Genomic DNA, 121,896 nt, shown 5'->3' with positions numbered 1-121,896 from the left:
GGTCTGCCTGCCTGCGCGCTCACGTCCCAACATACGTGTACATGCCTGTGTCCGGCCTGCCCGGGGGGTGGGGATGGTGGGGTGGCAGAAACCGCAGGCTCAAGTTTCCTCTCTTGGCCCGAAGGGCCGGGGAGGTGGGGGAGGGAGGGCAGGAGGGGGAGGGGAGGACCAGACGGACAGGCGGAGGAGGGACACGGAGGGACACGGAGGGACCCGGAGGGACGAAGAGGGAGCGGAGCGGGGCTGGCGGAGGGCAAAGGCCACCTCCCCAGCCTCCTGTCCGTGCTCCCGGCCCCGCTGGACATGCTTCGGGGACGGGGACCCGTGTCCGGAGCCGAGACCTCTGCAGGGCGATAGCCGGCTGTCTGCGGGCGAGGGTGACCCCGTCCAGAGACACAGAGCATCAGAGAAGACTCCGAGAGAGACATCTCGCCCCTCTCCCCCTTTCACCTGGACTCCGCCACAGGTGAGTCCCTCCCGCTGACCCCCCCAGGATTGCACAGGGCACCTGTGGACGGTGGACCGAAGCACTTCCAAACCTCTCCCCACCTCCTGCCCACCCCCTTTTCTCTTGCCTGCCCAAACTCTCCCTGACAGCTCCCTGACTTTGGGTCCCCGGTGAAAACCCCAGAAGAGAGACCCCTGATGAAGGATCAGGGGGCCGGATGGGGGTTCGGGGCTCAGAGTTCTTCTGAACAGAGATCACCCTCGGATTTGGGGATTGGATGGAGCTGGACAGGGGATGGCTGGGGCACAGTCGGTTGTAATAATAGTAATAATTTTGGTACTTGTTAAGCACTTGCTGTGTGTCAAGCACTGTTCTATGTGCTGGGGCAGGTACAAGTTCATCAGGTTGCACACAGTCCCCGTCCCACATGGGGCTCACTCTCCTGATTCCCATTTAACAGATGATGATGATCTTATAATAATAATCATGGTACTTGTTAAGCGCTTACTATGGGCCAGGCACTGTTCTAAGCACTGGAGTAGATACAGGGTAATCAGGTTGTAATAATAATAATGGTGGTATTTGTTAAGCGCTTACTATGTGCAAAGCACTGTTCTAAGCGCTGGGGGGTTACAGGGTGATCAGATTGTCCCGCGTGGGGCTCACAGTTTTAATCCCCATTTTACAGATGAGGTGACTGACGCCCAGAGAAGTGAAGTGACTTGCCCACAGTCACACAGCTGACAAGTGGCAGAGCCGGGAGTCGAACCCATGACCTCTGACTCCGAAGCCTAGGCTCTTTCCATTGAGCCATGCTGCTTCTCAAGGTTGTCCCACGTGAGACTCAAAGTCTTCATCCCCATTTTACAGATGAAGTAATTGAGGCCCAGAGAAGTGAAGTGACTTACCCTAGGTCACACAGCAGACATATGGCGGAGCTGGGATTAGAACCCGGTCCTTCTGACTCCCAGGCCCGGGCTCTCTATAAGGACAGGGAGGATGGGGGAGACCTACACCCCCACACCGGTTTCTCCATCACTCAGTATGGGGGAGGGGTGGCCAGCGTAGGAGGGAGGGGGCCAGATGGAGGGGAGAGGAGCAGAAGATGGTCTGGAAGGGGTCCAAGTCCCTCAGCTGTGAATCAGACCTGGAATCAATCAGTATTTTTGGAGCGGTCTGTCAGTCAATTGTATTTATTGAGCACTTAATGTGTGCAGAGTACTGTACTGAGCACTTGGGAGAGTGCAGTATAACAATATGGCAGTCACATTCCCCGCCCACAGTGAGCAAGCAGCGTGGTTCGGTGGAAAGAGCCCAGGCTTGGGAGTCAGAGGTCGTGGGTTCTGTTCCCGGCTCCGCCACTTATCAGCTGTGTGACTTTGGGTGAGTCACTTCACTTCTCTGGGCCTCAGTTGCCTCATCTGGAAAGTGGGGATTAAGACGGTGAGCCCCACATGGGACAACCTGATTACCTTGTATCTACCCCAGTGCTTAGAACAGAGTTTGGCACAGAGAGCTTAACAAATACCATCATCATCATTAGTGTGGCTCAGTGGAAAGAACCCCAAGCTTGGGCGTCAGAGGTCAGGGGTTAGAATGCCGGCTCTGCTACTTGTCAACTGTGCTTAAGCTGTGTTAAACTGTGTTAAGCGCTTAACAAATGCCAACATTATTATTATTATTATTATTAAAGGAGCACTTACTTTGTGCAGAGGTCTGAAGAAAGTCCTTGGGAGAGTATAATACAGTAGCTTTAATAACTCTTCCCTCAAGGAGCTTGCAGTCTCACGGGAAGCTGAAGGACCCAGCCCCAGAGGCAAAAGAGACGGGGTGTGGACAGCCTGGACCTTCATATTTGTATCTCTGTTTCTTGGCCTAGTTCCGTTGGTTTCTCTCTCTTTTTCTGATTCTCTTTCTGTGGGTTTCTCTCTCTATCTTTTTATCTCTATCACTGTGTCTCTGCCTCCCTGAAGTGGCATAGCTTAGTGGAAAGAGTGTGGGCCTAGGAGTCGGAGGTTCTGGGTTCTCATCCCAGCTCTTCCCTTTGCCTGCTATGTGTCCTTGGGTGAGTCCCCAACTCCACGAACTTCTCTGTGCCTCAGTTTCCTCATCTGTAAATGGGGGTTAAATTCCTATGCGTCCTCCTTCTCGGACTTTGAACCCTATGTGGGACCGGGACCATGTCTAGCCTGATAAGCTTCAACTACTCCAGTGCTTAACCCAGTGCTTGACACATAGTAAGCACTTGTGCTCTACTTGGAGTTCTACCTCCACCTGCTCCCTTCCTCTGGGCGAGGGATGTCCAGATGCCCGCTTCCTCTAACCTAACATTCACGCCTCAGTTTCCCCCCTTCCTAGATGCCCTCCCGTGCCCCCTCAGGGAACCAGAGAGCTGAAAGGTGACTTTTGGGATATCGGTCCTTTGAGATTCTATTAGGTTAATAATAATAATAATAATGTTGGTATTTGTTAAGCGCTTACTAGGTGCCGAGCACTGTTCTAAGCGCTGGGGTTGACATAGGGGAATCAGGTTGTCCCACGTGGGGCTCACAGTCTTAATCCCCATTTTACAGATGAGGGAACTGAGGCACGGAGAAGTTAAGTGACTTGCCCACAGTCACACAGCTGACAAGTGGCAGAGCTGGGATTCGAACTCATGAGCCCTGACTCGAAAGTCCGTGCTCTTTCCACTGAGCCACGCTGCTTCAGCAGTTGGCAGGACTGGGATTAGAAGCCAGGGTCTCTGACGCCCAGGCCCATGCTCTTTCCTCTAGGCTGTGCTCTTCTGCTATTTACGCTCTTCATTCCTCATCCCAGGCCAACCTCCTATCTGTTTCTTGCTCTCAACATTCCCAACTTTGTCCCTTAGCTCCCGCTGTTACTCCAGCTTGGAACGTCCTCCCTCCTCTGATGCTGGAGAGAGCTTGGAGGCAGAGGAATGGACAGGATGACCCCTAAAAAGGCCAGGTTCTAAGGAGGAATGTGGGATACGCCGGTACCTGGACTCGGGGAGGATAGCGACCGAGGCTGGAGACTCCAAAGGCTGTATAGGCTTATTTGTTTCTCATAATCAATCAGTAATAGTCATGATACAGAGGGTATGGGTTCTAATCCCGGCTCTGCCAATTGTTTGTGATCTTGGGCCAGTCACTTAACTTCTCTGTGCTTCATTTACCTCATCTGTAAAATGGGGATCAAGATTGTGAGCTCCAAGTGAGGCGAGGACTGTGTCCAACCTGATATATCTAGCCCAGTGCTTAGAACAGCACATAGTAAGAGCTTAACAATTACCACTAATATTGTTGTTATTATTGTTAATTATTATTGTTGTTGATGTTATTGTGCTAAGCACTGGGGTGGCTATGCTATAACTAGTCCAACCCAGTCCCTATTTTACAAAGGGCTCACGATCTAGGAGGGAGGGAGAGAAGGATTGTGGTCCCCATTTTCCAGAGGAGGAAGCTGGAGCCCAGAAAAGTTAGGTGACTCTCCCTGGGTCACCAGCAGGCCAGGGGCAGAAGTGGGTCTCCTGAACCCAGGACTCTGCCGACCAGGAGGCCGTTGTTGAGTAGGGATCGTCTCTGCTGCCGAATTGTACGTTCCAAGCATTTAGTACAGTGTTCTTCACATAGTAAGCGCTCAGTAAATACGATCGAATAAATGAATACCAGGCCCCTGCTCTTTCCACCAGGCCTCTCTACCTCCTAGTTCCCCCAGCCCCCCACCCATTTTGTTCCCCTCCAGGTGGCCGCACCCCCATCTCCTCCCCCTTCTCACCTGCCCCTCATCCCACAGAGGATGGGGTTGGGGCTGGGTCAGGGGTGGAGGAGAAGGGGATCCTGGGAGGTTAAGAAATAGTCCCTCCCACCCCCTGCCCCTCGCCCAACCGGGCAACTGGGGCCACTGGGCTTTGGGCAATTTCCGGCCAAGCTCAGGGCGGGGGTTCCGGTGTTGAAACTGTCAGCCCCACCCAGGCCTTGTGGGGTTAACCCCCTGAGCCCTGCCTCACCCAGTCTGGAGTTCAGGGACCAGTTGATTTGAGGGGGACGGGGGTAGAAAGGCAGGAGGGAGGGGTCCCGGGATAAAGGCAGGGGTCGGGAGACAGGGGTAGCGTCGTGAAGTAAGAGTCAGAGCACGATGGAGTGGATAGAGCCCAGGCCTGGGAGCCAGAAGGTCATGGGTCCTAATCCCGGCTCCGTCATTTGTCTGCTGGTTGGCCATGGACAAGTCACTTTGCTCCTCTGTGCCTCAGTGACCTCACCCGTAAAATGGGGATGAAGAATGGGAGCCCCATTCAGGAGAAGGATTGTGTCCAACCCAATTTGCTTGAATCCACCCCAGAGCTTAGTACAGTGCCTGGCACAAAGTAAGCGTTTAGCAAATATCAAAATTATTATTGTTATGTGGGGGGCTTTGGGGGGCAGAAGAAGAAGCTGGATCTGGAGGAGAGAAAGGTAGAGGGGGGGTGAGGGGGCAGAGAGGCCAGGAGTTCAGACAGGTGTGGTCTTTCTCTCCTGTCCTGAGATTCCCTAGAAAGCTGGGGGGCGGGGGGTGTCCCTCTCCCCTCCCTCTCCTTCCTCTCCCCTCCTTCTCCCTCCCTCTTCCTTCCCTCTCCCAGCCCCACGGCACTTACGTCCATATCTGTAATTTATTTATTTCTATTAATGTTTGCTTCCTCCTCTAGATTTAAGCTTGCCGTGGGCAGGGAATATGACTGTTTATTGTACTCTCCCAAGTGCTTAAAACAGTGCTCTGCACACAGTAAGCGCTCAATGAACACCACTGACTGACTGACTCTCCCCTCCAGCCCCACCTCCTGTCCAGCAGCCTGACTGGCAAGTCTCTCTCGCTGTCTAGCTGCAAGCCTTCCTGCTTCAGCCCGAGTCCCGTCACCCTATGGGATGAGACTCGGAAGCCGGAGCCGGAGGGAGGGAGGGCGGTGATTCCGGGGGCAGGAGAGGGCTGGGGGCCCGGGTGCTCGGGGGTCCGAAGGGACGGTCCCTGAGGAAGGGAGGGAAGATCCCCGCTGTGCGGAGACAGGGGAATGGATACCATGACCTCGGGGGCAGAGGTCACAGAGGCTCTCAACTCTGCCCTGTCCGCAGGCAGCCGAGGCCGATAAGCCCTTATCTGCCCTAACCAGGGACAGCAGGCAAGAGTCTGGTCTGGGTGGGGTTCTTATCGGGGGGCCCAGACTCGAGGCGGGGGGTGGGAGTGTTTGGGGGGGTGGAGACTGGCCATCCCTGAGTCCCACACTGCCCCTCCCCACCATACTGTCTCCCCAGAATCTGGGGTCCCCTCAGTGAACCAACATGCCCCCAGTCTCTCTCCCCCCACTCCCCAGGAAGGGAGAAACTGAGGCCTAGAAAGGCGAGTGAATCTCCTCCTTGAGCCTTCTCCTCCTTTGGCCATCTCAGAGCCCTGCTCAGACCCGGGAGAAGGGGGAGAGCGATGCCCCCCTCCCCATGGGAATATTCAGGCCAGAGGGAAGGGATCACATGGGCTGAGGAGGAGGAAGCCAGAAGCAGCAGCTCCACAGCCGGAAGACTGGAGGTCAGACAACAGGAAGGACTTTCCACCAGGGTGATATGCACGTCTCAGAAGAGGGAACATTCCCAGGTCACCTGGATGCAATGGATTGGACGTGTTGACCTCTGACCCCCTGCTGCTCTCTGTGGTCTCAGGTTGCCGGGGTCCCGGTGGCTTTGGGGGAGCCTGCGCCCCGGCCTGGTGCTGTAGGATGTCCCCGTGCCCTCCTCAGCAGGTGAGGAATCGGCCAGGACCACCACCAGCCCCAGAACTGGGGGAGATGGAGCTGACTTGGCAGGAAATCATGTCCATCACAGAGCTACAGGTGAGCGGGGATGGAGACGGGGTGGGCTCGGGGAGGGGGAATCGGGATGGGGCAGGAGGGATCTACGGGAAGGGTTGGGCTGGGAGGACTGTGGGGAAGGGGATGCTAAGAAGCAGCGTGGCCTAGTGTGGGCAGAGCACGAGCCTGGGATGTTGATAATAATAATAACTGTGGTATTTGTTAAACACTTACTATGTGCCAGGCAGTGTACGAAATGCTGAGGTGGATACAAGCAAATCAGGTTGGACACAGTCCCTGTCCCATATAATAATAATAATAATAATTGTGGTATTTGTTAAGCACTTACTATGTGCCAGGCACTGTTCTCAAGTACTGGGGGGGATACAAGGAAGTGGAGTTGGACACAGTCCCTGATCCATCTGGAACTCACAGTCTCATTTTATAGAGGAGGGAACTGAGGCACACGGAAGTGAAGTGACTTGTCCCAGATCACACAACAGACATGTGGCGGAGCTAGGATTAGAACCCAGGTCCTCCTGACAAAGCCCCGGGCTCTATTCACTAGGCCATGCTGGGAGTCAGAAGAATCTGGCTTCCAGTCCCGGCTCTGCTACTTGTCTGTTGTGACCTGGGGCAAGTCACTTTGCTTCTCTGAGCCTTAGTTCCCTCATTCATTCATTCAATAGTATTTATTGAGCGCTTACTATGTGCACAGCACTGTACTAAGCGCTTGGAATGGACAATTCATTCAATTCAGGTACAATTCCCTCATCAGTAAAGTGCGGTGAGCCCCATGTAGGACAAGGACTGTGTCTGCCTCATCAGCTTGTACCTACCCCAGCTTTCAGTACAGTGCCTGGGACATAGTAAGGGCTTAACCAATACCATAAAATAAACTAATAATTGGCAAATAATGGGGTTGGTAGGGTGGAGGGGATGAGGGAGGGTGGAGACATGCTAAGCAGAGGGGAACCCCCCCCCCCCCCCAAAAATGTATCACTGCTTCACTCGGAGGGCCGGGGTAGAATAGGACAGGTAGAAAAGGTAGATTAGAAAGCAGCATGGCTCAGTGGAAAGAGCACGGGCTTGGGAGTTTAGACATCGTGGGTTCTAATCCCGGCTCCGCCACTTGTCAGCTGAATGACTGTGGGCAAGTCACTTCACTTCTCTGTTCCTCAATTACCTCATCTGTAAAATGGGGAGGAAGACTGTGAGCCCCCCCGTGGGTCAACCTGATGACCTTGTATCTACCCCAGAGCTTAGAATAGTGCTTGGCACAGAGTAAGCGCTTAATGATGATTGATAATTATGGTATTTAAGCACTTATAAATGCGCTTATTAAATACCATCATTATTATTATGATTATTAGAGCTGGGGATTTCAGGGGAGTGGCATTTCAGGAGGGAACAGGCCAGCGGGACGGCCTCCCACCTCTTGAGGGGGAAATTCTGGGGTCCGTACGGATCTCCGGGGGCGAGCCGGGGGTGCAGGGGCTCACACAGCTGGGGTCCCGGCGGGGTGATGATGTCTCTTCCCCACACCTGCCCCCGGCCCCCCCAGGTAACAGAGCCCCGGGCCGACAGGGAGGGGGGTCAGACAAAGGTTGCCTGTTGGTTGCAAGAATGGTAGCTTTGTCCAGGGCTGGTGGGGGTGGCCAAGGCCCCAGCTCCCAGCAGGCTCCCTGTCCCCGCCCCCCTGCTCACTTTTGGCTTGATGGGGCTGGGGGTCAGGACAGGAGACAATTCTCAGCCGGGCCTTCTCACAGACCCTGACCCCTCCCCACCTGGCTGGGGTGGCTGGTGAGGAGTGGGGGGAGGAGGAGGGCTAGGAGGAGAAGGAGGAGGGTTAGGAGGAGGAGGAGGAGGGCTAGGAGGAGAAGGAGGAGGGTTAGGAGGAGGAGGAGGATGGCTAGGAGAAGGAGGAAGGCTAGGAGGAAGAGGGCTAGGAGGAGGAGGAGGGCTAGGAGGAGGAGGAGGGTTAGCAGGAGGAAGAGGACGGCTAGGAGGAGAAGGAGGAGGGCTAGAAGGAGGAAGGCTAGGAGGAGAAGGAGGAGGGCTAGGATGAGGAGGAGGGCTAGAAGGGGAAGGAGGAGGGCTAGGAGGAGGGCTAGGAGGAGGAGGATGCCTAGGAGGAGGAGGAAGATGGCTAGGAGGAGGGCTAGGAGGAGGAGGAGGAGGGCTAGGAGGAGGGCTAGGAGGAGGAGGAGGGCTAGGAGGAGGAGGAGGATGGCTAGGAGGAGGGCTAGGAGGAGGAGGATGGCTAGGAGGAGAAGGAGGGCTAGAAGGAAAAGGAGGAGGACTAGGAGGGCTAGGAGGAGAAGGAGGAGGGCTAGGAGAAAGGGGCAAAGACCAGCTGAGTCTTCCGCTGCTCAGCATCGCCCCCTGCTGGCCACCCAGGGAAAGGTCAGACAAGCCTGCCGGGGTCATCACATCCGTCCCCCTGCCTCCACGCCGCTCTCACCAAAGACACCGTCTGTCCTCTAAAGTCCCCTTCCCCCTCCCCAGAGGCAGGCCACTGCCCTTTTCCTGGACGCTGAGGCTTTTGTCGGTCTGCCTTTTATTTTTTTTTTAATGGTATTTGTTAAGCGCTATGTGCCAGGGACTATACTAAGCGACGGAGTAGATACGGGATGATCAGATAATCATGTTGGACAAAGTCAATGTCCCACAGTCTTAATCCCCATTTTACAGATGAGGGAACTGAGGCCCAGAGAAGGGAAGTGACCTGACCGAGGTCACACAGCAGACAAAGTGGCGGAGTCGGGATTAGAACCCAGATCCTTCTGACTCCCAGGTCTGGGATCTATCCACTGGACCTGCCCCCGCCCCCCGGGCACTCCCTAATGATAGCACTCTGAATTGGGAGAGCACTGTCACTTTTTCCCCAAACTTTCTCACTTTATTTTCACCTCCTTTGGAGGCAGAGACGATTTTACCCTGCTGAAGAAATTGAGGCCTGTTGACAGTCACCGCCCCCTGAGCCCCACAGCACTTATGTCCATATCTTTAGAGAAGCCGCATGGCTTAGTGGAAAGAGCACGGGCTTGGGAGCCGGGGGTCGTGGGTTCTAATCTCGCCTCGCCACTTCTCAGCTCTGTGTCTTTGGTCAAATCACGTAACTTCTCTGTGCTCTCAGTTGCCTCATATAAAATGGGGATTAAAAGACCGTGAGCCCCCACGTGGGACAACCTGATTACCTTGTATCTACCCCAGTGTTTAGAACGGTGCTTGGCACATAGTAAGTCCTTAACAAATGCCATCATTATTATTATCCTTGAACTCTGCCACTTCCCCTGACTATAATTTATTTTAATGTCTGTCTCCCTTGCTAATCTGTCAGCTCCTTGAGACCAGAGAGAAGCAGCGTGGCTCAGTGGAAAGAGCCCAGGCTTTGGAGTCAGAGGTCATGAGTTCAAATCCCGGCTCTGCCACTTGCCAGCTCTGTGACTGTGGGCAAGTCGCTTCACTTCTCTGTGCCTCAGTTACCTCATCTGTAACGTGGCTCACTGGAAAGAGCACGGGCTTTGGAGTCAGAGGTCATGGGTTCGAACCCCGGCTCTACCACTTGTCAGCTGTGTGACTTTGGGCAAGTCACTTAACTTCTCGGTGCCTCAGTTACCTCATCTGTAAAATGGGGATTAAGACTGTGAGCCCCACGTGGGACAACCTGATTCCCCTGTGTCTACCCCAGCGCTTAGAACAGTGCTCGGCACATAGTAAGCGCTTAACAAATACCAACATTATTATTATTAAAATGGGGATGAAGTCTGTGAGCCCCACGTGGGACAACCTGATTCCCCTGTGTCTACCCCAGCGCTTAGAACAGTGCTCTGCACATAGTAAGTGCTTAACAACTACCATCATTATTATTATTATGTCTACCAGTTCTAGTTTATCATGCTCTCCCAAGAGCTTAGGACAGTGCTCTCGCAGAGTAAGTGCTCAATAAAAAATGATGGTATTTGTTAAGCGCTTACTATGTGCAAAGCACTGTTCTAAGCGCTGGGAGGATACAAGGTGATCAGGTTGTCCCACGCGGTCATAAACACCACTGATTGACTGAATGATTGATCGGTAAATGAATTGCCCAAGGTCACCCAGCAGCCTGCAGTGAGGCCAGGGCAAGGACGCAGGTCCCCAACCTCACAGCCCCCATAGTCCTAATATAATTATTGTGGTATTTAGGCCGGGAACATGTCAACCAACTCTTCATAGCATACTCTCCCAAGCACTAAATACAGTGCTCTGCACATAGTAAACAGTCAGTGGTATTTACTGAGCACATACTGTGTGCAGAGCACTGTACTAAGTGTTCGGAGGAGTACAGTATATCAGAGTTGGTAGACAGAGCTGGGATTAGAATCCAGGTCCTTCTGACTCCCAGACCCAGGCTCCATCCATTAGGCTATATTAATAATAATAATACTAATCGTATTTGTTAAGCACTTACTCTATGCCAGTCACTATACTAAGCGCTGGGGTGAATACAAGTAAATCGGGTTGGACCCAATCCCTGACCCACATGGGCGCTCAGTCTCCATCCCCATTTTCCAGATGAGGTAACTGAGGCCCTGAGAAGTGAAGTGACTTGCCCAGGGGCATTCGATCTTATTTATTGAGTGCTTCTGCGTGCAGAGCGCTGTACTAAGTGCTTAGTCACACCGCAGACACGTGGTGGAGCTGGAGTTAGAACCCATGACCTGACTCCTAGGCCTGGGCTCTATCGACTACACCATGCTGCTCTAAACCGCTGGGGCAGTTTAGGATTGACCAGATGGGAGGGACAGGGCAATTTGGTTTTGGGGTCCAGAACTCACCTCTTCTCTTTCTCCCTTCCTCCCTCTCTCCCCCGACCCCCCACCACAGGGCCTGGACACCCCGCCGGAGACCCCCTACGAGCTGGCCCTGTATGGGGCGCAGCCCCCGGCCCCCGGCTTCGGCCCTTGCAGCCTCCTCCCCGCCTGCCCCCCGTCCTCCTGCGGCCAGCCCCCCCCGCCCTACGCCCGCCCCTACCCCGCCCCGCCGGAGCCCGGCCCCTACCCCTACGACGTCTTCGGTCTTCCCGCCCCTGGCCCGCCGCCCCCTAAGCCCCTCACCCTCTCCGGCCTCCTGAGCGAGCCACTCCCTGACCCCCTGACCTTGGCCGAGATGGTCCTGCCGAGCGCGGCCGCCACCCTCCTGGCCCCGCACAAGTGCCCCGAGGACCCCGAGTCCGACTCCGGACTGTCCCTCAACTACAGCGACGCCGAGTCCCTGGACCCCGAGGCCGGGGTGGGCGAGGCGGGGCGGGGGCGGCCCGAGTACGCCGAGCTCTTCCCCCCGGCCTTCCCGCCGCCCCCGCCTCCCCCGCCGCCCCCGCCGCCAGCCTGGGCCTCCCCGCCGGGCCCGGCCCGACCCAAGCCCCCCGGCCGCGGAGAGGCCGGCTGCCGGGACCAGCGCCGGGCTCTGGCCATGAAGATCCCCTTCCCCACGGACAAGATCGTCAACCTGCCCGTGGACGACTTCAACGAGCTGCTGGGCCGGTACCCGCTGAGCGAGAGCCAGCTGGCCCTGGTGCGGGACATCCGGCGTCGGGGCAAGAACAAGGTGGCCGCCCAGAACTGCCGCAAGCGCAAGCTGGAGACCCTGGTGCAGCTGGAGCGCGAGCTGGCCGAGCTGAGCACCCGGCGGGAGAGGTTGCTGCGGGCCCGGGGCGAGGCCGGCCGGACCCTAGGGCTCCTGCGCCAGCAGCTGGGCGACCTGTACCGCGACGTCTTCGCCCGGCTGCAGGACGAGGAGGGCAACGGCTACTCGCCCGACGAGTACGTCCTGCAGCAGGCGGCCGACGGCACCGTCTTCCTGGCGCCCCGCGGGACCCCGGCCCAGGAGGACTGAGCGCCCGGACCGGGGAGGGAGGGGACGTCTGAGCCCCCCGGCCGGGCCGCCCGGAGTCCAGGGGCCGCCCGGCTGGACTTACCGGGGGACCGGCATCACGGGCGTTGATGCCCCCTGGCCAAACGGACTGAGAGCCGGGGCGTCCGTGTCCTCTGTTGGACGGACTGAGGGTCAGTCTGCGGGCATCGAGCGACACACAGGAGCAGAAGCCGCTGGGCCAGCTGTGCTCAGCCCAGGTTGTGGCCCCGCCATCGGCCGGAGGCTTTGGCAGATAAAACGTGCACTGAAATCACTCTCTGCTTAGTAGTCATTCGTTCATTCAATTGTATTTATTGAGCGCTTATCGTGTGCCAAGCACTGTACTAAGCACTTGGTTGTGTATTTGTGAAGTGTTTCTCCGTGCACGATAATCCGGTTGTCTAGCTCCTTGCCTTCCCTCTGCACCCAGGGACCTTCGCATTGTCTGCAAAGAAACTGAAGCCCAAAGGGGTCAAGTTTATGAACTATGGTTACCGCGGCCGAGTGGCAGAGCCAAGGCTCTTGCCCGCCAAACCATAGAAGTTTATTCTGCATAGCATTTAAGTGATATTTGTTAAATGTTTTCTGTGCCAGACACTGTACTGAGTACTAAGGATTGTGGTAGATATGCAGTCCTTGTCCCATATGGAACTCAGTTTTAATCCCCATTTTACCAAAAGGCAGAGAATTATGGCAGTTGCTAGAGTTTACTACGGGCCAAGCATGTACTAAACGGTGAGCTAGATATAAGTTAATCTGGTTGAACAGTCCCTGTGCCACTTGGGGCTCACTCTTATCCCCATTTTACAGGTAACTGAAGCCCAGAGAGTGACTTGCCCAAGGTCAGATAGTGGACTAAGTGACTTGGTCATCCTTGGCATTGTATTAGGTCTTTGGGCTAAAAGACCTGTTCACAAAGAGCAGGCAGACACTAAGCAGGGAGAAATGAGTGTAAAGAAACCCAATTCATAAAGTGTTTATTGATCACTTACTGTTTGCATGGCTCTGCAACTACAACAGGGGACGTTGGGGGGAAAAATCTTACATGGTTGGGTGAAATAGGATAACTGCTGTATTATAGTCTCTCAATATTACCGACAAGCAGTGTGGCCAGAGGGAGTCAGAACCTGGGCTCTAGGCCCAGTTCTGCCGCTTTGCCGTGTGACCTTGGGAAAGTCACTTAGCTTCTCTGTGCCTGAGATACCTCTTCTGGAAAATGGGGACTCAGACTGAGTCCCACGTGATTACCTTCTATCTACCCCAGAACTAGTGCCTGGCACAATGGTAAGCACTGTAATTAAAAAAAAATTACAGTAGATAAAACGGTAGGGAATCAGGGGTAAACCAGTTGGCCTAAATTAAATGTATACATCGGGGTGAGGATAAGCAGGGGGCTGACAGCTAATTCATTCAATTGCATTTATTGAGCACTGTATTAAGCGCTTGAAAAGTACAATTCATGACAATTAGTGAAGGCCTAGCTAAATCCAACAGGCAGGGATGTGGGGGCAGCCAGTCAGCTTCTGCAATGTAACCAACGTAACCTTAGCCATGGATAAGGCATGGGCCTGGACCTGACCTGAGGACCTGAAGGACCTGAGTTCTAATCCCAGCTCCGCCATTTGCCTGCTGTGACCCGTGTCACTTGTCTGTGACTCAGTTACCTCGGGATTAAGAGCATGAGCCCCATTAGGGCCGGGGACTGTGTCCAAACAGATTAGTTTATATCTACCCCGGCACAAGTGCTGAATATTATCATTATTATTATGATGATGGAGCAGGCAGGGAACCAGAGATCATTTGCACGAGCATTTTATTACAAAAAACACATTCGCATGGGAACGAATGAAAACCAGGCTGCACAGCAGCCACACTCAGCTGTCCGAGTAGCTTCGACGCAGGACCCCAGCGGAGGCGAGCCTGTGGGGAGAGGGGGACCTGTCACCTTGGGGGCTCCTCAGCCCCCACCGGAACCGCCACCGGCAGCCCCCGCCTCTCCTCCCCTTCCCCCAGGCAAGGACACGTACGTCGGGAGAAGCCCTCAGGGGGGGTCAGGCGAAAACCTCTCGCGCCGGGGTGAGCCGAACTCAGGATTCTCCTCTCCTAGAGAAGCAGAGACAAAGCGTCAGCAGGCCCGCCTCCGCCTCCCCCGGCAAAGACCCCCCTCCTTCTCCCCTCCCGGGGTCCCACAACCCAGAGGGGGCCAGTGTGAACGGCGGGGATAAAATAAATGCCAGTTGCTCGGGGATGGGGCTTGGATTCCAGTGCCAACTGTCCAATAGGGAGACCCACCCCGTGGGAGAACCCGATGGCCACAAGCCCAGGAAGACCACCCGCCCGGGCAGCTCTTAGGAGCTCTTATAGTTGGCCAGGCCACTGGAGGGGGCTAGCTGGTGGATCCCAACAAGATTCAAGTGAAATTGAGGGGAAAGGCGGGGGGGACTGGCATTTCAGGTAGCAAACTCAACAGATTGAAGTAAAATCTGTTCTTACCTAGCAGCACAGAACTTAAACCTCTCTCGTTCTGGCACCCTGCTAGTGCTAAGTCGGGGGGCCTTAACTCTCGTCTGCCTCCTTCCTTCCGGTGGGTCACTGAAAACTTCTCTCCCTCCTAGCTGTCTCCAACAGGCCGATTCTCGACTCCTCTATGCCCGGCCTCGCTGCTCTACGCTTGCTAGCTGTCACGACTCGCTGCGGCCTCAGTCGATGGCACACCCAGAGCTACAGACTTCACAAGGCGGACCCCCCACCGGCGTCCCCATCCCGCCCCCCTCACCGCTCAGCCCCACACCCCCTTCCCGCCCCCCTCCCCACCCCCAACCCCCAAACATTTTTCCACCAAAATTTGGGTTAGCCGTGCACAGGATGGGAGAATAGCGCTTACAGCATGCTGGCTCACAGCCGGATCTCCCTGCCCTACTGGTTGTCAGGGGGTGGAGGACGGTGGAAGGTGAAGGGTGGCAACTGACCATACGGGTTCAGGTCGGGAGGCCGGAGACGGCCACCCGGGGGACTTAGGGGTTCATGGACGGGGTAGAGGGACGAGAACTAAGATTCACTACTCCAGGAAGGGGTGCTGCCAGGCCTAGGGGAAGGGGCAGAGGGGAGGTGGCTAGGGAGGAGAATCTCTAGCCTCGACTGGCCCGGGCCCTGAAGGCCCAAACCTGGAGGCGGCGAGGGGTGGGGTGGGGAAAAGGTTTGGGTTCCAGTCTAGGTCCAATCAGGATGGGAAGAAGCTAGCTGGCCACAAGCGGATTTCTTCCCGGCCGGCCGACCCCAGGCCCACCTGAGGGCCCGGCCAGACCCAGAAGAGATCATGCTGGCCCACCTTGGGCACCGGTGGGGGTGGGGCGGGGGGGACGGGACCAGTGGTGACCGGCCAGGGACCAGGGTGGCTTCTGAGGAGACTAACTTACACAGCACATTTAAAAAAAAGACACATTTATTCAGCGTCATGATCAGACTATTACAGTTAGCAATCAACAGCATGGGTGCAAAAAAAAAAAAAAATAATAATAATCTACATTAAAACCCTTGTTGGAAGGCTTTTACACTCCCACAGAACAGAAACTAAAATAACCTGTTATACAATTCGTCACAAATACAGTCCTCGTGGTTGGTTTTTTTTTTGCCCATACACAAAAAGTATTGTCTAAAACATGTCTTCTGGTAGCAGAACTGCCCTGTCACCACCTGTGCTTGGCTGGCTGAGTTCCCAAATCTGTGGTAACCTGTAGCTTCCCTGTCACTTCTCTGGCTCTCCTCTCCTGCTAAGCTTTGTTTCCTGTTGAACAATATGGAATAAAGGTGTTAATCTCGTTAATCTCATTAAGACTCAAAGCTACAATCCGACAAATTCGTGGCCCGCAGCCCGTGGCCGATCTGGGCGTTCGCGTTTTAACATCCACAATTTTTTTTTTTAACTGCAACGGTTTTTAGACTTATTTTTTAAACTAGGTTGCGCTGCTCAGCTACGTTAGTGTTACTGGGCCTCTCGGGGGAGGGGCAAGTCTTTTCCGGGGACGGGGAGAGGGGGGTGTGAGGGGGAGACGGGATGGGGTCAATTTACCTGGGGCAGTTAAAACCTCCGGCCACTGCCGTAGCTGCTGCTTGCTGCTGGAGCCGCCGTAGCCGCCTGCGGGGAGAGGTCGGTGGTCAGCGGGGCGCTTGGGCGGTCTCTCCCCCCACTCGGGCGGCTGCCGTCCACGGGTCGGCCCCCCTCGGGCCCCCGCTTCCGTACCTTGGTTCCGGGGCTTAGCAAAGTACTGGCCACCCCCGCCGCCATAAGGGCCGGAGCTCCGGCCCCCAAAGTTCCCGCCCTTCATGGGCCCAAAGTTGGAGGATTGGTTATTGTAGCTGCCGAAGTCGTTGTAGCTGCCGCCGCCCCCGAAATTGCTTCCTGGAAGAGAGGGGAGAGGAGGGGCCGCCCGGCCGGTCAGCCCGGCTCCAGCCCGCTGGGGACCCCCGCCCCCCCCGGCCGGATCTCTCCCCGCCGCGCCCCCTGCCTAACGCCCCCACCCCTCTGTCCAGGCCTGCGCTCCGAGGCGGGAGGGGGCAGGAGGCGGCCCCCAGCGTGAAGCTGGGTGGTGGGGAGGCCGCGGCGCGCCCCGGGGAGATACTACCACTCCCACCGCCAAAGCCGCCGCCGCCGCCACCTCCGCCGCCCGTTGTTATAGCTGTCATAGCTGCACTCCCGCCATAGCACTGCCCTGGTTGCCATAACCCTGTCCAGCCACTTCCATAAGCCTCTGCTTCCTCCAGAGTAGCCAGGGCCGCCGCCTCCATAGCCACCTACAGGAGAGTAGGAGAGTCTTCTCTCAGGGAGACAGGACGCACGCGGGGACCCCCCCGGCGGGCGCGGACCCCGGCGCGGCTTCTACCAGGCCTGCTCTAGCGCCCACCCGCCTCCCCGGGCGAGACCCTTACCGTCATTGCCGAAGCCATTGTAGCCGTCCCCGCTGCCACCGTATCCGCCGCCGCCTCGGCTGCCCCCGAAACCGCTGCAGAGGGAACAGCAGGGGGGGGGGGGGTAGGGGTGTCAGTCGCGTCGGACACATCCGTCCGCCGGTACCTCCCAGCTCCATTCTTCCGAGGGCATCCGGCGGCCCACCCCCTCCCGGACACTCACCTCGTCCGCTGAGTTCCCGCCGCGGCGAAGTTGTCATTTCCCCCAAAGCCGCCACCGCGGCCGCCTCCAAAGTTCCCCGAACCGCTGCGACCTGGTGGGCGAGAGGCGAGTTGTAGCCGAGGGACCGGGGACGCGGGCAACCTCCTCCCCAACCCCCTAACCCAGCATTTCACCAAGCTCACCCCTCTGGCTGGACGACGCACTGGCCATCTCTTGCTTGGACAGGGCTTTCCGCACTTCACAGTTGTGCCCGTTGACGGTGTGGTATTTCTGGACTGTTGAGACAAAGGACAAGGGTAAGGTATTGCCTCCTGTCGTGCCAGGGCATCGCCCATCCTGCCCAGCGCGGACCCCCTGGCCACCTCCCTCCAAAGGCTACTTACTGACAATCTTGTCCACAGAATCGTGATCATCAAAGGTGACAAAAGCGAAGCCCCTCTTCTTCCCGCTGCCCACGGTCCGTCATGATCTCGATCACCTCGATCTTGCCGTACTGCTCAAAATAGTCACGCAGGTGGTGCTCCTCCGTGTTCCTCCTTGATGCCCCCCACGAAGATCTTCTTTCACCGTCAGGTGGGCAACCTGGCCGCTGAGAGTCCTGGATGGAGAAACCAGTCACCTTTAGAAATGGAAGCTGAGGTGCGGGAACACTGAGCAACCGAGGTCACCCAGAAGGAAATGTGGGTGACTGGGGACGGGTTGGGGGTCTTACCTCTCTGAGAAACGGCCCTCTTGGGCTCCACCACTCTGCCGTCAACCTTATGAGGCCTCGCGTTCATGGCTGCGTCCACCTCCTCGACCGTGGCGTAGGTCACGAACCCGAAACCTCGGGGATACGCTTTGTGTTGGGGGTCTCGCATTACCTGGAGGACATACGCGACGGCTTCAGCTTGGGAATGCAGGAGCAACCCGATTCTACCGAGGTGGGGTGGGAGGCTTCACCGTCCTCTCTAGCCGCCAGGAATCTAAGTCCATGGCCTCGATTCCCCCCACGGACGTCACACGTGGGGGGTTAGTGGAGGAAGGTGGCATTTGTTAAGTGCTTATGTGGTGGTCAAGCAACTGTTCTAAGCCGGGGTAGATATATCAGGTTGGACACAGTCCCTATCCCAGCTTGGGGCTTCTTGTCCCCATTTTACATGCATTTGAGAAGCAGCGTGGCCTCAGTGGAAAGGGCACGGGCTTTTGGAGTCAGGGCCTCATGAGTTCGTATCCCAGCTCTGCCACTTGTCGGCTGTGTGACTGTGGGCCAAGTCACGTTAACTTCTCTGTGCCTCAGTTCCCTCATCTGTAAAATGGGGATTAAGACTGTGAGCCCCACGCTGGGACAACCTGATTCCCCTGTGTCTACCCCAGCGCTTAGAACAGTGCTCGGCACATAGTAAGCGCTTAATAAATACCAACATTATTATTATTACAGATGAGGTAACTGAGGCACAATAATGAAGCGAACCTCATTATTGTGAGGTGACTTGCCCAAGGTTACCCAGATGACAAATGGTGAAGCAAGGATCAGAACCCAGGTCCGCCTGACTCCCAGGGCCGATACTCTACCCACTAGGCCACATTGGAATGGCTATCGGGCGACAGTTAGGTTTAGGTTTTTAAAAGCCAGCTTGGCCCCAGTCAAACCGTCTTTACGAAGTGGATAATAGGAATTGTCATTCCATTAGGGGCAGCTCTAATATAATCTTATAGACCCCGACAGCTTTTTGCCACATACCCATGCATCTCTCTGAGTGGCCTTCCGCTTTGTGGGTGAAGTACAATATGGGACCCATTTGTCTGCCCTTCTAGACTGTAAGCTCCCTGTGGGCAGGGAACCTACTAACTGTTCTATTGTAATTTCCCAAGCACTTAGTAGTGTCGTGCACAGTAAGGATTCAATAGCATCGATTGTTTTTTGTTCTACACCTTGTCCACTTCACATGCAATGCTTTGCTGTGGCAAAACCTGTTTTTCACTTGTAGACAGTAAACTGCAGGTACCAGCCTTCCATTGTATATATTAGCTTCCCTATCAGGAAAACAGCGCCTCCGGCTTAACTGTGCACCCTGGCAGAGTCCTCTGCTCCCTGCAAGTGGGGAGGAACTAGAAGTGTCTGAGTTATCCTGCAGCTACACGAGTTTACCGCGATGCTCAGCATCTTGTCAACCACAACCCGCAACCAACTGGGCAGAACACGAAGCAGCCAACTCTATGCCGCTGAAGACCAGGGCCCGACCACGCGGAGACTTACACTGCAGTCGGTGAGCGTGCCCCATTGTTCGAAATGGCTCCTCCAGGCTCTCGTCCGTCGTCTCGAAGCTCAGCCCTCCGATAAACAGCTTCCGCAGCTGCTCGGGCTCCTTGGGGGACTGCAGGGAAAAGAGGAGGAGCTGGGATCACGGCCAGATTCACTCGCCTGCCTTTTTCCTAAAGGTTTACTATTCCCCAGCACTGATACAATCTAGTTCGGGTTGGACCACAGTTCCCGTCCCACATGGGACTCGATCTTAAGATAAACCCCTTTCATAGGCTGAGATAACTAAGGCTCGGCATTCGGCAAGTGACTTGCTCAAGGTCACCCAGCAGAGCAAAGGCGCAAGGTGGGATTAGAACTCAGGTCCCTCTGACTCTAATGGCCCAGGCTCTATCCTCTAGGCCACACAGACTGTGAGCCCGTTGTTGGGCTGGGGTTATCTCTATCTGTTGCCGAACTGTGCATTCCCAGGGCTTAGCACAGTGCCCTGCACATAGTAGGTGCTCGATAAATACGGTTGAATGAATGAATGCTCTCTTCCATTCCCGGGAGGCATTCCGCTTCCCTCCCACGTGATTGTTTCGGCGGGAATTCCACCGAGGGGGTTGGGCAGCCCCAGCCAACAGTGGGAATCGACCAGGGGTGAGCAGTTGCTGTCGAGAAGCAGCGTGGCTCAGTGGAAAGAGCCCGGGCTTCAGGGAGTCAGGGGTTCTAATCCCAGCGCCGCCACCTGTCAGCTGTGTGACCTTGGGCAAGTCGCTTCACTTTCCTCATCTGTAAAATGGGGATTAAGATTGTGGCACATAGTAAGCGCTTAACAAACACCATAATGATTATTGTTGGGGATGACGACTCTGAGCCTCACATGGGACAACCCGATTACCCTGTATCTACCCCAGCGCTTAGAACAGTGTTTGGCACATAGTAAGCGTTTATTTACCATAATTATTGGGTATGGGGGTGAAGACTGTCAGCCTCAAGGGGACAACCTGTACTTACCCCCAGCGCTTGGAAGAGTGTTTGCCACATAGTAAGCACTTAACAAATACCGTCATTATTATGGGGATGAAGACTGTGAGGCCTCACAAGGGACAAGGCTTGTACCTACCCAGCGCTTAGAACAGTGCTTGGCACATAGTAAGCGCTTAATACCCAATTTATTATTAAGGGGATGAAACTGGGATCCTCACAGGGGACAACCGATTAGATTGTACCCTACCCCAGCGTTTAGAAAGTGCTCGGCACATAGTAAGCGCTTAAGAAATCCCATAATTATTATTAAGGGGAATGAAATTGGGATTCCTCACGGGGGGGGTACGGGACGCTGATAGAGGTTTTGGGGGGTGGGCATCCTACCCCCCCAGCCATGCCATATTGATTGTTAGGGGGATGCAAACTGGCAGCCTCAGCGGAGGGCCAACCCCGAATCTACCCCCATGCGCTAAGAACAGTGTTAAGCGCACGCTACGTGAGCGCTTAAGCGAGGAATTATGTTTATTATTGTAAGGGGGATGAAGACTGGGAGCCTCACGGGGGGCCACCTGATTAGACTGCATCTCCCCCAGCGCTTAGAACAGTGCTCGTCACATAGTAAGCGCTTAACAAATCATTATTATGGGGATGAAAACTGGGAGCCTCCGGGGGGGGGTAACCTAATTAGATTGCATCTCCCCCAGCGCTTAGAACAGTGCTCATCACATAGTAAGCGCTTAACAAATCATTATTATGATGGGGGTGAAAACTGGGAGCCCCCCGGGGGGCAATCTGATTAGATTGCATCTCCCCCAGCGCTTAGAACAGTGTTGGGCACATAGAAAGCGCTTAACAAATCATTATTATGGGGATGAAATCATTATTATGGGAGCCTCACGGGGGGGGGGTTAACCTGATTGGATTGCCTCTCCCCCAGCGCTTAGAACAGGGCTGGGCACATAGTAAGCGCTGAGAAAATAGCAATGATCTATATTTGCCATTCTCATTATAAAGCTGCGTGCAAAGGCCCCCCCCACCGTGGGGGGGGCGCTAGGGCGCATGCGCAGACGAGCACATAGCGAATAAAGGCAGGGAGAGGTGCGCCTCAGTTGGAACCTGGGGGGGGGATTTTATGGGAAAAAAATAGAATAATGGAATGCGCTGCTTGGGAGCAGAAAGGCGGTTGGGAGAGGAGGGGTGTGAGGGGTGCGCGGCCTCATGGCGGCGGGGCAGACAAAATGGCGGCCCGGCAGCGCGGGAGGGCGCCCGGGCCTCACAGCGGACGCCCGGAGGGGCCGCGGAGCCGCCGGCCCAGGGGCCGTGGTCGCCGCCTCGGGGCTCCCGCGCGGGGCGGAAGGACCGGCCGCCATCCACCTCTTCCACCGCCGCCCCACTCACCTCAGACTTCGACATGATGGCGGCGCCTCCGGGCGATGTCTTCGGGTCGATGGCGAAAGGAGAAAGGGAGTGAGTCAGGCGGGGAGCTGCCTCCCCACCAAGGCCGCCCCCTTATAATCCCGCCTCCCCGCCTCGGCCATTGGCAGGCCCGCCCCCCCGAGCCGCGCCGCCATTGGCTGCTGGCTCGGCCCCCGTCCTCCTATTGGTCGACGCCGCCCTCACTCCCCGCCGGCACCGCCCGCATAAAGGAAGGCCTTTAGCTGCTGCTGATTGGCTCTGCCGGAAACCCGGGCGGCGAGCCCATCGCTGATTGGTTCTCGTCCCCGTCAATAATTTCGAATTCATTCATTCGGTCGAGCGTATTGATTGAGCGCTTACTATGTGCAGCGCACGGTAGTAAGCGCTTGGGGTGTACGATTCGGTCGCAGATAGGGACCGGTGACGGGCTCACAGTCTAGACGGAGGAGACCGCAAAGCAAAACAGAACAAAACAAGACAATATCATCAAGAAATAGAATCAAGGAGATATACATCCCGTTAACAAAAATAAATAGGGTAATAAATAATATGGAGAGATGGACAGTGCTGAGAGGAGGGAGAGGAGCAGAGGGTGGGGAGGGGAGGGAATGACAGCCCCCCAAATCCCCCGCGGTCTTTAATTTGCTCAATCAAATTAAATTTGCAGCATTATGGCATTTGGGAAAATACGAATGAGGCTGAGAATTGGGAATTTCGTTAGCGATTAATGATCATTTCGGGCCGTTCAGACTGTGAGCCCGACATTGGGCAGGGATTGTCTCTGTTGCCCAATTGTACATGCCAAACGCTTAGTACAGTGCTCTCGCAGAGTAAGGGCTCCATAAATACTAGTCGAATGAATGAATAATGAACAGCTTCGAAACGCATGCGCAAAGGGGGGAAAGAACACGCTCTGCGCATAGCCAGTGAAACGGATGAAAAGCCGGGCCGTGAATACACGTGTAAAGGGGGGGGGCGGGAATTAGCGTGGGTTCTCGGTTGTTGCGCATCGCCCTGGAGGGAGGCCGGGCCTCCTTCTCGCGCCAGGCTCAGTGGGGCGAAGGAAGGATCGCGGGTGCGCAGGCGCAACGGCGGATCCCGTTTTGGCGGGCGGTGGCGTTGCGCAGAAGGCGCGGCGGCGGCTGCTTGCGGTCCGGCCTCGGCACTGAGCAACGGGGACGAGGTTAGGCGTGGGGCACCGCTCGCAGTCCCCGGGTAAGTGGAAGGCGTCCTCGCCGCTCCCCCAAGGCTCCGGACGGGCCGAACGGGCCCGTTATTGTGAAAATGAATGGACCGCGGAGGGGAGGGAGAGGCCGCGGGGCCGCCCACCAATGGGAGCCGAGGGGCGGGACCGCGCGCCTTGATGGACAGCCGCCTCCACCAAACGGGGCGAAGGGGGCGGGGCCCGGCGGGCGGCTTTGACTGACAGGTCGGCCGTCGGGGTTTCGATGAGGCGTCGATGAGGGCGTTCGTTAGGTCTTACAATGTGCCAAGCACTGTGCTCAGCGCTGGGGGAGAGCGCTAGAAGGTGATGAGCTTGTCCGCCAGCAGGCTGGCTCCCATTTTACAGATGGGGTCACCCGGAGGGGTTCGACCCCCCCCCCCCAAGCCTGGGAGGGTGGGGGGAGGCTGCTTCCATGGAGCCCGACGGAGGGGGCGGGGGAAAAGGCCTGACGGAACAGGGCCTCCTGGCCAATAGGGGAGGCCGCAGGAGGGAAAGCGCGCGGGCAGGGCCAATCAGCCGCGCTCGGGGGGGGGCGGGGCCGGACCCTGGAGGTGCCAGGACCCCTGGGGGACACAAGGGGGACGTTAATCATAATAATCAGCATTTGTTTGAGCGCTTACTATGTGCAGAGCACTGTTCTAAGCGCTGGGGAAGATACAAGGTGTTCAGGTTGTCCCACGTGGGGGCTCACGGTCTTGTCTGAGCAGCTCAGTGGAAAGAACCTGGGCTGGGAGTCAGAGGTCATGGGTTCGAATCCCGGCCCGCCCACTTGTCAGCTGTGTGACTGGGGGCAAGTCACTTCACTTCTCAGGGCCTCGGTGACCTCATCTGTAAATGGGGATTAACTGTGAACCCTCACGTGGAACATCCTGACGACCCAGTGTCGACCCCAGCGCGTAGAACAGTGCCTCTGCACGTAGTAAGCGCTTAACAAATACCAACATTATTTGGAAGCAGCGTGGCTCAGTGGAAAGAACCCGGGCTTGGGAGTCAGAGGTCATGGGTTCGAATCCAAGCCCCATCACTTGTCAGCTATGTGACTGTGGGCATGTCACTTCACTGGGCCTCAGTTTCCCTCATCTGTCAAATGGGGATTAAGACTGAGCCTCACGTGGGACCCACCTGATTGCCCTGTATCTACCCCACGCGCTTAGAACGGTGCTCTGCACCTAGTAAGTGCTTAACAATACCCTAACATCATTATTATTATTAATCCCCATTTTACAAATGAGGTCACTGGGGCCCAGAGAAGTGAAATGACTTTGCCCAAAATCACACAGCTGACAAGCGGCAGGGCCGGGATTAGAACCCATGGCCTCTGACTCCCAGCCCGGGCTTTTTCCACTGAGCAACGCTGCTTCTCCTAATAATAATAATGGTGGTATTTGTTCAAGTGCTTACTATGTGCAAAGCACTGTTCAAAGCGCTAGAGGGATACAGCTGATCAGGATGTCCCACGTGGGGCTCACAGTTTTCATCGCCATTTTCCAAATGAGAGAACTGAGGCCCAGAGAAGTGAAGTGACTTGCCCAAAGTCACACAGCTGGCAAGTGGCGGAGCCGGGATTAGAACCCATGGCCTCTGACTCCCAAGCCCGGGCTCTTTCCACTGAGCCACGCTGCTCCCTCCTGCACCCCATCATAATAATATAAACTAGAGTAATTTGCAAAGCTCTTCCTATAATAATAATGCTGGCAATCTGCTAAGCGCTACCATGTGCTAAGCGCCGGGGTAGATAGAAGGGCATCAGGTTGTCCCACCTGGGGCTCACAGTCTTCATCCCATTTACAGATGAGGCCACTGAGGCACAGAGGAAGTGACGTGCCCAAAGGTCACACGCCGACCAAGCGGCAGAGGCGGGATTAGAACCCACAACCTCCGGCCCCAAGCCGGCCTCTTTCACCTGTTCTAAGCGGGTGGACACGAGGTAATCAGGGTTGCCCCACGTGGATCCCACCGACTTAATCCCCACGGTCCAGATGTGGTAACCGAGGTACGGAGAGTTGAGTGGCTTGCCCACGGTCCCATGGCGGATGCGGGATTCGAACTCACGTCTTCAGACTCCCAAGCCCCGGCTCTTGCCGCAAAGCCACGCAGCTTCTCTTCCCCATCTTTTCTCTCTCATCTTCCTGCGGAAACCCCAGAGCCCTCCCTGGGAACCCCCGATCCTAATATAATAATAATAATAATGGCATTTGTGCTTACTGTGTGCAAAGCACTGTTCTAAGCGCTGGGGGGATACAAGGTGATCAGGTTGTCCCACATGGGTTCAATGTGACTCTATCCCCTGACTCCTGTTCCCGTGAGAAGCAGAATGGACTAGTGGAGAGAGCCGGGGCCTGGGAGTCAGAAGGACCTGGGTTCTAATCCCGGCCCTGCCACTTGTCGACAGTGCGACCTGGGGCAAGTCACTTCACTCCTCTGGGCCTCAGTTACCTCATCTGTTATAATTAATGGTATTTATTGAGCGCTTACTGTGCGCCAAGCACTGCATTAAGTGCTTGGGAGAGTACAACATAACATCAAGCACATTCCCTGCCCACCACGAGTTTACAGTCTAGAGGATGAGAAAATGGGGATTAATGCTGTGAGCTCCATGCGGGACGTGAGCTGTGTCCAACGTGATTAGCTTGTATCTCCCCCAGCGCTTAGGGCAGTGCTTGAAACATAGTAAGTGTCCAACAAATACCATTATTATTATTATTATTCTGCTCCCCTTCCCAGGGCACTGGGCCAGTGCACCGGGCTGATATGGAAGACCCTAGGCCTGGGGATCGGGGGCAGTGCCCTTCTGAATCCCCCCGTTTCTCTGCTCGGCATTTCAAGAGCGACCTGTGTCCTTGTTGGACTTCCCACTTCCCGGGGATGCCCAGAAACCTGGCCACCAGTGAGTGTGTGTTTAGGGGTATTTGGGGCACAGGCAGCCAGAAGATGGAACTCTCACCAGTCATTTGTAGTTACTGAGCACTTACTGTGTGCAGACCACTGTACTAAGCGCTTGGGAGAATAACTGAACCGATTTCCATCCTGTTCCGCTCCCCGGGGCACCGGACCCCAAGCTCTTGCCGTGCCCCAGGCCTGGGTAGTGGGAACAGTGCCCTTCTGGCTCCCCTCGCTACATAACAGAGTTGGAAGACAAGTTTCTTGCCCACAGAAGGCTTACAGTCAGTGTTGGGGCTGTCGGGCAGCTTTCCTTCCCTTCAGGAAGCCTTCCCAGCTTCAAGAGCTCAGAAGGGGAAACTCATTTTCTCATCCTTGTTAATCTCACAGGTGGTGGGACGAAAGCATTTGAGCCTCTACTTGAGTAAAAGAATCCCTGGAGAAGGAAGAGACAGTCCTTGCCATCCCAGGAGCCTCCAGTCCAATACCCAATCCGCATCCTTGAACCTCTCAGTCAGGCAGTCGTATTTACTGAGCACTTAACTGTGTGTAGAGCATTGCACTAAGCACCCTGGGAGAGTGCAATATAACAGATTCCTTGCCCAAAGCAAGCATACAGAGATTCCTCTCCGTTTCATGGCACGATGGAGAAGAGCCATCATATGGGGTAGGTCACATGACATTCTGTCTGTGGCAAGAAGGACTGTGGGAGATGGCAGTTAGTAAGAATAATAAATTGTGGGTATTTGTTAAGCCCTTACTACGTGCCAAGCACTGTTCTGAGCACTGGGGTGGCTATAAGCAAATCAGGTTTGACATAGTCCTCGTCTCACATGGGGCTCACAGTCTTAATCCCCATTTTACAGATGAGGTCCTTGAGGCACAGAGAAATTGAGGGGCTTGCCCGGGGCGAAGCCGGGATTAGAACCCAGGTCCTTCTGAACTCCTGTGCCCGTGTTCTATCCTCTAGGCCACGCTGCTTCCCTAGTTAGTTATTTGTGGTACTGTTAAGCACTAACCAGGTACCAAGTAGTTTAAGTGAGCACAAAACATTCTGGGTGTTGACCAATAACAAGGTGATAATGGATAATGGACAACCACAAGGCAGCCGTCAACAAGCCTAAAACTAGTGAATGCTTACTCCAGGCAAACAGGGTTTAAGGTACAAATCCTGGATCCTGGGCCCGACTAGGAGGTCAGATTAGAAATTAAGCCAAGTGAGGCTAGATCTGCTTTTAACATTCACCCGTTCAAACAAATGAAAAAAATGGTACTTGTTGAGCACTTACAATGGGCTAAGGGCTGGGGTTGATACAGGTTAATCAGGTTGGACACAGGCCCTGTCCCAAATGGGGCTCACACTCTTATCCCCATTTTACAGGTGAGGGACCTGAAGCACAGAGAAGCGAGGTGACTTGTCCAAGGTCACATAGCAGACATGCGGTGGAGCCGGGAGTAGAACCCAGGTCCTTCTGACTCCCAGGTCGGGCTCTCTTCAGGAAGCCATGCTGCTTCTCTTTTTTCAAGCAAACCAGCGAAAGATGGCCCATAATGGGGAAACTGAGGTAGGGGGTTGTCCGTTTTACCCCTAGACCCTCAGCACCCAAGAGCCTTGAGTACCCCAGGAGCCAAGCTTACAGTCTGGGGGGGTGAGACAGACATCAATACAAATAAATAAAATGACAGATAAGTATATAAGTGCTGTGGGGCTGGGAGAGGGGGAGAGCAAAGGGAGCAAGTCGGGGTGTTGCAGAAGGGACGGGGAGGTGAGGAAAAGTGGGGCTTAGTCTGGGAAGGCCTCTTGGAGGAGACGGGCCTTCAACAAGGCCTTGAAGAGGGGGGAGAGTAACTCTCCACCCAGGAGTTTGGGAGAGCCCCTAGGCGCTGACTGAAACACTCCCCAGTCGATCGATCAATCAGATATATTTATTGAGCCCTTACTGTGTGTAGAGCATTGTACTAAACGCTTGGGATACCACACTTTAACAGACCACACAGAGGCCGTTTTGCAGACCAAGTCATTCATTCAGTCATAGTTATTGATGAAGATGGTATTTGTTAAGCGCTTACTATGTGCTTGCACTGTTGTAGGCGCTGGGGTAGATACAAGGTCATCACGTTGTCCCACCTGGGGCTCACAGTCTTAATCCCCATTTTAGAGATGAGGTAACCGAGACACAGACAAATTAAGTGACTTGCCCAAAGTCACAGAGCAGACAAGGGGCGGACTCAGAATTAGAACCCACGTCCTCTGACTCCCAAGCCCAGGCTCCTTCCACTGTGCCGCGCTGCTTCTCATTGATTGAGTGCTCATTTATTGAGTGCTTACTGTGTGCAGAGCACTGTACTAAGCGCTTGGGGAAGTAGAATATAGCAAAGGCCACAGAAGGACTCCCGCCCCTGAGCTGGGTGGCCAAGAACGGCCGGAGCGTTGCCCACTCTGTCTCTGGCAGTGGTCACGGGGCAGCATAATTACAGCACGCAGTGCCCGATCTTAAGAGCAGGGAGGGCCCGGCTGGACACTCCCAGCCCCCAAATTTCTCCTAGGATCTGAAGGGGCAGGGAAAATGCCTTGGGGATTGAGAAACTGGCGGTCAGCAATTCCTCCTGGCCTGGAACCAGGGGACTGGACACAGTAATAATGTTGGTATTTGTTAAGCGCTTACTATGTGCAGAGCACTATTCTAAGCGCTGGGGTAGATACAGGGTAATCAGGTTGTCCCATGTGAGGCTCACAGTTAATCCCCATTTTACAGATGAGGGAACTGAGGCACAGAGAAGTGCAGTGACTCACCCACAGTCACACAGCTGACAAGTGGCAAGATCCGGGATTCGAAACCCATGACCTCCGACTCCCAAGCCGGGGCTCTTTCCACTGAGCCACGCTGCTTCTCTCTGAAGGAGGGGAGAGTGGTGGATTGGTGGCTACGAAGGAGGACGGAGTTCCAGGCTCAAAGGAGAAGGTGGGCGAGGGGTCGGTGGTGAGATCGAGGTGCAGGGGGTAGGTTGGTGGGCAAGGGGTGGGATGTGGAGGGAGAGAGCCGACCGAGAACCTTAAAGCTGATGGTAAAGGAGTTTATGTTTGGGGTGGAGGGGAATGGGCAACCATCGAAAGGTTTTTGAGGAGTGGGAAGACGTGGGGTTGAAGGTGTTTTGATTTTTTTCCCCCAGAAAAATGATCCGGGAGAGAGAAGATGAACTGGAGAGGGGAGATCAGACAGTCAGTGGTGTTTATTGAGCGCTTACTGGATGCAGAGCACTTGAGAGAGTACATTTTTCTGCAGTAGTCAAGGAGGGAAATCATTCAGTTGTATTTATTGAGCGCTTACTATGTGCAGAGCTTGGAAAGAACAATTCGGCAACGGATAGAGACCATCCCTGCCCAACAACGGGCTCACAGTCTAAAAGGGCGAGAGACAACAAAACAAGGCAAGTAGAAATGAGTGCTTGGATCAACGTTGTAGCGGTAATCAAAATAAGTAGCGAATTGTACGCTTTAGTCAAGAGACCCGAGAGCAACACTTGGTTATGAACAGATTCTGGAAGGGCCCGGTGGGTTCATTGGAGTCAGGTTGTTGGGAGTTAAGTTGAAGAGCACCTTGTGCAGAGCACTGTTCTAAGCGCTGGGGGAGATGCAGGCTAATCAGGTTGTCCCACGTGAGGCTCACAGTCTTCATCCCCATTTGACAGAGGCAGTAACAGAGGCACAGAGAAGTTGTGACTCGCCCACAGTCACACAGCTGACAAGTGGCAGAACCAGGATTCGAACCCATGACCTTTGACTCCCAAGCCTGTGCTCTTTCCACTGAGCCACGCTGCTTCTCTCACTTAGCTGTGTGACTTTGGGCAAGTCACTTAACTTCTCTGTGCCTCAGTTACCTCGTCTGTAAAATGGGGAATAAGACTGTGAGCCCCACATGGGACAATCTGATTACCTTGTATCTACCCCAGCACTTAGAACAGTGCTTGGCACGTAGTAAGCGCTTAACAAATACCATAATTTTAATAATAATAATTATAATGATTAACTCTGGCAGATGGAAAGGAGGAAGTGGGGGACCTAATAACTAAGCTCTTCTCTTCCCCCACTCCCTTCTTCGTGGCCCTGACTTGCTCCCTTCATTCATCCTCCCTCCTATTTCCACAGCACATATGTATGTGTCTTTTATTTATGTATATTAATGTCTGTCTCCCCATCTAGACCTTGAGCTCCTTGTGGGCAGGAAACGTGTCTGTTGTACTCCTTCCAAGTGGTTCGTACAGTGCATAGCACGCAGTAAGTGCTCAATAAATACACTTGAATGGATGAATTAATTAATAGCATTATGGAGAGCTTTATATGAGGTCTTTTGAGGTTCCCCTGCTCAGGCCCAGAGAGGCTGAACAGCTCTCCTAGAGCCACCAGCACCATCTAACAATAATAATAATAATTGTGGTATTGGTTAATGGCATACTTTGTGCCAGGCATTGTACTAAGCACTGGGGGTGGATACAAGCAAATCGGGTTGGACGCCGTCTCTATCCCCTGTCGGGCTCATAGTCTCAAACGCCATTTTACAGATGAGGGAACTGAGGCCCAGAGAAGTTAAGTGACCTGCCCAAGGTCACACAGCAGACAAGTGGTGGAGCCGAGATTAGAACCCAGGGCCTTCTGACTCCCAGGCCTGTGCCCTATCCACTGAGCGATGCTGCTTCCCAATTTGCTCCAGCATTCCCAACTTTGCAGTACAACTGAGTGCCGGGAGTGACTCCTTCCCAGGAAAATATCTCATGAACCCAAGGAGTTCCGGAAAGTGATTCCGGAAAAAAGTTCCTCCCCTTTGGGGGCGGATCCCCCAGGACCCAGGGAAGGGGGTGTTAATGGCCTCTTCTGCATTCAAGACCCTGTTTGCTAATGCTAAGGGGTGAATAGTTCTCAGGAAATTAGCACCTCCTTGGAAACTGGATTTTTCTTTTAACCCTCCTCTTTGCCCTGGATCACCTTGTTCACACTGGGTCTTGGGTGAGGAGGCCTGATTAAAATTAGATGGTGCCTAAAATAAATCAGGCTGGGTGTGATTGGCAGCCCAGGTGCCCACAGTGTGTGGACAACACCCGTCCCCCAAAGCCGTGCCCACTGTAGGGATCTAGTGATAATAATACTAGTATTTATTAAGCATTTACTTTGTGCCAGGCACTGTACTAAGCGCTGGGGTGGATACAAGCAAATCGGGTTGGACACAGTCCCTGTCCCAGGTGGGGCTCACAGTCTCAATTCCCATTTCACAGAGGAGGGAATTTTGGAAGGCCGGTAAAGGTGGGGTCAAGGGTCGGTGAATCCTGCAGGATGGGGAGGCCCAGCTGGGGTGAGAGGAACCATGTAGAGGTGTGAGGTCCCAATTTTAGTCAGCCCTAATTTATCGTATTTATTGAGCGCTTTATGCATGCAGATCACTGTACTGAGCATTTGGGATAGTGCAACAGACACTTCCCACAGTGAGCTTTCAGTCCAGAGGAGGAGACAGACATTAATATAAATAAATAAATGACAGATCTGGACATAAGTGCTGTGGGACTGGGGGGCAGGCATGAATAAAGGGTGACGCAGGAGGGTGTGGAAGAAAAGGAAGAGGGTTTAGTCAGGGAAGGCCTCTTGAAGGAGATGGGCCTTCAATAAGGCTTTGATGTTGCGGGGGAGAGTCGTTGTCTGCCAAATGTGAGGAGGGAGGGCCTTCCAGGTCAGAGGCGGGATGTGGACTAGAGGTCAGCGGCAAGGTCATGCATTCATTCAGTAGAATTTATCGAGCGCTTACTATGTGCAGGGCACTGTACTAAGCGCTTGGAATGGACAATTCGGCAACAGATAGAGACAATCCCTGCCCATCGACGGGCTTACAGTCTAATCGGGGGACACAGACGGACAAAAAGAAGACAACTTAATGGCAGTAAGTAGAATCATGGGGATGGACACCTCATTAACAAAACAAATGGGGCAATAAAAATCTATACAATGAGCACAGTGCTGAGGGGAGGGGAAGGGGGAGGAGCAGAGGAAAGGGGGGCTTAGCTGAGGGGAAGGGGGGGTGTCGGATAGGAAGCAGAGGAAAAAGGGGAAGAGGAGATGGAGGGGCAGTGAGCAGGTTGGCATTAGAGGAGCGAAGTGTGCCAGCTGGGTTGTAGTAGGAGAGCAGCGAGGTGAGGTAGAACAAGGTGAGGGAGAGCTTTAAAGCACTCCTTTGGGAAAGATGGCACGGCCTCCGACTGGTCATTGGAGTTCCCGAAGCTCAAGCCAGTGACACGGTGACCAGCGGGCGGCCCAGTGCCCCTTGACCTAGGGTTAGGTCGTGTTGGGGTGCCCCCAGCCGGGACCGGCGCCCTCGTTCATTGATCCAGTCGGGTTTGTTGAGCGCTTTCTGTGTGCAGAGCACCGTACTAAGTGCTTGGGAGAGTATAGTGCAGCAATAAACAGACACAGTCCCTGCTCACCACAAGCTTACAGTCTTGAAAAGCAGCGTAGCTCAGTGGAAAGAGGCTGGGCTTGGAAGTCAGAGGTCATGGGTTCAAATCCCGGCTCTGCCCCTTGTCAGTTGTGTGACTGTGGGCCAGTCACTTCACTTCTCGGTGCCTCTGTTACTTCATCTGTAAAATGGGGATTAAGACTGAGCCTCACGTGGGACAACCTGATGAGCCTGTATCTACCCCAGCGCTTAGAACAGTGCCCTGCACATAGTAAGCGCTTAACAAATACCAACATTATTATTGTTGTTATTTATCCCGGCACCGCCACTTGTCTGCTTTATGATCTCGGGCAAGTCACTTGACTTCTGGGCCTCAATTCCCTCATCTGTAAAATGGGGATTAAGATTGTGAGCCCCATGGCGGGCAGGGACTGTGTCCAACCTCATTTGCCTGTATTCTCCCAGCACTTAGTACAGTGCCTGGCGCATAGTAAACGCATAACAAATACCACATTTATTATTGTCATCAAGTGCCACGATTATTATTATCATCCCATCCAGCCGGCCCGACCTACCCCACCCCCACCCCTTGCCGGCCCTCCCTGCAGGGCCCGGGACGCCCGTAAGAGGCCATCGTGCTCCACAGCTCTCCACAGCCTGCCTGTGGAGCCCCCGGGCTCCAAACACACGAGCCCCGTGGTCCCGTAACTCACACTTAAATGTCAGCAGAGACAGCGGTGCGAGCCTGCAGGGGTCAATAACTCCTGCCGCCACTTGGCTTCCCGGGTCAGCCCCGCGAGAAACGGCCGGTGCTCACGGAGGTAATGGATGGCCGAGGAGCGGCCACCGGGGAGGCCCTCGCTCGGCACGGCGGGGATGGATTCCTCTCTGCTCGGATCGGATTGATCCAGATCGGGGCCGGAACGTATCTCACCCCCGGCCAGCGCACGGATGGGAGGTGGAAGCCGACGGGGAGCCCCGGAGTACTCAGCGCAGCCGGCTTCTCCGCCTGGCCTGCTTATAAGGCCTCCTTCGGCCGCGAAGCAGGGGCTGGAGATTTAGGAGACGGACGTCTCTCTGGCATTTGCTCATCTCCCTGGGTGGTTGTGGGTGTGTTTAAATTGGAGTCATTCCACCACACACACCCACCCACCCCTCTGGTTTCTGGTGGAAGGAGTCCAGAGACTCAGGAGACCTGGGTTTTCGTCTCGACTCTGCCACCAGCCTGCTGTGCGACCTTGAGCAAGTCACTTCACTGGATCTACTGTTAATAACGATAATGATATTAAGTGCTTACTAGGCATCAAGCCCTGTTTTAAGCACTCGGGGCAGATGCAAGCTAATCAGGTTCCTTCAGTCGTATCGTTGGACACAGTCCCTATCCCGCGTGGGGCTCACGGTCTCAGTCCCCGTTTTACAGATGGGGGAACCGAGGCACAGAGAAGTGAAGAGACCTAGCCACTTGGCCCGGTTGTGGTAAGAAGGAGAGGTAGGAGGGGGCAGGTTGATGGATTAGTTGGAAGGCGGTGGTGAGGAGTTTCTGTTTGATGCGGAGGTGGAAGGACAATCACTAAAGGTTGTTGGGCGAGTGGGGGAAACGTGGCTTGAACGTTTTGTGAGGTGTTTAGTGCATGGGAAGGGTCATGAGAGTTCTATGACCCTGGCCGAAACCAATTGGGGAGGGGTCGGACAACAGAGGAAAGGGTGGGAGACTCAGGACAACCAGGCCCCCCTCGCGGGTCCTGTCCCCCCACAACTTATCCCAGCCCTGGTGACCACAGCCGTTATTTATTTCTTTATGTTAACGTCTGTCTCCCCCTCTGGGCTGTGAGCTTATTGTAAACAGGGAACACGCTTACCAAGTCTGTTGTACTCTCACAAGCGCTTAGTACACTGCACTCACTAGGCGCTCGATAAATACGATTGACTATTGGAAGAACGGTTAGAGGGAGTCACGCAATTTCCTGGGGTTTGGCAGTCTGCGGCTGCCCTTTATCGCCCTGCAGTCCCTCCTGGAATAGTAATAATTCCTGTGGTACTGAGCGCTGGGGTGGATATGAGCAAATCAAGTCAGTCCCTGCCCTGTTGGGGTCTCCCAGTCTCAATCCCCATTTTCCAGATGAGGTCACTGAGGCCCAGAGAAGTGACTTTCCCAAGGTCACCCTGCAGACACATGGCAGAGTTAGGATCAAAACCCATGACCTTCTGATTCTCCGGGCCCAGGCTCTATCCTCAACACCATGCTGCTTAAAATAATAATAATGTATTTGTCTAACACTTACTATGTGCCAGGCACTGTTCTAAGCGCTGGGATGGATACCAGCAACTCCGGTTGGACACAGTCCCTGTAATAATAATTATGGTATTTGTTAAGTGCTTACTATGTGCTAAGCACTGTTGTGAGCGCTGGGGTGGATACAGGGTAATCAGGTTGTCCCACAAGGGGCTCACACTTTTAATCCCCATTTTACAGATGAGGTAACTGAGGCCCAGAGAAGTTGTGACTTGCCCAAGGTCACACAGCAGGCAGTTGGCAGAGGAGGGATTAGAACCCACGTCCTCTGACTCCCAAGCCCGGGCTCTTTCCACTGAGCCACGCTGCTTCCCTGTACCACATGGGGCTCACAGTCTCAACGCCCATTTTGCAGGTGAGGGAACCGAGGCCCAGAGAATTATAATAATAATAATGTTGGTATTTGTTAAGCGCTTACTATGTGCCAAGCGCTGTTCTAAGCGCTTGGGTAGGTAGAAGGTCATCAGATTGTCCCACATGGGGCTCACAGTCCCCATTTTACAGATGAGATAAATGAGGCCCAGGGCAGTGAAGTGACTTGCCCAAGGTCACACAGCAGACAAGTGGCAGCGGTGGAATTAGAACCCAAGCAGCGTGGCTCAGTGGAAGGAGACCGGGCTTGGGAGTCAGAGGTCATGGGTTCAAATCCAGGCTCCACCCTTTGTCAGCTGTGTGGCTTTGGGTAAGTCACTTCACTTCTGTGCCTCAGTGACCCCATCTGTAAAATGGGGAGGAAGACTGTGAGCCCCAGGTGGGACAACCTGATGACCTTGTATCCTCCCCGGCGCTTAGAACAGTGCTTGGCACATAGTAAGCGCTGCTTAACAAATAGCATCATTATGACGCCCAGGCCCGGGCTCTAAATGGGGAGCTTTGGAGGGTGGGGGCTGGGGCAGGGCCCGCGCCCTTCCCCTCACCTGCGCCCTCTGGTGGCGAGGCAGAAGCAGCGTGGCTCGGTGGAAAGAGCCCGGGCTTAGGAGTCAGAGGTCGTGGGTTCTAATCCCGGCTCCGCCACCTGTCAGCTATGTAACTGTGGGCAAGTCACTTGACTTCTCGGTGCCTCAGCGACCTCATCTGTAAATTGGGGATGAAGACTGCGAGCCCCACGTGGGACAACCTGATGACCCCGTATCTCCCCCAGCGCTTAGAACAGTGCTCGCCACATAGTAAGCGCTTAACAAATACCAACACGATTATTATTAGAAACTGCGGCTGGGGTGAGGGCCCAGCTGAGCTTCCAGTTTGGGGCGCCTACCCCGTGCGCGTTTAGGGCCCGGGGGGCCTGTGAGGGTTTCACTCTTCTCCCCCAGCCAAGTGTGCGGAGGGTCGTTCCTCCCCGCCCGCCCGCCTCTCTCGCTCCCTCCTTCCCCCTTTCCGGAGATTCATCGGTTGAACGACCTTGCCTTTCAGCGGGCTGGAATGTAGGCCCCGGCTGTGCCTGAACCCCAGAGGAGGCCCTCCCCGGGCCTCGCCGCCATCCGGCTCCGGCCGCCGCCGTTGATGCCTTTACCGGCCAGCTCCCCCGCGGGCCCTCGGAGAGGCCCCGGGAGGCGATGCGCTTGAAAGGTTTTCCCTCCGGCCGCTCGAGAGGCCGCCCGCCACGGCGATTTCCAACCGGGAGAAAGTTGCGCCCACGAGGCTCCCGCCCAAATCCCCGCCGTCATGGTGCCGGCATCCCACATGTCCGTCCGTCCCCCCATCGGCCTGGCCGGGTCCGGGCCCAAGGCCCCGAAAACCTGTCCCCTTCCCCCTCCCCGCCGGCTTTGTGTTTCATTTGACCCTGGTCCTCCGGGTCGGGCTGTCTCCGGGAGAGTTATGTCCCCGGCCCAGCTGTCTGTCTGAATGCATTTCTCATTTCTCCCCGCTGCTCCGAAGCAGATCTGTAACTTCAAGGTTAAGATAAGACACATTCCATCAGCAGCGTGTGGCGTCATCCCTGCCAGCCCCTGATCTGTGACTGGGGCGGAGATTTACGAGGCAGCCTCCTGTCGTTCTTTACGGCGGATTAGGGCCCGGGCTCCGACTCCTGGCGCGGGGCCCAATCTGATCCGTCAGCTGTTGCAAAACCTGTTTCCCAGGGGGGGCGGGGACCTCCCCCCCCCCCCCCCCCGCCCTGACGCCCTCCGGGATTCCTTTTCTAAAGGGCGTCCCCGAGGACCGGGGAGGGGGCTTCAGTAAGGAGAGATTGGGGGAGGGGGGGTGTCCCAGCCCCTGAAACAGTCCTCAGTGTTTGAGACGCCCCGTCCTCGCCTCTGATCCCTGCCCGAGGCCGGGTGGGAGAATACTCCTCGGAGGGCCTAAGGAGAAACGAGCCACAGAGAGGTCAAGCAGCTTGCCCACAGCCACTCAGCAAGCGGGCGTGAGAGCTGAATTGCAACGGGCTCGTGTCCCGCCCTCTCCCACCCTCTAGCTCCTAAACCCGAGCCGCCTCCTTCGGAGAAGCCAACGTGTTGTCCGTTCCCGCTGTTTCCACGTTTCTCTCTTGCCCAGGTTCCTCTCTAGTGCCCGTTCCAGTCTGGACGATGCCCTGTAAATGACTCCGGCCGCCCCTCGCCAGACTCTTATCCCCGGCGGTATCTCAGATCCCTGGTCGGAGCCGGGAGCCCCCACCCCATTCATCCCTCTGTGCTCCCTCGCCCCGTCTACCCACCTAAAGACTGCAGACCCAAACCGCCACCTCCCTGCCAGCCTCGGGACGGTCGCGGTCAGAGGAAGGACCCTTCCCGATGGCCATTCCGCGAAACCGTCTGGTCGTTGCCAGGGAGGTGACAGGCATGGTTGCTAGGGAGAGCCGATTGATGGAGCGGCTCTTCCGGGGACGGGAGCTGCAGTTGGGATCTGTTTTCCCGGCTCGTCCCTGCAACCCCCGCTCCGCAACCCAAGGGGGGCATTGCTCGGTGCCACCTGCCGTGGGCTTTGTCTCCCACGATTTCGGGGTTGGGGTGTGTGTTTGGGGGTGGGGGCGGTTCAACAGAGTGGCTTATTGGATAGCCCACAGGCCTGGGAGTCAGAAGGACCTGGGTTCTAATCCCAGTCCCACCACATGTCTGCTGGGTGACCTTGAGCAAGTCACTTCACTTCTCTGGGCCTCAGTTCCCTCACTTGTAAAATGGGGATTAAGACCAAGAGCCCCACGAGAGACAGGGACTGTTTCCAACCTGATTAAATCTACCCTAGTGCTGAGAACAGGGCTGTATAGTAAACGCTTAACAAGTACCATAATAATAATAATAATTACAGCTATTATTAAACAGTGTGTTAACTGCTTCCCGTCCCCTTGAGAGGAGTAAAGACATCTCACTGAGAAATGAATTTATCCCGCCCGTGCAGGCAAACCACCAGGGCTCTGCTAGCCCATGCGGGTGTGTGGCACATCTCCAAGAAGCCTTCCCTGATTTAAGCCCTCCTCTCCTCTTCTCCCACTCCCTTCTGCGCCGCTCTTTCTTTCTCCTTCATTTATCCTCACCTCCCATCCCTACCGCACACATATATGTATATATACATATATATATATATGTATGTGTAATTTATTTACTTATATTAGTGGCTGTCTCCCTCTCTAGACGATGAGCTCATAGTGGGCAGGAATGTGTCTGTTATATTGTATTTTCCGAAGCCATTCATTCAGTCATATTTATTGAGCGCTTATTGTGTGCAGGGTATAGACTGAGCCCATTGTTGGGCAGGGATTGCCTCTATCCGTTGTCGAATTGTACATTCCAAGCGCATAGTACAGTGCCCTGCACATAGTAAGCGCTCAATAAATAGGATTGAATGAATGAGGTGTACATCCCCTTGATTCTAGATTTATCTTGATGATGTCTTGTTTTTGTTTTCTTCTGTTTGGCTTTGCTGCCTCCCCTATTTAGACTGTGAGCCCGTCTTTGGGCAGGGAGGATCTCTATCTGTTGCCCAATTGGACATTCCAAGCGCTTAGTACAGAGCTCTGCGCATAGTAAGTGCTCAATAAATACAATTGAATGAAAGGATGGATGAACGGATTAAGCGCAGTGTTTTTGCACTCATTAAGTGCGCAGCAGCGTGGCTCAGTGGCAAGAGCCCACCTTGAGAGCCAGAGGTCATGGGTTCGAATCCCAACTCTGCCACTTGTCAGCTGTGTGACTGTGGGCAAGTCACTTCACTTCGCTGTGCCTCAGTTCCCTCATCTGTCAAATGGGGATCAACTGTGAGCCTCACGTGGGACAACCTGATAACCCTGTATCTCCCCCTGCGCTTAGAACAGTGTTAGGCACATAGTATACGCTTAACAAATACCAACATTATTATTATTTTCTGTGCCTCAGTTCCCTCATCTGTAAAATGGGGATGAAGACTGTGAGCCCCACATGGGACAACCTGATCACCATGTAATCCCCCCCCCAGCGCTTAGAACAGTGCTCTGCCCATAGGAAGCACTTAAGTACCAACATTATTATTATTATTCTCTGTGCCTCAGTTCCCTCATCTGTAAAATGGGGTTGAAGACTGTGAGCCCCTCGTGGGACAACCTGATCACCTTGTATCCCCCCTCCGCGCTTAGAACAGTGCTTGGCACATAATAAGTGCTTAATAAATGCCATCATTATTATTATTGAATGGGGGGGGGTTGTCCCCGTCCCTCCCGCGGACGTGCATGCGCCCGCCAGGCCTGGAGCGGGCGCGGGCGCTCTGCCGACAGAGGGCGCCCCCGAGCTTTGGGGAGGAGGGGGCCGCCAACTTTTCCCGCCGCCCGCGCGTGCCGCCTGTTGCCGTGGCGACCGGCGGCGCGAGGGCAGCTGCGCAGTGGCCCCGCAGCGAGTGGGGGTGGGGCCGGGGGACCCCCGTCAGGGAGGCGGCCTGCCCCCGACCCCCGCCGCCCCCACGGCCCTTAATCCCCCCCATCCCCCTTGGGGACCCGTCGGCCCCCCGCCCGGTGCCGTGGGGAGGGGTGGCCCAGCGTCTCCCACAGGCCCCGGGCCCCACAATGGCATCGGGCTGTGAGGGGGCCATTCCCGGGACTGAAGGATCATGGGAGCTTTCCCGTCCTTGACATCCCTGCAGCACACACCCGCACAAATACACACGTGGACACGGGCGACCCTGCCCCGGAGCACGGGCCGCCCTGCTTAACTCGATTTCCATTTGTGCTTCCTCCCAGCCCATGAATGGCCTCTGTGTCTGGCTATAGGGTGTCCTCCTCTTCCCCGCCTCCCCAGCCCCCGCTGGCTCCGTCTGGAGAAAGGCAGTGGCCTCGTCAGTCGTTCCCCTCCACCCCCCCCTACACACACCCCGGGCTTGTTTGAGTTGGCCGGGCCCCTGGAACGCCGTGCCGAGCAAACAGGCCTGACCCTGTTTTGGGGCGCCCTCATGCAGTGGAAACACCTCCCCCCGAACCCCCTGGGGACCCTTCCTCTTGCCACGATTACTGGCTTAAAGGAGACCCAGTGTGTGTGAGATGTCAGCTTGGTCTCCGTAGCTTGATGGATGCCCCGGACGGATTCAGAGGCCCACTGCTCGGGCGGCAAGCGAGCCCCCAGCCGCCGAGCCCTTGCGAGGAGCGTACAGCGGTCTGGTCTTCCGCCCCCCCCCCAGGCTCAGAGGCCCGAAGGGTGGGAGGAAGGAGGGGAGGAGGAAGCAGCCTCCAGACCTTGAATGGGGAGCTGAGCCTGCGCTGGCCTCATGGTAAACAGGCCCTTTGTGGCCAGGGACTCATCCATCCGGTACTTCAAGGCATCCAGGAAGGCAACAGGTTGCCCGGCATCCTTCCTTAGGAAAGGAAAGGGGGCCCATGGTGCTTCTGGGTGACAGCTCAACCCACCTCTTGTCGTGGGGTCTGGGGTGTCCGAGCGCAGGGGTGGATTCGGCCTCAGGGGCTCCCAGAACGAGCACCCCCCCACACGCCCCATCCCCAATCGGGTGGAATCGGTGCCCGGGTACCCGGCCGGGCTCCCTCCCATTCTAGACTGGGCACTCCTCTGGACTGTAATATATTAATAATGGTATTTGTCAAGCGCTTACTGTGTTCCAAGCACTGTTCTAAACATTGGAGTAGATACAGGGTAGTTGGGTTGGGCATCGTCCCCGACCCGTAAAGGGCCCACACTCTTAATCCCCGTTTTACAGTTGAGGTAACTGACGTCCAGTGAAGTGACTTGCCCGAGGTGGCAGAGCAGACACGTGTCGGAGCCGGGATTAGAACCCATGAGCTTCTGACTCCCAGGCCCGGGCTCTATCCCCTAAGCCACTCTGCTTCATTGTGGGCAGGGAACGTGTCCGTTACATTGTACTCTCCCAAGCACTTAGTCCAGGGGTGTGCGTGCAGTAAACGTCCAATAAATAAGATGGACTGACCTTCTCTCCGGGGTCCCCGGGCCCTGGGAAGCATCCGGGGACATTGCCTGGGTGTCAGGGCAGGGAGGGAGGTCGGGGGCCGGGCGCTAACGGCCCAACTCCTCCCGCCAGCAGGAACCGGGGGACCGTGGCCCTGCAGGAGCGACGAGGTGCGCTATGGGCAAAAAAGCCAAGCGGACAGCCGATAGCTCATCTTCGGAGGACGAGGAGGAGTACGTCGTGGAGAAGGTGCTGGACCGGCGGGTGGTCAAGGGCCAAGTCGAGTATCTCCTCAAGTGGAAGGGCTTCTCAGAGTAAGTGTCCTGCAGCTTCCCTGCCACTGGGGGTGGGGTGGCCTGGGGCAAAGGAAGGCCCCGGTGAGGGGTTGAGCGGCCAGAGAAAGTGATTTGGTGGGGCCGGGGGCGGGACGCCCAAGGCCGGACCCGTGAGTGGGTATAAGGCTGGACCGGCGGCGTTTCTGATTTGGGTGCCCCAGGCCCTCCGGCCTAGCCCCGGCATCCCGCTCCCCGAGGGAGCGATGTTGCCATGCCAACTGCTCTGCCAGCCCCATCCCGGGCACAGAAGGGGCTGGAGGGAACGACCAGGCTCCTCCTCCACTCTTTACCACACCGCTGAGCTCGGAACACGTCCCCCTCCCCTCTCTCCCAGCACCCAGAACCCCCCCTTCCCAACCTTCCCTCGGCTGCCAGTAGCAACCCATTCGCCCGTCTCTTGGCCGCGTCTGACCCGTCTCACGGCTGCATCTGACCCCTAGGGGTTCAGGGGTCGACGTGGCAGCAAGAAGGAATTCGGCTAGGCACAAAGAAGAACTTCCAAAAGACCCTGGGCAGTCAGCCCGAGGGAGGGTGTTTTGTGGGGGAGGGCGGGGGGAGCCTCTCGTTGGGCCCAGCCTGCCGGGAGAGCCTCCATGTCACCGGCAGGAGGCAGGGGCTTGGACCCGGTGACCTCCGGAGGTCCCTCCTCGGCCGGCCTGCACTCCGTCTCACCCGCTCCCCCTCTCCCTCCCCCCCCCGCACCCGGCCCCAGGGAGCACAACACCTGGGAGCCCGAGAAGAACCTGGACTGCCCCGAGCTCATCTCGGAGTTCATGAAAAAGTACAAGAAGATGAAGGAGGGCGAGAACAACCGGCCGCGCGAGAAGTCGGAGAGCACCAAGCGGAAGTCCAGCTTCTCCAGCAGCGCCGAGGAGATCAAATCGAAAAAGAAGAGAGAGGTGAGCCCGGGTCCGTGCCCCCTTGTCCCCCAGGCCTCCCCGCTCCCGCCGCCGCGTGCCAGGCCGGCGGGGAGACGAACAAAGAGCGCTGACGCTCGCTCACGCGCGCGCTCGCTCGCGTGCTGGACTGCTCCGCAGAGCCCCCTGGCGCCCGGGAGAGCGAGGCCGTGAGCTGGACTGCCACCCGGACCCCCGCCTCATCCGATGGAGCGGCTTGGGTTCTAATCCCGCCCCCGCCACCTGTCTCCTGCGTGACCTTGAGCAAGCCACTTCACTTCTCTGGGCCTCAGTGCCCTCACCTGTAAACTGGGGGTCGAGGTGGTGAGCCCCACGTGGGACAACCCGATTACCTTGGATCTACCCCAGCGCTTAGAACAGTGCCTGGCACGTCGTAAGCGCTCAACAAATGCCAGGATTTAAGTGGTGTTTATGGTGCCTCGGGAAAGAGTACGCAGGTAGGAATTAGGGCCCGAGTCCCCTCACCCGCCCCTGCCCGGCCCCTCTCCGGGTGGCAACCGGGCCCAGAGTCGGACCCTGACTTCTACGTCTCTGAGAGGATGAGCTGGAAGGGAGTGGTGCGCGACTCCCCCGCCTTTGGCGGGACAAATGACAGTCACTCCGGGGTCGGGGGCCGGCCAGCGGGCCCCACGATCCTGGTGGGTTTGCGGGGCCCGATCTGGGCGCGGGAGTCAGGCGGCACAGGCAGGGTGGGTGGCCGCTCCGAGCAGCCCTTGCAGGGGCCTCTTCAGTCATCGCTTACACTGGCCGCCCCCGACCGGCTCCTCTCCGTCTGGAATGGACCCGTTTGACCGGGGGGCCCCGCCTGAAGGCCTTCTCAGAGGAATCCCTCCCAGCTCTCCCAGCAGGGCTTAGGGGGTGTGGGATGGGGGACTCCGGCTCGCCGGAGGTCAAGTACCATCGCCCCCCTCAAGTCCCCGCGGACCGGTCCCGAGGCCCCGGCTGGGCCGCAGGCCACTCGGCAGTGGCGGCGGAGGTCACGGGGGTGAGAGGAGGCTGGCAGTGGCCTGCCTGGGCGTGCAAGAGGGATTTCAGGGTCGCCCCGTAACCGAACCTGCGGAAGGCACCTTCCCGAGGCCTTGGGCCTGACTCAAGGTTGCCGCGGGGGTGATGGTTTTAGCATTTCCCTCCTCTCGCCTCTTCCCCTCCTTCCTCCCTCCCCCGCTCTAACCACGGGGACCATTTTTCTTCCCCCACCTCCCCCCTTCCCACTCTCTCCCCCGATGTGGCAAACCAATTTGGAGACGCCTGGTCTGATTTACGGCGCGGCCCGCACGCCAACCATCCAGCTGTGAGCAGCTGTGTGCACATCTGGGAAACTCCTCCCCTCCTCCCCCCGCGCCCTCCTCCCTTCCCCTGCTCCCCCCGAGGGGAACGCTGCAATGAGAGCTGGCAGTGTGCCGTGGCCCGTTGCCGGGGTTTCCATCTGGAGGGGGGAACGGTGCGGGGTCCTGGCCGGGCCTCCCGGACCCTCGCAGTCGGGAGGGAGAGGGATGGAAGCCGGAAGGAAGGGTTTCAGGGTGGGCCTCTTGCTCTGGAGTCCTCACCCGCCCACCCCCACGCCCCGTTCTTCCTACGTCCCGTCGGTCCCGGTCCAGGGTGCAGGTTTGTCCACAACCGGTCGGTGGAATCATCCCATTTTTCCTCCCCCCGCCAAACCGCAACCTTTAGAGCTCAATCCCCCATTTTGTCCCTCGGTTGCCTGAGTCGGGGGACCCCTCCGTGTAGCCCAGGAGCCCAACCCATAGCCCTCATGCCACAGGGGTAGCCTTGCCACCCAGACCCCCTGGCAGAAAGGGCCCCGGCTGACGAAAGCCCCAGGGAGGGCAGCGAGAGTGATTGACTGACCAGCTGGGAGGCTTTTCCCCTCAGGCAGAGCAGAGCTAGGACCTTTGCCTTCTCTCTTTAGAATGCGTCCAGCACCCCCAGGGCCCAGCCGGGCATCCCCGGAGGCCACCCCGGCCCTCCAGATCCTCCGGGTGGCCCTCGCTGTTGCCCCAGGTCACCAGAGCCCCCAGAAGCTCCTGGGCTTCCTTGCTTTCTGTCTGAGGATGCCCGAAGCCTGACTTCTTTTCAGCCCAGACTAATTTCCGTTGGGTGATAGGGGCTGGGCCGTTGCATTGGATGCCTTTTCCTGACTTGTCCCTCACCCCCCACTGCATCAGCCGATCGTATTTATTGAGTGCTTACTACGTGCAGAGCACTGTACTGAGCGCTTGGGAGAGTACAGCGGAACAATATAACAGACATTCCCTGCCCACAACGAGCTTACAGTCTAGAGTGGGAGAGAGAGACATTATTATAAATTGTGTCCCCCAGAGCAATGACATCGCCCGAGGCTTTGAGAGAGGCCTGGAGCCAGAGAAGATCATCGGGGCCACGGATTCCTGCGGCGACTTGATGTTCCTCATGAAATGGTGAGGGGCAGGGAGGAGTGGGGGAGGGGGCAGGCGGAGGGCAACACGGTGATTCCTCCCCGTCTTTGTTCACGCGGGGATTGAGTCAGGTTACTGCCGGGTTGGCGGGCTTGCGGTGGACGCGTCAACCGTGACGGGAAAGCGAGGTGGGAGAGGAGGGCGTGGGAAGGATACGGGGGGATTCGGTTTCGGCTACGACGACGAGCCTGAGGCGCCGGAGGGACATCCGTGCGGGGGTGTCTTGGAGCCAGGAGGAGATGCGAGATTGCAGGGAAGGAGAGAGGTCAGGGCCAGAGAGGTAGATTTGGGAGTCGTCCACAAAGGTGGTAGTTGAAACTGGGGGCAGATGAGCTCACCCGGGGCGTGAACGGAGTAGGACAGCGACCAGGACCTTTAGTAAAACAGGCTGCCCTCATCACCACCAACCCCCCCCCCCCCCCACACACCGCACACATACCCCCACCTCCTTTCCTGCCACCCGGTAGCCACCACTCACTGTCACTCCTCCAGGGCGAGTAGTGGCTGGAGGTCAGGGGCAGACTGGCTGGGATGTTGGATGCCATCCCTTCTGCTCCATTCCAACTCTCGGGTTCCCTCCCGGTTAGGCTTTTAAACCCCAGCCCGGTGAGGGTGATCCTCGGGGGCCACACGGCCCCTACCCCCTGCAGGGGTCCCCGCTCCCCCCAGAGCCGGGGCCGCTTAGAGTCCCCGTGGTCAGTGGGTCCAGGGCTGCTCCCCCCATCAAGGCTTCCAAGGCGGGCCAGTCCTCCCCTTTCTGGCCTCCTGGGAGGGAAGCGGCTACCGGGTTGGGAGGTCGGGCAGGCGCGGCTCCCCCATCTCTCCCCCCTCAACCTCCACCCACGGGCATCTGTCTCCCCCCGCCCTCCCCAGGAAAGACACAGACGAGGCAGACCTAGTCCTGGCCAAGGAAGCCAACGTGAAATGCCCCCAGATCGTGATCGCGTTCTACGAGGAGAGACTGACATGGCACGCCTACCCTGAGGATGCAGAAAACAAAGAGAAAGAAGCGGCGAAGAGCTAAAGCTGCCCCTTCTGCCGCTCCTTTCTGTACATACCACCTCCGCCCCGCCCCGCCCCGTCGTCCCCGCCACCTCCATGAGAAATGTGCTTATTACTGTGCTCCCCGGGAGAGACGTCGCTGTCGGCTCTTCCGTCGCATAACTAATGATCCCCTTTTCCCCCCCGTTTGTGTTAGGCGCCCCCTCTAGCAGTGCCCAGACATTTCCATTCTGTGTGTTGTAGCCCCCACCGGACCCCCCCATCCACCCCCGTCCAGGTCCCGGTCATAAATTTTAGCACGGCGCTCCTCCGGACCTCTCTCGCTTTTCGAGCCGGCCGGATTTTAGAATTTGGGGATCCTGGGGCGGGGTGGGGACGGGACCAGGAGCCGGCAAACGGCCGGTCCCGGGGCCGTTTCCAAAACTGACCGTCTGCTGCCCGGGGGGGTCCCCGACCTCCCTCTCAACCCCCCCGGGCCAAACACCAGCTCCTATGGGCGTCCTGTCCTGCAGGCCGGGGGTGGGGGGCGGGAGGGTGGGGGAGGCAGACCCAAGAACCTCCCCCCCACCCCCGTGATCTCCCCACCCCAGGGGGCTTGCTGGGGAACGGCAACCCTTTTGTATGATCATAGTATATATATGTATTATTCCCCCACCCCACCCATCTTATCTGGACTGTGTATTTATGTAGGTGCGAGCGACCGCCTGGGGTCTGAGCCGACCCGCCGGGCACCCTCTCCATCTCTGCCACCTCCCGGCCCCCTCCCTCCACCCCCAACAACTGTCCGGTCACCAAAGAGGCGTCCCGCCCGCCCCGTCCCGCTCCTCTCCTGCCACCGCAGGTACGTCCTGAGCCGGCGGGCGACCCCTCCCTTTCCTCTGCCTGACCGGGGTGGGCAGCCCGGGGCCCTGAGGAGGGTCACCCCCCGGCCCCTGGCATCACCTCAGGCCCCGAGGGACTGGCAGCCGGGCCGGTCCCTTGGACGTAGTTTCCGCCCCCTCGAGGTGCCTCTGCCTTCCTTTCTTCCTTGCCCCGATGTCTCCAGGTTCGGCAACTCGCTCCGCAAGGGCTCCCGCCCCAACTTCGTGTCTACGGGTGGCCGGCTGTCCGAAGGGGAGAGGGGGGCTCTGGCCCTGGCCGTGGACGCAGCAACCCCCGACCCCCAGCCCCCGGGTTGGCAGTGGCTTGACCCCATCCCCAGCCCGGTGAGGGGTCCGAGGGACCCCCCACCTGCGGACGGGAACTGGGGGGGTCACGTGGCGTGGGGTCATCCTGCCTCCCGCTGACGCCTGCCCTGGACCCTGCCACGGGCCAGAATCGGGCAGGGGCCGGGTGCAGCCCCGACCCCTCCCCGAGGAGCCGGTGCCCACCCCGTGCCGGCCACATCCCGAGGCTTGGGTTGTTGGTCCAGGCTTCCACTCTGTCCCAACAGGGTCGGTTGGCGGCTGGTCAGACGGGCCCCTCTGGCCCCCCACCTTCCCAGCCAAAGTCCGTTTCTGCTGGGGCCACTGTCTGTGTCTGGGCCTCAGAGCAGGTCTCAAACCACCCCACATTCCCCACCTCAGCACCCCCCACCCGCACCGTCCCTCTGACACAGGGGTCTTCCGGACCCCTCGCCGCTCGAGGGACAGGGACCATGTCTAACTCCCACCTGTGTATTCTTTCCCAGTGCTTAGTACAGTGTTCTGCACAAAATGCGTAGTACCGCAATTACTACTACGCAGTGATGGGGGGGGTGGCCCTTTGCCACCTCCCCTGCCCCTGGCCAGGGGTGGTCCCAGCAGCTCAGACCTTGGGTTGGGGCCCCCTGGGGGGGGTGAAATCAGGCGGCGACCCCGCCTGGAAATGACAACACTCAGATCCTTCCTTTCCGTTTGGTTTCCAAGGGCAGATCTGGGGAAGGGGTTGCCCTCGCTGGGGCTAGGAGGGGAGGCAGGGGTGGACCCCTGGGCCGTGGAGAGATGAGTAGGTGGGAGACCGAAAGCTACGCCGGAGCGGTCCCCTAGCCCGCACGGGGTGCCTGCCTCCCCTCTCCCTCCGCTCTTCCCCTCCCCGATCTTTCGGCCCAAGCGAGGATACCGTGGGCGGCGCCGTCCCTTGGCCTCCCAGTGGGCAGAGGCCGAGGGTCCGGTGGAGAACCTTCTCAGACAGGCAGGCCCTCCCTGCCCCCACTATGGGAGAGGAGAGTGGAGTTCCACGTGGGGGTCGTCCGACACAGCCCCCTGCCTCCGTCTTGCCTCCTCCGCTCGGGCAGAATCCCTCGGGCCTCAATCTACCTCATCCCCCCACTTCCCTCTGGCCCCTCTCTTGCTCGGCGGTGGCAGCGGGGGTCTTGGCGCAGCACCCTCTGCCCGTTGGCTCGCGGTGGCCCTTCCCCCGACCCCAGGAGGAAGAGGAGGAGTTAATGGGGGATGGTGGAGGTGGGGCTGGGGCCTATCACGAGAGGTGCCCTGCTGCAAGGAACGAGCCATTAATTAAAGATAATTTCAAAGTCAACTGATTGTGATCATTAATGTCACAATAGATCAAAACCTAATTATCCCAGGCTAGGTGGGAACCTTCAGTATTAATCGGAAAATCTAATAGGAAACTATTATGGCGAAATTAGGCTAAATTGAATCCAATGAACTTTTCTCCCTCTTGTCATCATCCAGGTTGGGTCTGGGGCGGGGGGCCGGCCTGCCCGGTTCTAGTTTTTGAGAGCCGAGCTGAGGTCGCTCCCTGGACGCCCCCCCGCCCCCCATCGCCGGCAAGGGGCTCCGCTTGGGTTGGTGGGGTTTGCTGGAGGGCCCAAGCCCAATGCTGCAGAGGCCCTGGAGGCGGATGAGGGTGGGGGCAGCGCCCTTCTCCCCACCCCCTGAACCGACTCCAGGGAGGGCAGCGGCCCCAGGAGAGAGGAAAGACTCCAGAGGGCCATGTCTCGGCGCCATGCGCCCTCCTGCCTCAGTTTCCCCATCTTTCAAATGGGGTTCGTTAATGCCAAACTACCTCGCCGGACGCGGCGGGTCCCCACCCTTCCCATCCGTGTCCGGGGAGCGTGCGGCCCCACCTTCCCCTCCAAGCTGCTATTTCGGACTTGTGACAGTGTTTTCTGAGAGCCGTCGGGTTCGGAGGGAAACCTCTCCTCGCCCGAGGTCGCTGCCTGCCCGTCCTCCCCTCCCCCGAGGACGTGGGGGTCAGGCCAGTCGGGCAGTGGAAAATCCCCCCTGGAAACCCGGAGTTCCCCTTTGGTCCTGAGGTCCTGATCCCCCTCCAGCGAAGGCTGCTAGAGGACACGTTGGTTAATCTCTCCCTCCCGCCTCTCCCACCCCTGGGAGACTTCCCAGACCACAAGGACACATTCGCACCCACCTGTTGCCTCGAACCCAGGGCCCCCTCCAGACACACACCTTGCCCTGGGCCTCCGGACTCAGATTCTGGGGTCTCTGCAGCCTTGTGTCCGCTGGCCCTGGACGACCCAGACTCCGTTTTTGTCACGCCCGCCAGATGGCCGGATTCCTTCCGGAGCCCGGCGAGGGCCCAGCCGCATCCCCACCCCCTGAAAGGACGGACGGACGACGGTGCTCTCCCCGGTCTGCCCTCGGAGGGGCCCGAATGCCGGGTCTGACCGACCAACGGGAGGCCGGACTCGCACGAACTTGGTGGGGAGGGCGGAGATGTCTCTCTGCATCTCTGGGTCCCTTCCAGCCTCGATTTGGTTTCCCCCTGTGTCCCCTCCCCCTCAAGCGGGAAAGCGCCCCATCGTGTCGTCTCACCCCCCACCCTTTTTAACGTAAATGTTGAAGAGTAGAGTCATCTCTGTGTTTCCATGCTGACATATCCCCCCCCCCCAACCCCTCTACCTTTTCATATTCTTGTATTTGGATCTAATAAATGGTTGCTTTTCGAGCTCCGGAGTCTGCGTCTTGGTGTGAAGGGGGCCGAGCTGCGATCTCTAGCCTCTCCCTTCCCCCAGGAGCCGAGATCACAGGTTGGCGTTGGGGGAGGTGGTTCAATCAATCAGTCAATAGGTGGTGGTTATTGAGCGCTTATGGTATGCAGAGCACTGTACTAAGTACTTGGGAGTTGGCAGGCACATTCCCTGCCTACAACGAGTTTACAGTCTGGAGGGGGAAGATGCACATTAATATACAAAGGACAGTCAGCTGTTCCCACACGTGACCCCTAGATGTTGGGGGGGGGGGGGCAAGCAGAGTGCTGACCGGGTCGGGGGGGGTGGTCAGAGTGTGCCCCAAAGTCAGGATTTCAGTCCCTCGCCTCCGACCCTAGCGCTCTGCCCTCTGCCCGGGACTTGCTGCAGCCTCCCTGCCTTCCCCCCAGGCCCCGTGTAAAGTCTGGAAGGGGAGGGAGTGCTCTAAAGCAGGGAGCACCAGCCAGAAGGATTGGAGGAGGGCTTGGCTTGAGGTGGAAGTGGGGTAGGGAGGGGCCGGGGCAGGAGTCCGGGTGCCCCCAGTGCCCAGCCTGACGCCTCCTCGCCCTGCTCCGCTGCTCGCCTCCGCCCCCCACCCCCGCCCCGACTTCTTGCTCCTGAGTTATGGGGTCTCTCCGGCCCGGCCTCGTAAAGTCTTATGAAGACATCTGTAGGTTGGCTGGCTTTATGGCCCGTGACCCCATAAACATGGGACAGGAGGGCCGTTCGGACCACTTCAGTGCCAAGCCTGCTTCCATTACTCATATCCTGTCTCCCCAGCCCAGAACTCCTTGCCTCACCCCTCTCTCCCCCAGGCCTGCTCAACCCCTCGGCCTGGGTGTGTGTGTGTGTGTGTGTGTGTGTGTGTGGAGCAGGGGGGCTTCCCCAGCCTACCCGTGCCTGGACAGTCGCTCCCCCCTCTTCCCCAAACCTGGGGGCCTTGCAGGGAAGGGGATGGGTAGGAGCCTTGGAGGTGAGCCACCTCCTCACACCCCCTGATTATTGCCCCCTTAAATCACAAAGGAAAACTGCCTGATCAGAGTGAGGAGCCAGGAGGAGCCAGGGGTCAGAAGTCACGGTCTGAGACCCAGGTGGAGGAGGGGAAGGGTGAGATCAGATGGGGATGGGGGGATTGGGCAGGTAAGTGACAGTTGTGCGCACACACACAGCCCCCCCATCTCCCTTCTCTCCCAGGCTCTCTTTCTCTCCACCTTCTACTCTTCTATCATCCATGGAATTTATTGAGTTCTCACTTTGTGCAGAGCACTGTACTAAGTGCTTGTGAGAGTACAATACAACAGAGTTGGCAGACACGACCCATTCCCTGCCCATTCAATCGTATTGACTGAGTGCTTACTGTGTGCAAAGCACTGTACTAAGCACTTGGGAGAGTACAATATAACAATAAACAGACACATTCTCTGCCGTCAACGAGATTAGAGTCTTGTATTCTCCTAGGTGCTTAGTACAACGCCCTGCTCTCAGGAATACTCGTGGTTGATTCTAGTGACTGCAGACAGTCTCCCCCTTCCCTATCTGCATCGCTCCCCATCTCCATCTCCCCCCCAAAATCTTGTCTCTCTGTCTCTGTCTTTATGTCTCTTCCCATCTCTGTGTCTCTCTCCCCAGCCTGCAGCCTCCCCCGAAGGTGATGCCTGGATCATACTGTCCAACTCGGTGATGGTTGCTATAGCAACACCCATCCCTCACCCCTCTACTCAGGGAAGGAACACGAGAGAGAGAGAGAGAGAGAGAGAGAGAGAGAGAGAGAGAGAGAGAGAGAGACCTGACCCTCACTTCCTCTTGTCTAACCTCCAGCCCTCCTGCTGCAAGATCTCTGGTAGATACAGAACTACCTGGACGGGCTCCCAAGCTCCCTTCCCCTCTGGTGGTACCACCTCTTGCCTCGTCTGAATGTTTCCCTCCTCCCCCTAGCTACGTCTGCTTCACCTCTCATTCAATCGTATTTATTAATAATGTTGGTATTTGTTAAGCACTTACTATGCGCTGAGCACTGTTCTAAGCAGTGGGGTAGATACAGTGTAATCAGGTTGTCCCACATGAGGCTCATAGTTAATCCCCATTTTACAGATGAGGTAACTGGGGCACAGAGAAGTGAAGTGACTTGCCCACAGTCACACAGCTGACAAGTGGCAGAGCTGGGATTCGAATCCATGACCTCTGACTCCCAACCCCGGGCTCTTTCCACTGACTGAGCCACGCTGCTTCTCTGAGCACTTACTGTGTGCAGAGCACTGTACTAAGTGCTTGGGAGAAGCAGCAGGGCCTAGTGGATGGAGCACAGACCTGGGAGTCAGGAAGAGCTGGAGTCTAACCCTGTCCCTTCCACTTGTCGGCTGTGTGACCTTGTGCAAGTCACTTCACTTCCCTGTTACCTCATCTGTAAAATGGGGATTAAGACTCTGAGCCCAGGATGGGATAGAGACTGTGCCCAACCTGATTATCTTGTATCCACCCCAGTACTTAGAACAGTGTCTGGCACATAGCGGCGTGGCTCAGCAGAAAGAGCATGGGTTTGGGAGTCAGAAGACGTGGGTTCTAATCCCGAGTCCACCACTTGTCTGCTGTTTGACCTTGGGCAAGTCACAACTTCTCTGAGCCTCAGTTACCTCATCTGTAAAAGGGGAATTAAGAGTGTGAGCCCCATGAGGGACACCTTGTATCGACCCCAGCGCCCAGAACAGTGCTTGGCACATAGTAAAAGCTTAACAAATACCACCATTATTATTACATAGTAAACGCTTCACAAATACCACTATTATCATTATTATTACAACAAAAAACAGGCACAATCCATGCCCACGATGACCTCAGAGTTTACGTCTCGACTCCAGCCCACGTTCCCCCAGTTCTGCAATCCCCCCCCGAATCTGGTGCCTCGTCCGGGGAGAAGGACGGAGAAAGTGTGGGAGTGTGTGGTGTGTGTTGTTTTGTTTTGTTTCTCCGCTTTATGGCTCCCGCCGTCTGCTGAGAGGCCCGTTAGGGGCGGGCTGGCGCCGGCAGGCTAAAAGAGAGAGCAGTCTGCAGCTGCCACATTTTCCAAACCAGTTCCTTAATCTGCGTTGGGGAGGGGCTGGGGGACGGGATGCCTGGGTCCGGGGGCTGGGAGGGAGGGAGACAGACGCCAGGTCGGGGTGCCTGCCGGCTGGGAAATTGGGGTTGCTTCCAGGCCCGGCTCCAGCCGCCTGGCCTGGACACCCCCGACCCAGACTCCCGCAGCTCCCTGGGGGCGGGGGTCCCAGCCTCGAAGCACTAGAGATGCGGCACGAATCCCCCCACCAGCTCCCTGAGAAGGTCTTGGAACGGTCCCCCTTCCTCCTCTTCCATTCATTCAATCGTATTTTTTGAGCACTTACTTTGTGCAGAGCACTGTACTAAGCGCTTGGAAAGTACAATTCAGCAATAGAGACAGACAGTCCCTGCCCAGACCGGGTTAACAGTCTAGAAGGGGGAAGACAAACATCAAAACATGTAAACAAGCTTCAATATAAAGAAATAGAATTATAGGGATATGCATATGTACATAAGGGCTGTGGGGCACGGGGGAAGAGCTTATTTCCCCTTCCCCTCTCTCCTCATCCCCCTCCCCCTTATTTCCCATTCTCCATCCCTTTCCTCCTCCCCTTATTTCCCATTCCTCCTCTTCCCCCTCCCCCTTTGCCCTTATTTCCCATCCCCCTGCCTCCTCTTCCCCCTCTCCCTACCTCCTCTTCCCCCTTCCCCTTATTTCTCATCCCCCTACCTCCTCTTCCCCCTTATTGCTCATCCCTCTGCCTCCTCTTCCCCCTTATTGCTCATCCCCCGTCTCCTCTTCCCCTTCCCTCTTATTTCCATCCCTTTCCTCTCCCCCTTATTTCCTATTCCCCTTCATTTCCCCTCTCCCTGCCTCCTCTTCCCCCTCCCCCTCTCCTTTTCCTGCTCTCTCTTCTGCCTTCCTCGGCGCGCCCCCTCCCCTTTTCCCTCCTGTCCTTTTTCTCACCTTTCCTTCCTGCCTCACTCCCCATTCCTTCGCCTGCTCTTTCTCTTTGTCTCTCATCTCCCTCCCTCTCTCACGAGCCTGGTGGGCGGGGGTCTCCCCCGCTGCCCGTTTCTCCCCTCTGTTCTCCAGTCAAGTGGAGGGGGCAGAGAAGCAGCCACCGTCTTAACCCACCCCTCGTCCACAGGATCAGTGACTGATCCCCACTGTTGCCGGTTAGGGGCAAAGGGGGTGGATCAAGGAGCTCTGGGGGGGCAGTGAGGGTGTGAAGGAGACTCACACGGGCCCACAAACACACGAGGCACCGACGCCCGCAGAGACACACAACCCCAGGCGGACCCCGACACACACTGGCTCACGCGAACCCAAACAGGCCCATGTGCCCCGCAGCACAAAGACACAGACTCCCCCGTCCCTCCACGAAAGCACCACAACCCCAAGGAAGGGCTGACCCCTCTTCCAACCACCCCATCACTTGTCTCCGGCTCTGGTGTGCCCGCAGAGGCCCCCTTGCCCACCCGAGACCCCAGCTCGTCTCCCCAAACCTGCCCGAGCCCCAGGGCTAGGTTGGAAGGCAGAACGATGTTTCACCCAACCAGTCCCGCCAACCTCTCCCGCAGCGTCCTTGAGGCCTTGCTGGGGGTGAGGATCTGCCCCGCGACCTTGGACCGTCACTGAAATCTCTAAATCCCAGAGTCCACCCCCCCACCACCGCCACCACCATCCCACACAGCTGTACATTGCTTGACACTCCATTTGCATGTTTAATTGCATCCCTATTGCATCCTATTTCCATACAGGTGCGCAGGATTTGCATTCATTTGCATGCGCTGTGCGGGCAAACGGGTAGTTATTGATTTACATCTGTACATGCCTTGAACCTCCCCTGCATATCATCTGGGTACAGTTGTATGTTTATCATCATTTGCATATTATTTGCATGCCGGTCCCATTCCTCGCCCGCATCTGCACAGCCGATTTGCATATCATTGCCAAGCGGGTGCATGTTAATCAACACACGCGTGTCTCCATCCCCACAGCCCCCAAACCCCCTGGGTGAGAGGGGCAATCCAGTGAGCAGAGTGTGATGGGCAGGATATGTGTGTGTGTGGGGGAGAAACTCCTCAAATAGATTAATTACCCTATTTATTTTGTTAATGAGGTGTCCATCCCCTTGATTCTATTTATTATGATTATGTTGTCTTGTTTTTGTCCATCTGTCTCCCCCAATTAGACTGTAAGCCCATCATTGGGCAGGGATTGTCTCTATCTGATGGATGCTGAAATGTACATTCCAAGCACTTAGTACAGTGCTCTGCACATAGAAAGTATTCACTAAATACTATTGAATGAATGAATTCATTTGTGCCCCTTGAACTCCGGGATCTTCTCTGCCTTCCCCGACTAGGCCCTCATTTCCTCTTCTCCCACTCCTTTCTGTGTCTCCCTTGCACTTAAATTTGCACCCTTTATTCCCCCCTCCCTCAGCCCCACAGCACTTAATGTTCATATCCATAATTTATGTATTTCTATTCACGTCTGTGTCCCCCTCTAGACTGTAAGCTCACTGTGGGCAGGGACTGGATCTATCACCTGTTATATTAATAAATTATGGTATTTGCTGAGTTCTTACTATGTGCCAAGCACTATTCTGTGCGCTGGGATAGATACAAACTAATGAGGTTGGACACAGTACCTGTTCCACATGAGGTTCATGCTCTTAATCCCTATTTTACAGATGAGGTAACTGAGGCACAGAGAAGTTAAATTATTTGCCCAAGGTCACACAGCAGACAAGTAATGGAGTCTGCTGTGGAGTAGTGTTATACTCTTCCAGGCTCTTTAGTGCAGTGTTCAGCAAATACCATTACAGGAACTGGAGCTGTAGCCAGCTGAGAGGGAGAGGGACAGAGAGTCAGACCCACCTGCCCTCTTCCCCTACTGGCTTCCTCCTCGCCACCTGCACCATGTCCTGCCCCGAAGGGAATCACCAACTGATACCAGCTGCATCAAACCCCTTCCTTTTCGCAACAGAACAGTCAGTCAATGGCATTTATTGAGCACCTATTTTGTGCCAAGCACTGCATTTGGGAGAGTACAATTTAACAATAAACAGATACTTTCCCTGCCTACAAAGAGCTTACAGCAGAGAGCAGATGGTGAACCCTGACCTTGGGAAACTCTTAACCCACCTGGAGCTTGAGACCTTTCGGAGAGGAGGGGATCTGAGCTGCCCAGCCCCTCTGGGAGTCCAGGTGAGCCCCTTCTTAGTCAATCAATGATATTTAGTGAATACTTACTGTGGGCAGAACACTGTACTAAGAGCTTGGGAGGGTACAATAGACATGTTCCCTGCCAGTAGTGAGCTTACTGTCTAGTCTCCCAAGCCCCTCTTTGCCCCCAAATCCTCAGACAGGAAGGGGTTATGATCTGTGCCCTAACACCTCAGCATCATTTTTTTTACGGTACTTGTTAAGTGCTTCCTGTGTGACAGGCATGGTACTAAGCACTAGGGTAGACACAGATAATTTGGTTGGACATAGTTCCTGTCCCACATAGGATCAGAGCCTTAACCCCCAATTTAACTTGCCCTAGGTCACAGCAGACAAGTGATGGAGCTGGGATTAGAACCAAGGTCCACTGACTCCCAGGCCTGTGCTTTTTCCAATAGACCCTGCTACTTTAGAAATGTTGTTTTTTGCTTTTTTTTATGGTATTTAAGTGCTAATTATGTTCCAGGCACTGCACTGAACACTGGGGTAGATACAAATTATTCATTGATTCATTCATTCAATAGTATTTATTAAGCACTTACTATGTTCAGAGCACTGTACTAAGCGCTTGGAATGTACAAATCGGCAACAGATAGAGACAGTACCTGCCCTTTGACGGGCTTACAGTTTAATTGGGGGAGACAGACAGACAAGAACAATGGCAATACATAGAGTCAAGGGGAAGAACATCTCAAAACAATGGCAAATAAATAGAATCAGGGTAATGTACATCTCATTAAACAAAATAAATAGGGTGATGCAGATATATCCAGTTGAGTGGACGAGTAATCAGGACATAGTCCATGTTCCCTGAGGGGTTCACAATTTAAATCCCCATTTTACAGATGAGGGAACTGAGGCACAGAGAGTGACTTGCCCAAGGTCACACAGCAGACAGGTGGCAGAGGTGAGGTTAGAACCCAGTTCTTTCTGACTCCCAGGTCCAAGCTCTTTTGACTAGGCTATGCTTTTTCAGAATTACCAAAAAACACGATTGTGGAGGGGAACAAATCTGCCCTCTTGTAGCCCTTAGGGGTTTGGCTCTTGGCACCTTGGTCTGACCCTTCCTAAACCCTGCCTACACCCATAACTCCGCCCACTGGCCCTTTCTCAGAGCCAGGAATGGATACAACTCACCCCGACCCCTGCCCCTCCCCAAGGAAGTCCAGCAACTCCTACAGCTGGCAGGGGGAGGGGCTGGCAACCAAATGCCTCTTTATGTCTGCAAGCCCTAATTAAATAAGAAGCCACTGAGAAGCAGTTTGGCCAAGTGGATAGAGCAGAGGGCCTGAAAGTCAGAGGACCTGGACTCCTGAATCAGTCACTTGCCTTGGGTAAGTCGCTTTACTTCCTCTGTGTTTCTTTTAACTTATCTGTAAAAAGGGGGATTAAGACTGTGAGTCCTAAGTGAGACGGGGCCTATGTCCAACTTGATTAACTTGTACCTGTTCTAGTGCTTAGGATAGTGCCTGGCACTTAAATACCATAAAAAGTGTTTCTTCATGCTAGATGACATCTTTCGTTCAGAGTCTAGGCTGCTATACCACTTCCCCCCTCTTCATCCTAAACCTTCAAGAAGAAGCCCTCTCCCTCAGCTGCTGATGAAAGTGTTTATAGTTGATTGGGTGGGGGAGCTGGAGAGAGTAGGAACATGGTTTCCCCTTGCTTGGTCTTGCTTGGGGAGGGGGAACTGATGCTCATGAAAGCCTTAGCTTCACAAGCTGTTGCCTGGGCAACCAGGTCCCCCTCATTTACTGTCCTGAGTCTTTGGACCATGTGGATGGAGGGGGCCAGGAGGAGGGGCTCTTTCTGAAAAACCTCTCCTGCCCAGACAGAATAGGGTTGGGGGGCAAGGTGGACAGGTTTGGGGCAGGAGTTGTCACTGTCACAGGTCCAGGCTGCTCCTGACCTTACTGGGAGTCCATTCTTCATAGCTGGGCAAGCTCAAGAAGCAGCATGGCCTAGTGGATAGAACATGGGCCTGGGAGCCAGAAGGATCTAGGTTCTTGTCCCAGGTTTGCCACTTGTCAGCTGTGTGACCTCAGACAAGTCACTTCACTTCTCTGTGCCTCAGTTACCTCATCTGTAAAAATGGGGATTAAGGCTGTAAAAATGTGGGACAAGTACTGCACCCAACCTGATTTTCTTGTACCTACCCCAAATAAATACCATTACTGGATTGATTACCCCCTGGCAGAAGCAGCGTGGCTCCGTGGAAAGAGCCCGGGCTTAGGAGTCAGAGGTCATGGGTTCTAATCCCGGCTCAGCTCCCTGTCATCTGAATAACTTGGGGCAAGTTACTTCACTTCTCGGTGCCTCAGTGACCTCATCTGTAAAAGGGGGATGAAGACTGTGAACCCCACGAGGGACAACCTTATTACCTTGTATCCACCCAGCGCTTAGAACAGTGCTTGGCCTATAGTAAGCGCTTAACAAATACCAAATTATTATTATTATTATTACTTGGTGCCTCAAGGACCTCATCTGGAAAAGGGGGATTATGTCTGTGAGCCTCACGTGGGCCAACCTGATTAACCTCTATCTACGCCAGCGCTTAGAACAGTGCTCGGCACATAGTAAGCGCTTAACAAATACTAACATTATTATTATTATTTATTATTATTATTAATTCCCTGGGAGAGAGGGGAGGGGGAGCCGGGCGGAGCCCAGAGGCTCTGGGGCCGTGGGAGGATTTGGGGAGCTGTGCTGCCCCCTGGTGGGAAAAAAAGGAAGTGGCGGGGCAAGCGGAGATCTTGGGATAATAATGTTGGTATTTGTTAAGCGCTTACTATGTGCAGAGCACTGTTCTAAGCGCTGGGGGAGACACAGGGGAATCAGGTTGTCCCACAGACCCCCCCCGTTGCCCAAAGGTTGCCCCAAACCGTTGCCCGTTCTCTTCCCTGCTCGCCCCCTCCCCTGCTCCACCTTATCCCCGCTCTCTTTCAAGCACCCTCTACCCTTCCTGCAGAAAGACCTTACAGGAAAATTCACTCATTCATTCGTATTTATTGAGCGCTTATATGTGCAGAGCACTGTACTAAGCGCTTGGAATGGACAATTCGGCCAAAGATAGAGACAATCCCTGCCCAATAACAGGCTCACGGTCTAAACGGGGGAGAGAAACAGCAAGTCAAACTTAGCCCCCAGCAACCAGGTACAGAGCTGTAATTTTATTTCTATTAATGTCTTTCTCCCCTTCTAGACGGTAAACTCGTTGTGGGAGGGGAGTGCGTCTGTTTATTGTTGTGTTGTACTCTCCCAAGCACCTAATACAGTGCTCTGCTCATAGTAAGCGCTCAATAACTATGAATGAAAACCAATCGTAGCAACTCCCCATCTCCCCACACACCCATAGTGGGTTACTATATATATATATATAAGTATTTAAGCGCTTACTATATGCAGAGCACTGTTTAAGCGCTGGGGTAGATACAGGCTAATCAGGTTGTCCCACGTGAGGCTCAGTCTTAATCCCCATTTAACAGATGAGGTCACTGAGGCCCAGAGAAGTGAAGTGACTTGCCCACAGTCCCACAGCTGACAGGTGGCAGTAGGAATTCGAACCCATGACCTTTGACTCCCAAGCCCATGCTCTTTCCACTGAGCCGCTGCTTATATGACCCCTGGAGGCAAATCCAGGGCTTAGAACAGAGCTTGGCATGTAGTAAGCACTTAACAAATACCATCATTATTATCCCTTGAGATATGCAGAAACACAGACTCACCCAAACCAATATGCAGGTACTCACACTGCCTGTATACTTGTTTTGCTTTTCTTTTTTATCTATCTCCCCGCTTCTAGACTGAGCCTGCTGGCTGGGTAGGGATTGTCTCTCTTTGTTGCTGAATTGTACTTTCCAAGAGCTTAGTACAGTGCTCTGCACATAGTAAGCGCTCAATAAATACTATTGAATGAATGAAAAAGCAGCATGGTGGGACAGGGACTATGTCCACCCTGATTTGCTTGTAGCTACCCCAGCGCTTAGAACAGTGTCTGGTCCCTTAGTAAGCGCTTACCAAATACCATCATGATTACTATTTTAACAAATACCATTAAAAAAAAAAGCGGAGCAGTGTGCGCAGTGCGCAGCCGCGCAGGGTCCGGGAGCGGGCGTGCGTGCCACCCCAGATTTATGGCTGCTGCGTGCTACTGGACATGCATATATATGCAAATATTCCTCTTTGCTGGGCCCAGGCTTGTTAGGAGGATGGAGGTGGGGAGGAGGAGAGGGGGTGGGGGTCTCCAGTTGACCCCCTCTTTCAGGGGCTCTTGGGCCAGAGGAGGCCACACTGTTATAATAATGATAATGATGGTATTGGTTAAGCACTTACTAGGTGCCAAGTGCTGTTCTAAGCGCTGGGGTGGATACAGGGTCATTAGGTGGTCCCACGTGGTGCTCACACTTTTAATCAGCGTGGCTCAGTGGAAAGAGCATGGGCTTTGGAGTCGGCTCATGAGTTTGAATCCCAGCTCTGCCACTTGTCGTCTGTGTGACTGTGGGCAAGTCACTTAACTTCTCTGTGCCTCAGTTCCCTCATCTGCAAATGGGGATTAAGACTGTGAGCCCCACGTGGGACAACCTAATTCCCGTGTCTACCCCAGCGCTTAGAACAGTGCTCGGCACATAGTAAGCGCTTAACAAATACCAACATTATTATTATTTATTTAATCCCCATTTAACAGATGAGGGAATTGAGGCACAGTGAAGTGACTTGTCCAAGGTCACAGCAGACACATGGCGAAGCTGGGATTAGAACTCACATCCTCTGACTCCCAAACCCGTGTTCTTTCCACTAAGCCACGTTGCTTCTCTGCATTATTTATATTGATGCCTGTCTCCTCCTATTATTAATTGGATTTATTCAGCACTTACTGGGTTCAAAGCACTGTACTAAGCGTTTGAGAGAGTACAATATACTATCAGCACGATACCTGCCCACAACGAGCTCTACACTATATGCATTCATTGACTGTCGTACTTACTGAGCTCTTATTGTGTCCTGGACACTGCATTAAGTGCTTGGGAAAGTACAATTCAGAAATGAAGAGAAACAATCCCAGCCCATCATGAGCTCACAGTCCAGACTGTCCACTCTAGACTGTGAACCCCTGGTGGGCAGGGATTGTCTCTCTTTGTTGCTAAATTGACCTTTCCAAGCGCTTAGTACAGTGCTGTGTGCACAGCAAGCACTCAATAAATTCAATTGAGTGAATGAATGAGCCCATTGAGCCTGTTTATTGTTGTCCATTCCAAGTGCCTAGTACAGTGCTCTGCCCAGATTAAGAGCTCAATAAATACTGCTGAATGAATGTTGTAGTGTCCTCTCCCAAGCGCTTAGGACAGGGCTCTGCGCAAAGCAAGCGCTCAGTAAACACGATTGAGTGAATGAATAAGCTCATTGAGCCTGTTTATTCCAAGCGCCTAGCACAGTGCTCTGCACATAGGGCTCAATAAATACTACTGAATAAATGAATGTTGTAGTGTCCTCTCCCAAGCGCTTAGGACAGCGCTCTGTGCACAGTAAGCGCTCAATAGATATGCATGAATGAGTGAATGAATGAATGAGTGTCTTCCTATCGCGTCCCCACCGCGATAAAGGGCACCGCACTAGCACGCATGCGCCTAAGGACACACGCGCTCACACGCACACACACACACAGACAGAAATACGTTCCCGCGCACGCGCACAAGCAGGCACTCGCACCTTGAGCTCAAGGAAAACCAGGATGGCTGGATCTAGGCCGGGGCGGAACGGAGCCCGCGAGCGCGGGATGAAGGACTCCCCCTGCTGGCCAGGCTCTCCGGGGGTCATCGCGGTCATCCCCCTGCCTTCCTGCCTCGAGCCAAGCAGAGGTTGAGAATAATAATGTTGGTATTTGTTAAGCGCTTACTATGTGCAGAGCACTGTTCTAAGCACTGGGATAGATACAGGATCATCAGGTTGTCCCACATGAGGCTCACAGTTAATCCCCATTTTACAGATGAAGTGACTTGCCCACAGTCACACAGCTGACAAATGGCACAGGTGAGAACCCCTGGCCAGCCCCAGTCAATCAGCCAGTGGCATTGGGAAGCAGCGTGGCTTAGGGGAAAGAGCCCGGGCTTGGGAGTCAGAGGACATGGGTTCAAATGCCGACTCTGCCACTTGTCTGTGTGACCTTGGGCAGGTTGCTTAACTTCTTTGTGCCTTATCTGTAAAATGGGGATTAAAACTGTGAGCCCCACATGGGAAAACCTGTTTACCTTGTATCCACCCCAGCACTTAGAACAGTGCTTGGCACATAGTAAGTGCTTAATAAATACTATGATTATTATTACCATTATTAATGCTTACTAACTGCAGAACACTATGCTAAGCACTTTCTATTTCCTCATCCATTTGGGAAGTCCTGCCTGTGATGTCACCCCTGAGTCTCCTGCTGCTGTTGGTTGTGAGCCAGGAATGTGACTGCTTATTGTTATATTATACTCTCCTAAGTGTTTAGGACAGTGCTCTGCACACAGGTGCTCAGTAAATATGATTGACACTCCTGGTCCCTGCAGAGGGCAGATCTGCTGTGTTCCATAGGAGGTGGGGAATGGGATGGGGGATAAATACTATTGAATGGAATGAATGAATGGGGGAGAGAGGACCCCAGTATTCATTTTTTTTTTAATGGTATTTGTTAAGCCCTTACCTTGTACCAGGCACTGTACTAAACGTTGGGGTAGATAAAAGGTTGGACACAGCCCATATCCCACATGGGGCTCACAGTCTTAATCGCATTTTAGAGACAGAGAAAGCAGAAGCCCAGAGACTTCAAAGCCTTATTGAAGGCACGTCTCCTCCAAGAGGCCTTCCCTGACTAAGTCCCCCCTTTCCTCTTCTCCCACTCCCTTCTGCGTTGTCCTGACTTGCTCCCTTTGTTCTTCCCCCCCTCCTCCCAACCCCACAGCACTTATGTATATACCTGTCATTTATTTATTTCTATTAATATCCGTCTCCCTTCTAGACTCTAAGCTCCATTTGGGCAGAGTTGTTTTCTACTCTTCCAAGCCCTTAGTGCAGGGCTCTGCACACAGTAAGCGCTCAATAAATACGATCGAATGAATGAAAGTTAAGTGACTTGCCTAAGGGCACAGAGCAGACAAGTGATGGAGCAGGGATGTACTTTGCATAGAGTAAGTGCTCGCGATTGATGGAATTAATTAATTCAATAGTATTCATTGAGCACTTACTATGTGCAGAGCACTGCACTAAGGGCTTGGAATGTACAATTCGGCAACAGATAGAGACAATCCCTGCCCAATGACGGGCTTACAGTCTAATCAATGAACCCAGCTCCCCCAACTCCCAGTTCCATGCTCTTTCCACTAGCGGAAGAGCCGATTTCTGGGCTCAGAACTTGGAGTCCAGGGACCCCTCCTCTCCTTCCAACCCCCCCATCCCCGGCTCTGGTCTCCGCTCCCCCTGACCCCCCAGCCTAGGCCCAGCACCAGCCTATTATCCCTAAAAACAGAGAAGCAGCGTGGCTCAGTGGAAAGAGTGCAGGCTGGGGAGTCAGAGGCCATGGGTTCAAATCCGACTCTGCAACTTGTCAGCTGAACTTCACTTGTCTGTGCCTCAGTTCCCTCAACTGTCAAATGGGGATTAAGACTGGGAACCCCACGTGGGACAAGCTGATCACCTTGGATCCTCCCCCAGCGTTTAGAACAGGGCTTGGCACATAGTAAGCGCTTAACATTATTATTAAAACCACCACAAGGCGTCGCCCTTGCGCCGCGGATGGCTGGAGTTGGAAGCAGAGGGGGAGGGGAGGGAGGTGTTCATTCATTCAATCGCATCAATCAAGACGGATGAATGAATGAATGATAGGTGTCGTGGGCTCAGTCGTGGGTGAGCGTGAAAACACGATTCCTAGCTTTACTTTGCCTTCTCCTTCCTCCGCACTCTCATCCCTGGGGCCTTTTATTTGGCATCTCTGACAAGCAGGCAAGCCTTTTCACTCATTCAATCGTATTTATTGAGCGCTTACTATGTGCCGAGCACTGTACTAAGCTCTTGGTTTAGCGGAAAGAGCCCTGGTTTGGGAGTCAGAGATCGTGGGTTCTAATCCCAGCTCCGCCCCTTGTCAGCTGTGTGACTTTGGGCAAGTCACCCGTACTCTGTGGCTCAGTTACCTCATCTGTAAAATGGGGATTAAACTGTGAGTCCCATGTGGGACAACCTGATTGCCTTGTATCTACCCTAGCGCTTAGAACAGTGTTTGGTACATATTAAGTGCTTAACAAATACCTTAATTATTATGATTGAAAAGTACAATTCAGCAATAAAGACACCATCCCTGCTCATACCAGGCTTACAGTCTAGAAAGGGGGAAATGGACATCAAAACAAGTAAACAGGCATCAATATAAATAGAATTATAAATATATGCACATCAAAACAAGTAAACAGGCATCCAATATAAATTTTAATGATAGATATGTACATATATACCCAAGTACCGTAGAGTGGGGAGAGGGGACAAGAGCAAAGTTCTCTTACTCTATTTTAAGAATAATTGTGTAAGCCCTTTGGGCAGGGAACGTAATGGTAAATAATAATACTAACTATTGTATTAAGCACTCACTATATGCCAAGCACTGTTCTAAGCATTGGGGTAGATACAAAGGAATCAGGTTGTCCCATGTGGGGCTCACAGTCTTCATCTCCATTTTCCAGATGAGAGAACTGAGGCATAGAGAAGTGAAGTGGCTTGCCCAAGGTCACAGAGCAGACAAGTGGCGGAGCTGGGATTAGAACCCACGTCCTCTGACTCCCAAGCCTGTGGTCTTTCCACTAAGCAACACTGCTTCTCGAAAGAGAGAGGGGTAGACTAAGACTGGCATGTCTGTGTGTGTGGTGGGGGGTATCCCAGGTTTCCCTCCCTGCTGTCCACACTGGGGCCCTGGACACCTGGATCTCTGCAGGGGGCAGGATCAGATCCTGCAGGATCAGGACAGAAGGAGCTTGGAAGGGGTTGGAAAGCCCCCTATCACTGGGAGTATGAGATCTGGGAGGGAGGGACTGATTGGGATAGGGTACTCAAACCAAGGCTGAGGGGGAATTGAGACTGTAAAGAAAAAGCCTGCAGGTGGTTTGCAGACACAGGTTTGCCAGAATAATTATAATTATGGTGCTTGTTAAGCACTTTGTGCCAAGCACTGTTCTGTTCGCTGGGGTAGGTACAGGTTAGTCAGGTTGGACACAGTCCCTGTCCCATAAAGCGCTCACAGACTTCATCCTCATTTTACAGATGAGGTAAGTGAGGCCCAGAGAAGTGAAATGACTTGCCCAAAGTCACACAGCAGACATGTGGCAGAGCTGGGATTAGAACCCAAGACCTTCTGACTTCCAGGCCCTTGCTCTGTCCACTAAGCCAAGCTGCTTCTCTCCAGAAGCAGGCCACCAGGTCAAAACCAAAAGGGAAAAGGACCTATCTCTCCCTGGGTAGAGGAAGAGGGTTACTCTCCCAAGACTGACCTCCTATAGTCCTCACCCTACCATTTGGGCCTCAGTATCCCACTCTGGACCAGAAGACACTAGGCAGGTGAGGCAATTAGGCAGCTTTGATGGTCACCCAGGCAACGGGTGGGCCCCACCTCACTCCTCCCTCTGGGTCCGAAGCCCACCCCCGGCCCCTCCAGTCTCCCCGATCTCCAACCCTCATCTAGCCCTGGGCTTTGCAATGGGCAGGATTGGAGGATCGGGCAGAAGAGCTAAGAGAGAGACCTCTACCAGGATGGGGCACCATTTGGCATGAGGAAGGGATTCCCCCAGATTCCGTAAGGGCCAAAGGCCAACCTTTCAACTCTGGATGCTGGGGGCAGGGCTGAGAGGAGGTGAGATGAGAAGCGTGGTCTAGTGGATAGAGCCCGGGCCTGGGAGACAGAAGGACCTAGGTTCTAATTCTGGCTCTGCTACTTATCTGCTGTGTGACCTTGCTGTGTCACGTCACTTCTCTGGGCCTCAGTTACCTCATCTGTCAAAGGGGAATTAAGACTGTGAGCCCCATGTGGGCAGAGACTGTGCCCATCCCAATTTGCTTGTATCTATCTTTGGTGCTTAGGAAAGTGCCTGGCATACAGTACTGAATAATAATAGTGGGATTTGTTATTATTAGAAGAGGGGCAACAGGGGGTCAGGGGTTTGGGGTAGGGATGATCCCAACCCAGCAGTTTTTGCCCCCTCCTGAGTTTCACATTCCCAGACACACCTGAAGCCCCAGGCCCAACTGGATGGCTGGGGGGAGATTGTGGCAGGCTAGGGGAAAGGGGAAAGGGCTCTGTTCTCTGTTCTGCTCCTCCGGCCCCATTTCCATCCCAGTCTGGCAATCCCTGGAGACTGGGAAAGTGGAGAAAAAGGAGGGGGCATATTTGTAGCCAGTTAACACTTGCGTGTGCATACACACACACACACACACAGTCACATACATGGCAAGATCCATACTCAGATGCACTTAGCCATGCATGGCAGACCCACACGCAGACCCACTCCTCTGTTCATTGTAGTACTGTCATAATAATACTAATCCTTATGATAATTAAGCGCTTACTCTGCGCGGGGATAGATCCAAGCAAATCGGATAGGACACAGTCCCTGTCCCGCGTGGGGCTCCCAGTCTCGATCCCCATTTGACAGTTGAGGTAACTGAGGCCCAAAGAAGGGAAGTGACTCGCCCGAGGTCACACAGCAGAGAGAGGGCGGGGATTAGAACCTTTTAACTCCCAGGTCTACGCCATGCTGCTCTCCCAAGCCCTTAGGACAGTGCTGGGCACACAGTAAGCGCTCAATAAGTACGATCGAATGAATGAACGAATGCCTGGATGAATGAATGACTGGCATAAACACAGACGCACCACCAAGGTCTGGCCAGCAGAGGGCAGTGCCTGCCCGTTGTCCCCGCTCCTTCCCCCTCCCGGCCCGGTCCGCGGGGAGCGAAGTGGCGCCCTCTGGTGGCTCACGGAGCAAGGCGCCTTCACCCTTAATAATAATAATAATAATAATGTTGCTATTTGTTAAGCGCTTACTATGTGCCGAGCACTGTTCTAAGCGCTGGGGTAGACATAGGGGAATCAGGTTGTCCCACGTGGGGCTCACAGTCTTAATCCCCATTTTACAGATGAGGGAACTGAGGCACAGAGAAGTTAAGTGACTTGCCCACAGTCACACAGCCGACAAGTGGCAGAGCTGGGATTCGAACTCATGAGCCCTGACTCCAAAGCCCGTGCTCTTTCCACTGAGCCATGCTGCACCCTTCCCGTATTGCAGATGCTGCCGGTGGGTGGAGGTATTTATTGAGCGCCTACTGTCTGCAAAGCACTGTACTAAGCGCTTGGGAGAGTACAATATACAGACACATTCCTGCCCATAACAAGCTCGCTGTCTAGACGGATATCAAGATAAATAAATTGCAGATATGCCAGGCACTGCACTAAACAGTGGGGTAGATACAAGCTAATAATAATAATACAAAAATATACCACTACTAATAATGATTATGGTATTTGCTAAATGCCTGTTATATGTCTGGCACTGTACTAAGCGCTGGGGTGGATACAAGCAAATCGGGCTAGATACAGTCCCTGTCCCACGTGGGGCTCACGGTCAGTCTCCATTTTATAGGCGAGATGACTGAGGCACCAGAAAGAGAAATGACTTGCCCAGAAGACAATTGTAAAAACCAGCATTGGAACCCAGGTCCCCTGACTCTCAGGTCCATGCTCTTTCCATTAGGCCACGCTGCTTCATCAGGGTGGTTGATTAGGGTGACGGGGTGAGCCGCCCCGAGAGGGGAACCCCTTCACCCCCCCCAAACGCGGCACGCAGTCCTTCTAGATCTCTGCCCAGCCCCCAACATCCCACCCCAGGGAACCACGTCCAGCCCCCTCCCATTTCCTCTGTCCCACCTCCGGCTTCTCACCTTTGATCTCTAATGGAGTCTAAGCAAGGACCCTAGGGGTGTAAGGGGGTGGGGGGCGGGAGGGCTGGTCAGCCCTCCCTCCCCCCACCTCCCTACCGCCCACCTCCATCTCCTGCTTCGCTCCTCCGCACCTTTGCCTCGGGGTGCGGCTGTTCGTTCGGGAGTGGAGTGGTTGATAGGAATCGCGTGTTGAAAACCAGATCGTAAATCACCGTGAGTGACAGCAGTCCCAACCTGGAAATCCCCTCCCTCCCTCAGGCCCTCAGGCTGCGTTTTCTGCTGTGCCTCAGCCTCCGGGACTCAGGAGTCCTGGCCTGCCCAGCCCAGCCTCCTTTACACCCACCCCAGCTCCCGTTTCCATCCTGGCGTCCCTCTCCTCCACACTTCCTAATTCCCCTTCCCCTCCAAGGCCCCTCTCCAGCCCACACGGCAATAATGGGCCACCAGACAGGTAATGGTGCTGAGTGAATTCATTATTATTATTGCTGTTGTTATAATAATTAATCAGGCCTTTGAGCAGGAGGCCTTGTGCACTGAAGAGCCGGTGGAAGGGTGGGCTGGTCACATCTGGACACATCTGGATCCCTGGCATCAACCCCTCCCCCGCGTGTATGTGTGTGTGTGTTTTGGGGGTGGGGGATCGGAAGGACCGCAGAAGCCCCCACGTTCTTGGACTCCTGGGGACCCCCAGGGGTGGATGCATTCCAAGCACTTAGTACAGTGCTCTGCACATAGTAAACACTCAATAACTACTATTGAATGAATGATGCTGATGCCACAGTCCTTTTGCCCAACTGGTAGGGGGCAAGGAAAGAGGGCAAGACTCAGGGGGGAGAGGTGTCACCTCCCCCCTTTGCCATTACCCATCTTCCTCCTAATCATAATTATGGTATTTGTTAAGCACTTACTATGTGCCAGGCACCATACTAAGTGCTGGAAAGGTTGCAAATCAAGTGGGTTAGACACAGTCCCTGCCCCACGTAGGGCTCATGGTCTCAATCCCCATTTTACAGATGAGGAAACTGGGGCCCAGAGAAGTGAAGCGACTTGCCCAAGGTCACACAGCAGACAATGGGAGGAGTGGGATTAGGACCCAGGTCCTTATGACTCCCAGGCTCCACCTCTGTCCAATATGCCATGCTCCTCTCCTCCATTCACCATCGCAGAAGTTAGAGCCAAGTTTGGGGGGCAGAGACAGGTGACTGTCACTTTGGTTCACAATCGTTTTCACTTCCTGGGGAACTTGGTTTTGCATCTTATTTATTTTTCGTTGTTGTGGGAGAGTCCCTTTGGCCAGTCGGTCCTTGCACATGGCCCAGTTGGCTCTGCCCATCCCCTTGGGTCAACTCTGCCTTAGACCAGTCCCCCTCCAGGGTCCATCCCAGCAGTCTCTGCCACCTTAGTACTTATGGACCCCCAACCGCCCGGCATGGCCTAGTGGAAAGAGCACACTGGCCTGGGAGTCAGAAAGTCATGGGTTCTAATTCTGGCTCCACCACTTGTCTGCTGGGTGACCTTGGGCAAGTCACTTGATATCTCTGTGCCTCAGTTCCCTCATCTATGAAATGGGGATCGAGACTGTGAGCCCCATGTGGGAGAGGGACTGTGTCCAACCTGATTTGCTTATATCCACCCCAGCACTGACACATAGTAAGTGCTTATCAAATACCATTGTTATTATTACTATTATTATTACCATTGTTTAATTGTCCTTAGGTTTCACCCCATCCATGGTTTGTAAACAATTCCAGGGAGTCCCAGATGGTCTCAAGAGGTTCCAGGTGGCCCCACTTTCTCAGCTGGTTTCTGTGGTTGACCATGGGTGTGGTTGGCTTCGCTGACTATCCGCCGTGTTCTAGGTCGAGGGTCAGTGTTCTTCTTTTCCACATGGCCGGCCTCACCCCAGTACCCAGTTGTCAGGCTGCCCGGCTGTGAGTGAGAGGTTAGATTTTTTCGGCCTATGGTTCAATCTCTTCCCGCCCCCCTCCTCTCCATTCCTGCAGCCGCCATGCTGATCCAGGCACTCGTCCCATCCCGACCGAGCGACTGCCCCAGTCTCCCTCTGCCCCCCCCAGCCTCCAGCCTCTGCCCTCTCCAGACCAAACTTCACTTTCAGCATACATCTCCCCACTTTTCAGAAACCTCCAAAGGGTGCCCATTCATTCCTTTCCCCATTAAGCGGAAACTCTTGACCTATGGTTATAATGGGCTCTATCAGCTTTCTCCCCGCAACTTATCCTCTCTCCCCTCCCACTGTACCCCAGCTCACACTCTTCATTCTTCTCAAGCCAAACTCTTCAGTAAGCCTCCTCCTCCTCTTTTGTACTGTAAACTCTAATAATAACAGTAATAACTATGGTATTTAAGTATTTAAGTGCTTACTATGTGCCAAGCACTGTAATAATAATAATAATAATGGTATTTGTTAAATGCTTACTATGTGCAAAGCACTGTTCTAAGCGCGGGGGCGGGGGTGGGGGGTGAGGATGGGATACAAGGTTATCAGGTTGTTCCACATGGGGCTCACAGTCTTCATCCCCATTTTACAGACTGAGGCCCAGAGAAGTGAAGTGACTTGCCTAAGGTCACACAGCTGACAGGTGGTGGAGGCGGGATTAGAACCCACGACCTCTGACTCCCAAGCCCGGCCTCTTTCCACTAAGCCATGCTGCTTCCCTAAGTGCTGTGGTGGGCACAAGCAAATCAGGTTGGACACAGTTCCTGTCCCACGTGGGGCTCACAGTCTCAATCCCCATTTTGCAGATGAGGTAACTGAGGCCCGGAGAAGTGACTTGCCCAAGGTCACCCAGCAGACATGTGGTGCAGCTGGGATTAGAACCCATGACCTATCTCCCAGGCCCAAGCTCTCTCAACTACACCATGCTGCTTCTCTAGCTCGTGCCCTCCCCCTTCACATCCAATAGACTGCTCTATCCAACCTTCAAACCCTGCTGAAATCACAACTCCTCCAGGAGGCCTTCCCTGATTCATCTCTCCTCCCCCCACCCTAATTTTACCTCTTTGCCACTTCAGCAAACTGTGTACTCAACCCTGTCTATTGCTCTCAGGTCCATATCTTTACGCTCTATTGCTTCCTTCTTCCTGTAATTCATTTTACTGTCCGTCTTCCCCATTTGGCTATAAGCACCGTGAGGGCAGGGATCAAGTATATTAACTCTTTTGTACTTTCCCAAGTTCTCAGTGCAGTGCCCAATGCAGAGTAAGTGGCCAATAAATAGTACTAATTGATTGTTTCTGGGGCTGCATTTTAGGAGTGAGGGCCAGGGGCTAGGGGACTGGAAGCTGGTCCTGGTCTTTGAAGGGGGCATCTTGGTGGTCAGGAGCTAGGGGATTCTGGTCTGTGGAGGGGGTGGGAGTCAAGCAGGACAGTCAGGGGTTGGGGTTGGGAGGCTGGACCTGGGGCTCCTAATAATAGTAATAATTATGGTATTTGTTAAGTGCTTAACTAAGTGCCAAGCACTGTTCTAAGCACCGGGGTACATTCAAGGTAAGCAGGTTGTCCCACGTGGGGCTCACAGTCTTAATCCCCTTTTTACAGATGAGGTAACTGAGGCACAGAGAAGTTAAGTGGCTTGCCCAAGGTCACCCAGAAGATAGTTGTTAGAGCCAGGATTAGAACCCACTTCCTCTGACCCCCAAGCCTGTGCTCTTTCCACTAAGCCAGGCTGCGGAGACAGGTCAGAGGCTAGGATTGGGGGTCTGGACCTAGGGATGGTGGGGAATCAAGGTGGTCAGAGGCTGAGGGTGGGGGGCTAGACCCGGGGATCTGGTCTGTGGCCGGGGGTGGGGGGAAGGACACAGGATCCTGGTCCGTGGTGGAGGTGGGGCCGGGGGCTGGAGCAGGATTCGAGGGTCCCTGATGGGGCTGAGGGTGGAGAATTATGAGTCCGCTAAGACCTGCGCTTCCCCAGACCCTCCGACCAGAGACTGTCCAGGCCCGGGGTGGGGGGTGGGGGGATGCAGCCCCAGGTCCTGGCGGGGGAGATAAACCCAGAGCACAAAACAGACCTGCTTGTTTAGAATTCCAGGGAGCCAGCAGCCTCTGGTTCAGAGCTGGGGGTGAGGGTCTGGAGGGTCTGGGGGGGATGTTAGGGGGAGACCTCCCAATGCGTGGGAGGGCTGAGGCGGGCTGCAGCCTGACACCTGGGAAAGAGGGATCCTCCGACCTCCTTGGGTCTGAAGATCTCCAAACACTTCACCCAACCTGTCCAGGCCCCTGCCTCCGGGCAGGCCGGCCCTTCCCAGAGTTCCCAGGCCCCTCCTTCCTCTAACCACTATCAGTCCGTCCTCCCGGGCCCCGGGAGCTTCTGTCCCCAACCCCCAGCCCCCTGGCCAGAGGAATGAGGCAGTGATACATAACTTGCTTTCTCTCCAGACCCTCTTAAAATTTCCAGGAATCTCCCCTTCCCCTCCCCCCGGGGGGGGAGTTATTTGGATTCTGCATCTATCCAAAAGTCCCCGTCCCCCCCACCCCCATCCTTCCTTCCACCATTCTTTCCCAGCTCCCCAAGATCTCAAAGCACTCAGGTCCAAACTGTTGGAGGGCCTTGACTTGCTGGAGGGGTGCCCCGATTGTCACCCCACCCTGAGCTCGAGTCTACCCTCCACCCCTCCTGCTACCCCGGATCTCCCTTCCCAGCCGGAGGGATAAACTGAGGAAAGGGTGTGTGTGTGGAGGGGGAGGTGAGGGGAGGAGGGGAAGGGAAAGAGCATGGGGGGGCAGAAGGGAAAATCCAGGGGTCCCCCCGGATTTGAAAGGTGCCGTCTTGTATTCGTCCACGGGAGGGAGCTCTGAGCAAACCCAGGCCCTAGAAAATAATGTTGGTATTTGTTAAGCGCTTACTATGTGCAGAGCACTGTTCTAAGCGCTGGGGTAGATACAGGGTAAAGTGTGGGAGGGGGCGCCCCGGACGGGGCCTGACCAAAGGGGCAGGGCCTAAGGGGTGGGATCCAGGCCTTCCAGTCCAGGACCCCGTCTGGCTTCTCTTTCCTCTTCTCCCTGGACCCAGGAGTCCCCCTCCCCACCTCTCCCCCTCCCCCCAATTTTCTCCTCCCCAGGGGTCCAGACCAGAGAGGAAGGTCCCGAGAAGGGGTGAGGGGGTGGGGGGTCAGGTCTGCATCCCCAGGACCTGGTCGGCCCTTCCCCCTTCCCCCTCGCGGCTCCCCCGGGGTCCAGATTCCTTAGGGGGCGGGGGCTGAGCGGAGCCGGAGAAAGAGACCCCCATAAAAGCCCACGGGGCGAAGCTATAAAACGCTCCACGTTTTCCGGCCGCCGGAGTGTCCGATAACATCTCTGGTTCAAAGTGAGCAGCGTCGCCCTCCCTCCCTTTCTATTTTGTGGGGGCGGGACGGAGGTGGGGGGGAGTGGGGGTCCAAGATGGTTATCAGCGATTCCCAAACCCGCCCCCCGCCCTCCCGGGGGGCTGTTAAAGGGACAGGGCTGATGGTTTTATAACCGGGGTGGGAGGGAGGGGGCGAGGAGGCTTTGGTGACGATACCTCCTCCCTCCAAGCCCCCCAAGACTGGGGAAGAGCTCTGTCTGCGTTTTTTTTGGGGGGGGGGGGGTCGACAAGCCGTTTCCGCAGCCCCCTAGTTCCCCAAAGACACCACCAGAGGGCGCTTGGGGGTCACTGGAAGTCAATCCCCCCTCCCCTTTTTCCTCTAGGGGTCATCGTGTCCAATCCCCTGCCTTCGTGTAGGATCCGTGAAGACCCGGCTCCCTTCCCCTTCCCACCCCCATTTCTGAGTCTCCCGAACTGGGACTATCAAGGAAAATTTGTTTGGCAGTCTAACCTCCATTCCTCTCAATGCGAGGGATGACAGGCAAGCGTGGGAGTGGGGAGGAGGCGGGGGACTGAATGAATAAATGAATGAGTCCCATCTCCCGGTCCCCAGAGCCTGATGAAAGGGATCCCGGTGCGGCCCCTTGTTCTGCCCCTTGTCAGCTGTGTGACTGTGGGCAAGTCACTTCACTTCTCTGTGCCTCAGTTCCCTCATCTGTAAAATGGGGGTGAAGACTGTGAGCCTCACAACCTCATTCCCCTGTATCTACCCCAGCACTTAGAACAGTGCTCTGCACGCAGTAAGCGCCTAACAAATACCAACATTATTATTCTTCACTTCTCAGGGCCTCAGTTACCTCATCTGGAAAAGGGGGACAAAGAGTGTGAGCCCCATGTGGGACAGGGACTGTGGCCAACCTACGTAACTTGTATCTACCAAGCGCTTAGAACAGTATTTGACCCATAGTGAGCGCTTAACAAGTATTATTATTATTATTATTATTATTCTTTCAAAACCAGGCCGGCCCAGTGGGCCCCCCGGGGGCCTCCCCGAAATGGCCAGCAGGGGGCAGCAGGAGCCCGGCCTGGAAGACCGGGCGGGCCAAGGGAGGGAGGAGGGATTGTCACAGAGTCACAACCTTGACGGAGGTTGTAGGGGGGATACGGAGCTGGGATCTTGTGTGGAAGAGATGGGTCTGTATGTGTGTGTGCATGAATCCCATACGATCCCCCCTTCCAGCATCTCCTACTGTCAGGAGTCCTTCTTGCAGTCTAACCTTCATCCCTCCAGCTGCAGCTTCCACCCGCTTATCCCAGTTCTGCTCCTGGAAAGATGGAGCCTGCTTAAGAGTCGGGGACCTTGGTTCCAATCCCGGATTTTTTCTGCCGAATGACTTTAACTTAATTTAAATTACACTTCACGACTGTAAGCAGCGTGTAATGGAGAAGTCGTGCGGCTTAGTGGAAAGAGCCCGGGCTTGGGGGTCAGAGGTCGTGGGTTCTAATCCCGGATCTGCCACCTATCAGCTGGATGACTTTGGGCAAGTCACTTAACATCTCTGTGCCTCAGTTACCTCATCTGTAAAATGGGGATGAAGACTGTGAGCCCCACATAGGACAACGTAATTACCTTATATCTACCCCTGTGCTTAGAACAGTGCTTGGCACATAGTAAGCGCTTACCAAATACCATCATCATCATTAACAATTAAGTGTTAACACTTAATTTAAGGTCAAAAAATGTCTCAGGTGCCTCGGTACAATGGGGATTCTATACTCATTTCCCTCCCCTTTAGGCTGCCAGCCTCATATTAGGCAGGGATGGTATCCATCCTGATTATCTTGTATCTACCCCACAGTAGATAGAAGTAGATACATAGTAAGCATTTAGTAAATGCCATAATTATTGTTATTAGTATCTTTATTTTCCAGATACAGCCTTCCCTCTCCCACCTTGGCCGTCACTTGGGATCTCAAACGACATTCAGCCTGGGTGTTGAGGAAGAGAGAACTGGGGTGAAAGGTAAGTGGAAAGGGAGGCAAAGAGGAGTTCTCTGCTGCCTCTGGGGGACCCCCAATGGACAATTTATTGATATATTTGGGTTTTAATAATAATAATAATTATGGTATTTGTTAGGCACTTACTATGTGCCAAGGACTGTTTTCAGCACTGGCATAGATACAAGTTAATCAGGTTGATCACATGACATTGGAGAGTCAGAAGGACATGGGTTCTAATCCCAGCTCTGCCACTTGTCTGCTATGTGACCTTGGGCAAGTCACTTAATGTCCCTGATAACCTCAGTTATCTCATCTGTAAAATGGGGATTGATTGTGAGCCCCATGTAGAACAGGGACTATGTCCAACCTGATTGGGCTGTATCTTCCCCAGTGCTTAGAACGGTCTTTGACACATAGTAAGTTTTTAACAAATACCATCAATTTTTTCCCACAGTCCCAATCCTCATTTTACAGATGAGGCAACTGAGGCCCAGAGAAGTTATGTGACTTGCCCAAGGTCACAAAGCAGACATGTGGTGGAGCTGGAATTAGAACCCAGGTCATCTGACTTCCAGGCCCATACTCTTTCCACTAGGCCACATTGCTTCTAGTCCTGGATCTGCCACTTGTCTGCTGTGTGACCATGTGCAATTGACTTAACTTCTCTGTGCCTCAGGTACCTCATTTGAAAAATGGGGATTAAGACTATGAGCCTCATCTGGGATATGTGCTGTGTCCAACTCGATCACCTTGTATCTAGGCCAGTGCTTCGTACAATACCTGGCACATAGTAAGTCCTTAACAAATTATTGTTATTAAGTGCCATCAAGTTGTTTCTGATTCATAGTGACTCCATGGATATACTTTAACCAAGTGCAAAGAGAAGCAGAGTGGCCGGAAAGAGCATGGGCCCGGAGTTGGAGGATCTGGGTTCTAATCCTGGCTCCACCTTCTGTCTGGCTGTGTGTCTTTGGGCAAGTCACTTAACTTCTCTGTGCCTCAGTTCCTTCATCTGCAAAATAGAGATTCAGTACCTGTTCTCTCTTTCCTACTTTAGACTGTGAGTCCCATGTGGGACCTGATCATCTTGTATCTACCTCAGAATTTAGTACAGTGCTTGGGTCAGAATAAGCGCTTAACACATATCATTATTTATCATTATCATCATCATCATTATAATATTATTATAATTATATAATAATAATAATGATAATAGAGTTGCTAGACCCAATCTCTAGGGTGGAGTTGGGCTGCTGAATAGAAGGGAAAGCTGGAAGTTGGAAGCTCTGGTGGGTGCTCCAACCCCCCATCCCTTCCTCCCAGAAGATTTCCCCCCTTCCCTTGGCCATGACCCCCTGCCTCTCCTCCTGCCCAGCATTTACTCTTTGCAGAAGATCGTACTAAGTACTTGGGAGAGTGCAATACAACAGAATTGGTGGCCACATTTCCTGACCACAAGGAGCTTGCAGTCTAGTGCGGGAGGCAGACATTAAAATAAATTACAGATATGGATGTAAGTGCTGTGGGTCTGAGGTAGGATGAATATCAAGGGCTTGCAGGGTACAAATACAAGAGTAAGTGAGATGCAGGAGGGGGAGGGAATAGAAGAAATGAGGATTTAGTCAGGCTAGACCACTTGAAGAAGATGTGCTCTTAAAAAGCCTTGGAAGGTCGGGAGAGTGATGATCTGTGTGAAGGAGTGAAGGGGGCGGGAGTTCCAGGGCAGAGGGAGGATGTGGGCAAGGGGTCGGCAGTGAGATAGATGAGATTGAGGGGCGGTGAGTAGGTTGGCATTAGAAGAGCAAAGTGCGGCGGGCTGGGTTACAGTAGGAAATTGGCCAGGTAAAGTTGGAGGGGGTGAGGTGATTGAGTGCTTCAGAGATGATGGTAAGGAGTTTCTGTTTGATTTGGAGGTGGATGGGCAACCAGTGGAGGTTCTTGAGGAGTGGTGAAACATGGACTGAACGTTTTTGTAGAAAAATGATCCGGGCAACAGAGTGAAGTATGACCTAGAGTAGGGAGGGCCAGGAGACAGGGAGATCAGCAAGGAGGCTGATGCAGTAATCAAGGCAGAGTAGGATAAATGCTTGGATCAGCATAGTATCAGGTTGGAAGGAGAGGAAAGGGCGGATTCTAGCGATGTTGTGAAGGTTGAACTGACAGGATTTGGTGACATTTAATATGTGGGTTGAATGAGAGAGATGAGTTGAGGATAATGCCAAGGTTATGGGCTTGTGAGACAGGGAGGATGGTGGTGCTGTTTACAGTGATGGGAAGGTCAGAGGGAGGGCAAATATGGGTGGGAAGGTAAGGAGTCCTGTTCTGGACATGTTAAGTACGAAAGTCAGTGGGACATCCAAGTAGAGGTGTCCTGAAGCAGGAGGAAATGTGAGACTGCAGAGAAGGAGAGAGGTCTGGGCTGGAGAAGTAAATTTGGGAATCATCCACGTAGAGATGGTAGTTAAAGCCATGGGGAATGAATGAGTTCTCCAAAGGAGTGGGTATAGATAAAGAATAGAAGGGGATCCAGAACTGAACCTTAAGGGACTCTCACAGTTGGGGATGGGAGGCAGAGGCAGAGAACACAAAAAAGACTGAAAATGAGTGGCCAGAGAAAAAGGAGGAGGATCAGGAGAGGACAATGTTTGTGAAGTCTAGGATAGAGAATGTTTCCAGAAGAAAAAACACTGCCACAGTGTTATAGGCAACCGAGAGGCCGAGGAGGATTAGGATGGAGTAGTGGTTGTTGGAGTTGGCAAGAGGGAGATAATTTGTAACCTTTGAGAGGGCTGTTTCTGTGGAGTGAGCACAGGGGACAGAATTCAGATTGGAGAGGGTCAAGGAGAGAGAATTGGAGGAGAGGAATTTGAGACAGTGGCTGTAATTTGGTCAAGGAGTTTGGAGAGGAATGGTAGGAGGGAAATGGGGTGATAACTGGTCAGAGCTGTGGGGTCTAGAAAGGGTTTTTTTTAGGATAGAGTAGACATGGACATGTTTGAAAGCAGTGGGGAAGAAGCCATTGGAGAGGGGACAGTTAAAGATGGAGGTTAGGGAGGGAAGAAGGAAGGGGGCAAGTGTTTTGATGAGGTGCAAGGGGATGGGGTCAGAGGTTCAGGTGGAGGGTTAGATTTTGAAAGGAGGTGGGAGATGTCTTGAGATACTGCTGAGAAAGATGGGAGAGTCAAAGAGCATGCAGAAGGAGGGAGGAACCGGAGAGGAGCAAGGGAGTCTCTAGGGAGATCACGCCTGATGGTTTCAACTTTATCAACAAAGTACATTGTCCCAGTAATTATGGGGAAAAAATGGAGGGATGGGGTACAAGGGGTTTGAGGAGAGAGCTAGAAGTCTGAAACAACTCACACAGGCAATGGGCATTGGAGTTAATAAGAACGGAGAAATAATGTAGTCAGATGGAGGAGAGGGCAGGGTTAAAGCAGGGGAAGATGAAGTTGAGATAGACGAGGGCAGTCTGGATTTCCATCAGCAGTACTCCACAACTTGTGCACTGAAGTTGAAGGAGCCTGCCGTGGAAGTGATCCAGAGTTGTGGGTGAGGGGTACGAGATCGACGAAGATACAAAGGAATGAGGGAATTGAGTCCAGCGGAGAGGGTTTTGTTGAGGGTGTCAATTTTTGTGCCTCGAGTGAAGGTAGCTTGGATTTGGAAACCATATGGAGTGTGATGACTTTTGCAATTTGGATCAGGTCAAAAGAGGCCTCCAATCTCTGTAGAGGAACAGGACAGATTTGGGGGAGGGGGTGTGAGGGAGACAAGGCAGGTGAAGAGTCGGAGACAGGGATTTCAGAGTTGGTGAGGATGGAGATTGTACAGTGACTAGAGATGAGGAGATTTAGCATGTGTCCAAGTTGGTGAACGGGCGAGGTGGGGTGGAGCAGGAGATCAGTCGAGTTGAGGAGCGATAGAAACTGGGCAGTGGAAAGGTACTTGTGGATATTGAAGTTCCCAGGGATTGATGTAGGGATAGGAGAAAGAGAGCGGGAATATGAGAAAGGGATCAAAAAGGTTCAGGAAGTAGGAGGTGGGGCTTGGAGGATGGTAGATGACTGTGATTAGTAAGGAGTGGGTGGTAGCGGTGGAGGATATGGGCTTCAAAGGAAGGGAAAGAGGGATGGGAGAAGTAAAATGGCTTGAAAAGGACATTGTGGAGCAAGGAGGAAGCCAATTTCTCCCCCTTTCCCAGGGAGTCTTGGGGAGTGAGAGAAAATGAGACCCCTTTTGGGAGACAGCCAGGGAATCAGACTCACCACAGCCTGGATACTTGATTCCACTCCTGTTTCCCACTGAGGGAGAGGAGGAGGGAGGAGGCAGGGGGTGGGACTGGATGAACTTTGGGTGACAGGGGATGGGCCCAGACCAGAGGTCCCAGCGTAGACTGCTGCAGGGTTCTCTGGGGAATGGCATCCTGCGGGGGTTGACTGGTCCATACCCCTGCTTCTTGACCCAGAAACCCTCAGCCCTCCACCTCAGATGAGCTTCAGCTGAGGTTGGAGTTTTCAGGGCCGAGGTCCACACCTTCTTTCATCCCCTTGCTCCAGTGTTGAGCCCAACAGGCAGTCAGAAAGCCAAAAGTCTAACCTGCCTGGTTTTAGATCATTTTTCTACAAAAACGTTCAGTCCATGCTTTCCCACTCTTCAAGAACCTTCTGTAGTTGCCCATCCACCTCCACATCAGACGGAAACCCCTTAAAATCATCTTTAAAGCACTCAATTACCTCGCCCCCTCATATCTCAACTTCCTTCTCTCCTACCTCCCAGCCCGCACACTTTGCTCCTCTAGTGCCAACCTACTCACTGTACCTCAATCCCGACTATTTTGCTGCGACTTCTCGCCCACATCCTGCCTCTGGCCTGAAGCTCCCTCCCTCCTCATATCCAAAAGACAGTTACTCTCCCTCCTCTTCAAAGCCTCATTAAAGGCACATTTCCTCGGAGTGGCCTTCCCTGGCTAAGCCCTCCTTTCCTCTTTTCCCACACCCTTCTGCGACACCCTCCCTTTATTCACCATCCCTCTCGCACCCCCAGAACACTTATGTCTGTATCCGTTATTTATGTATACTAATGTCTGTCTCCCCCTCTAGAATGTAAGCTCACTAAGGGGCAGGGAATATATCTGTTATATTGTTATGATGTACTATTCCAAGTGCTTAGTCAGTTCTCTGCACACAGTAAGCAGTCAATAAATTTGACTGATTGATTGATTGATTGACTCCTGCCTCAGTGCCAGCCCAGTTGCCATCCTCGCATGGAGACTCCCCAGGGCCAGAGCTTGGAGTCCAGCCCCTTTCCCAACCTCAGTAGCCTCCTGGGGCCATTAATTTCTTAGAGATTCCAGGAGGGGGTAAAGCAGAAAAATAGAGGGAGGCATTGTGCATATGTGTGTGTGTGTGTATGTGTGTGTGTCTGGAAGTGGGTTCATTTATGGTGAGGGGAGAGAAGAGAGATTGCTGTCCTTACCCCCGACCTCCCTGTGAAGGCCAGAAGATCAGAGGTCAAACACTCTCCTGGGGTTAGGGCTATGCAGTGGATGAGTCTGGGGCAGAGGAGCCCCCATGAGGGGCTGAGGAGAGAAGTTCAGAACTTTGTCCCATTTCTGGGACTTGATCCAGACATCATCCCCACCCCCATCTGTGTCTGATTGACTCTGCCTCTGTCAGCCTCTGTCTGTTCTATTTTTGCCTGTCTTTGCAGCCTGTCTGTGTCTACCTCTGCCTGTGACTGTCTCTGTCTGCACCTGCCTCTGCCTGTGTCTGACTCTGCCTGCTTCAGCCTCTTTGCTGCCTCTCTGTGTTTGTCTCTGCCTGTCTGCCCAGTGTTGTCTGACTCTGCCTGTTTGCCTTTCTGTGACTGCCTCTCGGTGCCTGCATCTGCCTGTTTCTGTCTGTTTTTGCAGCCTGTCTCTGTCTGCCTCTGCCTGTTTTTGCCCATCTGTGTCTGCCTCTGACTGTCTGCTTCTGTCAGTTTCTGCCGTCTTTGCCTGTCTCTGCCTGTGTCTACTTCTGTCTTTGCCTTTGTGCCTGCCTCTGCCTCTACCTGTGTCTGCTCATCTGTGTCTGACTCCACCGCTTTACGCTTCTTCCTCTGTGTGTACGACTATGTCTGTGTCTACCTATCTGTGTCTGCCTCTGCCTTTGTCTGTGTCTGCCTCTATCTGTCTCTGTCTGCCTGTCTGTGTCTGCCTCTGTCTGTATCTGCCATTGTCTGTGTCTGCCTCTAACTGTCTGCCTCTTTCTATGTCTGCCTTTGTCTGAGTCAGCCTCTGACTGTCTGCCTCTGTGTCTACGTCTGTCCATTCCTGCCTCTGTCTGTCTCTGTCTGTGTCTGCCTCTGACTGTGTCTGCCATTGTCTGTGTCTGCCTCTGTTTGCCTCTGTCTACCTCCGTCCGTTCCTGTCTCTGTCTGTGTCACTCCGTGTTGGCCTCTGACTGTGTCTGTATCTGACTGTAGCTACCTCTGCCCTTCCTGCCTCTGTCTGTATGTCTCTCTGTCCGTGTCTGTCTGTCTCTGCCTCTGTGTCTACCTCTGTCCATTCCTACCTCTATATCTACCTTTGTGTCTTCCTAAATCTGCCTGTCTGTGTCTGCCTGTGTCTGCTGTCTGTTACAATTATCTGTCAGTGTCTGTGTCTGTGTCCATCTACGTGGGTCCTCTGCCAGCATCTGTCATCTGTCTGTGTTTGCTTTTAATGCTGTCTGCTCTCTATGCCCGTCTGCCCATGAATGTCTACCTGTGTTTGCCATGTTTCTGCGTCTGTGTCTGCTGTCTGTGACTGACAGTGTTCCCTCTCTGTGTACCTGCCATCTGTCTGTCTGTGACCATGTGAATTTCTGTTCCTACTCTGTGTCTGCTGCCTGTTCCTGTCTCTGTCAGCACTTGTCTGTCTCCAGTTTGGGCCTGACTGTGTCTGATTCTGTCTGCCATGCTTGGAAGAAACCCCAATGCCCCCAGGACCGCTCTCCCACCTTCCAAACCCATCTGGCTGCCCATGTAGAGAGAGTCTCGTCCCCAGACTCAGATCACACGTGTGAAGGCATGTGGCATGTCTGTGCGTGTGCCATGGGATGCAAGAGGGGTAGGTCAAACCTCCGTCTTGGGCCGTGATGGTTATCTGTGCCATCCAGTACATCAAATGCCCCCCTCCCTCCTAGACTCCCTCGGTCCTTTGCTCTGGACATTAGGAAGTTCTTCTGGTTTCTGACCTTATCCCATCCTGATGCTGATGCATCCTTTAGATTGTAAGCTCAATGTGGGAAGGGAATGTGTCTATTATATTGTTGAATTGTACTCCCAAGGGCTTAGTACAGTGCTCTGCACATAGTAAGCCCTCGATAAATACGATTGACTGATTAACTGACGGGTGGGTTCAGCTGGTCTCCATCCACCCAAAAGTCTCAGAGATGGCGACTCGGGCCCCGCTCAGCCTTCTCGTCTCCCCCGACTAGGCCTCTGCGTCGCCCTGGCACTTGGATTTGCGTCCTGTATTCACCCCTTTATCAGTCCCACGGCACTTTATGCCCATACCCATTATTTATTTATCTGTATTAATGCCTGTCTCCCCCTCTGGACTGTGAACTCATGGGCGGGGATCGTGTCGACCAACTCTATTATATTGTGCTCTCCCAAGCGCTTAGGACAGTGTTCTGCGCACAGTGAGCTCTCCATAAATAGGATTGATTGATCGGGAGCCAGGCTCCTCCCGTCTCCATCTGTCTTTCCCAGTCTGCGGCTCCTCCTGTGGAGTCGGATGGAGCCGTAGTTCCCCTGTGCGACCACTAGGCGGCTCCGCTCCTCAGGTTTCTCCTTCGGAAATAAATAATGGCATTTGTTAAGCGCTTACTATGTGCAAAGCACTGTTCTAAGCGCTGGGGGATACAATAATAAATAATGTTGGTATTTGTTAAGCGCTTACTATGTGCAGAGCAGTGTTCTAAGTGCTGAGGTAGATACAGGGTCATCAGGTTGTCCCACATGAGGCTCACAGTCTTAATCCCCATTTTCAGATGAGGGAACTGACGAAGCGAAGCGAAGTGACTTGCCCACAGTCACACAGCTGCCAAGTGGCAGAGCCGGGATTCAAACCCATGACCTCTGACTCCCAAGCCCGGGCTCTTTCCACTGAGCCTCACTGCTTCTCTGAACAAGGTGATCAGGTTGTCCCACCTGGGGCTCACAGTCTTCATCCCCATTTGACAGATGAGGGAACTGAGGCCCAGAGAAGTTAAGGGACTTGCCCGAGGTCACACAGCTGACAAGTGACCGAGTTGGAATTAGAACTCATGACCTCTGACTCCCAAGTCCGGGCTCTTTCCACTGAGCCACGCTACTTCTATATAACAGAAAATTTTCTATGTGAAAATGATAGAATCCCCCGGGTTGATCGTCATTCATTCATTCAGTCGTATTTATTAAGCGCTTACTGTGTGCAAAGCACTGTACTAAGCGCCTGGGAAGGTACAATACAACAGGAAGAAGTGACATAGCACGGGCTTGGAAGTCAGAGGTTGTGGGTTCTAATCCCGGCTCTGCCACTTGCCAGATGTGTGACTTTGGGCATGTCACTTCTCTGTGCCTCCACTGTAAAATGGGCATTAAGACGTGAGCCCCACTTGGGACAACCTGATAACCTTGTATCTATCCCAGCGCTTAGGACAGTGCTCAGCACATAGTAAGCGCTTGACAAATACCATTATTATTATTATTCCCTGCTCACAGCGAGCTCACAGTCTAGAAGGGGGGAGAGAGACATCAATACCCCTGTCCCTTCTTCTTCTTAATGGTATTTTTTAAGCTCTCACTATGGGCCAGGCACTGTATTTTAAGCACAGGGGTAGATACAAGTTAATCAGGTTGGACACGGTCTCTGTCCCACAATTTTTTCTTTTTTCTTTTTTTACAGTATTAGTTCAGTGTTTACTCTATACCAGGCACTGTTCTAAGCGCTGAGGTAGAAGCAAGTTATTCAGTTGGAAACAGTCCCTTTCCGACACGGGGCTCACTGTCTTAATCCCCATTTTACAGTGAAGGAAACTGAGGCACAGAGGAGTGAAATGACTTGCCCCATCCCGCTGCAACACTGCTAGATTCTGGGTGCTGTGAGATCTCTGGAGAAAGAGACATTCCCCTTTCTCCTCTCACCTCTATCTTCCAGACTTTCCTCAGCGTTGTCTGCTTTGGGGTTTTTTCCAGACTCTCTGCTACTGCTTTTGCAGCAGTTTCTCCATCCTCCCTTTGAAGGATGCAGTTCAGGGTGGCCTAGTGGAAAGAGCACAGGCCCGGGAGTCATGAGGATCTGGGTTCTAATCCCTGCTCTGCCACTTGTCTATGTGACCTTGGACAAGTCATTTCATTTCTCTGTCTGTTATCTCATCTGTAAAATGGGGATTAAGGCTGTTAGTCCCATGTGGGACAAAGACTCTGTCGAACCCGATTAGCTCATATCCATCCCAGCACTAAACCCCACTGCTTGGTGAGGAGTCCCAGAGTATCCCAGGACCCTGAGGCCTATTTTCATGGTGTATCTACCCCAATTTATTACCCCAGTGCTTAGAACAGTGCTGGGAACATAGTAAGTGCTTAGCAAATACCGTAATTATTATTATTACTATTCTCTGTGCCTCAGTTACCTCATCTGTAAAATGGGAATTAAGAGAGCGAGCCTCATGTGGGACAGGGACTGTGTCCAAGCTGATTTACCTTGTATATACCCAGCTCTTAGAACAGTGCTTGGCATGTAGTAAGCGCTTAACAAAAAACATAATATTATTATGATCAGTGGCTGCTGCTGTTTGGTTGGTGCAGTTGGGGTTGAGGAGCTCATTTCTGGGGATCCCTAGGTCCAGAGATGGGGAAGGAGGGCCCAGGGTTGTTCTGGGCATCAGAGGGTAGGGCTGGGAGGCAGGACCACCCTTCTCCTCCCCACCACACACACATACACACCACACCTCAGTGTAATAATAATAATAATAATGGTGGTATTTGTTAAGCACTTACTATGTAACAAGAACTGTTCTAAGCTCTGGGGTAGATACAAGATAATCAGGTTGGACACAGTCCCTGTCCCTCGTGGGGCTCATAATCTCAATCCCCACTTTACAGATGAAGTGACTAAGGCCCAGAGAAGTAAAGTGATTTGCCGAAGGTCACACAGCAGACATGTCGCAGAGCCGGCATTAGAACCCAGGTCCTGCCGACTCCCAGGCGCGTGCTTTACCCACTAACCTCTCTCCTTCCCGCTGCAGCGCTTGGATCTGGGCAGTCCGAGCAGGCTCCCAGCCCTGTGGCCGGCGTCTGGTGGAGGCGGTAATTGAGCTGGACAACTCCCAACGCAGTTCAGACAGATGGGCCAGGCTGCAGGCTCTGACATCTCCTCCACTACGTCAAGCCAAATTGCTGGGCCGGCCAGCCGGCCCCGGGGCTACCAGCCGGGATGCGATTAGCAGGAGAGAGAGGTTGCTCAAACGACAGCTTCCACGTTTAATTGCTTCCAAAGTGAGTGATCCTGGGTTCCTGGGATCACTCCAGGGTTAGGGGGACCCCAGATATGTGGCGGCAAAGACCCCCCGCCAGTAATGCTCAGCCTAACCAAGAGCTGGGACTAGAGAAGAGGGGGCAGGGAACAGAACACCAGACTCTCCTCTGGGCCTCTGTTTTCCTGTCCAATCCCCCAATCAATCAATCCATCAATAGTATTGATTATCTGTGTGCAGAGCGCAATACCAAGCATTTGGCAGAGTACAATATAATAATACTACGAATAATAATAACTGTGGTATTTCTTAAGTGTTTACTCTGCCAGGTACTGTACTAAGCGCTGGGGTGAATACAAGCAAATAGGGTTGAACATAGTCCCTGTCCCACAGAGGGCTCACAGTCTTAATTCCCATTTTACAGATGAGGTAACTGAGGTACAGAGAAAGAAGTGACTTGCCCCAAGTCACACAACAGACAAGTGGCAGAGCCAAGATTAGAACCCAGGTCCTTCTGACTCCCAGGTCTGTGCTCTATCCAGTGGGCCATCCTGTTTCTCATAGATACAGTCCCTGCCCTCAGGCTTGCAGTCTAGCAGGGGAGAAGGAGTTAAATCGTCCCCATTTCCCTAAGTGAGGGTTTGGAGATCTTCAAAGGGGACGTGGTCCTCAAGCCGCCAGAGAAAGCAGCATGGCCTAGTAGATAGAGCATGGGCCTGGGATTCAGAAGGACCTGGGTTCTAATGTAGGCTCTGCCACTTGTCTGCTGTATGACCTTGAGCAAGTGAAATCACTTCTCTCTGCCTCAATTACCCCATCTGTAAAATAAGGATTAAGATTGTGAGCCCCTTGTGGGCCATGAATTATGTTTATTCTGATTATCTTGTATCTACCCCAGCGCTTAGTACTGTGCTTAGCAAATAGTAAGCACTTAACAAATATCATAAAAGAAAGAAAGCACTGTGGCCTAGTGGAAGGAGCACGGGCCTGGGAGTCAGAGGACCTGGGTTCTAATCCTGGCTTCGCCACTTGTCTGCTGTGTAACCTTGAAAGTTAGAAGTCATCTAACTTCTCTTTGCCTTAGTTACCTCATCTGTAAAATGGGGAGTAAGACTGTGAGTGTGGACAGTGAAACGGTGTCCAACCTGATTAGCTTGTATCTACTTCAGAGCTTAGAAGAGTGCTTGGCACATAGCAAGCGCTTAACAAATATCTTAAAGAAAAAAAAGGAAAGAATAAGAGAAGCCCATGCCTACATCAGCTGGAGGAAGGGCTGCCTGGATGACATGGTCTGCCAGAATGGGTGAGGAGCTTTTTCTTTTTTTTTCCTTTAAATGTAATTTTGTTAAGTGCTTTTATATGCCAAGTATTGTGTTAAGCGCTGAGATAGATACAAGATAATAATACTAATAATGGTATTTGTTAAGCCCTTACTATGTGCCAAGTACTGTTCTAAACACTGGGGTAGGTACAAGGTAATCAAGATAGGTTGGGCACAGTCCCTGTCTCACATGGGGCTCACGGTCTTAATCTCCATTTTACAGATGAGGTAATAATAATGTTGGTATTTGTTAAGCGCTTACTATGTGCAGAGCACTGTTCTAAGTGCTGGGGTAGACACAGGGGAATCAGGTTGTCCCACGTGGGGCTCACAGTCTTAATCCCCATTTTACAGATGAGGTAACTGAGGCCCAGAGAAGTTAAGTGACTTGCCCATTCACACAGCTGGCGAGTGGCAGAGCGGGGATTCGAACCCATGACCACTGACTCCAAAGCCCGTGCTCTTTCCACTGAGCCACGCTGCTTCTCCATTCTGGGTAATGGAGGCCCAGAGAAGTGAGGTGACTTCTCCAAGGTCAAATGGCAGACAAGTAGCAGAGCTGGAATTTGAACCCAGGTCCTTCTGATTTGCAGGCTCTCTCCAATAAGGCATCGCTGCTTGGATCTGGAGTGGGCTTTGAAGTCCTGGGGAGATGCCTGGTAGCTGTGGGAGGGGAAAGGATGGTGTCTGCCCTGAGTCTGGCTCTCTGGGTCCAAGCTGGGCTGAGGCCGGGCCCAGGGTCAGGGCCCCGGGTGGGATTGTGGTGTCCGGGAAGGGGAGCCGGGGCGGACATTCCTGACAAACCTGCTCTTCCTGGATTCTCCAGCCCCCGGCTCCTCCTGGCCGCTGCTGACCCCGGGGAGATCTCGGTTCCCAATTCTGCCCCTGCTCTCGCCTCATCTGATAAGCAAAGTAGCGTGATTCCCAGGCTCCCTCTGGAATGGGGTCCTGACTAGGTCAACCCTGGCAGCCCCCTGCCTTCAGACAGGGAGACTGGTCCCAGAGCCAGCTGTGACGGTGGTGGTCCCGGGTGGGGGGGGGGGCTTCCCCTTTTTCTGCTCTAAGACGCCCAGAGACAGACACTGTTGTAGCCTCCTTCCAGCCCCGCCTGTCTGGCCAATATTCCCTCAGTCCCCTACCCCCCACAGTGGCGCCAGTCCCTTCCCGCTGGCGAAGGGGATGCGAGAGAACGGGAAACATTTGTAGACCGCAGCAGGGGATCCCCCACACCCTTGCCCAATTCCAGTTGCAGCAGGAGGGATTTAGGGCACACCTCAGGAAAACGTCCCCTCTCTCCCTTCGCCACGCAGGCTGGTGGGGCCGGGGCGGCCTGACACGGAGGCAGGGGGAAGGACGGAATGACCCCTCAGGCAGTACCCCGGAGTGGACGATAGATGGCGCCCGCGGCCCAACTCAGTCCCGGCTTGAAAGCGGCCCGGAGCCTTAACTCTTTCCCGGCCGCGTCCCCGCGTGGAGGCTGGATTGTGTCTGTGGCCCGGAGTTTAGGCCTTTGTGACATTTCTCTCCAAACTGTTTGCCAGAGCCGAGGTCTGGGTTCTCGCTCCGTGCCAGAGGCCCCTGGCTCTCTTCTCCGATCATCAATCACACCCTGGAATCAACCCCTCGGGACCGCCTTCCCACCCCCTTTCCTGGAGGGGGTGGAGAAAGTGAGGGTGTAGGGGGAAAGGGACATGGGGCCGGGCCCGAGGTCCTGCAGTCTGCCTCGCTGGAGCCTCCTCTGTGGATCCCAAAGCACCTTAGAATCCCGTTTGTCTCGATTCTCCGGATCGCCTGAACCTCCGCAACCATCCTGGGGTGGGGGCTGCAGGAGAGGGAAGGGTGAGGAGCTCACTCCCCAGAAAGCTACAGGACCATCTAAAAGGCCGCAGCGTCTCATTACCACGTGCATGAACCCAGGCATCACCGTGCCCACCTCACCCCGGGCGGAAGGGCCTTTGAGCTCTCCCTGCAAAAACCTCCGCTCACGCACGCCCGCGGCCAGAATCCAAAGGGAAGGAGGGCGGATGGGAGGGAATCTGGTCTAAATTACCACTCAGGAAATAATGGGAACCGGGAGGGGAGCAGGGTGATTTATTAAGGCGACCGAACCGAGCTAATATGGAAGCTTATTTCTCACCCCAGCTGCTAAAGGTTACCTCCTCGATCGCTCCCCGTTGTAGCTGATGAACAGTTTATGTTTTCACTGGTTTGCAGAGACTGGGATGGGGGAAATACATGGGGTCAGGATGGGGTAGGGGGAAAGAGGAGGGAAAAGGAGGGAAGGGGACAAGGGAGGAGGGTAACCGAGAAGGAGGAAAGAAGGGATGGGTGGAGAAGGAGGAGGTCTTCCCAATCATATTCCAAAGCCTCCCTCTCCCACGGTGAAAGGGATTAAGCCTGGGAAGAGAGCAACGGGACAGTAGGTTGCAGAGAAGGCTCTTAATAATAAAGTTGGTAGTTGGTAAGTGCTTCCTATGTGCAAAGCACTCTTGAACCTGGAGGGTGGAGCAGAGCAGTGCTTTGCACATAGTAAGTGCTCAATAAATATGATCAAGGGTGAGGACTGGGTGGCTTCTTAGAGACCGTGAGCTCATTATGGGCCGGGAACATGTCCACTAATTTTGTTATACTGTACTCTCCCAAGCGCTTAGTACAGCGCTCTGCATGGAGTTAGCGCTCAATAAATACCACAGATTGATTCATCTGGGGCCTGGGCTGTTTCGGGTAGGGGAGCCCGAGAGGTGTGGGTTGACCTGGGTCCGGCTAAGAAGCCCCATCTCTGGCTCTGAGTTTGGGAAATGAAAATGGAGGGCTTGACAACAAGGCCACAGAGGTGTCATCTGGGGCTAGGACCCAGGAGTCCCATCCCTTCGTCTCTTTCCTATGCCCTGGCCATCTTAAGCCTCTGCAAGGGGTAGGGGGGGAGAGGATGAGGGGCAAAGAACTACAACTACCAGCAGCCCTTGGGGCTGGCTCCCTGCCGGAAGTGACGAAATGACTCAGGTCCACCCGCTCTGCCTGGTCGGGAACTACATGTCCCAGCGTGCCCCGCGCGAGGGAGGCCTGGGAACCCGGAAGAAGAAGAACGGGAGCCAGGAGGCCAGGTTAGGGAATGGGCGAGGGAAGGGTGGGCTACTGGGAAGAGTGGGAGACCCTGGCCCTTGCAGGAAGAGACTTGGACCCGGGGGAGGGAACGCTCATCTGGCCTGAATGGGGAGAGGCCAACTGGGAGTAAATTGGGAGATGCTGGGAGGGGTGTCTAAGTTACTAGAGACAAAGTGGAGGATGCTGGAGCATATAATGATGTTGGTATTTGTTAAGCGCTTCCTAGGTGCAGAGCACTGTTCTAAGCCCTGGAGTAGATACAGGGTCATCAGATTGTCCCATGTGAGGCTCACAGTCTTCATCCCCATTTTACAGATGAGGTCACTGAGGCACCGAGAAGTGGTGACTTGCCCACAGTCACACAGCTGCCAAGTGGCAGAGCCGGGATTCGAACCCATGACCTCTGACTCCCAAGCCCGGGCTCTTTCCACTGAGCATATTGGGTTGCCAGCATGGTGTAGTGGATAGAGCATGAGCCTGGGAGGCAGAAGGTCATGGGTTCTAATACCGCTCACGCCACTTGTCTGCTATGTGAGCTTGGACAAGTCACTTCTCAGGACCTCCTCTGGAAAATGGGGGTTACGACTGGGATCCCCACATGGGCCCACCTGATTACCTTGTATCTACCCTAGGGCTTGGAACAGTGCTTGGCACATAGTAAGTGCTCAACAAGTCCCATAGTCATCATCATCATCTTGGATTTAATGTGTTGGTGACCCTCTCCTTCCTCTGCTCTGCGTCTCCTCTTGCCTCTGTTCCACCCTGCCCCCTCCCTGTAGAGGACAAAGTTGGGGAATCACTAGTCCTGCCTCTGGAAAACCCTTCCCTGATCGTATCCAACAGACAATAACTCTCCCCTCTCAGAGCCTTAGTGAAGGCCCATCTCCTTCAAGAAGCCTTCCTTGATTAAACCCCCCTTTCCCCATCTCCCACTCCCTTCTGCATCACCTTGACTTCCTCCCTCTATTCTCTTTCCCTCTCAACCCCGCAGCATTTATGTATATGTCTGTAATTTTATTTATTTCTATTGTCTGCCCCCCTTTCTAGACTGCAAGCTCATTGTGGGAGGGGGATATCTGTTATATTGTTCTGTTGTCCTCTCCCAAACAACTGCCTGGTACAGTGTTCTGTGCCCAAGATGATGGTAACAATTTGGGTATTAAGCACTTACTATGTGCCAGGCACTGTACTAAGCACCGGGGTAGATACAAGCAAATTGGGTTGGAAACAGTCCCTGTCCTACCCAGGGCTCACAGACTCAATCCCCATTTTACTGATGAGGTAACTGAGGCACAGAGTATTGAAGTGACTGACCCAAGGCCACACAGCAGACAAGTGGTGGAGCTGGGATTAGGACCCATGACCTTCTGACTCTCAGGCCCGTGCTCTATCCACAATGCCACAACGTGGGAGGAGGAGGTGAATAAGTGAGAATCAGTGTGGTATAGTGGAAGGAACAAAGGCCTGGGTTCTAATGCAGCTCTGCCAATTGCTTGCTGTGTGACCTTAGGCAAGTCATTTCACTTATTTGTGCCTCAGTTTCCTTAGCTGTAAAATGAGGATTAAAATACCTGTCTTCCCTCCTACTTAGATAGTGAGCTCTGTGCGGGACAGGGACTGTTTCCAACCTAAGCAACTTGTACCTACCTCAGTGCTTATAACGATGTTTGACACATAGTAAGCGCTCAGCAACTACCATAAAAAACAAAAACAGGGAGGATGTCTGGGAAGAGGAGATCAGGAGATCACGGCCTTGATCTGGAGAGGTGGGGGCACCAGTGGAGAGAATTCCGAGGAAGCCGAGAACAGGGGCTGGGGAGAGCAGGGCTGAGAATGGGGGCTGGGGGTGAGAGTAGGGCCGAGAACGGGTTGGAGAGAGAGCAGGACTGGGGTAGAGCAGGGCCGAGAATGGGAGCAGGGGGAGAGAGTAGCACCGAAAACAGGTCGGGGGTGAGAGAATAGGGCTGAGAACGGGAGCTAGGGGTGAGAGCGGGGCCGAGAATGGGGACTGGGGATGAGATCAGGGCTGAGAAAGGGTTGAAGAAAGAGCAAGGCTGAGACTAGGCTGGGGAGAGAAAGCAGGTCTGAGAATGGGGTGTGGAGAGAGAGGGGCTGGGGGCGAGAGAGCGGGGCCGACCATGGGGGTTGGGAGAGCAGAGCTTGGGGGAGAGCAGGGCCCAGAACAGAACTCAGGAATGGGGACCCAAACTGGGTCCCCAGCCCAGGCCTGGTGGGCCAGAAGCGCTCACCGCCCCGGGCTGCCCAGGATCTGCCGACATCAGCACTCTGCAGTGCTCGTTAGCACTAACGAGCCGGTTTCGGCTGCGGCAACAGCAAGCTTCACTCTTGAAAATGGTGTCTAATTAGCTCTCCTGATCCCTCCTCTCTCTCTGCCCAACCCCTCCCCTTCCTATTGTATTGCTGGTAAACTGAGGCCTTAAACTGGGGTCTAGGCCCTGAGACCCTCAAAGACTTTGAGGTCCTCAGGGATGATTCCTCCCTCGCAGCCCCACCTCCTCACCCTCTGCAGCCAACGAAGGGGGGCTCAGTGCCGGCTCGGGGAGCACTGCAGTGTCTGCAAGCACTCAGCTGGAGTCAGGGAGCCCGTTAGTGCCAGTGGGCACTGAGCAGATTGGGGAACATGTTCAGTGTTTATGAGCACTGAGCCAAGGTCAGGGAGTACTGCAGTGTCTGTGAGCACTCATTAGGATGGCGGAGCACTGCGGTGTCTGGGAGCTGGGGTGGGGGAGCACTGGTGTCTGAGCACTAAGCTGGGGTGGGGAGGGGGAACACTACGGAGCCGACACTGAGTAGGGTGAGGGATCACTGCAGCGTGTGAATACTGAGCTGGGATGGGAGAGCACGCAGGGTCTGTGAGTACAGAGTCAGTCGTCAGTCTGCCCGAATCCACCGTATAGAAGGGGGAGGAGAAGTGATCCTTCCCCTCGAGGAGCTGCCAGTCTGAGGGAAGACAGAACAGTCACATGGACATTCGGTCAGAGGTATTTATTGAGCACATGCTGTGTGCGAAGCACTGTACTAAATGCTTGGGAGATTACAGCAATAAATAGACACATTCCCTGCCCACAATGAGCTAATGGGACGCCCGGCGAATCCAGACCCTTGGACAGACGGCAGAGCTTGGGGGAACTGGAGTCAGGCGAGTTTAATCCAGGAGGGTGCCTGGTGGAGGGAGGTTTTCGATGGCTGGAAGAAGGCAACGTCCTAGTGGATAGAGCATGGGCCTGAGAGTCCGAAGGTCATGGGATCTAATCCCGGCTCCACCATTTGTCCGCTGTGTGACCTTGGGCAAGTCACGTCATTTCTCTGGGCCTCAGTTACCTCAGTTATCTATAAAATGGGGATTCAGGCTGTGAGTCCCACATGGGTCAGGAACTGTGCCCAACCCAATTTGGTTGTATCCACCCCAGCACATAGTACAGTGCCTTGCACATAATAGGCCCTTAACAAATACCATAATAATAATAATAATAATTATTAATGGAATAGGGGAGGAGGAAGCAGACCAGCCCACGGTCTGTGCCTGGGAAGGGGAGGCTCCCTCAGTGGTTGGTGCTGGGGAGGCATAGTGGGGGTTCTGGCTGATGGTGTTCTGGGGTCAGTTTTATCCTCCTAATCCTGCGGTTGAGGGGAGGGGTCTTGGAGCGTTGCAACCAGAGTAGAACTTTCCCCAAAACCCACCTGGTGATACCCATTAGGGCTCCCCCCAACCCTTCCCTTCTTGGGCAAGGCCCGACAGCTTGTGTGGTGGTCAGTCAGTCATATTTATTGAGCGCTTACTGTGTGCAGAGCACTGTACTAAGTGCTTTGGAGAGTACAATAGAACAATAAATAGACACATTCCCTGCCCACAGCGAGTTTACAGTCTAGAGGGGGAGACATTATTAACAGAAATAAATAAATCATGGCTATGGACATAAGTGATGTGGGACTGGAAGGCGGAGGGGGGTTGACTAAAGGGAGCAAGTCAGGCCGACCCAGAAGGTAGTGGGAGAAGAGGAAAGGGGGGCTTAGGGAAGACCTCCTGGAGGAGATGGGCCTTCAGTAAAGCTTTGAAGTCAGGGAGAGTCATTGTCAGATAAGAGGAGGGAGGGCGTTCCGGGTCGGGGCCAGATGCGGGCGAGAGGTCACCGGTGAGATGGACAAAATCGAGGGGCAGTGAGAAGGTTGGCATTAGAGGAGCGAAGTGTGCAGTGCTGCAGGCTTGAGTCCCTGCCAGCCGGGTGCCAAAGGGCAAGGTGATGGGCAGAGGATGGGGTGTTTGGGGTTGGGGAGGGAACCCCATTTCCCACCCCCGCTACCGCCAACCCACTGAATTCTCTGTTGGGCCAAGCACACAGGCCCCCATCTCGTGTTCCCTTTAGGAAGTCCTTCCTCTAATCTAGCCTTCATCCTTCTCGCTGCAGTCCTGGCTGACCCCTGTGGGGCTCTGATGCCGTAGCACAATCAGGGTTCATTCATTCAATTGTATTATGCGCTTACTGTGTGCAGAACACTATACTATGCGCTAGGGGAAGTACTACACAACAATAAAGAGTGACAATCCCTGCCCACAACAAGCTCCCAGGCTAGAGGGGGTTCCCAGTTCTCATCTCATCCTCTGGCCAGCATTTCCCCTCATCCCGCACCTCCCCTTGGTGGGGTTTAAGTGCTTTGAGATCTCCAGGTAGCAGGGTTCAGGGCCGGCTCGATTGTGGACCTGGCGAGGACCGGGTCACACAAGACGCTTGTTAGGTGTGTCGGCTGCTTCAAGCGGGGGAGAAGTGGGGAACTGAGGCAGCGGGGGCGGGGCTCACCAGTCACCCCCTGTTCACCCCTTTCCAGCTGTTGGAAACCGGATCCTGATCCCTGCTAGGGAGGGTCTTCAAGCTGCCATTCTTTCCCTGTGAAATCCTGGTTCTTCAGACTGACCCGTGGGGCATTCCTTTGATTTCCTGGGAGTCTGGGGGGGTGGGATCCCAGGGCGGGTAAGGGCCCTGACCTAGGCTGGGCTAGCAGCCGGGAGAGGTTGGGGCTGGGACCCAGCTGCTGTGTTTACACCAAAGTCGGTGCAGGAGGGAAAGGGCCACAGCGGCAGGGATTCAGGATAGACTCTTTCCTCCCTGCTGGTCTGGCAGAAAAAGGGTGGCCTTTTCTTGGCTTGCAAACTGGGCAGAAGAAATACCTTATTTTTGGGGGGCGGGCATCTGAAGTCAGGGGGCTGAACTATGACCCCTCCAGTGAGGGTCATCATCACTGTTATTGTATTTAAGGAGCACATTCTGTGTGAAGAGTACCATATTAAGTGCTTGGGAGAGTACAGTAATAATAATTGTGGTATTTGTTAAGTGCTCGCTGTGCACCAAGCACTGTACTAAGCACTGGCTTAGATACAAGAAAATTGGGTTGGACAGAGTCCCTGTCCCACATGGGGCTCACAGTCTTAATCCCCATTTTACAGATGAGGTACCTGAGGTCCAGAGAAGTGAAGTGATTCACCCAAGGTCCCGCAGCAGACAAGTCGGGGAGCCAGGATTAGAACCCAGGACCTTCTGACTCCCGGGCCCAGGCTTTAGATACTAGGCCACGCTGCCCACAACGAGGAGTCAGGAAGGGAGGAGGGAACGATGGGCCGAACGTGGGGTGGCATTGGTCCCCATCGCCTCCGTCTCTTGCAGCGGGCGATGCTGGCATGGTGGAGCCCGGTCCTCCCGCCCTCCGGGGCGGCCCCCGGGACAGCCCCACCCTGGCCCAGAGCTTCCTGGAGGAGGAGTTGCAGCTGAACCTGGCCCTGCAGGATCTGGACTTCGCCGAGCCGGTCAGCTACGTGTACAATCCGCTGGAGTACGCCTGGGAGCCCCACCGAGACTACGTCACCCGCTACTGCCAGGGCCCCAAGGCCGTGCTCTTCCTGGGCATGAACCCCGGCCCCTTCGGCATGGCCCAGACCGGGGTGAGCCAGCTGAGGGGGGTGTGAGTGTGGGGGGGCTTAGTCACCTGGGCATGTTTTTTTTGTTTGGATTTTTCTAGTGGTATTTGTTAAGTGCTTACTTAGTGAAGCACTGGGATAGATACAAGATAATCGGGTTGGACGCAGTCCCTGTCCTGCATGGGGCTCAAAGTCTTCATCCCCATTTTACAGGTGAGGGAACTGAGGCACAGATAAATTAAGTGACTGGGGCAAGATAACAATAATAATAATAATAGTTATGGTACTTGTTAAGCGCTTACTATGTGCCAGGACTGTTATAAGTGCTGGGGCAGTTACAAGATAATTGAGTTGGACACAATCCCTGTTCCACATGGAGCTCACAGTCTTCATCCCCATTTTACAGATGAAGGAATTGAAGAACAGAGAAATAAAGTGACTTGCCCAAGGCAATAATAATAATTATGATACTTTTTAAGCACTTACTATGTGCCAAGCACTATTCTAAGCACTGGAGTAGATACATGGTAATTGAGTTGGACACAGTCCTTGTCCCACATGGGGCTCTCAGTCTTAATCCCCATTTTACATTTGAGGGAACTGAGGCACATAGATGCTAAGTGACTTGCCCAAGGTCACAGCAGACAAGTGGCGGAGCCGGGATTAGTTCCTGGGTTCCCTCACCCCCCGAGGGGGGCAGGGGTGGGGGCAGGCCGCTGATGGGCAAGGGTGCCTCGGTCCATCTGCCGGCTCCTGCCGGCGCCCAGCCCCTTCCCCCACCCCTGCTCCGGTTAGCCAGGCCGGCATCAGCGGCGTCATTAGCCAAAGCCATTAACGATGCTTCCGTTTCCTCCCCGTGCCTGGGCACTCTCCTTTAATTGCTGCCCAACCTTCCTTCCTCCCCCGGATGTCCCCCTCTCAGCTGGAAAGGGCAGGGTCTGGGAGACAGAGGTGCATCCCTCAACCCCCAGGACCCCAAACCCCCAGCACAGCCACCGAGAGTGCTTCCTCCCACCCCGCGCTCACTTTCACCCCTTGGCTTGTGGCTAGAGCACGGGGCCAGGAGTCAGAAGGTCATGGGTTCTAATCCTAGCTCTGCCATCGTCTGCTGTGCCACCTGGGGCAAGTCACTTCACTCCTGGGCTTCAGTTACCTCATCTGTACTATGGAGATTGAGACTGTGAGCCCCATGGGGGACGGGGGTTGGTTCCCACCTGATTAACTTGTCTCACCCTCTAAACTGTGAGCTCGTTATGGGCAGGGAATGTCTGTTTGTTGTTAAATTGCCTCTCCTGAGCACCTAGTACAGTGCCTTGCACACAGTAAGTGCTCAATAAATATGATTGAATGAATCTACCCCTGCACTTAGTATAGTGCCTGGTGCATAGTAAGCGCTTGACAATATACCACAGTTATTATTTTTTATTATTATTAGCCCCTCTCCTCCCTCTGAGGTGCCAAACCTCCCCTAGCCCCCTCCCTCCCTCTCCTGCTTCCTTGGCAGGGGTCGGAGAGGCTAGGTTAGGTGACCCCCGGGGTGGGGCGGTAGGGCAGTGCCCGGAGCCCAGCGCTCATCCCGAGTGGCGGGGGTGCCCTCGCTGCAGGTGCCCTTCGGTGAAGTGAAGCATGTCCGCGACTGGCTGGCCGTCCGGGGGCCGGTGACCCCCCCATCCCGGGAGCACCCCAAGCGGCCGATCCGGGGCCTGGACTGCCCCAACAGCGAGGTGAGCGGCGCCCGCTTCTGGGGCTTCTTCCGGGCCCTGTGCGGCCACCCCGAGGTCTTCTTCCGCCACTGCTTCGTGCACAACCTGTGCCCGCTGCTCTTCCTGGCCGCCAGCGGCAAGAACCTGACGCCGGCCGACCTGCCGCCCTCCCGGCGGGCCCACCTGCTCGGGATCTGCGAGGGGACCCTGCGGCGTCAGGTGGAGCTGCTGGGGGCGCGCCTCGTGGTGGGCATAGGCCGCTTCGCCGAGCAACGGGCGCGGAGGGCGCTGGCCGGCTGCCCCGGCGTCCGGGTGGAGGGCCTCCCGCACCCCTCGCCCCGCAGCGCCCTGGCCAACAGGGGCTGGGACGACGTGGCCCGCCGGAGGCTGGACGAGCTGGGGCTGTTGGCGCTGCTGACACCCCTGGGCACCGGGCAGGCTTGCCAGTAGCCCTTGCCAGCACTTCTAAATAAGTGCTCTCGGAGTAAGCTTCCCCTATTTACCAGACTATAAGATACCCCTACTGTATGTATTCGACTAAGTTGTAAGTTGGGGGATGGAAAATTGAGGCTGGGCATTCCCTCCACCCCCCCATTCTTCTCTCCCATCCCTTCTGGGACTCCCGGCCAGTGAAAGGAAGGCGCACGGGACTGGGATGTGGGTACTTGTTAAATGCTTACTTGGTGCTGAGCACTGTATTAAGTGCTGGGGTGGGTGCAAGATAAGCCGGACACAGACCCTGTCCCACGTGGGGTTCATCTATTCCCTATGTCCTCGTTTTTCGGGGTGAGCCAGTGTGACGTGCCATATAGTTGTGGTGCATTACACAGCCTGGCAAATTTGGTTCTTCAACCCACTGGCCCCCCCATCTAGAACACTGCCCTCCTTGTCTAGAACACTACACACCTTCCCCTCTTCTCCTCTGCCCTTCCTCCCTTCCCCATCCCCTGGAAAACCTCTTCACCCCATCATCTTGCCTTCGGATCTGCAGAGAAGGCCGGTGGCCGGGAGACGGGCTGCAGGGGGGATCCCCGGTGCCCCCTCCCTGTGCCAATCTCCTCATGGAGTCCCATCTGGACAGAATAAACTTGCTGTTTCCCCTTTGGCCAGAGGGCACCTGGAGCCAGGATGTTTGGCGAAACGGGCCTCGGCTGAAGCCGGCCGGATGGAGGTTAGCGCTTGTCTGTTGTCCTGGAGGCCGAAGGGTGGATGCAGTGACCTCTGGCTCCCCACTTCTCAGGATTTTTATATCTGATGCATTAAATAAAATCACCCAACCGGACCCTTGCTGCTGTCTCCTTTTGTGTGACCGGGAGCCGGGGGACGAGTGCGGAGTGCCGGCTTTCATGTTGTCTTTTTAGTCCCCCCACTGGCGGTGTGCTGCTCCTGTTGGGTGTCTGTCTGGGGTCTGGGACTGCTGATGGATTATATTCAGACTCCTTCCCAAGGATGATCTCTCACTCCCCACCTCCCTCTTCCCTGTTGGACACGCACACACCCACGCACACAGTTAATCGTCCGTCGTATTTATTGAGGGCTCACTGTGTGCAGAGCACTGAACTAAATGCTGGGGAGAGGACAATATAACAGGCACATTCCCTGCCGACAATAAGTTTACAGTCTAGAGGACGAGCTTACAGTCTAGAGAATACACACGCACACACACTCTGTCTCTCTGCTGGGTGCTGAGGAAAGATGGAGGGAGGATGACATGGCCTCTGCCCTTTTTTAAATTGTTTTTTATGGTATTTGTTAAGCACTTACTATATGCCAGGCACTGTATTAAGCTCTGGGGTAGATACAAGCTAATCAGGTTGGACACAATCCATGTCTCACATGGGGCTCACAGTCTTAATCTCCATTTTTCATATGAGGTAACAGGCCCAGAGAAGTGGAAATGACTGGTCCAAGGTCACACAGCAGAGTCGTAGGAAAGCTGAGGTTGGAACCCACATCCTGACTCCCGGGCCTGTGCTCTTTGCACTAGAATTTGCTGCTTCCTGTTTAAACTGTGCCTCTTCTCATTCCTTGAGGGCCAGCTGCGGGGGGCGGCACACGTTTCTAAGTGCTCTTGTCTGGATAAGTGGTGAGAAACTGGGTGTCCTTTAGGATCTGGGCATTTGTATGTGGAGGTGATCCTTTAGGGAGGTGTATGGGGGGTGACTTATTGGATGGGGGGGGGGGTATATCCCTTTAGGACTGTGGGTGAATCTCTCTATGTGTGGAGGTAATCCTCTGGGGATATGTGTGTCCCTTTGGCAGTGTATGAGTTTGTGTGTGTGTGTGTGTAACCCTTTGGCAGTGTGTGAGAACCTCCATTTTTGGGGGCTGACCAATTAAGGGGATATGTGTGTTGCGGGGGGCAGGTTTGTGTGTCCCTCTGGGAGTGTGTGAGAACCTCTGTGTGGGGGGGCTGCCCCTTTGGGGATGTATGACCCTTTGGGGTTGTGTGAACCTCTTTGTGATTGTGTGTGGCACCCTTTGGAGGTGTTTGTCCCCTTGGGAGTGTGTGAGAAACTTTATGTGAGGGGGCTGACACTTTTAGAGGTATATGTCCCTTTGTGGGGGGGAACCTCTGTGTGGGCACCATCCCTTTAGTGGTGAGTGTGAACTGTGTGTGTCGGGGGGAGTGACTTTGTGGGTGTGTGCGATATCCCCCAGGTATGGGTGTGTGAGTGTGTGTGTGTGCCTGTCCCTTTTGGGGTTGATGTCCCCCGAAAGAGGGAGTAAGGGGAGAGAAGGGGAGTGGGCCCCGGGGTCCGCACTAGCAATCTGGGACATGGGAAGGCGAGTGTGTGGAGGCGGGGGGCTGGGGGGCCGGGGGTGGGGGGCTGGGCCCGCGCTCTGGCCCCCAGCTACTCCGCAATCCAATTAGGTGACATTTAAATGCATGACAAGGCCTGCACGCGGGCAATGAGGGTGGAAATTGGGAGCTGGCGCGCTGGCGTCGCCGTTTTGTGGAGCTCAGCGATTCCGAGCCCGCTCCCGCCTGCTTTATGGGGTTTCTGCTCAGCTCCTCCCCTCCCCTTCCCTCCTCTCCCCCTGTCATCCCCTCCCCCTGTCCTCCCGCCCCCTCCCCTCTCCAACCCTCTCCTTCCCTCGCCACCTGCTTTTGCTGTCTCCGTCTCCCCTCGCCAGGTTCTCTGTCTATCTCTCCCCGCCTCGGTCTCTGCCGTGATGGCTCTATAGCCTTGTCTCTCCAGCTCTCTGTGACTCTCTGTCTCCTGTCTGTCTCTGCCTCTGCTGGCCTCGGATGATGTAGGCCGGTCTCCACCTCTTGGTGTCTCTCAGGCTCTCCCTATATTTCTCCAACAGTTTCTGTCTTTGTAATCTTGTCTCTCTACCTTTGTGTGTCTCTCAGTCTTTCCCGTCTTCCTCCGGCTCTCTCCTCCTCTGCTGATCTCTATCTCTATAGCCTGGTCAGCAGTGTGGTGTTGAGAATCAGCAAGGTGTAGTGGGTAGACACAGGCCTGGGAGTCAGAAGGTCATGGGTTTGAATCCTAACTCCACCCCCTGTCTGCTGTATGACCTTGGACAAGTCGTGACACTTTTCTCTTCCTCTGTTACCTCACCTGTAAAATGGGGATTAAGACTGTGAGAAGCAGCGTGGCTTAGTGGAAAGAGCCCGGGCTTGGGTGTCAAAGAACATGGGTTCTAATCCCAGCTCTACTGCTTGTCAGCTGTGTGACTTTGGGCAAGTCACTTCACTTCTCTGGGCCTCAGTTCCCTCATCTCTAAAATGGGGATTAAGAACGTGAGCCCCATGTGGGACAACCTGATTACTTTGTACTACCCCAGCGCTTAGAACAGTGCTTGACACATAGTAAGCGTTTAACAAATACCATCATTATTATATTAGCCCTCTCTCTCTGTCTCTGTCAGCTGCTGTCTCAACTCTGGGTTGTCTGTCTGTCATCAGGCAGGAGTCCCAGGCTGAGGTTATGGCCTTGGGGGGCAGTGTTTGGGGCGACCCATGCCCTTCTTCCCTCCTGCACGGAGACATGGAGACACACGGTGGAAGGGAGGGGGGAATAGGCTTGTTTGCGATCAAGAGACAGAATGTGTGAGCGAGACAGATTGCAGGGTTCCTGGAGCTCGTTAATACCCAGAGCTTTGGCCGTTCCATAGCAGAGACAGATAAAGGTGGAGGGAGCAAAGGGCCACAGGCGAACGGGAGCAATCTGGGTGAGAGTACCCATGGGGGACCGAGCCTCCGTTTCCACATTTGCCCAGAGCCTTCCTCAGCCCAGACACCCTCAGTATTTTTGGTCGACCCTCCTCTGCCAGCTTGCAGGTCTCTGCCATCTTTTTCTCTTCACCTGCCTGCCTCCATCTCCCCTTTCCCTCCTCAGGATTTGAGGTGTCCCCCCCATCCAGGTGTCAGAGGGTGCAGGGGATGGGACCTCACAACCATCCCCAGCTTGACCTTTCCATGACCCTCCTCTCCTAATTAAGAGGACTGTGGCCTACAGGAGCCGAGCGGACGGTTATTTTGGAATTTTAGTAATCTCAGCCTTCTCCTGACTCCACACAAGGAGAAAGACCATCCACACCAGGCCCCCAGAGAGAAGGTGTCTTATCCCAGAACTACCCAGAGACCCACCCGCTGACCTGACAGAAAAGCCAGCTCTGAAGTCTAAATCGAATCCCTCCTGGTTCAGGGTTAGGCTGTATCAAAGCAAGACATTTGGTCTTTCCAAGCTGCCCCTGAATGATTCTCACTCCCAAAGGGGGAATCCAAGGGCTCTGAATACCTCATCCCTCCCACCCCCTTGCTTCCTAAGGGCGTTCACAGATCAACTCATCCCTTCCCCTGCCTCTGGCTAGGCTGTCTCAGCAGATAGAAAGGGGTAGAGTTGGGAGGCCACTCTCTGTAAAATCTATCCATGGTGTTTACTGAGTACACACTCTGAGCAGAGCACAGTACTGAGTGCTGGGAAGAGCACAGAAGAGTTGGTAGACATGATCCCTGCTCTCAGGGAATTTACAGCCTGGAAGGGGAGACAGGCACTAAGAAATACTACAGCAAGAGGGAAGCAAAAAAATAAAGATATGTACATTCACAGGGGAAGCAGTATGGCCTAGTGGAAAGAGAACAGGCCTGGGAGTCAAGGATTTGGTTTCTAATCCCAGTAATACTACTCTGCTGTGTGACCTTGGGCAAATCGCTTCACTTCTCTGTGCCTCGGTTACCTCATCTGTAAAATGGGAATTGAGACTGTGAGCCCCATGTGGGACAGGGACTGTGTCCAACCTGATTTGCTTGTATCCACTCTGTGTTCAGTACAGTGCCTGGCATGCAGGAAACATGTAACAAATGTTGTTGTTATTATTATTAATTTCTCTGTGCCTCAGTTACCTCATCAGTGAAATGGGGGTTTAAATCTTCCTCCCTCCGAATTAGACTGTAGTGTTCAATCTGATGAGCTTATATATATCCCAGTGTTTAGTACAGTGCTTGGAACGTAGTCAAGTGCATAACAAGTACCATTAAAACAAAACAAAAAACCAAAACAAGTGCTGGGTTGGGGAAAGTTGTTGAGTACCCAAGTACTTAATTCATTTCAATTAGGATTTGAACTTGAAGAGAACTAGGGTCTGGCAGTTTGGTGAGAGAGAGGATGTTCCAGGCCCCGGATGTTGAGGAGAATGTGAGTGAGGGAATGAAATCAGGAGAGAAAAAAGTGAGAGACATATATGATTGAGGAAAATTCAGATCCAGAATCTCCCACCTTGCCCTGGGAGTTCTTCCTGCTGTCTAGCCTCAGCCCTTCTTGCTGCAGGTTCAGCACATTCCACTAGCTCACTGATGACAGTCAAACAACTCCAGCTCCTCTTCCTTCTCCAGGCTGGGCCTGGCCACTCCTTTTTTTAATTGTTTTTATAGTGGTATTCGTTAAGCATTTACTGTGTGCCAGGCACTGTACTAAGTGCTGGGCTAGATACAAAGTCGGACACAGTCTATATCCCACATGGGGCTCACAGTCTTAATTCCCATTTTACAGATGAGGGAACCGAATAACGTATAAGTGAAGTGACTCGCCCAAGGTCACACAGCAGACGAGTGGCAATTAGAATTAGAACTCGGGTCCTTCTGACTCCCAAGCGCATGCTCTATCCACTAGGCCACGCTGCTTCCCTACCGCATTCAAGGATCCTGCAGCCCCTGGGGGGCAGGGTCACAGGCGTGGGCTCGAGGGGACCTGGTGAATGAGACCAGGCTGACATCTGGCTTCTCTCCCAGCACCAGGGCCAGGTTTTTTGGGGGGGGGGTCCACCTTGACCTCCAACCTCTTCTCTGCTGGTCACTGGGGGCACCCTGGAATGAGCTGAGGCTGCAACAGGGAGGCTGAAGATTAGATCTGGGGGAGGGGGTGGCTGTGCAAAGAGGGCCGAAGCCTTCTGGGGTGAGTGTGGGGTGGGCCGACTTGAGATAGGGTCGGGGGAAGTGGGGTCAAAATGATTTTGAGAGGCCTGTAATGTGGCAGGTTGGTTGGGGCAGAGGGCTGGTCACTCCTTTCTGGCCCTGGCTACCCCGACTCTGCCATTCCATGCTCTGGACCTACCCCAGGGACCTCCTCCTGCTGTATGTCCATCTCTCCCGCACACGCCCTCGCCCACACCCCTGTCCCTCACGACTTCCTGAGTCCACTGATGCTGATGGAGGCAGAATTCTGCCACGAAGGATGGGAGAAAGCAGTGGGGGGAATTATTATTACTAGTTAAGCGCTTACTATGTGCCAAACACTGTTCTAAGCACTGAGGTAGATACCAGATAATCAGGTTGAACACAGTCTCTGCCCCACATGGGGCTCATATTCTTGATCCCCATTTTACAGATGAGGTCACTGAGGCCCAGAGAAGTAAAGTGACTTGCCCAAGGTCACACAACAGACATGTGGCGGATCTGGGATTAGAACCCAAGTCCTTCCGACTGCCAGGCCCGTGCTCTATCCACTAGGTTATGCTGCTTCCTGCGAGGGGAAGGGACGGGGGTGCTCGGTTTGGTCCTGCAGGATCACCATGGCCTGACATAGTCAGCGATCATAGGGAAGGGGATGGGGTGGTGGAGGAGGGGAGGGGATGGTGGAGGAGGGGACAGCCCTGGGGTGGGGTGGGGGGTACATGAGTGGCAGGGTCAGGTCTACCCAGCCCCTCCCACCCCCTTCTAGCCCCTCACCCCACCCACCAGGGTCTCCACAGTCCCTCGAGCCTTGGACGGGGCGGGATGTGCATGGCTTGGCACTCGACTCCGTGGGTGTGTTTCTGTCTCTCTGAGCATCTCTATGTCTCTGTGTGTCCGTCTCCCTCTCTGTCTCTGTGAGTGTCTCTGTGTCTCCTTCCCCCACCCACCCACCCTTCCACGTGGTTGTGGTTCTTCATCTTGTTTTTGCCGCGGCGGTGGCGGCTCCGCTGATCTCTGGGTTTAATGATCTGTGCCATTATTTATAGCTTTGCGCACCGAGAAACACACTGAATTTATCGCCTGCTTCTATAAATAACCAGGGCGCCTGGGACCCGTGGAGAAGGCGGGGGGCGGGGGGAATTGGTGAGGGAGGGAGGGAGAGAGAAGCTGGAAGAAGAGGGAGGTGGGAGGGGGCAAAGCGGGCCTGGGGCTAGGGACAACAGAACAGCCTGCTCTGTCCCCTCGCACTTCCCCTCCTAGCCAGGGGCTGGGAGCGGGTGGGGAGAAGGGGTTGTGCAGTTTCCAATGCTGGTCTGATATAGCGGGTGGAGGATAATTTTTGTGTGGGTGTGTGTGTGTCAGGAAAACTGTGAGTGGGCTTGTATGTGTCTGTGTACCCATGCCTCTGTGTGTACGTGTGTCGGTATGCATCTGTACCCCTGGGTGTGTATCCGTCTATGAAGATGTGCTTGTGTGGAGGTTTGTGTATGTGTGTGGGTGACTTCTGGGCTCCTCTCTGGACATATTCTCAGTGAACCCACCCTCGGGACGTCACCAGAGCCTGGCCATCCATCTCCGTTGGGGGAGAGGATGGAGGGTGTCAGGCCTCTGCCCCCAGAGACCTTTAAGCCCAGAATAGACCCCCAGCCTGCTCCGGAGCATTTTAGCATCATCAGCGTGGAGGGAAGGGGCTGGATTGTCTGACCCTTCAAAGCCCCTCCCCTTCAGCCCCAGGAGATTATGAGGCGACTTCTGGACTCTCTTGCGTGATGGGGTGATAGGCAGCTATGATAGGGTGTATCACCCCCAAATCCTTAGTTCCTGGTAGGGGGTGAGCATGCAGAGAAGTGGGGAAGTAAATCCCAAACCCTTTCCTGTGCCCTATCTCTGGAGGCTTCTGCACTCTTCCCCCCCATCCTGGCTTCAGGCCTCCTCCTCCAGGAAGCCTATACTGATGTTGACCCCAGCCTCAGAAGTACCAAACCCTCCCTTCCCCTGTCCCCGCCCCCCTCTCCTCCTCCCATCTGTGCCATCCAGGACCCAGGAGTCCCCTCCCTATAGGTTGGGGGCTCTGGGGTTTGGGACCCCAGATTGCGAGGTCAGCCTCTCACCTCCCCCATCTCAGTTCTGGCTCCAACAGCACCCCCAGAGATGGAGTCGAGAGATTAGGGGTCTGCAATTTGTGTCTTTAATGAGCTCATTTACATATGGAGCGAGAAACCGTCACAGGTGTTAGTGTTTCCTGTCTCCCCCTTGGCTCCCTCACAATTCCCTGCCCCACTTAAAGCAACAGTTTCCCCCCGCCCCACTAACCCCCTGCACCTTACTTGCATATGCATACACACATACAGAAACACACAAACGCGATCACACTCGCTGCTGCGTGCTCAAGGACACAAACACAGGTGCCCAACCACCATCTGCCCCACCATCAGCCAGGTTCTCAGCCCCGGCAAACCACGTACATGCATGGGACACGCACAGAGGAGCATGAACATGGAAAGACACATGCACATGTATATGGGGACTTCACTTAGCCCCATGTCCACACATGGTGAACCCATCTAAACACATACACTGAAGACCCTCATACATTCACACAGTGGTATACCCGCACATTTGATATGCACATAGACACGAGGACACACACACTGGTACGCTCACGTGCAGACATGGGAATGCAAACACACTGGGGTACACCCCCCCACAGGCATGGGAGCGCTCATGTGAACACACTCAATGGTTCACACAGGTATATTCAGACACACATGCATTGGTCTACACTTGTGGACCTATACATAGATACTCCACGTCGGTACACATGCAGACAAATACACATCGGTGTACACTCTTGGACATGCAGACATGCATATACCGTACATAAACATATACACATACCCACAACTCAAATACACAGAGACACACATTAGCACATCTCTTCCCTCTGCCAGCTCCCTTTAGGGAGCACATATCCCCAGCCACCGTTTACCCATTTTTTATCCCCGTAGCGAAGCCTCTCTGGAGAGAGGCAGGAGGGGATGTAGCCCCATAGCATGTAAGTACATATCTGTAATTTATTTATTTCTATTAATATCTGTTCCTCCCCTCCACCCCCAGACTGTAAGCTCATTGTGGGCAAGGAATGTATCTGCTTATTGTTGTACTGTACTCTCAAGTGCTTAGTACAGTGCTCTGCACCCAATAAGCGCTCAAGAAATACGATCAAATGAATGAATGAGTGCAAGCTGACAGATTTTCGCCTGGGCTCCAGGGGGAAAGATGCACACCCATCAGACTGGCAGCGTCTCGAATCAATCAAACAATCAATCGTATTTATTGAGTGCTTACTGTGGACAGAGCACCGTACTAAGCCCTTGGAAGAGGACAACAGTACATTCCCTGCCCACGATGAGCTTGCAGTCTAGAAGGGGAGATAGATGTTAATATAAATGTTATAAAGTATAATTGAAAGATATGTACTTAAGGTGCTATGGGCTGAAGGTGAGGCAAATATCAAATGCCTAAAGGTCACAGCTCTGAATGCATAGACAATGCAGGAGGGAGAGGGAGCTGGGAAAAGGAGGGTTTAAAACAAGACTTGAAGTTAAGACCCCCTTGTCCCATGTCAATCAATTAATCAGTGGTAATAATAATAATACAGTATTTGTTAAGCACTTACTATGTGCCAGGAACTGTACTGAGTGCTGGGGTGGATACATGCAAATGGGTTGGACAGTGTCCCTGTCCCATATGGGGCTCACAGTCTCAATCTCCATTTTACACATGAGGTAACTAAAGCATAGAGAAGTGAAGTGACTCACCCAAGGTCACCCAGCAGACAAGTGGCAGAGCCGGGACTAGAATCCATGACCTTCTGACTTCCAGGCCTATCCTCTTTCCTCTACACCGTGCTGCTCCCCTGGTATTTACTGAGCACTATTGTCTGCAGAAAATTGAGTGCTAGAAGCAAGAAACATATTCTCTGCCCTCAAGGAACAGTCTTGCCATTTTTTTGAATGATATTTAAGCACTTGCTGTGTGCCAGACACTGTACTAAGTACTGGGGTATATACAAGGTTGGACACAGACCATATCCCACATAAGACTCACGGTCCTAATCCCTATTTTACAGATGAGGTAACTAAGACACAAAGAAGTGAAGTGACTGGCCCAAGGTCACACAGCCGACATGTGGAAGAGCCAGGATTAGAGCCCAGGTCCTCTGACTCCCACACCCATGCTCTTTCCACTAGGCCACGCTGCTTCCCTATCTCTGAGCATCCAAGGACAGACTGGGGACAGAATGTCTGACTCAAAGATTTCTCCAGCAACCAGGGGAAGGAGGGCAGGGGGCTCAGTTGTCCCGAGATCGTCCCTGGCACGGATTCACCTGATGGCCATTGGGGGATCAGCCGGATCCTTGAGTCTCCACTCTGTCCCGCTTCCTCTCTCTGGGGATCCAGGGGCCCAGAGAGGGGTGGTGACTTGGTGAAGGTCACAGAGCACTGAACTGGGCTTAGAGCCCAGATCTTCTCCCCGGGCTGGGGCTGCCAGACAGTTCTGGGTCGCATCCAGAGCCGAGTTGTCCCTCGCGTTTCCCTCCCACCCCCCCAACTCGAAACGCTACTTGTGAACTTTGACCCCGGGAATCCGCTTGCGGGGGCTTTGGAAGGAAGCGGGAGCGAATGCCGTAAAGAACTCCGACAGCTTGCAAACGGCGTGTTGGAAATTGGGCCTGCAAGGGGAAATTAAATCAAATGTCTGCTTTATGCCTGCGTTTTCCCAGGCCGTGGAGGCGGTGGGGAGGGGGTAGGGCACTGGGGTGGGGGGAAGGAGGGAGAAAACAACACAGCCTGCCTTCTGCCTCCAGCTGTGAGGATGGTGAGTGAAACTCTGGGGAGACTGCTGTGTGACTCAGGTGAAAGCGTCATCCCTCTCTGGACCTCGTTCCCCTCCACACCCCCGTTGCTGGGCCCTCCGATGTTCAGCTGGGGAAGGCAGGGTGCTGGGGCTTGGGGGCATCTAAGATAGAGGCATCTGCAGCTGTCAGCTTTATATCTCGCTCTCTGGACATTCCCCAACCCAGTGCCTGGTGGTTTTGGAGGCTTGATGGAGAAGGTCCCAAAGCGGGGGGGTTAGAGGCCACAGTCGGGGTCTTGGGAGACCACTCCCCTTGCCCTTCACTGAGGTCAAGGAGAGAAGCAGGTTCAGGCTGCAGCAGGAGAGACACGGGTCAATCAATGGTATTTATGGAATGCTTACTCTCTGCAGAGCACTGTGCTTGAAGGTCAGGGTGGAAGAGAAGGGGCATTCATTCATTCATTCAATCGTATTTATTGAGCAGTACTGTGTGCAGAGCACTATACTAAGCACTTGGAAAGTACAAGAGAGAGACAATCCCTACCCAACAACGGGCTCACAGTCTAGAAGCGGGGAGACGGACAACAAAACAAAACAAGTAGACAGGCAATTATTATTATGGTTTATGTTAAGCGCTTACTATGTGCTAGGCACTGTACCAAGCATTGGGTAGACACAAGCAAATCGGGTTGGACACAGTCCCTGTCCCACGTGGGGCTCACCCTCTCAATCCCCATTTTACAGTTGAGGGAACTGAGGCCCAGAGAAGTGAAGCGACTTGCCCAAGGTCACACAGCAGAGAAGTGACGGAGCTGGGATTAGAACCCATAACCTTCCGACTCCCAGGCCCCTGCTCTTAACCACTACATCATGCTGACATCGGTGCGGGCAACTGAGGGAGGGTCTCCTGTCCTTCCAATACCCCTATCGACTTCCCTCCCTTTTCCCCTCTAATCAATCGATGGTATTTATTGAGCGCGCACTGTGCGTAGAGAGCCGGGGAGAGCACCTCCACCTCTCCCCTTCCCCACCTCCCCGGTTTTCCTGCCCCTCTCCCCCGCCCCCCACCCATCTTTGTCCCCACCCTCCACACCTCATCCCACCCCATCTCCACTCCGCTGTAGCTCTGGTCCTCGGTGGTGGACGTCCAGTTTTGGGCCTCGTCCATGGGCGAGGATTTATAGCGCTGAGTCGGGGACTCGGTTTTAATGAAGTTGCAGAAGTAGGTTAATGGGCTGCGGGGATGGATTTCCACTCCCCCCCACTCCTCCCCACCCCTCCAGCCCCCTCCGTGATGGATGGTGCCTTGGCCCCGTCTCGGCCGCCGCGCTCTCCCGGGGACTTGACAGCTCCGCAGGGCCGGGAGCCGGGAGTCCCGAGGCTCCACCGGAGGGGGGCGTCTTTCCTTAGGTCTAACCCGGCTCCCTCTTGCTGCAGTTCCATCCCAGGCCCTCCCGCTGAGGGTCCGCGCGGAAGGGGGAGGGGGCGCCGGGTCCGGTCCCGGCCACTAGGCGGCGACACTTAACGGCTCGCGTTCTAGCGAAAAGGGTCTCCAGACAACGCCGCCGGGGCGTTCTCCGAAGACGAGAATAATAATAATAATATTGATATTTGTTAAGCGCTTACTATGTGCAGAGCACTGTTCTAAGCGCTGGGGTAAATACAGGGTAATCCGGAGAGGCAGGGGGCGTGGGAGAAGAGACCCTCAGGAACCCCGCAGGAGAAATCGCGTGGCCTAGTGAGAATCAGAGGACCTGGGTTCTAATTCCATCTCCGCCCCTCTTTCTTTTTTTAATGGTATTTATTATTATTATTATATGGCGTTTATTAAGCGCCTACTATGTGCCAGGCACTGTACTAAGCTCTGGGGTGGATACAAGCAAATCGGATTGGACATGGTCCCTGTCCCACGTGGGGCTCACAGTCTCAATCCCCATTTTAATAATAATAACGATGGCATTTGTTAAGCGTTTACTATGTGCAAAGCACTGTTCTAAGCGCAGGGGAGGACACAAGGTGATCAGGTGGTCCCACGTGGGGCTCACAGTCTCAATCCCCATTTTCCAGATGAGGTAATTGAGGCACAGAGAAGTAAAGTGACTTGCCTAAGGTCACACAGCAGACAAGTGGTGGAGTCTGGATTAGAACTCATTACCTTCTGACTTCCAGGCCCTTGCTCCATCCATTATGGCATGCTGCTTTTCTATTTGTTAAGAGCGTACTATGTGCCAGACACTGTTCTAAGCACTGGGATAGATACAAAGGAATCAGGTTGGGCACTGTCCACATCCCAGTCTTCATCCCCATTTTACAGATGAGGGAATTGAGACACAGAGAAGTCTGCTGTGTGACCTTGGACAAGTCACTGAACTTCTCTGTGCCTCGGTGACCTCATCTGTAAAATGGGGATTAAAAATGTGAGCCCTATATGGGACGGGGACTGCGTCCATCTGATTGTCTTGTACCTACCCCAGAGCTTAGGACAGTGCCTGGCACATAGTAAGCGCTTAACAACTACCGTTAAAAACAATAAAAAGAGAGTCTCTGAAAGACCCCGCTCTTCACCGGGAGATATTGGGGAACGACCTCCTTGGAGGGGGTGTCGCGGGGTCTCTGGGGGTGTCTTCCGGGGGGTCCGCAGCCCGACCCCGCACTGAAGCAGTGGATGGAGCGGAGCCCCTTCCCCCCGCACCTGTTCTCCAAACAAACGACCGTGTCAGAGCTGGCGACGGGAACCGAATAGCAAGATCGTGGACCAGGGGAGGGGGGTGAGTGTCTCCAGGAGCCCCACGAGCCTCTCAGAGCGAACCCACGCTGACCTCTCCTTCCCGGGACCTCTGCCCTCCACCCAGCCCCCCTCTGGGACTGAACCCGATTTGGTTGTATCCACCTCAGCGCTTAGTACAGTGCCTTGCACATAGTAAGCGCATAACAAATATCATCATAATAACAATAATGTCGGTGGGGTGGAAGGGGGTCAACCTTCCGGAGAGAGTCAGCCCTGCCCCAAGGGGACACTGTTCTAAGGTGCTTTGAGATCCCAATTCAACCACTCCCCAGGGTCCCAAAGGACCCAATTTCCTAGGGTCCAAGGGAGGGAGAATAGAGCAGGCCACCTGGCTCCCTGCTCCCCCAGGATCCGGCAGTCCAAGAAGCGGCAAGTTTATCCTGATCAAGTCGCCCCGGCAACCCCCTGTGATTTTTTTTAATGACATCTATGTGCTTACTATGTGCCAGACACTATACTAAGCGCTGGGGTAGATACAACCTAATCAGGTTGGACACAGTCTTTGTTCCACTTGGGACTCTCAGTTTCGATCCCCATTTTACAGAGGAGGTAATCGAGAGAAGAGTAGTGACTTGCCCAAGGTCACACAGCAGGTAAGTGACGGCGCTGGGATTAGAACCCAGGTCCTTCTGACTCCCAGGCCCGTGGTCTCTTCTAGGCCATGTCTCTGTGATGTCCCCTGGCTAAGGTCAGAGAAGCACTGTGGCTCAGTGGAAAGAGCCCGGGCTTGGGAGTCAGAGGTCATGGGTTCGAATCCCGGCTCTGCCACTTGTCAGCTATGTGACTGTGGGCAAGTCACTTCACTTCTCTGTGCCTCAGTTAACTCATGTGTAAAATGGGGATTAACTGTGAGCCTCACGTGGGACAACCTGATTACCCTGTATCTACCCCAGCGCTTAGACCAGTGCTCTGCACATAGTAAGTGCTTAACAAATACCAACATTATCATTATTATTATTATTGAGGTCAAGAGAGAATCCTATCCACCTTTCTGGAGGGGGGCTGGAGAAAAGGCCAATCGGGATAGAGACCCATGTTCCCCACCAGCTGATTGTGCCAGAGGGGAGTGAAACTCTCCCTCCCCACCCGTCCCCTCTCTTCCTTTCTCCATTCTCTCACGCCTGGACTCCAAGAAGAGAAGGAAAGCGGGCTTTGGGCAGGGGCGCCGTTAGGCCTGAGATGTCCCGGGGAGATGTGGGGGCAAGCCCGGGAGCCCCTCATCCTGGCTTCAGGACAGAGCAGTGGGCACTAGGTCGGCATAGATTTTCGCTTCTCGGTGAGCCTGTACTCCAGAGCGGCAATCATTAACGAGGATGTATGTGTGTCTGCAGTTAATCGGAAACCTGGTGTCAAGAAGAAAAATCTGCACTGTCCACTGCCCGGGCTTCCTGCTTTATCATTATTATTGGAGGAAGGTTTATTTTGAAATTTAAAGAAAAGATGGGTTGTGGACGGGATCCGTGGCAGGAGATGCCGCTGGAGGGGGCGAGGGGGTAGAGTCACCCCTGGCCCAGACCCCTTCTGGCCTCCCATCAGCCCTCTCCGAAACACTACCGACTCTTGGCGTCTGGGAACCGAGGAGGATGAGGAGTGGAGTGAGAGGTTGGGGGATGAGGGTGAAGGAAAGAGGGAGGCCGGGCATGACAGGGCGGGGCCAGGGACTTGGGTATCTCCTGAATGAACTGCAACCTCTCTGACAGGGACTTGCCATTTTGGAGCCCCTGCAGAGGTCAAAATGTCCAGTCCCCTGCCCTGTGCCTCCAGCCCAGAGAGACCCCGGGTGGGGCGGCGGTGTAGAGTTTGGGGAGGCAGGGCCTATGTCCAACATTTAGCCTCCCGGTGGCGGGGGGGGCGGGGAATCCACCACCCAGTACCCGTTCCCTGTGATGCCATTATATTATGCTGCCTAGCATGACGTCATGTACAGCATTTGGCTGACTTGAAGACATTTCCCCTCTGCCCTTGAGGGGGGGAACGACTGAGGAGTCTGGACCCCCTCTGATCCTTGTGTCCCTGATTCTCCTATCTCCAACCCCAGCTTGGCTTCTGGTCTCCAGAGGGGGCTTCTGGAGAGGGCCTTGGTAGAGGCAGGAAAGGAGTCTGGCATTCTCTAGCCTCAATTTTTAAAAATGTATTTATTATTTATTAAGCGCTTACTGTGTGCCAGGCACTGTACTAAGCACTGGGGGTAGGTACAAGTTAGATTGGACTCAGTCCCTGTCAGTCAATCAATCAATCATTTTTATTGAGTGCTTACTGTGTGCAGGGCACTGTACTAAGCCCTTGGGAGAGGACGACAGAATTGGTAGACACATTCCCTCACCTCAAGGAGCTCAGTCTGGAGGGGGAGACAGATATTAATATAAATAAATAAATTAAGGCTTCGTACCTAAGTGCTGTGAGGCTGAGGGAGGGGAGAATAAAAGAAGCAAATCTGGGTGATGCAGAAGGGAGTGGGAAAAGAGGAAATGAGGGCTGAGTCGGGGAAGGCCTCTTGGAGGAGATGTGCCATCAATAAGGATTTGAAGGTGGTGAGAGTAATTGTCTGTCCAGTGTAAGGAGGGAGGGCATTCCAGGCCAGAGGCAAGACACGGGCGAGAGGTCAGCGGTGAAGATAAAGGAGATCAAGGTACAGTGAGTAGGTTGGCACTGGATGAGCGAAGTGTGCAGGCTGGGATGTAGTAGGAGAGCAGCGAGGTGAGGTAGAAGCGGGCGAAGGAATTGAGTGCTTTAAAACAGATGATAAGGAGTTTCCATTTCCACCTGGTCCTCACAACCTTAACCCCCATTATACAGAAGAAGTAACAGAGGTTCAGAGAAGTGAAGTGACTTGTCCAAGGTCATGCAGCATATAACTGGTGGAGCCAGGATAACCCAGGTCCTTCTGACTCCCAGGCCCACGACCTACCCACTCGGCCATGCTGTAAAGGGAGAGAGGCTTGGGCTGAGCATATTGCTGGTGAAAGGAGTGTGATGGACGGCCCCGAGGATGGGGGCTAGGGACAGGGGTGGGGGAGCAGATATCGGGGAGAGGAGGAAAGCCCGTCCAGGACAACTCGGCTGGAGCAGGACAGGAGGAACCCCCGGGAATCCCCGGCTCTTTGATTTAAGCCGCCTCGACAGCTTTACGGCCTGTATTCCAGCAAACCGGCGTCGCCTGCGCTTAACTTTTTAGCGTCGTTTAACGCGGGCGGAGAGCGTGTCCCCTCCCCCCCCACCCCCCGCGCCCCCTCCCCTCAGCCCAGAGGCCTGAGCACTAAATCAGGACGCGCCTCTCGCCTGGAAAGTCCCCGATAAATAACTGCCAACAGGCTCTGGCTTGCACGGGGAGAGGTGGACACAAGTTCCTACCGATGATAAGTGCTTCCCCGTTCCTCTCCAGGACTTCAGGCCCAAGGCTCCGGAAGGAAAGAGAGCCGACACCATCTCTCCCCAACTGGGAGGAACGGGGAGGCCTGGAGGCTGGGGGATGACCGTGAGAGACCATGTCCATCTTGAGGGGATTTGGGTTCCTCAAAGGACAATGGTGCTCCCGAGGGGACGGCCCGGAGCATGGGAAAAGAGGGTAGGCGGGGAGGGGAATTTGGGTAAGAAATGAAGCGGCGTTGGAGAGTGTTTCCCTTTGTTGTAGTGGAAGGAGCACAGGCCTGAGAGTCAGAAGATCTGGATTCTACCACTGCCATTTGCCTGCTCTGAGACTTTGGGCAAGCCAAATAACTTATCTATCCCTCAGTTTCCTCATCTCTAAAGTGGTGATACAATAGTTCTTCTCTCCTACTTAGATTGTGAGGCCCAAGTGGGATAGGGGCTGAGTTTGACCTGGTTGTCTTGTATCTATCTCAGTACTTGGCACACAGCAAAGCATTTAAAATATCATTATTATTGTTAATATCATTATTATTACCCCTATTACTATTGCTCCAACACAGAGGCAGAGGGATGAACAGAGTTACCCCTGGAACTTGGTCCTGGGATTTTTAGGGGGGATACCCTCTGAGGAGTAAATGCTAAATACCCTTGATTGGTTGATTGTTGTGAAAGTCTGAGAGAAGCAGCATGGCATAATGGATAGAGCATAGCCCTAGATGTCAGAAGGTCATAGGTCATAGGTTCCAATCCCGGCTCTGCCACTTGTCTGCTGGGTGACCTTGGGCAAGTCACTTCACTTCTCTGTACCTCAGTTACTTCACCTGTAAAATGGGGATTAAGACTGTGAGGCCCACGTGGGACAGGGACTATGTCCAGCCCCATTTGCTTGTATCCACCCCAATGCTTAGTAAAGTGCCTGGCATATAGTAAACAGTTTACTTTCTGAGCACTTAGTACAGTGCTGTGCACACAGTAAGCGCTCAATAAATACGATTGAATGAATGAAATACCTTTATTGTTATTATTCTTATTACTTGAGGGAAGGAGCAGGGCTGGGGAGAGCAGAGACAGGAAGGGAGTGAACAGTGAAATGGGAGGGCACCTTGGGGTAGAGGTGAAAGTAGAACTTGGACACGGAAGACTGAATGTCCATTTCCAGCCTTTAAGACTCATTTGGTGGCTGGAGTTGGGGACCGGAGGCAGTAGGTTTCAGCTGCAGCAGGAAGGAGTTGGGTTAGACGAGGAGGTGGGGGTAAAAGGCAACAGGCAGAGAGAGAAGAGCAAAAAGGGCAAGAAAGAAATGTAGAGACAGAGATGGTTTGGAAGAAGGAAACAGAGACACAGAGAGGGAGAGATAGACAACACAGAAACAGAGAGATGGAAGAGACTGGTTCTCAGTCCTGGCTCTGAGTGTTTTCAGCAGACTCATCCATCTCCTTATCTTATTTATAACTGTAAACCAACGCTGTTGTCATCTGCCCTATTTATGCTCTTGATTTAAGATTATGTGTATGGTTTTATTAAATCAAAATCCAGGACCTATCTAAATTCCACTGGGAGCTTCTGACACCCCTAAGGCCCCTTTCCTGAAGCCACGCCCTCAGAAGCTACACCTCCAGAAGCCTCCCGTCCCCAGAGACCCCAGCTGGAACTCTCTTCTTCCCCTGGTCGTGTGATAATAATTGTGGTATTTGTTAAGCACTTACTATATGCCAGGCACTGTCCTAAGATCTGGGGTGGATACAAGCAAATAGGGGTGGACACAGTCCCAGTCCCATGTGGGGCTCACAGTCTCAATCCCCATTTTCCAGATGAAGGAACTGAGGCACAGAAAAGTGAAGTGACTTGCCAAAAGTCACACAGCCAACAAGCGGTGGAGTCAGGATTAGAACCCATGACCTTCTGACTCCCAGGCCAGTGCTCTATCCACTATGACATGCTGTTTCCCTACTGTAGTGATGGGGATGATCAGGGTTTCTGCCCGGTATGAACTAAGCATTTTGCAGGCAGAGCTCTGGGTTGGATGGTGGAAGAAGGACATGGGGAGGAGGAGACAAGGTCCTGATCTTAAATGGCTGCCAGCTGATGGGGGCAAAAGGACACACACAAACACATATACATACACCCACATATTTACCCACGCCGTGCTGAGGAGAGATAAAGGGAGTAGGTCAAGTGATTTCTGCCCTCAAGGATCTGCCAGTCTCAGGGAGGACAAGACACCCCCAGGAACCCTGACAAGTCCCCATCGCAGACCAAAATATGCACCCATCACATTTGCACAGGCATCAAACTCACATGCATGTAACATGCACAGGATGCACACGCCATATAGTCCACGGGTCCTAGGAACACAGATTAACCATGCATGTAGCATGCATACCCACTTCGTTCTCTTGGTTCTGCGGGCCTCCACGGTGGGAACGGGGGGAGGGGAAGAGGGTCAGCGAGGGTCACGGACCCCCTCCCTTAGAATGTTCCATTGGGAAATACCTTGGCGGTGTCATGAGGAAAATCTTCTGTGGCGAAAGGTTGGGGCAGAGCAGCCCTCACAAAGTTGGAACCCAGGCAGGGGAGGAGAGAATAGGGAAGAAGGGACAGGGGTTCCCTCCATCCCTTTTCAAAGCTGGTGGTGGGGGTGGAGGGCAGGGGTAGCAGGAGGAGGGGAAATCGGGGCCACCAAGCAGCTCTGGCTCCCATTGCAGCAAGAAGGAATGAGGGCAGATGAGGACAAGAACTTCAGGGCCATTTCCTAGGTAAAGGTTGTCCTGCAGTGAGGCAGGGGGAGGGACTGGGTGCCCTCAGTCTTTGGGGTCATCATTAACCAGAGATGGAAGGGACCCTGATGGGTCATCAAAATTGCCTAACCTCTCCTTGGGGCCTGTGTTCAGGAATCACTCTACTTGGTCAGTCTAACCCCCATCCCTCCTGCTGCAATTACATATATTGCCCCCAGGTCTAGGCCTTTGGCGAGATGGATAGGAGAGGCCTTGGGGTCCCTAACTCTGCCTGCTTGCCTGCCCATCTGTCTGTCCATCTTATGGCCTGTTGACTTTCCTGTCTGTCCATTTGTCCACCTGTAGGTCTTTCTGCCTGTCCTCTGCTGGCCTTGCCTGTGAAAGTAATAATAATAATTAATTATGGTACTTGTTAAGCGCTTACTATGTATCAAGCATTGTTCTAAGTGCTGGGGTAGTTACAAATTAATCAGGTCAGACACAGTCCCTCTCCCACATGGGGCTCACACTCTTAATCCCCATTTTACAGATGAGGTAATGGAGGCCCAGAGAAGTAATGGGATTTGTCCAAAGTCACACAGCAGACATGTGTCAGACAGCTGGAATTAGAACCCAGGTCCCTCTGACTCCCAGGACCGTGTTCTATCCACTAACCTGCATGTGTGTGTGTGTGTTTGTGTGTGCATTTACCAAATTAGCACTTGCTTCCGCCACTGACCCCGGGGGCTCCCTGAGAATAAACCCATGTCCTTCGCCCACCCAGCGATTTGGAGCCCCTGCCCCTGCCTCCTCCTGACCTAAAGTTGCCCTCCTTGCCTCGGGGCTGTTATTACTGACGGTGGGACTGGTTCCTCATGCAGCTGGCTCTGGGGTGGAGCAGGTCCAGCTGTTGCCCAGCTGGAGGAGGGAGCAAGCCGGGGAGCGGAGAAGAGAGCAGCTTGGATTTCGGTCCCGAGGGGCGGGGTGCGGAGCGGGGATTTGGGGGTCGGCGGATTGAGTGAGTGTCTCACCCCGGACTGGCCTTTGAGGTTGATCATTCGGAGGTCTCTGGGGACGTGGGGGGTGGGGATGGGGGGGCCGCTGGAGCCGGGGTCGGCGAGGGAGGGGGCGTCCCGGCGGCTGGATTCTTGCTGCCGCACATCTGTGCGAGGCCAGGGAACACCGGATCGTTGTCTCTCCCCCTCTCTGTCTCTCCCTCGCGGCCCAACAGCCTCTCGGTTTCTGACTCTGTCCCTGTCTCTTTCAGTCTCCTTCTGTCTATGTGTCTATCTGTATCAATCTGTCTTCCTCGCCTATCTCTCCATCTCTGATTCTGTCTCTCTATGGGTCTTTCTGTCTCTCCTCCCTCCCTGTCTCTCTCTCCCCTGCCCTCAGGCTGCCATGGCCCTTGACTCTGAGTCCTTTTGGGCCAGAAATCCCCAGGTCACAGTGACTAAGGCAAAGGATGGGAACCATCTATGTCTCTTGGGCAAAAATGGGCTTGAATTGCAGCAAGTGGAATTCACATTAGACAACAGGAAGGGCTTCCCAACCAGAGAAGGAGGGAAGCGCACAGGGTCACCTCCTCCATAGATCTTTACCAATGGGAGAGGGTCCAATCTCCCTCGACTGTGAGCTCCTGGAGGGCAGGGAACATGTCTACAAACTCTACTGTACTGAACTCTCCCAAGGGTTTAGTACAGTGCTCTGCCCACAGTAGGCACTTAATAAATACCACAGGCTGATCTATCGATTGATCCCGGGCTGTTAAAGAGGCAGGAGGATGGACGAAGTGACCTTTGGGATCCTGGGAGTCAGAAACAAAATCCCACTTGATGTCCAGCTAACCAGACCCAGAGAGTCATGGATTAACAAAGGACCAGATCCCGGGACCCCAGGGTTGGGAGAGATTACCAGGGGTCATCCAGTCCAGCCCCCTGCTTCCGGCACTGATGGAGTCTATTCGAGGGACAGAGACTCCACACTCTCCCTCGGGTCTAACCCATCTCCCTCTTTCTACCACCCCAAGTCATGTGCGCCATCCGAGGCCCAGAGAGCTCAAGGCACTTCCCCCAGGTCACCCAGCAAATCCTGGGCAAGTGGGAAACAGAGGAAAGTTCGCAGAGGCGTCTGGAGATGGGAGATCGGGCGTGGGGGATGAGGGGGCTGGGAGCGTGCCGGGGAATGATACCAAAGGTTTAAACGCCCCCCTCCTTCGGCCCCTCAACATGCGCGCGGTGAGAACGGCAGGGCAGCCAGCTGGCCTGGGGTAAGGGAATCCACAACTGGCTAACATCTGGAACCCGCCACAGCCATGAAAGAGCAACATCAAACAGGCCGGAGTCGCCGGGCCCCTCCCGACCACGGGCGGACACGGGAGCGCGGATCCCGCCCCCCTCGCCCCTCCTCACCGGGGAGACAGATGGCCCGGGACGGGGTGGGATTGATTAGGGGGCGGCGGGGCGGAGGGACAGGTGGGTCTGAGCCTCCAGGCTTCAAAAGGGACCGCTCTCGGGGGCGGGGGGCGGGGAGGGACGGACGCGGACCGGCTGTTCTCTGGGGCCGCAGAGACGTGGGCGGGGATTGCAGCGGGAGGGAACTGGGTTAGACCCAAGAGAGGACTTCCCGACTGCTGGGGAATAGACGCCCTGATGGGAGGGGGTGTGTATATTGGGTGGGGGTGTGTATATTGGGTGGGGGTGTTTCTCTCCCCGGGGGGTATTTAACTTCATAATTAACCCCATCTGTCCCGGAGGGTTTAGGGATCACCAACCTAGAGGAAAGGGACTGGGGGGGAGGGGACGGGCTTGAGTTTTTCAAGGTCCTTTCTGGACCCCCTAGAGGAGGGGGGAGAGCCGAGGACAAGTCCAGAGGGTCCAAGAAAGGGGGCCGGGGTGTATTTGACCAATTACAGTTAGGATTGAAAAATCGGCCTGCAGGGAATCCCGCCCCCCCGTCCCAACCCAGGACCCACCCCCTCCCATCCTTCAGCATCCCTGTCCCAGGGCTCTCAGCTCCTCCCCTATCCCTCGCCTTGGAAGTTCTTCCTGCTGTCCATCCTCCTTCCCTGTCCAGTTCCTGTATCTCATTCAAGTAGAAGGAAGAGCAAGAATTAAACCCCCATTTTACCGATGAAGTAACAGAGGCCCAGAGAAGGTAAGTGATTGGCCTAAGGACACACAGAAAGAGCCAGGATTAGAGGCAGCATGTTCTAGCCTGGGAGTCAAAAGGACCTGGGTTCTAATCCCAGTTCCGCCACTTGTCTGCTGTGTGACCTTGGGCAAGTCGCTTGACTTCTCTGTCCTTCAGTTACCTCATTTGTAAAATGGGGATTAAGACTATCCCATGTGGGACATGGACTGTGCCGAACCCGGTTACCTTGTGCTACCTCAGCTCTTAGAACAGTGCCTGGAACATAATAAGCGCTTAAGTAATACCATGCTAGGGCCTCTGACTCCCAGGCCCACGCTTCTTCCACTAGGCCACCCTCGCCCTCATCGTGTCTTTCCCTTTCTCTTCCCTCTCCTCTTCCAGCGTGGCTTAGTGGAAAGAGCATGGGCTTGGGAGTCAGAGGTTGTGGGTTCTAATCCCGACTCCACCACTTGTCAGCTGTGTGACTTGGGGCAAGCCACTTAACTTCTCTGCAACTCAGTTACTTCATCTGTAAAATGGTGATGAAGACTGTGAGCCCCACGTGGGACAACCTGATTACCTTGTATCTACCCCAGCCCTTAGAACAGTGCTTGGCCCATAGTAAGCACTTAACAAATAGCATCATTATTATTATTCCTCCTACTCCCTCCCTCCGTGGACGGGGTGATGATAGTCGGCCCGCTTGGCTGGCACGACCCGGCCTTGCCTCCCCGCCCCTTCCCACCCCCCACCGCCCCCCGCGGTCCTGCCGCCTTTGAAGCCAAGCGGAGGGAGATTTGCGAGCTGCGAGATGATGCTCGGATTCCGGGCTGTCGGCGGAGCCAAGCGGATTTGCCGCCCTTCCGCCGGCCTCTGCCGACGGTGGGAGCGCCGATATCCTTAGAT

The 121,896-nt window shown here is 54.3% G+C and overlaps 4 protein-coding genes and 1 long non-coding RNA gene across 10 annotated transcripts; 3 read left to right on the top strand and 2 right to left on the bottom strand.

Annotated features, from left to right (window-relative positions):
• Positions 1-5,762: 5,762 nt before the first annotated feature.
• On the top strand, positions 5,763-12,429 carry NFE2 (nuclear factor, erythroid 2). The gene is made up of 2 exons (XM_029072935.1): positions 5,763-6,302; positions 11,130-12,429. Exons 1-2 carry the CDS (start codon positions 6,189-6,191, stop codon positions 12,135-12,137), a joined length of 1,122 nt encoding a protein of 373 aa, XP_028928768.1. The 5' UTR covers positions 5,763-6,188; the 3' UTR covers positions 12,138-12,429.
• Positions 12,430-13,951: 1,522 nt separating this feature from the next.
• Positions 13,952-14,932, bottom strand: LOC103164895. Its single transcript, XR_484376.3, has 2 exons — positions 14,183-14,932; positions 13,952-14,075 (listed from the first exon to the last, which is right to left on the bottom strand). It is a non-coding gene; the product is annotated as an uncharacterized LOC103164895 (long non-coding RNA).
• A 1,301-nt stretch (positions 14,933-16,233) lies between these two features.
• On the bottom strand, positions 16,234-22,007 carry HNRNPA1 (heterogeneous nuclear ribonucleoprotein A1). Its single transcript, XM_029073968.2, is given in 15 exon segments — positions 16,234-16,266; positions 16,268-16,290; positions 16,396-16,554; positions 16,778-16,898; positions 16,900-16,946; positions 17,082-17,155; positions 17,266-17,374; positions 17,466-17,558; positions 17,667-17,736; positions 17,738-17,812; positions 17,814-17,843; positions 17,952-18,146; positions 19,523-19,564; positions 19,566-19,640; positions 21,896-22,007. Coding segments are annotated over 15 exon segments (1,161 nt in total). The 5' UTR covers positions 21,911-22,007.
• Positions 22,008-23,020: 1,013 nt separating this feature from the next.
• Positions 23,021-49,634, top strand: CBX5 (chromobox 5). Of its 5 annotated transcripts, none has more exons than XM_039913272.1 (6): positions 23,021-23,128; positions 41,190-41,371; positions 42,105-42,291; positions 44,629-44,726; positions 45,618-45,794; positions 46,437-49,634. In XM_039913272.1, exons 2-5 carry the CDS (start codon positions 41,235-41,237, stop codon positions 45,766-45,768), a joined length of 573 nt encoding a protein of 190 aa, XP_039769206.1. In that variant the 5' UTR covers positions 23,021-23,128; positions 41,190-41,234; the 3' UTR covers positions 45,769-45,794; positions 46,437-49,634. The 5 variants fall into 5 exon arrangements, with proteins under 5 accessions (XP_039769206.1, XP_028929594.1, XP_028929596.1 ...); XM_029073763.2 differs by having other exon boundaries at positions 23,022-23,128; positions 41,193-41,371; XM_029073762.2 differs by lacking the exon at positions 23,021-23,128 and adding an exon at positions 24,979-25,065.
• A 7,513-nt stretch (positions 49,635-57,147) lies between these two features.
• On the top strand, positions 57,148-99,000 carry SMUG1 (single-strand-selective monofunctional uracil-DNA glycosylase 1). Of its 2 annotated transcripts, XM_029072666.2 has the most exons (4): positions 57,148-57,260; positions 75,108-75,198; positions 95,765-96,039; positions 97,620-99,000. In XM_029072666.2, the coding sequence occupies exons 3-4, from the start codon at positions 95,779-95,781 to the stop codon at positions 98,166-98,168; spliced, it is 810 nt and encodes a 269-aa protein (XP_028928499.1). In that variant the 5' UTR covers positions 57,148-57,260; positions 75,108-75,198; positions 95,765-95,778; the 3' UTR covers positions 98,169-99,000. The 2 variants fall into 2 exon arrangements, with proteins under 2 accessions (XP_028928499.1, XP_028928498.1); XM_029072665.2 differs by lacking the exons at positions 57,148-57,260; positions 75,108-75,198 and adding an exon at positions 89,986-90,085.
• The last annotated feature ends 22,896 nt before the right edge of the window (positions 99,001-121,896 follow it).

The sequence above is a fragment of the Ornithorhynchus anatinus genome, chromosome 10 (assembly GCF_004115215.2).
Source record: "Ornithorhynchus anatinus isolate Pmale09 chromosome 10, mOrnAna1.pri.v4, whole genome shotgun sequence".
NCBI classification, from domain to species: domain Eukaryota; kingdom Metazoa; phylum Chordata; class Mammalia; order Monotremata; family Ornithorhynchidae; genus Ornithorhynchus; species Ornithorhynchus anatinus.
This window is presented reverse-complemented; position numbering and strand designations above follow the sequence as displayed.

Bases quoted from the DNA above. Each gene is read 5' to 3' on its own strand.
- SMUG1 (XM_029072666.2), top strand. From the start codon at position 95,779: ATGGTGGAGCCCGGTCCTCCCGCCCTCCGGGGCGGCCCCCGGGACAGC. The intron at 96,040-97,619 runs GTGAGCCAGCTG...CCCTCGCTGCAG, and splicing joins TCGGCATGGCCCAGACCGGG to GTGCCCTTCGGTGAAGTGAA.
- CBX5 (XM_039913272.1), top strand. From the start codon at position 41,235: ATGGGCAAAAAAGCCAAGCGGACAGCCGATAGCTCATCTTCGGAGGAC. The intron at 42,292-44,628 runs GTGAGCCCGGGT...TGTGTCCCCCAG, and splicing joins AATCGAAAAAGAAGAGAGAG to AGCAATGACATCGCCCGAGG. The intron at 44,727-45,617 runs GTGAGGGGCAGG...CGCCCTCCCCAG, and splicing joins TTGATGTTCCTCATGAAATG to GAAAGACACAGACGAGGCAG.
- NFE2 (XM_029072935.1), top strand. From the start codon at position 6,189: ATGTCCCCGTGCCCTCCTCAGCAGGTGAGGAATCGGCCAGGACCACCA. The intron at 6,303-11,129 runs GTGAGCGGGGAT...CCCCCACCACAG, and splicing joins TGTCCATCACAGAGCTACAG to GGCCTGGACACCCCGCCGGA.